We start from the raw sequence: 144,179 nt of genomic DNA, 5'->3' as shown, positions 1-144,179 counted from the left end.
ACTGCAGTTTAAACAAACAAATGAGAGTAATAAATAAATACAATAAATAATACATATCATCTGCTCACATTCGTAGGCCCCTTTTTCAGCAAAACCAGGAAGAGAAAAAGGGATTTGGACTTAGGTACTGAGATACTCATTCACATACATACACATACACTCCCAATATAAAAGCAATTGCAAAAGACCCACTTTGATATAACAGCCGAGCCATTAGGGCCTTTGCCCTCCAGATCTCAGGGAGTATTGAGGCATTTCCTTTCATTTAGGAAGCATAGCTAAAGACCTCTTAGTTTTGCAAAAGTACCAAGTAAGATGGAACAGAACTCTGATCACACATACTTAATTATTCACAGCAGGTATTATCAAATATCAAGCAAACAGCTATTCAAATTGGTCCCTCAGGGTCACGGTTCCCTAGTCCCAAAAAGGAAAAAAATCCCAAACAATGCTCTGCCACAGGCAAAACCAGTGCAATAGGGAAGGATACCCTGTTATTTTCACACATGAGTCCCATTATTCACCAAAGATGTCTCAATTGGCCAATGCAAATACTAACACACGTACAATTCCCAAAGCAAATAATCAGATGAGGCGTAGCCCAGAAATTCCACCTCCATTCGCAGATGGAGGCTCCAGAGTGTCCTGGCTCTCAAAAAAGAATGGACCACGAGTGGCTCACCCCAAAATGATACACACAAAAGCACAAACAACAACCAAGCTATGGTCACACAGACAGAAAATCAGAGGAGGTGTAGTCTAAAATTCCACTTCTACTCCCAAATGGAGGCCTCCAAACAAATTGGCCTGGCTCTCAAAATGAACCGGTTCCCAAATCGGGTGAAGTCCAGCAACAATTCCCCTCTCCAGCAGGGTACCCCAATCAAACAAGATTTCCCTTAGAGGGAAAGCCCAAATTGAGGGGGGTAATTATTCCCAGTTGTACACACTGGAGTGACGTACCCTCAAGCAAAGAGAGTGGCTCACTTCCCACAAGGGAAGCAGCCCATATGGAGTGGAGGGAATTCCCAGGCTGCGCAAGCTGGAGCAACTCACCCAATAGCACCAAATGTGGACCACAGCTCCAGGTGTTTCTTGGCTCCAAACAGCCTCATGCCATGGACGGCCGGTGTCTGATGGGGACAGTCCCTCTGAGATCCCCAGAGCGAAATGGGCTCTGGCAGCTGCTGGGAGCTCAGGCAAGGGGCTGCCCCAGGCTGGGCTTGACCTGCCACTGGCATGGACTCCTGTCTGGCTCGCCAAAATTGTTAACACAATGTGCCTGACACACAGTGAGGTCAAACAAACTGAAACGTTGGAGTTTGGAATAGAGAAAGGTTTATTGCAAAGCCGTGCAAGGAGATGGGTGGCTCATGCTAAAAGCCCAGAACTCCCTAGAGGGTTTTGGCAAAACACTTTTAAAAGCCAGGTGAGATACAGGGTGTCGCAGGGTATGTGATCAGCTTGTGCACAATTCTCTAATTGGCTGATGGTGAGGTAGCAGGGTGGTGTCACAGGGTTTAACACTATTAGTCCTTAGGCTCCAGGAGGCCTGGGGCCATGTGCTCATCATCATCAAGTAGTTAGCATTTTCCATTTGTTGGGGAGGGGGGAGTTTCACATCTGCAAAACAACTCAGGAAATGTGCATCATATACTATTATCTAAGTACTTCAGAGGAGCTAAAGCATAGGATATGGGGAAGGCCTGTCCCAGGAAGACCCCATGAGGTCCTGCTTGTTTACAGAGCCACTCCCAGATAATCAAAAAAGAGACTCAGATAATTCCCCTGAGAGTTGGCAACAGTTCATAAAACCCCAAATGAATTGCAACCCACATTTCTGTCCAGCCGTATTTTTGAGACCCCTAACCTGAGGTTTTCAAGTCAAGTTCTCAGGACACAAAATGATACAAATAGGAAGTCAATAAATGTCTCTGGGAAAGCATCAACAACCAATGGGTACCTGAAAGCAAATTCACCAGTCACAATTTAAAGATCTAATTCTTACTTTTCTTTTTTTTTTTTTTTTGGCCTGCCAATCTAAAAGGAAGGGGCGGCCTTTTAGGATGGCCTAAAACGTGAAATTTTACCTTCTCTCTCGACGTGGCACCACAAATAGAGATCTGGGAGAGGGGAGAGATGACTTGGGTAAGAATTCTCCCCCTTTGAAGACTTCTGCTAGTTTACCCCCTCTGCAGGTTCTGGAGCAGGTGGGCTGTCCCAGTGGGTCTCATCCTGGTCACCAGAAACTATAGAGGAGGAAAAATCATTTTCCTTCTACCCTTTGTGGTCAGTGCTTGGCTGAGACCCCTTTCTCTCTAGGGACACCGCATGAATGGCTAAGCTTATCTAGATTAAAAGTTCTCCACTTTGGCCACTGTAATTCAAGATTATCTTTGGTAAGTTTAACCTGCTTGTTCAACTTTAAAACAAAATTTTACTCACCTGAGACCTCACACTGGACCCAGTCCAGTTTCTAAGTTGGACCCCAGTTTGAACCTAAACGCAGTCCCATTACTAAGTCAGTCTTAGTCCAACCCAGACAGGTTTCTGTGTTGAACTCCTGTCACTTTTTGGGCTCAGACAGTAAAAAAAAGAAAGCTTAAATAAAGTCTGAAAACTCATAATTCAGAAGCTGGGGAGGTAGGACCCGAGAGGGACTTGCCTACAACCTCCAGGGGCTGCAAGAAAGCAGCAAGGTCAAGGGGTTCCATGGGTACCTATGTCTGGTTGCTCTTTGCTCCTGGGGGGCTCCTCATGGGGGGGATCTCCTTTGATTCCCTCTTCTGATACCAGAGTGGTTAAAAGATAAACTGAGGCATATTAAAAATTTTAAGAGATTATTTGAACAAAAATTGATTTGAATCAGGCAGCATGCAATCTAGCAGGTAGAAAGGAGCTCCAAGGAGTTGTACAAAATGAAAGACTTTATAGGCAGAAGGGAGCAGGAAGAAGGAAGTTGTATAAAGAAAAAAAGCAGGTTGGTTATTGCAAAGTTTCCTTTAGGAGATGGCAGGTGTCTATCAGGCAGGTTGTCTAACTAATGCAGATCATGATTCTTGATTGACTGGTTTAAGATTCCATTTCTGGGATAGCCGAGACTATAATTAAAATTAAGTCTTAGTCTGGTTACATGGGGCTTAGCATAAGTGACTCCATTTTGGGCCTGTTGTCTTATTTTTAATAGAGGTAATCCTAAACCATATGTCTTCATCCTGCAAGGGATTGATTTCTGCTTTTACCCAGAGGTAAAAGGAGGGTGTAGTAGTTTCTTTCTGCTTTGGAACAAATTACCACATACTTAGTGGCTTAAAACAACACTCTTAGCTCATTTGCTCATTGTTCTGTAGGTCAGAAATCTTAGGATCTCTGCTCAGGGTCTTACAAGACTCAAATCAAAGTGTTGGTCAGACTGCATTCTCAGTTAGAGCTCGGGGTCTTCTTCCAAACTCATGTGGTTGTAGAATGTGCAGTTCCTTGTGGTTATAATGCTGGCTATGTAATGTGGTTTCCTTGCTGGCTGTCCAGGGGTCACTCTCAGAGGCTAGAGACTGCCTACATTTCTTGTCAAGTGGCCCCTCCATCTTCAAAGCCAGCAACAGAGAGTTTCTCCCTCATTAAATCCCTCTCTTATGCTTCACATCTCTCTGACTCTCTCTGTCCCTGACCACCAGACCCAGATTTAAAGGGCTACTGTGATTAGGTCAGACTCATTTGGCTAATCTCTGTATTTTAAGGCCAGTTGATCTGGGAACTTGATTACGTCTGAAAATCATGTTTGAATAACCGGGAGTTCACAGCAGTAGTGTCTGAATAACAGGGAGAAGGTGCAGGTACACCGGGGCTAGCAATCTTGGAGGCTATTTTAGAAATCTGCCTCCCACAATGGGAAATTCCCCAAATATAGGAAGGTGTATGGGTGATTCAAATGTTGGGAAACCCAAAACCTTACAATGTCCACCGCAGGAAGAAAGAAGACAAATGCAGACATAGGAAAACTAAATGGTAAGCATCTGAGGGGAATTCCCTGGCGGTCCAGTGGTTAGGACTCTGCACTCTCACTGCCCAGGGCCCGGGTTCGATTCTGGTCAGTGAACTAAGATCCCACAAGCTGCGTGACGTGGCCAAAAAAAAAAAAAAAAAAAAGGAAGAAGGTAAGTTTCTAAAATTGAAATTATAAATTCTACTAGGGAACTAAATAAAGATGGACGAAAAGAATGTGGACCAGTACTGAAAGCCTGGCTGAAATTAGATGCAGAAAATGGCAATAGAAGCTCTTGATACAATTAATGATTTCTTAAGCAATTAACTGCAGCAGTGAGTGTAAAAAGATGAAGGTGGACAACAGTGAGAGGCCCGTGTACCGCAAAAAAAAAAAAAAAAAAAAAAAAAGATGAAGTTGGAGAAATTAAAGGGAGGCGTTTGCACAGCACGGGAATTAGCAAGACAAGCAGAGCACTGGTCAAAGAAGCAAAGGATCATGGTAAGAGCATCATTAAAGGGAAAGGAGCTGGAGGTCTGAATTCTCTTTCTTTATCTATAAAGTGAGGGTGCAATGGATAATGGCTGACCTTTAGCACTGTAGCATCTATGATTCTATGTTGTGGGCGCAGGGTCCTGCTGAGTTGGAAGGCAAGGGAATGATTCTAGTAGCATTGAAGAGTAGGAACTGAAAGTCATGAGGACAAAGATTGGGTTCTTTAGGATTTGATGGAATAAGAAAGTGTAAGTGTAAGAGAGGTAGGTAAAAAGTTGGTTTTATGCTACTTCCCATAGAATTTTAAACTTTATAGCAATATACTTCTTTTCCCCCCTCCCTTTCTTTGTTCTATTATTGTGATAGACTTTACTTCTTCATATGTTATAAATCTCACAGCATGTTGTTTTTGGTTTGTTTTTAAAGTCAATTATTACTTAAAAGACTTTAAAAATGAGAAATAAATATCTTTTATATTTATCTCCAGAGGTTTAAATTCCCATCGGAAACTATTGCCTTCTAGCCTGAAGCACTTCTTCAACAATGGCAATGAATTTTCTCAGCTTCTGTTTGCCTGAAAATGTCTTTATTTCAACTTCACTTTTGAAGGTTTTTTTTTTTTAATATAGAATTCTAGGTTGAATTTTTTTTTTTAACCCTTTAAACTTGAAAAAATGTTGGTCTATTTCATCCTGGCTGTATCTTTTCATCTTCCTTTAATGGAAGAGTGGATAGATTTGTTCTGTCATGTAATTAATTTACTGGCAAATTATCTTCATCATTTTGAGGCTTGTTTTTAAGCTTTATTAAAGTAAGTCTGGAGTAGATTTTACTCTAGGGTTAGTTTGGCCTTAATGCTGTGGGTGTCTTCAGTGAAAAAAAATATCCAGAGTATTTGGTGGAGTTTCTCTTTTCCTTTGATTGGACTCGTTTTGTATTACCCTATGCCTTCACGGACTAATATCCAGTCAAAGACTCAAGGAGATATCTATGCAGATTCCTAAAGCTACATCTCTGCATAGCTTCCGTCCTCTCTGCCCTGCAAATTTCAGTCACCTCAGCTCACTTGAACTTCAACTAATGTCTCTTGCACTCAGTGAGACAACTGTGCTGTACTCACTTTACTTTCCACTTCTGTGGTCTGGAGTCTGGCAAATATCTTCAGAGAGAAATACGGGGTCATAATAGGAATCATTTCATTTATTTCTCTTCTCTCAGGGGTTACAGTTCTCTGATGCTGGTTGTCCAGCATCTAAAAATAATTGTTTCACACATATTGTTTTCTTTTCTTGGTTATTTGAGGCCTGAGCATTGGTCTGGTACTACTTAATCTGTCATTGTCAGTGGTAGAATGACCACATTAAAAAATATTTTAAATAGTATTTATCTATTATTTCCTTTTGATGTGATGGGGTAGAATTAGGCCTGTGCTTCTTCTATTATGTCAACTAGAAATTCTATGGGAAGTTATTTGATAAAGACAAAGGCATATTCAGACTTGTGTGGTGTTACTGGGGGTTGGATTGGAAGAGAATGAAACTGGAGCAGAGAGACATTTTGGACATTTTAGACATGTTATTCTGCAATAATCCAAGTAGAACACAAAGCCTGAACAAGGTTGTAAAATGTGCATAGGAAAGAGCAGTTGAAGATAACTCTGAGGTTTCTAGCTGATTAAATGATCTCAGAGAAAATAAAGAGCCCTAGACATTCAATGATAGCACAGAACTTCTTCCCTTCATGGTGGCATATAATATTGTCATGGACTGAAAAATTTGTTAGATTGGAAATAAAAAATGTCACCTAGGTATAACTCTGGAATCATCTTAGAACTGCTGCATTTCTTCTTTTATAATTCATTCTTTATTTTTCAGATTATTATTATTCTTTTTATTGGAGTATAATTGCTTTACCATGTTGTGTTAGTTTCTGTCACACGTTGAAATGAATCAGCCATAGGCATACACACATCCCCTCCCTCTTGGACCTCCCTCCCCTCCCCCCATCCCACCCAACTAGGCCATCACAGAGCACTGGGCTGAGCTCCCTGTGCTATACAGCAGGTTCCCACTAGCTATCTGTTTTACACATGGTAGTGTATTTATGTCAAACCTAATCTCCCAGTTCATCCCACCCTCCCTTCCCCGCTGTGTCCACATGTCTCTTCTCTACATCTGCCTTTCTATTCCTGCCCTGCAAATAGGTTCATCTGTACCATTTTTCTACATTCCACATATATGCGTTAATATACAATATTTGTTTTTCTCTTTCCGACTTACTTCACTCTGTAGGACAGATTCTGTGTCCACCCACATCTCTACAAATGACCCAATTTCATTTCTTTTTATGGCTGAGTAATATTTATATATATATATATATATATATATATATATATATATATATATATATGCCACATCTTCTTTATCCATTCATCTGTCAATGGACATTTAGCTTGTTTCCATGCCCTGGCTATTGTAAATAATGCTGCAATTCAGATTGTCTGAGGTCATCTTAACCTAAGTAGAAAACAAGAACTGAATATTCTTTAGGTAGAAATACTATGTAAGTGGGCACATGATGTGGAGGAATGTTAAGTGTGCAGACACAAAGCCTATATAATAATACACTTAGAATTAGGCAGGTCCAGAATACCAGGTCCAGTGGGAACACCACATGCCAAGTCCTGAGTATACACAGAAGCAGAGGCCACTTGGGCACCATGTAGGCCTAGGCACATTTATACACAAGTAGCACGTGTACACTAGCACCGCATACCCTAAGGAATGGAGTACACTCAGGTTTTCTGATGACTGCAGAGTGATTTAGAGGAGCTATCAAGTCAGTGGTCCACAGCTATGCATTTGAAGTCATAGATGGGAGTGGGAAACAACATTACCTGTCACAAACACAGTCCTGCTACATAGGCCTTATCTTCTAGTTGCGGTGATTGATAATTATGGGGTTTTTGTTTTTGTTTTGGCTGTAACATGTAGTATAATATCAAACACTCTTATGAAAGGATAAGAAAGACTACACAGTGGCAACAAAATATGTTAAAAAGTAAAATTTGACAAGAAGCCAGATGGTGTTAAGCTTTAATGTATTTAAGGTAATTTCATCTTCTCCTAAATTGTGCCAAAGTTGATGGATAAATGCACAGTAGGTGCTTTGAAGGTAGGAGTAGGGGTCGGGGAGTGGGAGGAGAGGTAAGTTTTGGATTGGGGCTTTTAAAATAGGAGGCCAAAATTTTCTTAGTCCTCAGTTGAATACAATTAGGTGGCAGATTACAGATTGCCTTCCAATATCTATTCTCCCCTTCTTATTCATGGAGCTATAATTTTTAGGTGGGAACTGGACACTTAGAACATAGACTGTTTCTACCCTTTCCTATGGCTTGGTTTGGCTATGTGATAAAGTTTCGTTTAAAGAAATCTCAATGGAAGGGCTGTAGGACACTTTTTGAAATTTTTAAAAGGAAGGAGAAGGTGGCCCTATAGCTTTGCCCTGCTTCCTTCTGATGCCAGGCTGGAACGTGCACTTGATGGCTGGAGCACCAGCTGCCAACTTGGACCAATGCTTCTCAGAAGCTTGCCTATCTGCCTGCCTTCCTCCATGTACAGGATTTTATGAGTATCTCTGGGGTGCCCTGCCCTGGGGATATGCGCCGGTGATTGTGGCTGTGGCTCTGCCAGTGCCCCTCCATGTGTTTGTGAGTGTGTGCACAAGCATGTTCCTGCAAGGGGTGGACATCAGAAGTGCATGTTCTGAAAGAAAGCGAGCAGCATAATTCTAGTGCTTCAGAAAGAACCGTGTGGCTGTCCAAGCTGCAAACTGGGAGAAGTCAGAGAGAGGTACCTTTCAAATCGGCCCTTTTTATGCCATTCCCCAAACTCCAGATCATTCTTGGAAAACTGGGCAGAGCTGACCCAGAGAAGGAGATGGGCAAGGGACTCTGGGGTCCACCTCTGACCTTCCTGGCCTCCTCCATAATATCCCTTGTGCTATCATGTGAAATGCTGAGCACAGGGACTGGATGATTTCACTGAGTTGAGAAGTCTGAGGTGGGTTTTTACTTTCTAACGGAAAATACAGCTCAGAGCAGGGGACTTCCCTTCTGAGGGAAAGTTTTTGGGCGATGGCCAAGGTAGGAGTTTGGGTAGTTGGTACTACGAGGCAAGCGGCTCCTGTCTCCCTGCTCCAGGTCCTGAGTTGGGACAGTTCTTATGGGTGAAAGCAGGACCTGAACTAGATCTTGGGGAGCAGGCTTGGAGGAATTGGGAATGGGGTGCAGGCAGCAGGATGGCTCAGCCTCTCATTTGCCTGTGAGCTTTTTCTGAGGTATCCTCTCTTTTCCTTCTTTGGAAATTCTGGTGATGTAGCTGCCATTTCCCTGGGAGCAATACTTTTACAAGAGCTTTTTTTTTCTTAAATAAATTTATTTATTTTATTTTTGGCTGCATTGGGTCTTCGTTGCTGCACGCGGGCTCTCTCTAGTTGCGGCGATCCGGGGCTACACTTCGTTGTGGTGCGTGGGCTTTTCATCACGGTGGCTTCTCTTGTTGCAGAGCACAGGCTTTAGGCACAGGCTTCAGTAGTTGTGGCCCATGAGCTTAGTTGCTCCACGGCATGTGGGATCTTTCCGGACCAGGGCTTGAACCCGTGTCCCTTGCATTGGCAGGTGGATTCTTAACCACTGTGCCACCAGGGAAGCCCTATGAGAGCTTTTATTGCATCTTTAAATAAATAAACTAAACAAACAAATAAGAGAAATTGTTATTCATTGTGGAACGCTTGAAAAATATCGAGCATCCTTAGGAAATAAAAGCTATGCCTACTTCCACTGGCTGTGGACAACTACCCTAGCTGGTATTTCCCTTTAAGAAAAAGGTTAGGTAGTTGGAATAATCCATGAAGTTGTGCATCTGCTTTTTAAAACCTAACGTTATAAGGAAAACATTTTTCTGAAATTTCTAGCTCTGCTTTTACTTGTTGTGTTAGCTTGGGTGAGTCACTTAACCTCTATAAACCTCAGTATCTTCATCTGTAAAATGGAGATCAATAACAGTACCTCCTTCACCAGATTGCTGCCAGGACTAAATAAGATAATATATGAAAAACTCTTAGCTAGTGCCTGGCATGTGGTAAGCACTCATTAACTGTTGGTAATATGAATATTTTTCAAGTTATGCATCATCAACGTATGATTTTTCAATGAGTGCATATGCTGGCATTGTATATCTGTATCATAATTTATTTAACTATTCCCCTATTTTGGACATTTATATTGGGTAAAATTTTTGCTGTTATAAATAATTCGTAATGAAAAGTGCCTGAATATATAACTTCGTCCACCTTCCATAAGAAGGTAAACTCCTGGAAGGGGAAGGAATCATTGGGGGAAAGGAGAACATGAGTGGAGGGAGAGTTTTCCTCATCCATCTCACATGCTTCATAACCTCTTGTGACCGCCTCTGATACAAGTCCTTTGAGAAAGCACAGCAGCTTCTAAGGGAGCCTGGGCCGAAGGAGAAAGGATGACACTTTGGGAGATTTCTGTCTTCCTTCCTTTTGTTTCAGATTCTCAAAGGGTTGGGACTCACTGAACTGGGAAGACCTGAGGTCTAATTCCAGCTAAATGGCTGACTGTGAGTTTGGGCAAGTTGCTCAATTTCCCTGGACTTCTCCTTAGGTAAAATGAGGAGTTGGGTTTTGCATCAAAGCTTGCATTCTACAGACCAAAAACTCTGACAAGTTCATATCCAGTATCAACCTACCCCCCTTCCTATTTCAAGTGGAGACTCTAGTTCATGAAATCTCCAATTCATTCATTCATTCAAGAAGCATTTTTACAGCACCTACCAGTCATTTATCACAGAGGTGAATTACATGGTCCCCTGTCCTTGAGAACTCCCAGTCTAGTGGATAAGCAGAACAAGGAAAAAATTATATTGATACACTCTGATAAGTGCCATAATAGAGGCTATTACTAAATCCCATGGGAAGACAGGAGAAGGAGATACCCGTTAAGTTTTTATGGTGCTGGGTGAGTGGGTCAGATTAGAAGCACGTCACCTAGGAAGAAAGGCTAGCTCTCCTCAACCCCCTGATCCTGAGGATTAATGAAATCTCTCTCTCCACGAGACCCTTGTCTGTCTTAAAATATCTCCATAAAGCAAATATTGCTGAGAACTTCCAAGATGGGAGAGAAGGTGCTGTCCATAAGGGTGAACAAGACGTTGGCCTCATCCTCCCAGACACGGATGGGGAAGGGCAGCCTAGAAGTAACTGAGGCTGTAGGAGGTGGGAGTGATTTCTGCAGTCTTCTATGGGAGAGCTGGGAAGGGAGGGATTTAACTCCTGAGAGATCTGGAGAAAGTGTTTTTTCTGGCTTGGTGGAAAGAACTCTGAGTTTGGAGCTGGAAGGGGCAGGTTCAGCTCCAGAGTCTAGGATGGGCTGCCTGATAGCTGTGCGTATCAGTAAACAGCCCCAGGAACACTTGGAGATAAATGCATGCAGAGCTGGAGTACGGCCCTTTCTCCCTTCCTCCAGTTTACACACCCTAAAGGTGTGAAGGCGCTTCTCCCTGAAGGAATATAGATGAAGTACTGAGTATGGAGGCATTCGGCACATGCCAGAGCATTACCATAGTTCAGGAAGAAGGAGGATGTGAGCTGGGATCTGAAAGAGTGGACGTCTCCAGTAGGCTTTTTCAAGAAGGTTCTGGCATTCACCAGGCAGCTGTGGCTCTCTGGCAGAGGGCATCGCGCAGCAGCAGTTGCTGGAACTGGGCCTGATGCAGCGGTGGTGGTGGCGAAAGCACTCAGAGGAAACGGAAATGGAGCAAAGGGGACGGGGAGCCGGGGGCGGGGAGGGCAGGGCAGCTGACCACACCTCAGTCTGACTGGCCCAAGTGCCAGCAGGGAAGGGTCGCTGGGTCAGGGCAGGGGTGGGGATGGGTGGCTGCTCAGGAAGGGCCGGCCACCTAGCACCACGGAGACAGGACAAGGAGCGGCCATCACTGCTCCACCTCTGCCCCTCCTTGTTCTATTCCAAAGGGAAAAGCTGTGATGAAAGGCCTTTAAGAAAAGTAGGGCAGAGGGAAGATGACCCAAGCAGGGGTTGCCCGGACACTGGTGAACGGACAGCTGGGTTGAGTGTCCGGCCTGGGCAGGAGGGAGAAGTGCCCCGAGAAGCGCTGCGCTTTGTTTCGCCTTCAAACAGGATGCTCCGGGTCCAGCGGGACCCGCCCTGCCAGCCCTCCTCCCTGCGTCCCCGAGTCCACGCAGACAGAGAGGAGAGAGGAGGGTGTAGGGGTATAGTGTGCATTGAAAAACAACGCAGAAGGGAGAGAAAGTGGGCTCAGAGCGGAAAAAGGCGGGATTATATCCTCGGGTACCTTCGCGAGGCTCCAGGACTGGAGGGGGATACTGCAAACAAAACAGCGCAATGAATATTATCCCCCCCCGCCCCCCCACCCCCGGCACGGGGAAGGCCCACTCTGTGTGTGGAGCTGAAATAGGCGGCCTTTTTAAAAGGAAGAGAAACAAATTTGCAGCATCTTGGGGCGTGTCATCTTGGAGTGTTCTTCCTTTGCATGCTCTCCACGGCAGCAGATTTCCGTCCCAGTCCGCTCCTTCCAGGGTAGTGTGGATGCCTGGTTAGGTCACTGGGGTAGGTGGCAGAGAGGCAGCATAGCTACAGGTTCAAAATGTGGACTCTAACGCCACACTCTCTGGTTTTGTAACCTGGCTCTGCCACGGGGACTCAGTTTCCTCATTTGTAAAATGGGATAATAGTAGTATCAACTGTAGGATTGTTCTTAGATCGGTTTATACATGGGAAGCACTGAGAAGACTGCCTGGCACCTGGTAAGAGCTCTGCAGTGTTGGCTTTCATTGTTGTTGTAATTAAATATCTGTGTTTAGAAGATATTCTCTAAATGTTAACTGCTGTCAGAAAGATCAAAATATCAAATGCTTCCTGAGCCCTCACGTGTCCATGATGCTATGCTCTATGCTTATTTTTGGCGCTGGATTGAGTATATGTTTTCTGCCCAGGAACTTACTTTCCCCGGTGGACACACTGATTTAGACATACACAAAGAACTGAAGAATAAAATGGGAGTAAGGCACGAAAAAATAGTGCATCAGAAAAGAAACAACTGAGCATAAGAAGTCAACCCAAATTTGTGCTGACTGTTTTAACAAAGTAGTAATCTCATTTCTTACCGGTAGGGTTTTAAAGTTGGTTAATAGGTCAATTTGTAGCTGTTAAGCTGTCATGTACTTACCTGGAAGGAAGTCTCTGTTGGACTATCACAGGATCATTCTTATCCTGGGGAACATTTTCCATAATAATATTTTATTAATCATTATAATAAATAATAAATATTTCATGTTATCTTGGTGAATAGTTTTATGTAATAATTTTTATTATCATGATAATTAAAATATGTAATGTATGCTGTTTTAATAAATATATTTATAACAATGTTTTATTTCTATAATAAGGTATTGAGAGATATACCAGTTATTATGTCATTTCATCATCCCAAGAATCCTGTGTTACAAAATATTTGTTATCCCATTTAACAGGTTAGAAAAGTGAGACATAGATTGAAATTGCCCAAGTCCACACAGTTAATAAACTGTAGAGCTTGTATTTAAACCTAGGACTATTTGAATCCAAACTTATTCTTAATGACAGGTAATTCAAAGCTAATAATTTGGATAATCAGAAAGATCTCAAAGGAAAGAGAGCTATGGACTGAAACTAAACATGACTAAATAAAATGGGGAGAGATGGAAATTTCTGAATGTACCTTCATAAAACTAGCTATTTGAGTCTGAATTGGAGAAACTATGGCTTACTAACAGTTTATGTGGAATACACTTAGGTTTACTTTTTTTTTTTAATTTGAGTTTCATATGAGCCAACAAATTGTAACATGGCTGCCAATGAAAGCTAATTGCTGTGGTTGCAGCAACAGAAGTAATATCTGCCGAAATACACCCATATAGGAATTAGTAAATAGAACACTAAGAGAGCATTCATGACAGTGAAGGGTCTGGAAAATATATTGGTTTCTAAAAATCTCAACAATGAAGAATCATAATGTTTTTTTTTTCTAGAAAGCAGTAATAATTATAATAATAATACCTAATTCTTTTTAAATTCTTTATATATATATATATTTATTTATTTATTTATTTGGCTGTGCCGGGTCTTAGTTGCAGCATGTGGGATCTTCCTTGCAGCATGCAGGATCTTTAGTTGTGGCATGCAGGCTCTTAGTTGCGGCATGTGGGCTCTTAGTTGCAGCATGCGGGATCTAGTTCCTTGACCAGGGATCGAACCCAGATGCCCTGCATTGGCAGCGTGGAGTCTTAGCCACTGGACCAGCAGGCAAGTCCCAATAATACCTAATTCTGATAAAACAGTTCCTTTGACCCAGGCATATTTATACATATTAACTCTTTTACTCCTTACAACAACTTCGTAAGTAGTCTTATTATTATTCTCACTTTATGGATGAGGAAAATTTGTTAGCAGCATAGAAAACTAATAGTAGCCCTCTACCTTGTGCTTTTAGCTTCTGCCACAGTCATGTGAAAGACGCATGTGCAGTGAACAGAGTTTTTACTTTAACATATGGTTAAATCTGAAAGAGGACTAATGATAGATAAGTCATATCTCTTTTCCCAACCCTTTCCGGATGCAATATAATTAACCCCTCCTTTTCAAGAATAGCATGTAGATACAATGGCATACTACTCAGCCATAAAAAATAATGAAATAATGCCATTTGTAGCAACATGGATAGACCTAGAGATTATCATACTAAGTGAAGTAAGCCAGACAGAGAAAGACAAATACCATATGATATCACTTACATGTAGAATCTAAAACATGCCATGAGGGACTTCCCTGGTGCCTCCCTTGCAATGCAGGGGACACGAGTTTGATCCCTGGTTAGGGAACTAAGATCCCACATGCTGCAGGCAACTAAGCCCACGCACTACAACGAAGATCCTGCGTGTCACAACTAAGACCCAACTCAGCCAAATAAATAAATAAATATTTAAAAAAATGACCCAGATGAACTTATCTACAAAACAGTAACAGACTCACAAGCATAGAGAACAGACTTCTGGTTGCCAGAGGGGAGGGAAAGTAGAGGAGGGATGGATTGGGAGTTGGGGATTAACAGATGCTAACTGTTATGTATAGAATGGATAAACATTCTACTGTATAGCACAGAGAACTATATTCAATATCTCATGATAAACCATAATGGAAAAGAATATGAGAAAGAATGTATATATATGCATAACTGAATCACTTTGCTGTACAGTAGAAATTAATACAACACTGTAAATCAACGATATTTCAATGAAATAAAATTTTTAAAATAGTTTACCTTAAAAAAAAAAAAGAATTGTATGTAGAGCGTTAGTTGTTGAAAAGAAGTGCATCCACACTTGAGCTAACTCCTTTTTTCTTTGACAAGTGGATGCCTCTGACGGCTATTTGGTCTACCAGCCAGTTGTGCCCAGATATGTGCCATAGCCAGGGAGGCTCACAAAGCCATGAGATTGTCCATCAGTGGGAAACACAGGAAATTGCAGGTTAGGTGTATACGAATTATGTGCTGGATTTAAAGGCTGAACAGTCCAGACACAGGTAGATATACAGAAAATAGTATGAACTCTTTAGCTGTGATGGTTTTCGTCAGTTGTTACTTGGCATCTCTATTTAAAAATTTTGCAATTTGTACTTTCAGCATAACAAGCTAAAAATCAAAAACACCACCACCACAAAACCAAGCCAAAAACCTGAAAGAGCACATTTAATGAAAAATAAAGTACTGAATGTTCATTTATCAAGGTAGTTGATGACAAATATAAAATTTGCATAAAATGCTCATTGACATCAGGGGTTTTAGTGATATCACTAAACATATAAAAAGCAAAGACACACATCTGCTGAAGAAGCAAAGCACCTACTTCAATGTTAGATGTTATTTTAACTGGATTATGCCCAAAGCAAACAGTTAAACATGTGCAGCTGTGGAAAGGTATGTTTACACATCACTCTTTGAAGTGTGACTTTTCATTTAGATCAGATATCTGTTCTTCTAAATTAATTTCAATCATTTTCAGTTTCAAGATTTCTTGTGCACTTACAAAGCAATGTTAGAGTGTTGGCTCCATTAGCAATAAGAATTTGGTGAACAGTTAAATAATTCCAGTTTTACGTCAGGATCATCAGATATTTCAAACAGGAAATCAGCTAATTCTGGTTAATGATTCAATTCTTTTTCCATCTGACAATTCATGAAATCAAAGTAAAACTTCCAGAGGTTCATCTGTTGAAGGCGAAACACTTGATATCATTGTGAGTATTGTAATAAACTCAGTTAAAAATCCAACATTGAAGATGAAATTATCTGTTGCTGTGGTGATATTATGAATATAAATTTTAGCAGAGCATAGCACCATGGTAAAAACTGTGCTCTACGCGTGTTCTCTATGGAGCAGAAATGTACTTGGAATTGATTTTGGTGCACACACAACTCCTAATTGCATCTAAACAAATTTCAATATTTTAGTAATTGAAATAGAAGCTGACAGTGGTTAAATTTGAACGCAGAGTAACTGAATTACAATTTTTTTGTGTGTGTATGTGTGATGAAGCTGACCTTGAAAAGCAAACAAAAACTGCAACATGACAGTATGTACTTTCTCTTTGTCATGCATCATCATTTGAATCTTATAAATGTTTGAGCTTTTTGAAGAATTGCTTGGAAAATCAACTTAAATGTCAACCATGGGGAAGAAATCCTCCAAATTTTGATTGCGTTTTGTTCAAAATCATCTGGAAATATTTAATCAAATTATTCAATAAAGGGAACAACCACACTTTTAGTTTTTAAAGTTTATAGTAAACTGCAATGATTGAAAACAAAGTTTGTAAACAGGGAGATATTAATACTTATCCTTACAAAAGCAAGGAAAGAAGTGAACAAATTAGTTAATAAGTGCTCAAACAGTGGAATAGCTCAACATGTGGAAAAAAGTCTTTTGAAAAGATTTTATTTTCAGTTTGATAAGTTTTTATTCTATTCTGGAATGCATTGAAATTAAGAAGACGTGATTTTCATAATCTAAATTAGATTAAGTATTTAGAAGAATTATAAAAAGAACATCTTTTTTTTTTTTTCGGTACGCGGGCCTCTCACCGCTGTGGCCTCTCCCGCCGCAGAGCGCAGACTCCGGACGCGCAGGCTCAGCGGCTATGGCTCACAGGCCTAGCCACTCCGCGGCATGCGGGATCCTCCCGCACCGGGGCACGAACCCACGTCCCCTGTCTCGGCAGGCGGACCCCCAACCACTGCGCCACCAGGAAAGCCCAAGAACACCCTTAAAAGGAATTTATTTTGTAAAATATATTTGCTGAAGAAAGTACTCTGGGATTAAAAAAAAAAGTACCCGTGAAATATTTGGGTTGAAATATTTACAGATTTCAATTTAAAAATTAAAATTTGAAAATAAGCTCTGTTTGGCAGACTTTGCTCAGAGCTGCCTGTGGAGTGCTCAGCACCAGTAGAGAGTGTAGTTTCTTTAATAAAAATACTACAGTCAGGGATTTCTCTGGTGGTCCAGTGGTTGAAAACCTGCCTTCCATTGTAGGGGACGCAGGCTCGATCCCTGGTCAAGGAACTAAGATCCCACATGCCACGGGACAACTAAGCCTGCGTGTCACAACTACTGAGCCAGTGCACTCTAGAGCCCGAGCGCCACAACTAAAGAGAAGCCCACGTGCCACAACGAAGAGTCCACGTGCCGCAACTAAGACCCGATGAAGCCAAATAAATAAATATTTTTAAAAATACTACAAAGAGATCAATGAAGCTGTCATGAATTTCAAATTTATTAAGCATAAAATTCAACTATGAAGAATGCTGCAGGCAATTTTATAAGAAAAGTAAAAATAATAAATCCTTATTTTAAAACTCTTTACAAAAACACCCATGACATGGTATTATAGACAGATAAAGCTAAGAAATTGATTAAATACATAAATATGTACCAAGGGTAATTATTTCACCTTTATTGTTTTTAATGTTTAGATGATTATTATAAGGACTTGAAAAGTTTTGTCTTAATATACTCAGATACATTATTTTAACATTTTAAGAAAGAATTTTATTTTTGAAATTAATTTTTAGTGAAGTAATGTATAAATTCTCCAATAATATAACACAATTTTGTTGGTCACTTAATGTTTCAAAATATTATGTAATTTTAAGCTCTTGTCTTAAGTTTTTATTTTGATGCAATTTCAAACTTATAGGAAAGTTGCAAGCCTATTACAAGGGTCTCCAGTATTCCTTCACCAGTTTCCATTTTGCTCCAATTACTTTATTTTATTTATTTATTCATTTTGGCTGCACGGGTCTTAGCTGTGGCACGCGGGGTATTCTTTGTGGCATGCAGGATCTTTAGTTGTGGCATGTGGACTTCTTAGTTGAGGCATGCATGTGGGACCTAGTTCCCCCGACCGGGGTTTGAACCCAGGCCCCCTGCATTGAGAGTGTGGACTCTTACCCACTGGACTACCAGGGAAGTTCCTTGCTCCATTTACTTTAGCATTTTCCCTTCTCTCTTACTCTCTCTCATATCAACATGTTTATGTGTATAAAATCTTTTTTTCTGAACCATTTCAGTGTAAGTTCAAGACATCATGTCCCTTTTCTACTAAATCATTTCATGTGAATTTTCTGAAAATAAGGATATTGAATTTAGGAAAATTAACATTACTATAGCACTATTATCTAACCCATAGTTCACGTTCAAATTTCATCTCTTGGATCAATAATATCTCTCATAGCTACTTTTTTCTGGTCCAGGATCCAATCCAGTTATCATTGTAGCAGTAGTTGTCAGGTCTTTTTGGCATCCTTTAAACTGAAAGAGTTCTTCAGTTTTACTTTGTCTTACTTAACCTTGACATTTCTTAAGAGAACAAGCCAGTTGTTTTGTAGAATGCTTCTCAATCTGGGTGTGATTAATTTTAGGCCATGCATTTTTGGCAGGGATAAAGTGATATGTCCTTCTCAGTGCATCACATCTGGAGGCACACGGTGTCAATTTGCCCCAATGTTAATGATGTTGACATAGATCAGTTGGATGAGGTGGTGTCCACCAGCTCTCTCCCTTGAAATGTGGAGGTACGTTTTGTGAGAATTACTTGGACATCATGTAATTTTTACCCACTATATTTAACATCAGTTGATTTTATCAATTGTCCTAGATATGACCAATGGGAACTCCTTCAAGCTGGCTCCATGTTCTTTTGATATGATCTCTTATTCTTTATGAACTTCTTTTTCAGCACAAGGTATTATAGGAGCATCTTTTGCTCTTACTGCTCCAAGCCTGGAATCAGCCTTTTCTCCAAGCAGCCCTGGCTTTTTAGTAAAGAATGGTATTTATAAACCAAGATCTGAGAACGAGGTGTGCTGAATGTTATAATACATGTGTGTCATTGCTTAGAGGCCTTCTCAGTGGTAGTGCTAACACACACACACACACACACACACACACACACACACACACAAACATGGACATATACAAATGTCTCTCTCTCTCTGTATGTATGTATACAGAACCATGAATTTATGCTGATACTTCCAGTTCAATCCAATCCCACAGATACATTCTAGTCTTCTCCCTCACCATATCTACAATATGTAATTACTCACTTGCCCATGCTTAGCCTACACAAAAAATAACTTCAGAATTGCTCAGCCATACCACTGTGAAAAGCAAATTTACTAGAGTTTAATATATATTAACAGTTTTACAAGATAAAAATTACATACAGTGAAGTATAGAATCGTAAGTGTACAATGAGATGGGATTTTTCAAATGGATATACCCTATATACCTTATACCCTTATCAAGATAAAGAGCATTTCTATTATTCCAGTGAATTCCTTCCTGCCCCTTTAAGTCCCTCCTGCAGCATGCATACCCAAAGTTTGATTTTTTCTTTCTGATTTTTTAAAACCATCTTAATTTAGTTTTATTTAATTTATCTATTGATTGATTTGCCTGAGCCATGCAGCTTTCAGGATTGAACCCTTGCCCACCGCAGTGAAAGCATGGAGTCCTAACCACTGGACTGCCAGGGAATTTCCAGTTTTACCTTGGAATTTACCTGTCTTAGAACTTCATACACAGGTCATGAAGATATTCTTGTAGATCCTTCTAGAAGTTTTGCAGTTTTAGGGTTTATTGCTAGGTCTATGATCTGTAACAAATTAATTTTTGTGAATGGTGAGATAGGAGTCAAGGGTCATTTCTCCCTCATACATATAGTTGTTTCAGTACCATATGTTGAAAAGACATTCCATTTGTTCTCATTTTATTGTTTGGTGCTCATGCTGAATATTAATTTGTAAGTATATTTATGGACTCTATTTTTTCCATTGATATTTCTCTAGCTTTATGCTATTATCCCACTGTCTTGATTATTGTAGCTTTACAGTAAGTCTTGATATGAGGTAGTGTAGGTCCTCCAACTTTGTCATCTTTTTAAAGATTGTTTTGGGAGAATTCCCTGGTGGTCCAGTGATTAAGATTCAGCCCTTTCACTTCTGAGGGCCTGGGTTCAATTCTTGGCTGGGGAACTAAGATCCCACAAGGTGTGGCCAAACAAAAACAAAACAGGAAAAAAGAAAAGATTGTTTTGGTTATACTAGTTCCTTTTTCATTTTCCATATACATTTAGAATTATCAGAGTCCATAAAAATACGTGTAGGAATTATAACTCAGATTATTGTGAATCTATAGATCCATTTGTGGAGAATTAACATTTTTAACAATATTAATTTTTCCAGTTCATGAACATGACATATTCTTCTATTTATTTAGGTCTTTAATTTTTATCTCAGCATATTTTGTAGTTTTGAGTATAGAGGTCTTGCATGTTTTTGCTAAATGTGTTTCTAAATATTTTATGTTTTTGGATGCAGTTGTAAATTGAATTGCTTTTACACTTCATTTTCAATTGTTTGCTGCTAGTGTGTAGAAATGCTACATTATAGATTTTTTTAAAGTTGATTTTTTTTAATCCTATGATTTTGATGAAATCACTTATTAGTTCTATTATAGTTTTGTTAGATTCTTAAGGATTTCCAACTTAACATTTATGATGTCTGTGATTGAAGACAGTTTTAGTTTTTTTTTCTTCTTTTCAAATCTTTTTGCCTTTTATTTCACTTACTTGGCTTATTGCAGTAGCTGGATGAGTATATAGTTTGGTTTTTTTTTTTTTGATGATTTACACTTTATTACACATTTTCCCCTAAAGAATTTGAATATGATTTATACTGTTTTTAGAGAATTCTGAGAATCTTTATGTGAATTAGCTATTGGTATATATTTTTATATTATACCTACTTTTATTCAGTGAGAAAAAGACACCAACAATTAAAAAAATCCAAGTTAGATAGATACACATCTTTAGTTCTCATTTATCTTTCTTTTTAGTTATTTTAGCATGATTTTGCTGCCTTGATATTGAGGCAGATTCCATTCTCCACTCCCCTAACCCCCCCAACCCCACAACTAGTTCTATTTCCAAGTTAAGTATGGTCACGTGACTAAATTTTCTCTAAAAATATGTGAATGGAAGTGATGTGTGCCACTTCTTGACCTAGTCTAGGGTATGTCCCACTACAGTTTCTTCTGCCTGTTAGCCAGATGCAATCTTAATGTGACAGTGACCTGACTTTAATCATATGATAAAGACCAGGCACTACGGTTTCTTCTTTATGTCTTTGGATGTAGAATATCTTTTTTTGGTAGATTCCAGTCTTTTTTTAACCCATGGTTGTTCAGCAGTTAGTTGTGATTTTGGTGTGCTCGTGAGAGGAGGTGAGTTCAAGATCCTCCTACTCTGCCATCTCGTCTCCCTCCCAGGCTCAAGACCAGGCACTAAGGAATGGTGGAGGAACATGAAGGAAGGATCCTGGGTTTCTGAATGACCATATGGAGGAAAGCAGCCTTTCGACCTGGACTGCTCCTTTCAGACTATCAGATGAGAGGAATACACTTTTGTCTTCTTAAAACTACTCAATTATTGTTCATTCTCTTTATTTCAGCAGCCTAGTCTAAATAACAATTAGAGAAGGAATAGGTCCAGATGGTTTCTCAAGTTCACAGGTTCAAGTTAGTCCATTTAGAGTATATAGTTTTTTGGTAGAACTTGTGTAAAATTGATATTATTACCTCCATTGTTTCTGATGAGTAGTCTACCATCATTCATATCATTTTTCTCTTTTTAGTAATATGTCTCTTTTTTTCTTAATGCTTTTAAGATTTTTTTTTATCTTTGATTTTCAGCTGTTTGATTATGATGTGCCTAAGTGTATTTTTCTTTGTGTTCATCCTGCTGGGAGTTTGCTGAGCTTTTGGGATCTGTGTGCTGTTTTCCATAAAATTTGGTAACCTTTGGCCATCATTTCTAAGTCATTTTTCTTCCTGTTCTTTATATTCCCTTCTTCTGGGATCTAATTGCAAGTATGTTGGTCTTGTTGACATTGTCTTATACATTTCTGAGGTTTTGTTCATCTTTTTTCAGTCTTTCTCTCTCTCTCTCTCTCTCTCTCTCTCTCTTTTTTTTGACCATACTGTGTGGCTTGTGGGATCTTAGTTCCCTGACCAGGGATTGAACCTGGGCCCCGACAGTGAAAGCACCAAGTCCTAACCACTGGGCCGCCAGGGAATTCCCTTTTTTTTCTTTTTATATTGGATACTTCCTATGGACCTATTTTCAAATTCATTGACCCTTTCTTCAAACTCCATACTGTGATTCTTCAAACCAATAAGACTGGGACTTTCTGCTTAAGTTCTAGCTGACTTCTGTCTGTGTGGACTAGGAAATACCCTCAGGCAAAAAAGCTATATAATAGCTAGTGGGAAGCAGCCGCATGGCACAGGGATATTGGCTCGGTGCTTTGTGACAGCCTGGAGGGGTGGGATAGGGACGGGGAGAGGGAGGGAGACGCAAGAGGGAAGACATATGGGAACATATGTATATGTATAACTGATTCACTTTGTTATAAAGCAGACACTAACACACCATTGTAAAGCAATTATACCCCAATAAAGATGTTAAAAAAAAAAGTTATATAAACACAAATTTTATCCAACTTAGTTCTCTTTCAAAGACTGTCCAGTTTCTACTGCTTTTGATTGATCTCCAGAGCCTTCAAACGGCTGTTTTAAACTATTTTTTGCAGAAAATACAAGCTACTTTGTCAATATCAGATATGGAAACAGTAATACAAATATTATTCCCAAATTTACCTAAAAAAGGAAAAATATGTCATAGATATAAATATACATATAACTGCAAAACAGTCAGTAGAATAGAAAGTTGTAAAAATAAATAAATTTAAAAAATTTTAGTAAATATTTGGGGGAGTTCCCTGGCAGTCCAGTAGTTAGGACTTGGTGCTTTCACTGCTGTGGCCCTGGGTTCAATCCCTGGTTGGGGAACTAAGATCCTGCAAGCCACACGGCACAGCCAAAAAAAAAGAAGAAAAAAAAAATTGGGTTACAGCTGACAAACTTACCTTAAAATATTCCATGTGTTAACACGAGCCTATTTGTGCATCACTAGAATGTAGCACAAGCCACGTGTAGTTCACCTCCTGAGTCAACAGCCCCTGAGTGGCTCTATTTGCTATTTAGTGAGTGGGGTGTGTGGTTGGGTATTTGAGCGTTGTGCCAGCCTCAAATTGTGCTGTCAAGGTGTCTAAAGGCATGCCCTCCATTTTTGTACTTATCTCATGGCAGTTCAGCCACAAACATCTTACAGACTGGCACCAGTCCATGAAATGTACTACGCAGAGTACTGATACACAAAACCTACCCCAGCTCTCTGGGCGGGATTTCTCCCCTGCCTCACTTCCAGTTTTATTTTTCACCCTTTCTGCTCTGCTCTGTCCTCAGGAGGCTGACATGTATCTCTTGCCTTCTGGCTTCCTGTTGCATCTGACCAATGGAGACAACCGGAAGGAGACGGAAGGGCAGAATAGTCAGGTTGATGTGTTTAATCCTGTAGCCCTTTCTTAATGGGTCACTGGAGATTGGTTGTGTTTCTGTCCCTCTACTAAAGGCCACAGATCCAGTCAGGTAGCCAACTCATTACGGCTACCTTCTTTCGGTTCTGGTGTCTACTCTGTTCCCTTGTCCTCCAGGCCTTTGTTATTAGCATGATATTGCATTTTCCTGCCCACACAACTTTGTTGACTATCCTCAAATGATGTGTGTGCCACCCCTTTGCTGTCAGGACTCTGACTAACGCCCCCTCAGGTAAGATGTGTGTGGGTTGCAGTAGTAAGCAATTTGCAAAGATCTAGGACTCAAATACCCTCTGTTTTATGGATAATGTTAATAGACCATCTCTGATGAATTGAGACAGCTTAGACTGAGGGTCAGCTGGTGGTTAGGGACATTCAGTATGAGGGAGGGAACCAAGGACAAAAAAAGGGCTGGCTTGCAGCATAGCACGTGGCCAAGGCGGCAGGTTCCTCCTGATGCAACCTCCCTGGCACTGTGGACGTACCTCTGAACAACAGCCATGTCTATTTAGAACAAGCCAGGTAACTAGTTGTGTTGTGTAGTGAGTATTGCTGATCTTAACATGTCTTTCTATTTTTCCATACTCTAGCTTGAGAAACACCTGCCAGACCAGTGGCATAGCCATGGATTGGTATTCAGGTCCCCTTCTTCAAGGGATTGGTGGCCAGCACAGATATGATGAGACACCACGGTTCTCACAGCAATGAGGAAGAATTGTATTGCACTATCAAACCACCGCTTTTCATAGATACTCCCTCAGCAGCAACTGCTGCAAATCCTGACATCCATCAGTGGATGGACTCGTCATAGTTTCCAGTTTTCTTCCACCATGAGGATGGTAAAAACAGAACTGACCCCTTGGGCTAAGACTCCTTGGTTTTTTTTCCCTTGACATTGGAGGTGAGACAACCCTGAAGAGAGAGGCTATACTTTTTCACAATAGAGGAGTAAGATGCATAGTTACTTAATTTGAATATTTTTAAGAGATATCCTTATTTTATATTGCATGTTGGTAAAGAGGGGCATATCAATCACAGGAATAGCTAAGAGACATATTTAAAACTGCAGGCTGCAGAGACAACAATAGCACTAGAACTATGTTATGTTCTCTATGTTATGTCCGTGTTATGTTCTCTGTAAGTATTGGTGTTTTAGGGCAGAAAATTTGTTCGAGAACACATTTACGAAGTGGATAAAATCCTCATTTCATTTGTATAAGTCTTCTTCCTAAAGAAGGTAGAATTTTAGAATGTCTTATGGTATCAACTTGGGCTTGGTTAGATGATGAGACCAATGATGAGGATGTTTGCGGGGAGAGAGGAACACAGAGAACCAAATTTAACTGGTTAAATTTACCAGAAGTTATTGTTTTTGTGATCTGTTTTTATTCTGTTGGGGCCAGTGTGTTGATTTTGAAGTCTTTATCTGCCCTTGGAGATTTCAATGATGAGCACATTTTAAGAACTCTTTAAAAAACCCACCCTCAATAGGTCTTTAAATGCAATCACCTGTTGACAAGTGGTCAAGACATAATTCATAATGAAACATTTGTTGTTTGGGATTAGTCCATATCCATCAAGCAAAAGCTTGTCTAGTAGTCAGTTGCCTTTTCCAGAGGTCCTGTTAGGGAGAATTGCTGTATGTATTCTTTTTTTTTTTAATTTATTTGTTTTTATTTTTGGCTGTGTTTGGTCTTCGTTGCTGTGTGTGGGCTTGCTCTAGTTGCGGCGAGCGGGGGCTATTCTTCGTTGCAGTGCACAGACTTCTCATCGTCGTGGTTTCTCTTGTTGCAGAGCACGGGCTCTAGGCACACGGGCTTCAGTAGTTGTGGCACGTGGGCTCAGTAGTTGTGGCTCACAGGCTCTAGAGCGCAGGCTCAGTAGTTGTGGAGCACAGGCGTAGTTGCTCTGCGGCATGTGGGATCTTCCCGGACCAGGGCTCGAACCCGTGTCCCCTGCGTTGGCAGGCAGATTCTTGACCACTGTGCCACCAGGGAAGCCCTGTATGTATTCTTTTAATATGATTCATATCAAGGGTTAAATTCTGTGATCCTTGCTGGGGTCATATGGTCAAGCTTATGCTGGGTTAAGTATTTTTCTTTCTTCACCCACCATCAGAGGCTACAAGGCCCTGGACTTTTCTCTGTCCAATGTTAGGACTAACCTTGTCTTTCTTCCTTCATTCCTATTGTTCTTCTTTTCTATTTCCTATCACTTTACTCATGCACTGCCTGCCTGGGTGAGGAGGCAATGGAAGAATGCCACTTAATGTCTTTATGTGAAAATTTTAGGTGACAAGCAAAGAGCAAAGTCTGGCAGGGAAGATACCTAATTAGAGGTGATCATGTTTGAGACGGATGCTCAAATTAAGGTGAGCACACAGTGTTATGGTGCGTATGGGAGAAAGGTCATCTTGAGAAGATCTTAGAAAGTTTTCTTTCTTTTATTTCTGGCCCGAGGTGCAGCTTGTGGGATCTAGTTCCCTGACCAGGGATTGAACCTGGGCCCTTGGCAGTGAGAAGGCAGAGTCCTAACCACTGGACTGCTAGGGAATTCCCAGAGAAAGTTTTCTATATTAGAAGATATATAGGGATTTCCCTGGTGGTCCAGTGGGTAAGACTCCATGCTTCCAATGCAAGGGGCCCGGTTTCGATCCCTGGTCAGAGAACTAGATCCCGCATGCATGCCACAACTAAGAAGTCTGCATGATGCAACTAAAAAAAAAAAAAAAAGAAGATCCCACATGCTGCAACTAAGACCTGGTGCAGCCAAAAATAAAGAAATTAAAAAATATATATATATATATTTTTTTAAAAAGAGAAGAAGATATGTAAAGAAGTACAGAAGCATGAGCTGAAAGATAAACAGGGCCTAAATCATGAAATAATTGAATGACATATTAAGGAATTCAGTCTTTAATCTGAATTATGGGGAGCCATAGAATATTTTTAAGTGGCATGTTAAGGTTTATGTCTTTGAAAGCTCTCTCTAGTAGTGTTATGGAAGATAAACTGTAGATAGAAGATCTAATGGGACACAATGGAAGCAGAAAGGGTGAGAAATTGTAAGGGCCTGGAAGTGGGGGCAATGAATTTGCATAAGAGGAGACAGAGGCAAGAGACATTTCAGGACTTAGACTCCACAGGACTTGGGTTGGCTTGGAATAGGATGGGCAGATGAAATAGGGATTGGGGTTTTAGGGGTGATGGATAGTAGTATCACTGGTCAAAAGAAGGAGTATAATAATAGAAGCAAGTTAGTTGGGGGGAGTGGGTAAGAGATTCTGAGTTTAGTTTTGAACATATTGGATTTGAGGTGTCTATGGGGAGATAATATTACATGTGTAAGCATGGAATAAGAAGAAAGATTTTTGTTTTTTTTCTTTTTACAACTGGTAATATTCAGTAATTTTCAGTCCAGTATATTTTTTCAATCATATTCCCACTGTTATAATTTTCTTCTTTCTTGATATTTGGCCACTCATAGATATATTTCTGACTTATTTGCATTTATATGCTGAGTTATTTTTGTATCATCACTATTTTTGATTAGAAATACATTTTGCCTTGAAATATGCAATTAAAGTTTATTTTATTTGCATTGTTGTTTGATATTTCAGTGCAAAACATTTTTTACATACATATCTCATATTTTTATATACAACCCTGATACAAGTAGGTTTTATCAGATGAGGAAACTGAGGCTTAGAGGTACCAGGCAAGTACTTAGGCTTGTGCAGAGAGAGTTCCAAAAAATAAAGCTAGAGAAAGTGGGTCTGCAATGGGGCCTGCAGAGTAAGCATAACCAGAAGAAAGTGTCAGAGCTGAGATAAGAAGAAGAAGCTGGGATAGGAAGTTGATGTGGAAGAATTGGAGGGGTTCCCTAGCAAGCGTCAGGAGTAGCAGAATATTGCCCCGGGCTTGACTTCTACCTGTGTGGGACGGTGTGCACCTGGGTCCGTTTCAAGAACCTCTAGGCTATTCACATTCAATCCCACGTATTAACAGAACTTCTAGTATGTCCTTGGCACAAGGTTAGGAACTGGGGATATAAAGATTAAATAAGAGAGTCCTTCTCCCCCCAGGGCTGGGAGTGACATATGTATAAACAACAGACTATACACAACCGTTAAGTTCTAAAATAAAGTGAAGAATAATATACTTTGGGAATAGGGAAGAGAGTAGCTAATATTGTCTAAGAGTTCAGCAAAGAGAAGGAGAAGAAAGGAGTTAATTTGAGCTGAAACTTGAAAAGGCTGGGGAGATATTTACTAGGTAGGAAAGGAGGGCAAGGATGTTCCAAGTGCTGGGAAGAACAAAGGTGAAAGCTTGGAAGTATAGATGTGTATGGAGTGGATATAAGTTGGTGTAAAACATACTACCAAGACTAGACCCCCTCAAGGAAGGAGATGCAGGTGGAAAGGTGGACATCTTATCACCGTCTCTATGGAAACTTTTCAAAGGCATGCCTGGGAGGATGGGTGAGGCGGGGAACTCAGACCACCTCTTTCAGTGGTAGAATCACCTGGGTTTCTGACCCCTGAGCAGCCCATGGCTCTTCAATGATCTCTATGTCCACAGATCGTAGGAGGAGTGAGAAGATTGAATACAACGGAACCCCCTCTCTTCCTCCTTACCTAGGAGTCTGGACAAGTTTTCAGGCAACTCATTTTCTACAGGTTGTTAGGTCACAGGCACTGTGACCTTGGTGTTTCTTGTGGCTTGGAGGGTCCCAGCTCTTTGCAGTAAATATATTCATGAAAAATTGGGTAGAAGTCAAGTGTTTGTCAACTGTGAGAGAGAGGGCTGCGTGAAAAAGACAGGACTCAATTCACCTTGAGGTGTAGTCAGGATGAGCTGGTCCACCTGGCAGAGAAGATAGTCTGTGCTCAGGCGCAGGTATGGAAATTAATGAGACACATGTTGGTGGGAAATTGTGACAACTGGCTTCCAATGAACAGAGCACTTACGTTCAGGACAAGGCTCATGTCAGCAAGGCTATTTATAAAGCATTTATATCCCACGTGGAAGGACACTGCAAGCTTCTGAGCACTGGATAGGGAAAGCGACGTTTTAGGAAGATTATTTTGATGAATGGGAAGCTTGGGGTCTCTCATTATATAAGTATTCTCAACTCCTGGGTTCTTATGAAGTGGAGCCTTTGTATCGTTTTCATGCCAAGCAAATTCATTTGAAACCCATCAACCTCTTCTTCATGACTGAAGGTTCTGGAGTTTAGGGTAAGCATAGGAATGAGTTAAGGAAAAATTGTCTGAAGGCTGCATGCAGTCAGTAGCTGAAATCAGCAGGTATTTTATCATCCCTGTGCCATGTGCAGTGGTTTTACCCGAGTATTTTTTATCTGTGTTTGCTTCAATCTCAGGGGACAATCTGTTCAGTCACCAAAAGGGATACCTTCAAAGAGTTTTCTTGGATAAAGTCCACTCATGTGGTCAGCTGTGACCTCATCTTACTGCTCCAGGGGCCCTGGTTTGGGACTTGATATCTTGAGTTCCTGCTTGAATAGGGAAGCAGAGAGGCCATTCTTTTTCATGCTTCTCATTTTGGAACATGTCAGAAACCACCATTAGCTTGTTAAGTGTTTTTCCCAAAAAATGTTTTTTTATTTTTAAATAATTTAGCCCATTGTCCTGCTTATTGTCAAGAGCTGGTAGAGACAGCCAACAGCTCATATTCTTTTCACAAACAAACACAAAGTGGGAGGTTTGGGGAGGTGCAGGGGTGGGGAGAGTAGGGCTTTTCACTTTGCTGGCACAAGAGCTGGAAGTGTAAGGAAAGAATAGAAATACTCATTCAAATTTTCCTAAACTAAATTGAGAACTTGATGTTTCTACCAGTGACCATAATACTCATCTCACAGAAATGTTCACACTTCTCTTTCTTAGCTGTCTTTTCAAATTCGAAACTGTTGGAGCAGGCTCTGTATTCCTTTATTTTATTCATTCTGGAGAGCGAGGCTCCCTGGCAGACTCCCGAAACCCCTTGGAGGAGAAGCCACGTGTCATGGCACATTTCTGTTGCCCGGTGCAGCCAGAAGTGGATGCAAATTCAGTCCCCTCCACTGCTGAATTCACATCCTTCTCCTGGAGCACAAGGGCTGGGGCAGATTCAGCTTGAAGAGCAGCTGAGCCGATGGATGGATGGGAGCAGTGTGAAGGGACTGGGGGCAGGTCTTTTGTTGCATCCCCAGGAAGTGAGGCTGTGCGCGGGACCGGACCTGCTTCCAGAACAGGCCCCCGCTGCCTGAAACAACTCATTCCCTGAAGGGCCTCTGACTCATGCCTCTAATAGAACTATTATGGTTTCTTGGCTGCAAAGTTGTCCTTTTGAAATGTAGGGTTTTTTTTCTTTTTGCAATTTGAATTCTGAGTCATCTATATAGATTAATTCCCCTGCTTCCTGCTCTCATGGTATTTTCGAAGCTTTCTTCACAATATCCCTTTACTCAACTAGATTTTAATCTCTATGCATGCAAAGGAATGGGTGTCTACTCTATTCACGACTGTATGTCCAGTGTCTGGAATGCTAAATGGAGCCTGGAGACACATGATAATTTGTTGAATGAATGAATGAATGAATGATGTGCTTTTCCACTGTAGCCCTACCAAGCAAGAATGGTTTTTAAGAGGCATCAGACCTCCTAAAGCCATAGCAGGTGGACAATTAAGTAACATGACCCAGAATTTCCCTAGGTTTTTATTTGGGGCACAATTCAACAAGCATGGTCATCTGGTTTCTATGCTACAGTCCAGTACAAGTAAATTGGAGACACAGAGGTGGGCTGCTGTTGGAGAAAGGTGACTCGGATAGAAAAAAGAGAAACAACGTAAAGTGTGACAAAAGGCAGGCTTAACTTTAGTGAAGTGTAGGAGCATAAGGCTACTGAATTCAGGGGCAAGTCACCTACAAGCTCACAAGCACTGAGTTCACCCCTCTATTATACTGAAATGTAACCATTGGGTTGGCAGTGAGAATTTTCAGTTATCTGGAAAGTTTACGGTGTGAACTGGTTTGTTTCCAAATGACGCTGGGCCACGGAGGTATTAGCATGTCTTGGTATGTCAATTGTTTCTTTTAATCCTTTAGAATATCCACCACTTATCTTTGACATGCATAGTAATAATCATATCCTGTTCTGTTTCTGCTTCACAAGATATGCCTCCATCTCCATAGTTTCCTTCTGAGCAGGAGGAGAATCTTCTACTAATTCTAACTCATAGAGCCTTTATGCACATCTGTATTGGAAATTTCCCCCAATCAAAAACAAACAAACAAAAAACAGATAAAGGAAACGTCGAGAGAAGAAAGCAATGACAAGAAGTGATGCTGAAGGTAAGTGATGCTAAAAAGCACAATTCTGATTTTTACACACCTAATGAAGGAATAGAATAGATTTCACAGGAGAGAAAAATAGAGACACGCAACTGGGGAGAAGCCGAGGATGTTTTCTTAAGGCAATGGAGGGGCGGGTTTTTGTCAACGGAACATGTGATTCTTCTGAACACATCTTTATGTTCATACCACACTGAACAATATTTGATTCAGATTTCTAGGTAAGGAGAAAAACATTGTATGACTCAGGCCATAAAAAAAAAGTCCCAATTCCAGAATTTAATATTTGAGGGACAAATATTGGGTGTCTCCTCCTCTGTGCTAATTCTAAGCAGGCACCAGGTTGTCTACTGTGTGAGATGCCACTTAATTAACACCTGAAGGGAACATATGCTAAGCACTAAATATGTAATGTGAAATAACAAGAAATGGTTACACTCAAATTATGATTGGCAAACAACTTAAAGGCAAAGGTGAAATGAATGAAAAAGGAGAGATGAACTCTTCAACACTCAGCTTATATTGACGGTGAAAAGGTTATAAAGAAAAACAATTTTTCCATATTTTTCTCTAATCTTTGTCAACTGGAATGCATGTTTTACATAATTACAACCATAGTGTATGTGTATTTGTATTCATTTTTTTTATGACTAAGTATTCCATGGAAGCTACTACTGGAAAAAAACTGCTTATTGTTTTGGGGAAAAAAATAATTTGTTCATCTCACTCCATAAGCTCATTTAATTTGCAGATTGACTAGACAGTAAAATGCAAAAATGAAACTTCTGTTAGAAAATAAAATGGAATAAAAAGTAAATGATACAAAACACTAATTTGAAAATATACATGCACCCTAATGTTCATAGCCCTATTTACAACAACCAAGACACGGAAGCAACCCAAATGCCCATCAACAGACAAATGGATAAAGAAGATGTGGTATAAACACAATAGAATATTACTCAGCCATAAAAAAGAATGAAATTCTGCCATTTGCAGCAACATGGATGGACCTAGAGAATATTATGCTTAGTAAAATAAGTCAGACAGAGAAAGACAAATACTGTATGATATCACTTATATGTGGAATCTAAAAATAATACAAATGAATGTATATGCAAAAGAGGAACAGGCTCACAGATATAAAAAACAAACTTGTGGTTACCAAAGGCGAGAGAGAAAGGGGAGAGGGACAAATTAGGGGTATGGGATTAACAGATATGTAAAATAGATAAGCAACAAGGATATATTATATACTACAGGGAGTTATAGCAATTATCTTGTAATAACTTATAAGGGACTATAATCTGCAAAAATACTGAATAGCTATGCTGTATACCTGAAACTAATATAATATTGCAAATCAACTTTACTTTAATAAAAAGTAAATCATACCACTGGGAAAAAATCCAAATACAAAATACTTAGAAATAAAATGTATAGGTCCTATATGAAGAAAACTAAAAACTGTGTTGAGGGAACTAAAGGAAGATTTGAATAAATACAAAACCAGGTCATGTTAGTGGATAGAAGGCTTAATATAGTAAAGTTGTCAACTTCCCCCAAATATCTATAGCACTAACATATTTAATCAAAATGCCAATAGGATTTCTCTTTGAATTAGGCAAAATGCTTCTAAAGTTCACATGGAACAATTAACATAGGTGAAAATTGAAGAAAATGATGAAAAGGAAGGGAATAAAAAGGCTATGTTGTATCAGAAAATTAAGATATAATACTATAATAAATAAAACTGTATGGAACTGGTCCAGAAATAGACAAAACAGATAAATGGAAACATAATACAAATGGACCCAAGTATATATATTTGAACTTAATATATGATAAAAAAAGACTAGATAAGCATTTGAAAAAAGAAGTTAGACTACTAGTCCGTACCTTACAATAAAATATATTCCTTCAGGATTAAAGTCTTAACAGTAAAAGAGAACATTAATAAAATATAAAGAGAAATATAAGTAAAAATATATAATCTTGAGGTGAGGAAGACCCCAAAGCACAAATCATAGAGGAAAGGTTTGAAATTAAAACAATCTATGTAGGGAGAAAATATATTTTAATTTCAAATATATACATATATATTTAAATATATATATATATGTTTAAAAGGTGAGTGACAGAATGTGTGATAAAGTGACAGATGTAGAGTTATCTTTCTTAATATATAAAGAGAACTTAAAGCTCAACTAAAAAATGAGACTATTACAAAAAATTTTTTTTGCTGTTTTTTCATTTTCATTCAGTTAAAAATATTTTCTAATTTCTATTGTGATTTATTGTTTTACCCATGGACTTAGAAATATAATGTTAATTCCAAACATTTGGGTATTTTTCAGATACAATATCTTCCTTTATTGGTTTTTAATCATTTCTATTATAGTCACAGATATTATTCTGTATGATTTTAGTACAGTTCATTTTATTGAGATTTATTTTATGGCCTAGTGTACGGTGTTTCTTCATAAACATTCCACATGCACTGAAAAGAGTATGTATTCAGCAATTGTTGGATATAGTGTTCTATAGATATTAGTTAGGTCAAGTGGGTTTGTATTGTTTTCAGCTCGTTATATCCTTACTGATTTTTGTTTAATTATTCGATCAATATTTCTATTTTACTCTGAGACAAAATGTATTTATCTGGTTGCTTAGAGCTGCTTTAAATAGATTTGGGGCTCATCATTAATTCTTTTACATTGATTATGCCATTTCAAATTCCCTAACTCTTTGTTTTGATTCCTTGCTTTCATGACTGGATTTCACCATCAAGTATCAATAGTTTCTTTGAAAATGTGACTTACAGGAGCCTGAGATTTTTCATGTTTTTAATTTTCTACCTGTGGTTTTTATATTTAACAACTTGTCTATCTTTGGACCATTTCATTTCTTCATATGTTGTTGCATATTATTCCAATGTCTTCCAGAATTAAATTTTCTGTGGACAAGTCTGAGACCATCTTGAATTTTTGCCCTTATTTATAACTTTCTTTCCTGTCTGGATGTCTTCCTTTATTTATTTATTTTTATTTATTTATTTTTTTGCAGTACACAGGCCTCTCACTGTTGTGGCCTCTCCCATTGCAGAGCACAGTCTCCGGATGTGCAGGCTCAGGGGCCATGGCTCATGGGCCTAGCCGCTCCACGGCATGTGGGATCTTCCCAGACCAGGGCACGAACCCGTGTCCCCTGCATCAGCAGGCGGACTCTCAACCACTGCACCACCAGGGAAGCCCCCTTTATTTATTTTTAAACTTACATATTTTGATATGAAATATAGTACATATATAAATACCTTTATTCTTGAAGTTTAATAGTTTAACCAAACTATGTCACAATGTTATGTTGTAGCAATTTTACCTGGTATGTACTATGCTCCTTCAAGTTTACAGACTCTGATCCTTCTTTATTTCAGGGGAATTTTATCTGATTATGTATCTCTGAATATCATTTTTTTTCTTCAAGGAAATAAATATATTTAGGTTGAACTGTCTTTGTCCCCTATGTCTATTATATTGGCTTCATTCATTTCATTTCTTTTATTTTTCTTATGTATTTACTCCTTTTATTTCAAGATGTCCCTCCATACCATTAATTTAAAATTTGACCATATCTTTTTATTCCTTGTTGGACCTAGATTTTTTATCGGTATAAATGGTGAGGGTTTTTGGGGGTTTTTTGTATTCTTAATATTTTTTTTCATTCTCCATCTCCTTTTCCATTGCCATGTTGTTATATCACCTTGCTTTTGCACTCTTAAGTTATTGAAGTAATATTCTTATTAAAGTTCTTTTATAGTACACATTCTAAGAGAATTTGCTTCTGTTTCTTGAGTTCTATTCCACTCCGAGTCCTTCATATTTTTTGCATGCTATATTCCTATATCTTCTTTTCCTCAAAACTATGTATACTTTCTATTTAATTTCTTTTAATCTTGCTTATGCTTAGGAATCTTTTATCCAAACTTTTATTTTCTGTAATATATCATGAGCCTTGACACATTTGCCACTTATAGCAGATGCTTTTAATACCCCGGCCCCTATTACCTTTACTCACCTGAGTATACCTGAAGCTGCAGACAGTTCCTGGCATGCTGACAACTTCTCAAGCACCTGCATTTCTCCTCTTTACTGCCTGAAGCCCTTCTTTGGTATTATGGGAGTTTACTTGGTTGTGTGCAAGCACACTCCAGAAGTATGAGTGGAATTATGCTCCTGGGGGAAACCCTTAACTGACAGGAGATGAGAGTCAGTGACTAAATGCTCATTAGAGAGTATCAGCTACAGAGAATATACTGGGCAGGTGAACATGATAACTCAGCCATTAGAGATCAGCTTGTTTCTGTGCTCAGCCTTCATCGTGCTTGCACAATGGGTCCATGAACAGTGTAGCAATGGTGTCAAGCATGGAGACTCTCTATGGAGTCCAACAAAATGAGCTGTTTCTCACCAAGGCTGATCTAGTCATTGCCATTAGTCAATGTCCAACGTGTTGGCACAGAAAACGGTGTTGAGCACTTGGTTTGATATAATCATTCAAGAAGACTAACCAGTTATCTGGTGGCAAGTTGGTTACATTGGACCCCTTCTATGCTGGAAGAAAATTAATTCTTCCTTGCTGATATTGGTAAGTATTCCAAGTAGGAGTTTGCCATCTCTGCCACAAAGTCTTGGCCAGCACCACTAACTGAAGGTAGATTTCCGATTTGCTGTTATAAGATCCTGCTTAATGTTGCCTTGGATCAAGGGACCCAGGTATTTACTTTACCATAAGGAGGTGTAACGATGGGCAATGACCATAGAATCCATTGTTCCTGACAAATATTGCATCACTTGGAAGCTGCTAGCATGATAAGAAGTTGGAATGCCATCTTAAAGATACAGATAAAGTTCTTGCTTGGAGAATAACACATTTAAAGGTAAAGGTATTTTACATAGTGCTGTGTCTCCAATAGACTATAATGCAGTGCTTTGTCTTTGTTAGTGAAAACACAGGGGTGGAACCAATGCGTAGAAGTTGAGCTGACTCTTCTCCCCCTCCCCCTCACTGTTGCAATTAGGGAATTTTTGTTTTCTATTCCTAAAACTTTAGGATCTTTAGAATTAAAGATCCTGGTCCCTGGGGGGACATTTCTACTAGGGGATACAATTAGGGTTCCATTGCACCTAAAGTTATGACTGTTGCTGGACCATTTCTGGAATCTCGTGTCAATAGACTATCAGGCTAGAAAAAGTTCATATACTTGTGGAGGTAATAAACCCTGATAATATGAGAATCTAACACTTTTCTTACAACAATGGACATAGTTTGGAACTCAGTGGATCCACTGGGGAGCCTCTGATAATTCTGCACCTGATAGAAAGGCAATTTCTGCAGCTAAGAACTGACGATGTCAAGGCAACCAGGGATTCAGACACCTCAGAGATGGCCTCACAGGAGAGCAACCTAGGTAGCAAAAGTTCTGGCTGAGTGTGAGACAAAACCAGAAGGAGTGAGAAGGGAAGGAGAAAATAAAATCAGTTACTTGAGTTTAGCTGAAGCCAAAGGGACTTCTGCTTCCCTCTATTAGTCCTTTTAGCTAAAGCAGCAGGGACTTCAACTTTCACCTTTAAGCATCATTAAAAGCATGGAATCAGAGTGGGGCATGAGCAGATCTGGGAACCACTTAGGGTGATGGTAGCAGATGCTGCTGACAGCATCCCCTATATCCCTTTGGCCTTCCTGAGTTTACCTACCACTGTGTGGGGGAGTTGATACCCTCAATGCCCTAGTATCTCTGTTCTCCAGTGGGACAATTCTGAGGTGCATTCCACACGATTTCTCAGAAGGTCCCAGAATACTGAGCCTCAGTTGCCCATAGCAGTAACCTGATCAATACCACTGCTCCTCCTTTATTGGCCTTTCTTACTTCCTTCTTCTCAATTCCTCATTTCCGTACTTGTGCTTCCTAGAATCACTTTCTATATAAGCCACTTGCAAAAAAGTGCTTATCTCACTAAAAGGTCTACTTTGGGGGAAAACCCAAACTAACACATCTCTTATCTGAGACAAGTTTGTGGTTTCCCTCTAAACTACACTTTGATTCTTTGGTATTATTTTTAATCCACACTTCTGTTGGCTCTGAAAGGAAGGGCATGAGTCTTCTCTCTTTTTTATTGATCAGTCTAGCTAACAGTTTGTCAATTTTGTGGATCTTTTCAAAGAAGCAACTTTTGCTTTCACTGATTTTCTCTATTGTTTTCCCTGTTATCCATTTCACTTATTTCTACTGTAGTCTTTATTATTTCCTTCCTTGATTAGTTTTGGGTTTAATATGCTCCTTTGTTCCTTTTTCTCCCTGCTAACCCTCAAGGTGCAAATTTAAGTTATTGATTTGAGATTTTTCTTATTTTTTAATGTAGGTATTTATAGGTATAAATTTCCCTCTGTTTTCACTGCATTCTGTAAGTTTTAGTATGTTATGTTTTTGTTTTCATTCATCTTAAGGTATTTTAAAATTTTCTTTGTAGCTTTTTTTTGACACATTTGTTGTTTAGGAGTGCATCACTTAATTTCCACGTATTTTTGAATTTTCCGGTTTTTCTTCTACTATTGGTTTCTAGCTTCATTCCATTGTGGTGGGAGAGGATACTTTAATTTTAAAGTATTCCAATCAAAATGTTCTGAGTCTTTTTTTGTGACCCAGTAATTGTCTGTCCTTAAGAATGTTCTGTGAGCACGTGAGAAAAATTTATATTCTCCTGTTGTTGGGTAGAGTGTTACAAAGATATTTATGTCTAGTTGGTTTGTAGAGTTGTTCAAGTCCTCTATTTCCTTGGTGATCTTCTGTCTAGATGTTCTATTATTGAAAGTCATGTATTGAAGTCTCCAACTATTATTGTAGAACTGTCTATTTCTTCCTCTGATTCTGTCAGTGTTTGCTTCATATATTTTTTGGTTCTGTTGTTTGATGTATATGTTTATAATTATTATAACTTTTTTTCTTTTTGGCCATGCCATGCGGTTTGTGGGATCTTAGTTTCCTGACCAGAGATTGAACCCTGACCCCGGTGTTGAAAATGCCAGAGTCCTAACCACTGGACAACCAGGGAATTCCCTTATTATAACTTCTTGATGGATTGACTCTTTCATCAGTATATAATGTCTGTCTTTGTCTCTTGCAAGAGTTTTGACTTAAAGTCTACTATGTCTGATGTTAGAGTAGCCTCCCCAGCTCTCCTTTGGGTACTGTTTGCATGAAATATCTGTTTTCATCCTTTCTTTTTCAAACTTTTTGTGCCTTTCCATTGAAAATGAGTCTCTTGTAGACAGCATATACTTTTCATGTTATTCTGTCCATTCTTCCAATCTCTGCCTTTTAAAAAAATTAATTAATTAATTAATTAATTCCCAGCAGGGAAGCCCCCAATCTCTGCCTTTTGATTAGAGAGTTTAATCCATTTACAGTAATGTAATTACTGATAAGGAAGGATTTACTTCTGCCATCTTACTATTTATTTTCTATGTGTTTTACACCTTTTTTTTGTCTTTCATTTCCTCTATTGCTGCCTACTTTTATGTTAAGTTGATTTTTTTTGTAGTGAACTGCTTCGATTCCTTCTCATTTCTTTTTGTGTATCTCTTTCTAGATATTTTCTTTGTGATTACCATGGTGATTACATTTAATAACTTAACTTTATAACAGTCTACTTTGAATTGATACCAACTTAGCTTCAATACCATACAGAAGCTCTGCTTCTAAATATCTCCATTCCCCCTCTCCTTTATGATGATAGTGTCTGAGATTTTTCTAAGAAGTAACCTTCAGAAAAGAAGAAAACAATAGGAGACACTTGGCCACTAGCAAGTGGCAAAAATAGTATGTGTTGGCATCTTGTTCTGCATTTATATAGCACTTGTGCATGTCTCCTTGACTCTCTATTCTTGTCTCAAATTTGTCTTCTAGAGTTTTCTTGGGATTGTTGCAGCTCAGTTGCTAGCCTTTTATCTCGCTATTGGCTCCCTATGCATTTGATACTTTCCACAAAGTGTTCCAAGCCTAGGACACTGTTTTATATTTCTGTCCCATAATCTGCCTTCCTTGCCCTGGACTAGCTTCCTGGCTCCCCAGGCAGGTTCCTGAGAGTTGAGGTCATGTTGGCCTATGGGAGACAGTCCTCTATTTTCAATAAGTACTGGGTGAAGGTGGTCAAAATGTACAGACTTCCAGTAATAAAATTAATTAATTCTGAGAAGGTAAGATACAGCATGATGACTATAGTTAACAATACTATATTGTTTATTTGAATGTGGTTAAGAGAGTAGATCTTAAATCTTTTTACAATAAGAAAAAAACTGTAACTATGTGAGATGATGAATTAACTGAGATTATTGTGATAATCATTTCACTATAGACACATATATCAAATTATGTTGAACCCTTAAACTTAATGTTATATGTCAGTTACAGCTTAATAAAATGGAAATTTTAAATTAAAGAAAAGGTTAGCTGATGTTCCTCTGACTTAGTTTACCCAGGTAGCAGCAGCAAAAGTCTAGTGGTTTGATTTGGATACTGTCCCTGATCACAAGGTCACAGGTGAAAAATCCCTCCCACAGTGATATCCTTAAAGAAAGATATTCCTCTTCAGCTCAAACAAGCTAGAGTGGCTTCTGTGATGTACAACTAAGAACATGGACTGATAGAACCTCCATGACACTGGATAAGTGACGTCTTGCTATATATTTGGCTTATGTTATTACAAGGAATTAAGACCAGATAAATCAAAACAATAACAATAAATGTTAGGATAACCTGTGTAGGACCAAGGAAAAGAAGGGCATGAATCTTCTCTCCTGAGTGCTGCATGGAACATTCAAACTAGGAATTTCTTTCTTTCTATTAAGAGTGTGAAAACTCAGAGGTGGCCTGATCACTATACCCAGAAAGGAGATTTTTGGGCACAAGACCAAAAGAAGTTTTTCTTGTTAAATCATTTCTGCCCTTACAATTTTGGCTCCTTGTAGCCCAGATCGATTGTTTCGTTTGTCAGTATGTGCCAAGTCTATTACACAAAAGGTAAAATGCAGCAAAACCAAATTGAAGTAGAATGGCTCTCCTTAGCAAACAACATTTATTTTCTGCTAAATTCTGACTGATTTCCTAAGAGCTCAGAGTTCCAGAGAGCAACCAGAGTGGATTTTATTAAATCTTTGATTATGCAACATTAAGCTTGAAAACTAGAGTGCAATCTTCTTATTTTGCAGTTGGAGAGATAGAGTCTCAGGGAGGTAAACAACTTACACGAGGTTTCACAATTCATTCAAGGCCAAAGAGTAGTAGAAAGTGACACCCCAAAATGTGACTGTGAGAATTCAGGACATGCCACCCCAAAATATACCACTTTGCTATATCGATTATTTTGTGATGTGGGCTTTTGAAAGACAGTAAATGCAGGAAGAGGCTTTCCCCAATCTCCCTTTATCTGCCAGAAGGTAGATTCTCCAAAAGGAACTCAATTGTCATCAGTCCCCTTCCCGGAGTTTCACCAACTGGGGAAGATTAAAACTTTTATCACAGGAGAGGAGCCTTGAAGTTGATACCACACACAGACACACTTTGCCACAAACAATCATAACTCCCATCTATTCTTCTAAGGGCCCGTTCATCTTTTACCCAAATCATTTTCTCTCCCATAAGAGGCCTACATCCTTCTCCCCTTTCCCTGTTAAGATGGTATTTCATCCTGAATTCTAAAGCCACCTCTTTGAGTTACTCATTTTCCCTGGGTATCTCCCGTGAATATGAGTATACATGTCAACAAACTTCTGTTTGTTTTCCTCTTGTTAATCTGTCTTTATTACAGGGGTTTCAGCTAAGAACTCAGAAGGGTAGAGGGAAATTGATTTTTCCTCTCCTACAAGGCAGATCTAGGTTAGAAAAACCCGGGTACACCATTCTTTCCACAGGTGCATCTTCTGTTCTAAGTGTAACAAGTGCTGTCCTGTCCAGCACGGGAGACATTTACCCATGGCAAGTCCTTTGCCTGCGGGTCCCAAATGAGGAATTTTACCGATGAAATAGATTGGCAAAGAGATGGAATTTAAAATGGCATTTATCCTTGAGAGGGAGGAAAATATACTGTGCTGGATCAGGTTTTCTGCCTGGAAATGGCCCCCACGTTGCAGGAAGTTTCTTTCCCTTGCTCCCTTCTCCCCTGAACTCCAGATTCAGTGGCATTTATTTTTTCCCCAGGTCCTTTCAGTTTCTGCTTAATGAGACCGGTGGTTGCTGAGAGTTTGATCGACACTTGGTATGTACAGCTTGTATTCATCTTCCTGAGAAAAGGCATTGCACAAAAAAGGATTGCCAATGGCAACCATGGTGGCATTTCTGAGAGCCCCAGCAGCATTCCCAGAAACTCCATTCCCCACCCCAGTGGAAGGAAATGCCACTGGCTGACCAGCGGATGGAGGGAGGAGTGACTTCTACAGTAATTAAAATATTCCTATGCAGGGAGACCTTGAATTCTTTTCTTGTCACCCATCAGACCTCATTACTTTTTACCCACATACAGTCCTCCTGATTTCCAGGACACCTAAGCCAAGTCTAGGCTGGAGGGAAATACTTTTGGAATAAAATCAAATCAGTTGCAAATGAGTTACAACATCTCAATTGCCTTAATAGATCAAACAAAAACTTCACTGTGTGTTCCAGACACCCGGACTGATCCACTCCGTAAAGTTCCCCCAGCTACAAAAATGCAGATCTTTGGCCGGCCTATAGCAAGGTCCCAAGCAATGCCCTTGGGGGCTTAGCCAGGACACAGGGACTTGGAATGGAGCTTGCGGAGCGTGTGGCCTGGCCAGGATGGTGTAACTAGCAAGCAAGCTGGAACACGCTCTCCTGCTTCAGGCCAGGGAATAGCTATGTCAGGCCAGGAGTAAAGAAAATAGATTTCACTTACTTTGTACCCTGTGTACTGCTTGGGGAGAGGGTGGGCAAGTGAAACAGTTTTTGTGTGTGTGTTGGTAGCACTTTGGTAGCTCCAGCAAGTCTCTGCTCAGGCCCTCCCTTCACTTCATCCCAGCTTCCCTCCCTGTCTTCTCTTCAGGATAAATGTGCGTACCGTAGGCAAAGATCTCCTTGTTTCAAGTGAGCCTCATTTTAATATAGCTAGATGGTCCTTCAAATTCAAACTTTAAAAACAGGTAGATTGAAGTGAGATTTATAGAATAACCCTTCAAATAGAAAACGTTTTATTGATAACTGGTTCACCAACTGACATAAAATAAACTGCACGTACTTAAAGTTTAGGTGTAGGTATATGCCCATGGAATCATCATCACAATCAAGATAAAGAGTATATTCATCACCTCTAAGAGTTCCCTCTTGCTCCTTTGTAATTCATCCCTCTCTCCTCTTCCTGCCCACCCATCACCGCGCTCCCCTGACAATCACAGATCTGCTTTCTTTCATATTAGATTCATTTTCATCTTCTAGAAATTTACGTAAGTCATACATATATACTTTTTTGGGGTCTGGCTTCTTTCAGCTAGCACAATTATTTTGAGACTTATCTATATGGAGTGGACTTTATTAGTTTGCATATTTAAAGAATTGTTCCATTTTATCTAAGTTGTTAAATTTATTGGCATAAAGTTGCTCATAATACTTCCTTTATTCTTTTAATGTCTGTAGAATTTAAGGTGCGGTTGCCTCTGTCATTCCTAATATTATTGATTTTTGTTTTCTCTGGTTTTTTTTTCCCTGATTATTCTGCTGAGACATTCTTTAATTTTATTGATCTCAGGCAAGCAACTTTTGGTTTCATTGATTTCTCTATTGTTTTTCTGTTTTCTGTTCATTAATTTTTGCTCCGATATTTATTACTTCCTTCCTTCTGCTTTATTTTAATTCCTTGGTTTAATTTGCTTTTCTTTTTTAAATATCTTAAGGTGGAAGCTGAAGTCATAGAGTTGAGAACTTTCTTCTTTCTAATATCTGTAGTTGCTGCTATACATTTATCTCTAAGTACTGCTTTAGCTGTATCTCACACATTTTGATGTTATGTTTTCTTTTCTTTTTTTTCATTTAAAAATATCTTCTAATTTTTCTTTGATTTCTTTTTGACCCATGGATTATTTAGAAGTGTATTACATACACATCTTAAATATATACAATTATTGTCAATTATACCTAACTAAAGCTGTCAAAAATATGTATTAATTAGTTTCCAAATATTTGGGGATTTTCCAGCTATCTTGCTGTTATTGATTTCTAATTTGTTTCATTTGGGGCAGAGAAATGCTTTGTATGATATGAATCCTCTTAAATTGACAGAGATTTTTTTTTTTATTGCTCAGAATATGGTCTATGTTCTGTATGTATTTGAAAATAATGTATTCTCTTGTTGTGGAGAATGTTCTAGAAATATCAGTTAGGTCAAGTTGATAGATAAGTGTTGTTCAAGATGTCTGTATTTTAACTGATTTTCTGTCTACTTTTTCTAACAATTATTGAGAGATAGACATTGAAATCTTATAGATTTGGTTAATTTCTCCTGAAGTTCTGTCAGTTTTTGTTTCATGCATTTTTGAAGCTCTGCTATTAGATACATACATTTTTGTCATGTCCTCCAGAACAACTGGTTTATCATTATGTAATGAGCTTCCCTATCCTTGGCAATAGTCTTTACTCTGAAACTACTGTCTGGTATTAAAATTGTCACACTAGTTTTATTTTGGTTAGTTTCCTATCCCTGCTGTAACAAATTACTGCAAACCTAGTGGCTTAAAACAATACAAATTTACCTTAAAGTTCTGGAGGTCAGAAGTCCAAAATCAGTCTCATTGGGCTGAAGTCAAGGTGTTATCAGAGTTGGTTCTTTCTGGAGGCTCTAGGGGAGAATCCTTTTTGTTGCCTTTTCTAGCTTTTCTAGCTCATGGCCCCTTCCTCCATCTTTAAAGCCAACAGCATAGTGTCATTACATCCCCTTAATTATCTCTACTTCCATTGTCACATGACTTTTTCTGACTCTGACCTTCCTGCCTTTCTCTTATTTGTTGAGTAAATTTTATTAGTTTGTATCTTTCAAAGAATTGGTCCGTTTTACCTAAGTTGTTAAATTTACTGTGATTACACTGGATCCACCTGGATCATCTCCCCATCTCGAGATCCTTAACTTAATCACAACTGTAAGATCCCTTTTGCCATGTAAAGTAACATATTCCCGTTTCCAGGGATTAGGATATGGATACCTTTGGGGGGGCATTATTCAGCCTACCATACCATACCATTCTTTTACTTTTAACCTATTTTTTCTTATATATATATATTTTTTTTTTTTTTTGCGGTACGCGGGCCTCTCACTGTTGTGGCCTCTCGCATTGCGGAGCACAGGCTCTGGACACGCGAGTTCAGCGGCCATGGCTCATGGGCCCAGCCACTCCGCGGCATGTGGGATCTTCCAGGACCGGGGCACTAACCCGTATCCCCTGCATTGGCAGGTGGACTCTCAACCACTGTGCCACCAGGGAAGCCCTATTTTTTTCTTATATTTAAAGTAGGTTTATTGTACCTTTAATGTGACTATGGATACAGTTGAGTTTAAATCTTCTCTTTGCTTTGTGTTTGCTATTTGTCTCATCTATTCTTTATTCTCTTTTTCTTCTTTTTGCCCTTAATCTATTTGGGCTGCTAAAAAAAAATACCACAGACTGGGTATCTTATAAACAACAGAAATTTATTTCTCATAGTTCTGGAGGCTGGAAGTCTGAAATCAGAATGTTGAGTTAAGGCCCTCTTCCCAGTTGCAGACTTCTTGTTGTATCCTCACATAGTAGGAGTGGATGGGGATATCTCTGGAGTTTCTTTTATAAGAGCACTAATCCCATTCATGAAGACTCTGCCCTTGTGACCTAATCACCTCCCAAAGACTCCGCCTCCCAATATCAACAACTTGGGCATTGGGATTTCAACATAGCAAACATGTTTTTTTTTTTTTTTTTTGCTGCAAGGCATGCAGGGTCTTAGTTCCCCAACCAGGAATCAAACCTGTGCCCCCTGCAGTGGAAGCGTAGAGCCCTAACCACTGGACTGCCAGGGAATTCCCTATAGCAAACATCTTTAACTTATCACAATATACCTTCATGTGATATTATGCCACTTCATATGCAATGTTAGAATACTTCCATTTCTTCTTTCTGACCTTGTGTTATCATTGTTTGTTGTTATTTATCTGTTTTTTACTTTTACATGCATTCTAAACTTTACAACACATTTTTTTCTTTGAAATCAATTGTCATTTAAAGAGATTTAAATAGTAAGGAAAAATATTCACATATATTTACCTAGTTACACTTTCTGGTGTTCTTTATTTCCACGTGTATATTGAGATTTCTGTCACATACAATTTTCTATCTGCCTGAATCACTTCATTTGATATTTCTTTTAGTGGAGGTCTGATGGTAATATATTCTTCCAGTTTTTATATCTCTGAAAACAACTTTATTTTACATTTTTAAAAAAGATTTTTTTTTCTGGGTATAGAATTCTATTTGAGTACTTTAAATATGTTGCTGTAGATCCTTTTGACTTGCATTCTTTTCACTAGAAGTCTGCTATAATTCTTAACTTTGTTTTTTTGCACATAATGACCTTATTAATAGACTGTAAAGGTCACAAAATGACCTTCCTCCATGCTGTCAAGATTTTCTCTTTATCATTGTTTTTATGTAATATCATTATGATATACTTTAGTTAGTTTTCTTCATGTTTCATGTACTTGGATATTGTTGAATTTCTTAGATCTATGAGCTTACAGTTTTCATTAAATTTCTGACCATTATTTTTATTATTATTAATCATTATTTCCTCTTCCTAACTCAGGAACTCTAATTACACATATATTAGGCCACCTGAAGTTGTCCTACATCTCACTGATGCTCTGTTCATCTTTTTATTTTTCAGTCTTTTTTCTATTATAGTGTCATTTTGAATAGTTTCTATTATAGTGTCATTAGTTTACTGATACAACAGTATGATCCTTTTGGGTCTTGCTTTAAGTTTTATTAGGCAGGACTAGGACAGCTTTTAGTCTGTGGCTAATTTTCCCCCATTATCAAGGTAAAACTCTTTTGCGTACATGCTCCCTGAAAACCATGAGGTTTTATCCTCTGGTTTATGGAACCAGGACTGTGTTTTTTTCTTTCTTTTTTTTTTTTTTTGACATTGTCGGATCTTTGGGTAGTGTTTCCTCTAATCTCATTGGGTATCTCCCCCCTGCCTTGAGTCATTTTCTCACACGCAAATATTGCTCAGTACTCACTACAGACTTGGTGAACCATCTGCAGATCCCAAGAGCTCTCTGTGAAGCCTTGTTCTTTCCAATACTCTCCCCTGTAAACTTTAGCCACTTTGGTCTCTTTGACTCACAGCTCCTTCTCTTCAACTTGGGGACAATGCTGGCTCCACCTAAATTTTTCATTCCTGTTCCACATTTTGGAAACTTTCTCTAGGCAATAAGCCATGAAAACTGTAGGACTCACTTCATTTATTTCTCATCTTTTACTGTTTGTTGTCCTTGTTCAATGTTCTGAAAACCATTGTTTCATATATTTTGTGTGGGGTTTTTAGTTGTTTCAAGTTGGAAGGTAATTTCAGTCCATGTTACTTCATCTTAGCTCCCAGTGGAAGTTTTACAATCTTTCATTTAGTTTTTGTTTTAAACTCAGTGTTTATTTAAGTAGAAACTCCACTATGAGATTTTCAGTGTTTGTGTATTTCCTTCATTAAGGAACTTGATAGAGGGCTGTGGCTAGAATCTGTGAACAAAAGTAAAAGATGCCATTTCCCCAAATGCAGTACCTCTGGAATGAGAATGGAAGTCATTTAGAAATTAGTCCTGTTTATAAAAATTAATGTTCTCACCTACACTTATCTACCTATTATGTAAATGTTGAGAGAGTTTTCCAATTATCATGTTTCTGCATGCCTTATGAGCAGAGATACTAACTGACCTTTGTTTTTAACTATATTCTCAAATGTTTATATAGCAAACAGCTTGGAAGATAGAGAATCTCCTTCTAGAACAGAAGACTGGTTTGCCTACAGTTTGATACAAAAAAAAAATGTCTTCCATTGGAGGCAAGCCTAGGCAGGTTTGCTTGTTAGCCATTATAAAAGATTCAGGTTCCCTAAACTTTCCTGTAAAGCAACCCACCCCATGTGCAGGTGTCACTTGGCCCTCTCCTCATTGCCATGTGGGAATTTGGGCTTGGGGAACTGGCACAAATAGTCTGATGTTTCTGCTGTTTGCCATGTCATGAGTAATAAAATCCTTTGTTTCTGACCTAGGAATCTTGTGTCTTCTGCCAGCATCCATGGAACCGTGGCAGGCTATCTTGCTTGCTTGCGAGGAGGGTAAAATATCAGATCCTTCATAGTTTTTGACAGTAAACTAGGATACAATTACCTACGTCGCAGGCATTTTGACTCTGCTTCCTTATTCCAACAAGATCCCAACTTATAGAAAGTGGCATAGATGGAGGGACGGGGAGACATGGCAGGACTCAGAGTGAGTGGCAACTGTGGTAGGACCATGTTCTGTGATTCCTGAGGACGTAAAGCAATGTAAAAACACCAGGTGGTGTTACTGTACTGTATTTAAAAGAGATTTGGGGAATATTCATCTGGAGAAGCAAAGATGTGGTAAGGCAAGAGAGCCATACTCAACTATTTAAAGAGCTTTGAAACAAAAGGTAGAAATATGTGTTACGGGGGACTTGCAAGACCTATTCGTCTTTCTAGTCTCATATGGGTGCTGCACATACAATTAGATGTGACCCACAGGTAGTGGGAAAGGAACAACTGCCAATGACAAATCTCATGTGCATATCACCAATGACCATTCTGCCTTGGATAGGAAAACCAAAAATACACAAGTATAAAGCCCTCAGCTTGGCCATAGGGCCCAAGGGGAGTATCTAGGGGTTGTCTTTGTGCCCTGTACATAACCCCTCTGGTCTTAACATTGTAGTATCAGACTTCTCACACCCTAGGGCTTTCTTTCAGCAGGTGAGCAGTGCCTGGGGATTAGTCTCATCTCCCCCACCCAGTAGTCCTGAACCAAAGACTGATGAAAGTTGGTGTATAAATCCTTCAGCTCCCTCACCTCTTGGATTTGGTAACTTCCAGGCACATCTTCTGAATCCTTGTTCCAAAATGGGTCTATACTTGAGTTATTCACAGCTCCATCATGCACTGTTCATTCACTGCCTTCTCTTTCCTGTCTCACTTCCGTTCTCTTCTTCCAGTGTTTCCTGGGGTCAACCTCACTCACCCCAACCCCAAAACGCCTTATACTCGAATCCTTATATCAGGATATAACCAAACTAAGCAGGTAAAGGGGAGGATATAGGGACAGAATGAAAAATTACATTTGATGTATTGTCCCATTAGAATCGGAGCATCAAGAAGAAAGTTGAGAATCCCCCCAGTGAGGCTCTGGAGCTAAAGTGTAATGCAGTTACTGGCAAGAAGAATGGGCTTTTAAAACGTTCCTTAGGACAGTGATATAAGTCCTTTGAAGGAGAAAAATGCCCTGAAAATGCTTGCTCAGGAACATAAAACAGATGTCTTTAAAAGCCTATCAGTGAGGCTGGGAGCCCAGAGGGCTTTGATGGTTCCAGCCTTGTGCCTTATTTGCTGGCAAGCTATTTCAGATTTGCCAGAGCTCCTGGGGTTACCATAGTATTTGTAAACAAAACTCTGTGGTCAACAGACTCCGTGGTGGTACAACAATGCGAAGGGAAGTTTAGGGGAGGCAGGGTGCTCTTGCTGGGAAACTCTTGGAAAATGACATCTTAAAAAGGTCACAGAACACAAAGCAATGTAACTGGCTGCCTTGCTGACTGGGATCAGCCACTCACTTGACTCAATTCCCTCCCTCGCTGCTGCTCCCAGCAGCCCACTTCCCTGCAGATGTTTTAGAGCTCCTCCATAAAGACAAGGAGGAAGTCAAAATCATACGAGAAAATGTCCCAGGTGCCACAGGGATATCGTCAGAGGACACCCTCCTCTGGGTTCTCTGAAAATCAAGGTTGTCGAGCCTTCTGCAGAGCAGTTCAGAACTGCCTGCTCTTCTTTCTCCTCTAAAAGACATTGATTCCACAAATAGCTATTGAACATCTACAATATGCTGAGCTTGGTGCGATACTGAGGGTTGTAAAGATGATTAAGATACTGCTCTTGTCCTCAGGAGGTCACTGTCTGGGAGCGTTTGGGGTGGGCAAGGACAGCAGCACTGGGCCTAGTGAAAGAGGTCAGCAGAGGAGGGAGTGGGGAACTGAAGGTGGCTGGGTCCTCCTTGAAGGGCAGGAGGGGCTAACCATCACAGTATTTCCTGAGCACTTACTGTGTGCCAGGCACCATTCTAAGTGCGTACATACATTAACCAATAAGCAAATGCATGAGACAAGTACTATGACTCTCCCCAGATGGATAAACTGAGAAGTTAAGTAACTTGCTTAAGGTCACAGAATCAGGATTCAAGGCCTCAGAGTATCATCTTAATGACCGCACAGTGCTGCAGGGGCCATCTCTGGTATGCTGCTCCAGGGCTAAGACTATGAGAAATAGGTGTGGATTATTGATCTTTAACATGTCTTATAGGTGCTCCAGCAGAGCGTAGACTAAAGTTGCCAGTGTGAGACTAGAATCCAGGGTTTCCCAGGAAGAAGCATCCAGAGACATTAGAGTCTCAATAAACAAAATGACCACAAAGTTCCTATTTTAGGTAACTGTGCTTCTAGAACATGTTTAGACATCCCTCTTCTCCCAAAGATGATGACTAGGGTTCAGGCAGGTACCAGAGGTGTATGCATTAAAATGCAAATAAGACAAGATCTTAAAGAGTTTGAAGAGCCATGATTTTAGTCCACCAGGCTTCTCAGAGCCAAATCATTATCTTTATCTTGAAAATGGAGAGATTTGAGGGTTTGGGAGCAGAGCACCTTAAACAAGACCTGGCATGCTAGGGCTGGCCTGAGGCAGAGCTGAGAAGAAGGAGTTTTGCAGAAGGAAAAATGCCTAGAAAGATGAGCATATATTTAATCCAGAATGAGTGTTTTGACACTGGAGAGATTGGGTGACTCCAGGCAAGGGGACCCTTGCTAAGAGCAAGTATTATAGAAAGAGGAACAAATGGGTTTCTAGCAGGTTAGGTGGTGAGGAATGTGACTTGCGGGCTTCAAGTTCAACAAGGAGTCCTGGGTCAGGGTGAGAAAGCGTCTTCTTCAGGACCAAGATGGGACTAAAGGAATGACCTCAGCCTTGGCCAGAGGCATGGAAATCAGCTGTGCTGGCCAGTGGGACAGTAGCTTTGAGGGTCAGGACCTCCAGTAGGGGCCTGTGGCCTGGCAGAAAGAAGGAAGATGGGGAGTGCCCGGGTGCACCTGTTTAAAGTGTTCTTTAAACTGAAGCCGAGCTACTGAGAGATGCGCCACGGCCCTCAACCCTTCTCACCATGCAATTTCCTCACACTGCAGCCATTTGTTTGGGATCTTGAGCTGACAATGTGTGCTTGTCTTAAAAAGGGCAGATCCAGAGGGGAGAGGAAGAGAGGAAAATCAGACCTCAACGTGCTCATCAATGGGGAATCCTTTCTAATCACTTTCCTTCCCTCCTTTCATTAAAAAAAAGTAATAAATACATATAGTTTAAAGGATCAGAGAGGTCTATGTGATTTGTTAGAGAAGCAGCAAATTGTATAACATGACTGTCCTGGGAGGGGCTTTGGGGGTCTAACTAAAATATAGAGTTTCACCCAATCCTATTAATTTCAGCTACCCCGTTCAGCACCTACTTCTAGAGGTGCCTTTTGCTGTAAATTTCTCAAACTTTTGAGGTTTTCTTGGTGCAAATCACACTAGTTCTCAGCTTTCTGGTGTAGGGAACACATTCGTGTATTTTCTACTTTCTGAAATTTTTCTCTGAGTGCCTCCTCTCATGGAAACCAGCCTTTTAGATTTATAGCTTAAGAAAATAATTCCTTTACTGGCATTTTTAGTAGTGTTTTGGGAGGGAAGGAAAGTAGAAGGCTGTGTTCAGTCTGTGGATTTTATCAGAACTCACCTGTCTCATTTTTAAAAAATATTCTCTTTAGTTGGTGACGATGACAACAGTAGGAACCAATATAAGTGGGATGTGTGTTCAGTTGACAGTCTGTCTAGTTGGTCAATCAGTCTGTCAGTAGGTTGGTCAGTCTGTCCATCAGTGTCTTAGGAAGGGCCAGCTCCCCATGCTCAGGGATTCCTCATCTATGTTAGTCACAACCAACATTAAGTGCACCAACATTCACATTATAAGGGTCCCAGAAGGAGAAGAAAGAGAGAAAAGGCCTGAGAAAATATTTGAAGAGATAATAGCTGAAAACTTCCCTAATCTGGGAAAGGAAACAGTCTCCCAGGTCCAGGAAGGGCAGAGAGTCCCATACCAGATAAACCCAAGGAGAAACACACTGAGACACATAATTAGATTGACAAAAATTAAAGACAAGGAGAAAATACGTTAGACACAACAGTTTTAGTTGATCTCGGTTTCTAAAGAGATACTAAAGCAGATGGGAGGTGGGAGTGCAGAAATAAGATTACCCCTTCATCTTTCAGGAACAAATAGTGAATTCCCAGCCCCTCTTGTATTTTGAAGGAAGCTTTTACCTACTGCTTTCTGAATCCATACCTTAAAATTCTTATCGTCAAAGGAGCAAGCCACGGGATCTCTGGGATACAGAGTAAAAGGGGTAAAGCTCCCTGTGGATAGATGTCTCCAGCTCAGGGCAGAAGCCCAATAACAGCCTTCCCACACTGATAAACTGACTATCACTTAGGGAAAAGCCAGTGAGAAGTGACAAGAAATTAGCAGCTTTTTCTTCAGTACGCTGGAGAAGGCAGAAATTCTAGTTTGTGTGCTAACAGGAACTCAGGAAAAGAAGTAAATGCCCCTACCCTTCACATTATCTACAACCAATGGCTCCTTGTTTGGGGATACAAATAAACTCAAGCAAGGACTACATCATGTGCCCTGAGAGGTTCTCATTCACAGTGGACCCTGGGTGTGCACACTCTGTGGCCTGGGATCCAAGGTGGCAGCAGGGAGGGAGATGAGAGGATGGCTGTCTCAGGAAAACCTACCTAGCTTCCCAGGTGTGTTGACAGTTGGTGGGCCCTTGCACATATCCACAGTGCCAGGGCAGGAGAGTTTTCCTGGGGGCAGTGGCACATGTGAGTGGACTCACAGCTTAACGGGAGTGGAGTCTGAGGAGGCAGCCCTAGGGACGCAGCTTCTCTGGACGCTTGTCTCAGCACGTCATGCCATGGGCCCCACTTTACAGCTTTTGCTGCCAAGACATGGAATGACTCAGGATTGTCCCTTCTCAGAATTAGTCAGTCCTCCTCAATGGCCACTAGGAAGTTCAAGCCAGAGTGTTCAGGGCAGGCTTGGGAGCTGGCATTACCTAGGACTTATCTCCATTCTCTGGGGTCATTCCAGAGGTTTGGAGAAAATTTTTCCATGGAGTAGCAGGCTTGGCAATCAACTGAGGATGTTAGTTAAAAATGAAAATCCCAGGGCTCCCCCCAGATTTCCCAAATTAAAATTTCTTGAGTTTTAGAGTAGACATGCCTAGCCAACTTCACTTTCAAAAAACAAGGTTCTTCCTTCCTTCGTTGTTGTTGGGAATATAAATTGGTGCAGCCACTATGGAAAACAGTATGGAGATTCCTTAAAAAACTAAAAATAGAGTTACCATATGATCCAGCAATCCCACTCCTGGGCATATATCTAGAAAAGATGAAAACTAATTCGAAAAGATACATACACCCCAGTGTTCACAGCAGCACTATTTACAATAGCCAAAACATGGAGGCAACTTAAATGTCCATCAACAGATGAATGGATAAAGAAGATGTGGTACATATATACAATGGAATACTACTCAGCCATAAAAAAGAATGGAATAATGCCATTTGCAGCAACATGGATGGACCTAGAGATTATCATACTAAGTGAAGTAAGTCAGACAAAGACAAATATTATATGATATCACTTACATGTAGAATCAATCATAATACAAAATGAACTTATTTACAAAACAGACTCACAGACATGGAAAACAAACTTATGGTTACCAAAGGGAAGCTGGGGGGAGGGATAAATTAGGAATGTGGGATTAATGGATACACACTACTGTATATAAAATAAACAACAAGGATTTACTGTATAGCACAGCGAACTATATTCGATATCTTATAGTAACCTATAATAAAAAAGAATTGAAAAAGAATACCTATATCTCTATCATCTATCTATCTATCTATCTATCTATCTATCTATCTATCTATCTATCTATCACCAAATCACTTTGTTGTACACCTGAAACTAACACAATATTGTAAATCAACTATACTTCAATTAAAAAAAAAAGGTTCTCAGTTAATTTTTATACGCATTAAACATTTGAGAAACTTTTTGGGCAGTGTTTCCCAACTTCCAGATGATAAGATTCTCATACTGTCTAGGCCTTTTCCCCTAAGATTTGATTTAGAGTGTCTGAGATGGAGTGTGGGAATTTGTATTTTCAGCAGGTACCCCAGGTGAGCCTTATCCCTAGGCTAAGGGGCATGTGAGTACTGAGGGGCTGGCCCAGGGCTTCTCTACCTGGCTTCCCTTGGAATTACCTGAGGAGTTTAAAAAAGTATGTACACCTCGTCTACTTCTGATGATTTTGATTTAGTTGGTTCTTTTCCAGATAATTATTATGCAGCTATCTGGACTAGAAGCACCACCTATGCCTTCCTTCAGGCAGATCTGATTCCCATGGATTGGAGAGGGGAGTTTTGATCGCTGAGCAGGAAGTATTTGGAAAGAGCCTCCTTTCTCTTCCAGAGCAGGAATCAACTTGAGAAACAATGATGGCAGCTTTGCGTCAATTTAAATTGCCATTGCACTTTTGCGTGATTTATCTAATTTGATTGTCACAATGTGGGGTTGTGATGTGGATACTTTCATACTGTCACTTTATGGATGAAGAGCCTGAGGCTCAGAGAGGCTCAGTAACCTGCCCAAGGTCCCACAGCCTGTCTGTGAGTATGTGTGGAAGCAGCTTTTTGTCTCTGGTCCATTTAAACAAGCAGATGTATGCAAGAAAATGAATAAATGAGCATTTGCCCAAGGGATTGGGGAAGCACTGTTGTGGGTCTCAAGCTAGGGCTTGGAGAGAGAAGAGGAGGAAACAGTTCTGATGCTAACGTGATTGCTTTTATTTGTTCCTGCCGCTGCCAGTAGCCCTGGGTTGGATGTTTCCTTTGAAGTCTCCAGGATGAACATGACTTAAACCAGTCTACACTTGGCCTCTGCCAGACGGAGACCACACTCCGCAGCCCTTGACTGAGGACAGGGTGAGTCGGGGCCACACAGCACATTTTTCTTTATACGAGGCCTGCTGACCTTTTGGGGACTCATTCTTGATGTCATCAGTACCAGCGAGCGTGGCCAAGTGGACCCACCCACCCAGACCAAAACAGCAGCGACATAATAACCACTGACATTTCGCAACTTCCCCGAGGCTCCAGGAAGGGGGCAAGCTCTGGGAGAGGGGCATTCTTTTCCCCCTGGCTCTTCACTGGTGCCCACACCAAACGACTGCTAGACTGGGATTTATTGCGCAGCACCAGGGACTCTGGACACGGACCAAGGGACAAGAAGACCCTCTATCCCACAGGGCTGGGGCTGGGTCACACCCTCCCTGCCTTGTGCTCTCATTCACAGAAGAACAAAGCCATCCATCCCAGCCAAGGAAGTCCTGGGGAGTGCAGAAGGTGCAGAGAAGAGGGATGAGGGCCTCAACACCCTTCACCAGGCCCAGGGCTGGCATCTGAGTGCTGTTTGCTTACTGCTGTAACGAAGGAGAAAACAAGAGTAAGGGGTGAAGTGTGAGTGGAACCGTGGGGTGATCCAAGCGTGGCTGGCTCCCTGGAAGGCTCGATTGTAATTGGCCTGCATTTCTTTCACTGCCAGCTTATTTGGATCCAGAAATGGCATGGAGTTGCTGGCATTAGAACTCCCTTTACCACACACGGGGAAATAATCCCAGTCAGAGCAAGATGTGGGGCTGAGGTTTGGCTAGGTAAGGGGGTGGAAGGAGCAGAAGGGTGCAGGGCAGTGAAAGAATTCTGAGTCAGGAGGAGACAATCATGCCTTCTAACCTTGTTCATCAGTGAAGTCACAGGTCCCCAAGTGGGCCCTGCGAAGGGAAGAATGAGGTGGATGGAGGGGAGGGAGGGAGGGTGAGAGGGCAAGAAACAAACTATAGTTAGGAAACGGACCCTGGGGAGAGAGGAATGCGGCTCAAATTTACGCTTCTGGGGTGTGCCTCCATGTGTACACACACACACACACACACACACACACACACACACACACACCCCTCTTTGCCAGCTCCCAGCCTGCAAGTTAGCCAAGGATTCATTTTTAGATTGTCATCTTAACCATCCTCTATTAAAATATAATCACCATTAGGAAGTTGTTTTTTGGTTTTTTTTGCCTTTGAGTCCCTTTCCTTAAACCACGTTAATGTGTTTGTACCACATTTAATAGATAATTTCACGTTTACTTATTTTCCCCTCTTAGTCACACTTTTGACCTATAATTGAGCATAAACGGCTTCATGGCTAAGAAAGTACTGCTGTATTTCTTTCCTCTTCCCCATCTCTGAAGCACCTTTGCACATACCAGGTGCTTCGTAAATGCCTGATTGGTGATGTCCTCATAGGAAGGAAGGATCCACGGCTTTCCTGGGCAGTGGCAGTGAGCAGCTGCGTTTGGCTAGGGGCCCAGCAGCAGTTCTGCCTGTGTGAGCCTTGCCTTGGGTTCCGGAAGGTTCAGTCCGCATGACAGCCACCTGGTCCCACAAAGCTCGGCGTCTCCTCTCACCTTGAACTTCCCCATCTGGTCCAGCTGTAGCTTGGAACCCTGCAGGAGGACTGCCCTTGGGATACCTTTTCCAGGCCCAAGTTCCAGGTGACACTGTGTTCTCAGGCGGCATTGACTTCCTTGTGTAGGGCCCAACGAAGGCGTCTGTAGCCCTGTAGTCTGAGCCAGGGAAAGTCACATTATAGCAAAGATCCCATGAAACCAGAATACCCACCTGCATGCTTTGAAGAGAATTTCAGAAAGTTCTCTGAGCCTTCTGAGCTTGTCATCTGTGGGAACCTTTTGTCCCCACCAGCCCCACCCACAGTGATTAATGAGATTCCCTGCTCACTCAGAACCGCATTCCAGTCTCTTCCCCATCTCCTAGGGGAGAGGGAACACACACCTGGCTGTGGTCACACCTACTCGGAGTTTACACCGATAAGAATTCCTAAGGAAACCTAACAATATGGTAAAGGAAAGGAGAGGCTCAGGCTATCAGGTTCTTACAGACTTACCACTGAAATGCTTTATAATCTCGGCCTTAGTCTATCAAGCACGAACACAGGAGAGGGCCGAGGCCCTGTGTCAGTACCTCTAGAGAACACAGAAAGGCTTAAGGGGTTTTGGTTCTGGGACATGATAAATCCCAATGGCGATGGGAGAAGGCCGAGTCTTCCTAGCCAGAGCTAGGCCCTGAGCTTGGCATGTGTTAGTGTAGCCGGAGGGCATAGGAGTCCAACAGGCACTTGGTCCTTCCCCGCCCCCGCCCCGGTAGGCCTGTGAGGCCCTTCTTAGAAGAAAGATGCTGCTGCCTGGTCTTGGGGATTCTGGTGTCTTGTAGAGACTGGGGATCTTCCCACCTAGAGGCTGTGTTCCCTGGAGCCAAACTCCCAAGGATAATGTAGAGGACTGGGGTGGGAATTTTGGCTGGGACATTCAGGGTTACAAAACTCCAAGAGAGCCGAAGGGTCTCGCTTCCTTTTTTTTTTTTTGGCCGTGCCCCGTGGCTTGTGTGATCTCAGTTCCCCGACAAGAGATTGAACCTGGCCGCAGCAGTGAAAGCCTGGAATCCTAACCACTAGGCCACCAGGGAACTCCCGGGTCTTACTTCTTTTCTATGATGTTTAATATGTTACCACAGTCTTAATCTATCACAGTTCTTCTCAACTTTGGAGTACTTAAGAATGACCAGGAGCTTGTCAAAGAGGCAGAATCCCTGACTCCTGTTTCCAGAGATCCTGGCTGAGGCCCAGCTGAGGTCCACCTGGGAATCAGACGCAGAGTCTACAGACTACGCTGTAGGAAAGGCAATGCTTGTCAATTCCAAGGGCAGATGCCGCCCCTCAGAGACTTTCGTCCCCCTTACCACCCTCACCATCTCCGTCTGGGGAATATTCAGTGTGTAGTGGTCCAGGTTCAACTCACTGCGAAGCCAGCACATTCCTCACTAGACCACATGAGTTTCCAAGGACCCCAGCGACGGCAAGATATATGTGCGGCGTGCGACTCTTGAATGCCTTAAATATGGTAGTGAGACTAAGGAACTGAAGATTTCGTTTTGTTGCGTTTTAATTAATTTGAATTTAAACTTAAATAGCTACATGAGACCAGTGTCTACATTGAGGGGTAAGGCGGAGCCAGATGGGGGAAGCACCTGATCCGCTCCTGGTCCCAGATCAGATCACTTTTCATCAACTCCACTGGAAAACACCAAGTCTAAGAGCTGCTAGAATCTGGACATACACCTAGAAGCTCTTGACAATTCACGAGAATCGACCAGCTCTCGCACCCCTCCCTGTACCCAGCATGGTACCGACCTCTGCGGTCACTGACCTGCTTCCACTCACGGAGGCCCTATCCCGAGAAGGGTATGCTGCCTTTTCCAGTAATCCTGGGAGAGAGGAAGGATGGGACTTTGTGCCACTGAAAATGGGCAAAATTGAGGGTGATAATGAAGCCAAACCTTGGGGCTATTGGAGCTGCCTTGTCTGACAGAGCCCAGCAATAGGGTGCAGAGGCGAAGAATCTGGGCCCTGAAGCTGGGCAGCCTGGGTTGAATCTTGCCTCTGCTACTTGTCATCTTCTGCATAACCCTGAGCAAATTACTTACCTTCTCTAAACTTTAGTTTCTTTATCTGTAGAATGGGGATGAGCACAAATTTCGAGCTTTGTGGGGTGGTAAAAAGTCAGCAGTTCTCAAACTCTTTGGTCTTCTGACTCCTTTACACTCTTAAAAATTAATGAGGACCCTGCCACCCCACACAATTTTTGGGTTTTGTAGGTTAAATCTATCAATGTATGCTATACTATAAATTAAAAATAAGGACATTAAAACATTAATTTACTTAATGTTTGTGAAAATTAACATGCTTTCCAAAACAAAAAGCAATTAGTAAAAAGTGTGACCTTGTTTTACATTTTTGTAGATCTCTTTTGTGTCTGGTTACTAGATGCCAGCTAAGTTCCCATCTCTGCTTCCGCATTCCATCTGCTACACTATGTTGTCTTGGTTAAAGTATATGATGAACATCTGACCTCACTCAGGTATTTAACTGGAAAAGAAAGGAGTGTTTTCATAGTCTTTTCAGATCATTGTGGGTATTTTTCTTTGATGCTATGTAAAACTTGAAAAGTGAGAGTTTATTAAAGATTAGTTGCAATGTGGAATCTGAAACCATATCAATAAACTTTTCATATTTTGTACACTAATATCTATTGCTCTACTGTGCATTTTGAACGTATCTTTAACCTACGGATAGTTTTGTTACATCATGCATTAGTCATCTGAGAAATATTGGTTCATAAGTTGTGCTGATTTTCCAAATGTTATCATAGTTATTATGCAATATCAAGCTATCATATCTGTTAACATCACCACTAAATAATCAGAAAAAGGTTTTAAATATTGGAAATCTTTTAGAACAATAGCGTTTGTAGTGCTCTGGTGGCCTACTTGCCACAGAATAAAACAAGATGGAAGATGGCAACTAATGGCGTCAATCTTTCAATCTCTCTCTGATTGTTGTCTAGTACTCAGTTTTAGTATGTTTTGTATGTTAACATTTGGAAAAATCCCATGGAAAAAGGGTCTATTCTTTATAACTCAGGATATTGAATTGCCTTCTTTGTAATTCCTATACAGTCCAGACGTGAAGGACTGTAGAGAAATAATCATACAGAATAAACAGATTAATTATAGAGGCTATCTTAGCGCATTGTTAGAATGTTTTTGTTTTTGTTTTTTTTTTTTTTTTGCCCGCGCCGTGTGGCATGTGGGATGTGGGATCTTAGTTCCCTGACCAGGGATCAAACCCGTGTCCCCTGCATTGGGAGCACGGAGTCTTATCCGCTGGACCACCAGGGAAGTCCCTGTTAGAATGTTTTTAACTTCCATGTAGACAAAGTGGGGTCAGGAGCCAGGTGGGTACTGATGCCCAAAGCTTTAGGCTAATTTGAAGATGATTTCACTTATCTAGTACTGCATAACAAATCACCTCAAAACAGAGTGGCTTAATGGGAGAGAATCACTTATCATTTCCTGTGATTTCTGTAGGTTAGAAATTTGGGATTAGCTTAGCTGGGCAGTTCTGGATAGGGGACTGCGTGAAGTTGCAGTCAGTTGCTGGCTCCTAGCAGGAGGCCTCAGTTCCTCACCATGTGGACCTCTCCATAAAGCTCCTTGAATGTCTTAATACTTGGGAGCTGGCTTCCCCCAGAGCAAGTGATCCAAGTGAGGGCAAGTTGGAAGCCACATGGCTTTTATGACGTAACCTCAGACATCACACATGTCATTTCTGCAGTATCTTATTGGTTATACCGGTCAGCCCTTTCAAAGAGAAAAAGACTCCACAAGGCTATGAGTATCAGTAGGAGAGGATTACTGGGGGCCATTTTAGAGGCTGATTACCACAGATACCTGTTTCAGGTATAAGATTGCTTTTCTACCTGCAGAGTCTTTTTCTAGTCTCCATTATCTGGGAACTTACGGAACACCTACCCACAGGCATGGAGCCCCACACAACTTAGCATCTGAACAGGGGACCCACTTCATAGTGAAGGAGGTATAGGAGTAGGACATGATAATGGAATCTATTTTTGTATCACATACTGCGCCATCCAGAAGCAGCTGGTATCTTGGAAAGGTGAAAGAGGCATCTAAAATTGCAGCTAATTCTCCAGCTCAGAGGCAACGCTCTGTGTTGATGGGGTACCATCCTCCAGCATGTAGTGTATGTATTAAGTCATAGGCCTCTATGATGCTGCATCACCAGTGGGCAGAACAAATGGGTCTGGAAACCAAGGGGTGGAAACAGGAGTGCTCCACTGGTGGATTTTTGTGCTTCCTGTTTCTATAAGTCTGATCTCTGTAAGACTGAAGATCCTGGTCCCCAAAGGCGTCTCCTGTCAGGGAACAAAACAAGGTTCCCATTGAACTACAAGTTACAGTTGTGTCCAGGTTCCAGCCGGCAAGGAGAAAGCCACCATACTGACATGGGTAATTGACTGTTAGGCTGGGTCCTCTGAGAAGCAGACACCAAGATGGGGTTAAACATGGAGGGATTTTATTGGAGCAAAAGCCTAGGAAAGAAAGTGAATCACGTGAGGCTGGGAGAGTGGTCAGACTGTGAGGCAAATCTGACACAGTTTGGGTGGGATAGCCCTAGACAGCTGTGCAGTCTTAGGAAGTTTCAACAAGGCCACTGGAGAGCCCTTGACCCAAAGTCAGCCATCAGAGGAATCCCACATCTCCCAGGAAGGGCCCAGTGCTCCGCCATTGACAGGAGCAGCCTGTGGGAAGCACAGCCTGATTTCAGAGCCAGTAGCCAAGACCCTCAGACAGCCACACTCCCTGTAGTTGGAGTTCTGCTACATGCATTCTCATGGTTCCTACGCTGACTTCTCAGCAGGCTAATTTTACACAAGAAGGAAAGGAGCAGTACATTTCCAGCCTCCTAGTACTTCCCTGCCTCATTATAACAGTGAACGTGTGAATATGTGTGTATACATATATCTCTGTATAGGATTATAGAACCATCAAGAAAGATATGCAAGGATACAAATTAACTTGTGAACATGGTATGGCAAATAATGTTGATTTGTTGACCCCAAACCATTCCCAATCCCCTTTTCCCTAGCTGCTTTCCAGCCAGGGATGACCATGTGACACAGTTCTGGCTTAAAAAAGAAGCCTACATTGAACCCCAAAAGAAATATGAAGAAATGATGAGTAGAGAAACAAATAAGCATTGACTTAACAACAGTAAGAGCTAATTCTGTCTCCCTTCCTCTGCTTCTTGACTGGGATGTGAACTTGAAGCATGAAGCTGCAGCAGCCATTTTGAGGCCATGAAGGAAAGGTCTAAAGAGTTGTCAAAAAAAAAAAAAGAATTGCCAGTAGCAGAGTATCTCCAGAAATTTTTATTATGACAAGAAAACTAAATACCTTTTGTTTTATTCACAATAAATGTGTATCTTGTCATACACACAGGACATCTTTGGGTATGTATGTGCATGTGGGGGAAGAGGTAAGTCAAAACGCAGAAAAGCAAGTATAAGGCCACTTAAAAAATCATGTACATGATCAAACACGTAATCATTTACATGCATAGTTCTGTATATGTTTTCATGTATGTAAAAACAAATGAAATGATTATTAAAAATGTAATAAAACTGTCCATTTAATCTGTTTTAAACTTTATTGGCATAATATTACTTACATATTTAAAATTTTATTTCTTTAGTTATATCTCATTTAAAGAAAATTCAATATTGTATATATTTCTTTTGTGTTCAGATGTTGATTTTACGCACCTTGAAAAAAGATCTTAGGTTTTGTTGACCTTCTTTATTGCTTATTTTCTAATTCATTAAATCCTTACTTATTTTTGTCATTTCCTTCCTTCTACTTTATTTGGGATAGTTTGTTTATTTTCTAACCCTTTAAGTTGAATACTCAATATTAATTTTCAGCTTTTATTCTTTTTGAATGCAATAAATCCAGGCCAAAACATGAATATTGGCCTAATGTTGCTGTGGAGTCCCATTGTCTGCCCAGTTCCTGTTCTTAAGAAGGAGGTGGTTTAAAGTTCTCATCTTTTGTGTGGGTGGAAGGGGGCTGGGCAGAGGTGAAATGGCAGGCAATGGAGGTGGATCCCCAGCCACCAGACCCAGAAATCTCCCAGTAGACAATCACCAGCAGGTGGCACCAAACCGCAACAGGGACTGAGATGAATTTAGAATTTGATTCTGTAAGGGGATCCAGAACTCCTTGCTCCTGTGTCTTTCCTTCTCCTTCTTCTCCTTTCCTCCTCCTTCTCTCTCTATTTTCTTCCTTTTATTATACTGTTTGTTTTCATTACACTATTCCTCCGCCTCCCTCTATTGGCCTGAAAAGTATTCCTTATATTTCAAATATTTTACTGGTTACAGTATATATTTTTTCTCATGCATACTTCACTAGCTATTCACTAATTTTTTGTTTTCCCTCCCCCAAATACAAGAACACAAAATACCTCCTCTTATTTTCCATGTTATTGTTCCTCAATATTATAATCTATTGCTCCTCAGTATTATAATCTATTGTTCCTCAGTATTATTAAACTTGCTTTTGGCTCTTCCAAGAGCAACAGCTCTTATTATTGCTGTTGTTTGAAGTCAATGCTTATTTATTTCTCTGCTCATGATTTCTTCATACTTCTTTAAGGGTTCAGTTTTGGCTTCTTTCTGAAACACATCAAAGTAGTAATTTTTTCAGCCATGGATGTCCGTGAAAAAAAAATTTTTAGCCTTATTTATTTATTTTGTGGTACGCGGGCCTCTCACTGTTGTGGCCTCTCCTGTTGCGGAGCACAGGTTCCGGACGCGCAGGCTCAGCGGCCATGGCTCACAGCCCCAGCCGCTCCGCTGCATGTGGGATCTTCCCGGACCGCGGCACGAACCCACGTCCCCTGCATCGGCAGGCGGACCCTCAACCACTGTGCCACCAGGGAAGCCCTAGCCTTATTTTTGAAAATACCTTTATTTCACCCTCATTCTGGAAAAATAGTTTAGTTGGATATAAGAGAAACTGTTTTATTGTTGCTAATGATAATTCTGAGCTCAGCCTAATTGTCATTTCTTTTTAGGTTATCTCTCTTTTCAGGAGCTTTTAAGAGTTTCTTTAAATGTTTGACTCCAATGTATGTAGTTGCGTGGCCTTTTTGTTTGTTTTCTCTTCTTTTATGTTACTTGGGACTCAATGACCTTCTTAAATTCTGAAAAATTCCCAGCCATTATTTCTTTGAGTTTCTTCCAACCCCCTTCCCTCCATTCTCTTCTGGACTTTATATGTGATTTAGATTTAAAACTCCAAATATATCAGTCAACTCCACTCCCCCTACCCCACACGCCGTATCTCTTAAACTATCTTTGATATTTTCTATCTTCTTATCTTTCCATGTTTCAAGCTGGATGATTTTGTCAAATCAGTTCACTAGTTCTTTTAAGTGTGTTTAATCTGCTATTTAATTGGATTAAACATTTTTAATGACTATATTTTTCAGTTCTAGAAGTTCTGTTTGATTATGCTTCAGAGTCTTCACTCAAATGTTTAAAAGTCCTATCTTCTTAACTTTTACTATACCTTCTTAATGCCCTCAATTTCACATACTTATTTTGCCATGTCTTACAGATTTTTCTCTTATTTCTAGTTCTTGGGCTGATTATTCTTCCATGTGGTGTATCAGCTAATGTTCTTCCTTGGTACTTTTTCATCACATAGTTGGTAATTTTTTTACTGTGAGCTTTTGCTTTTCTTCTGGAGAGGGTCCCATATATCCTGGATTGTGGATAATTCCCTGCAAAGTAGTCTTGTATTTACTACTCTACAGGTTCCCATTGCCTCTACGGGTCATGAACCAGCAATTATGTTAATTTCTTGCTTGGGATTTTTATGACATGTAGATAGCTTAAATTCATACCCCATATCCAGACTGGGTTTGGAACCATTCACAGGATGCATAATTTTTCCCACCCAGAGCCCAGAAAAGACAGCTCTTACTTCCTTGTTCCTTCTCTGGGCAGTAGGCAGAGTTCTCTTAGTTCTCCTTTCAAGTCCGGGAAGGATTTTTGAGAGTCCCAGTTTCAAGCAAAAGTCTCAGTTCCAGCCCAAACTGCCTCTAGGCCAAATTTACTGTGGGACCTGTAGCCAGGCCCAGTTCTTTCCTGGTCCCTCATGTGTCAGCTGGAGCTTACATCTCTGGTTTTGAATTTCCTTTTTGTTTCTTGGCTTTCTTTCAGGCTATGGATTTTAAGGTTGTAAACTATGTATCCAGCATTTACATGCACTTGTAGGGGGAAGGAGCCTTTGTTAAGTCAGGCTGCCGTACTGTCAGCATTGGAAGCCTTTCGTGCACATATTTTGGTCACGCATTTCTCCCTTAAGTTAATCTAGGCAACCCTCACTGACCTCATAGCCCAGGGAACTTCAGACAAGCCAGGAGCATAAAGTTGTCTACCTGAGTTTCCTTTTCCATTTCATTTGCATCATTTCTCAGAAACAATCAGAGAAGGATGGACCCAGGAGGGACCTTGTAATCCTCCAGTCTCATATGCTCATTAATCAGATGAGGTCTCCCTGGGACCCTGGATTCCGGATTTTGGATTCTCCATCTGGAGCAAATTCACTAGGAAGGAGCCAAGTGTAGAAAAAGGAACACTGGACTTGGCATCAGAAAATTGAGATTTGCAGTCCAGGTTTGCCACTTACCAGCTGTTTGGCCTTGGACAAGTCACTTCGCCCTTTTAGACCCAGTGTGTTATCTATAAAATGAAAGCAGAGTGCACAGAGTTTTGACTTAGTAGGTGTGAAAGTTCCTGGTATGTCGTAGACTTTAAATAACTGGTTTCTTTCTTCCTTATGATTAAGATTCTTCATGTCCCCTCTTGGAAACATGGAAACATCTCTTTACAGTTGTTCATTCTGACAGAATCTGCCTGGAAATGGCTCATACAATACCTGGACATCTAGCAAACTGAAAGGTGTCAATTGGGGAACAGGAGGTTATTTTCCTGTTTCTCTTTTCCCATTAAATATAGAACCTTTGTTCCCAAAGTCTAAGGTAAATCTGCCTTGAAGAGTTTCATAAGGGATCTACAATTGTCAGTGAAGCCATTGACATCTGACAAGGTTTTTTATTCTGGCTTCACATTCATTGGCCCATGGCTTTCTTTTGTTTTCTTTTTTAATAATTATTTATTTATTTTATTTATTTGGCTGTGCTGGGTCTTCGTTGAGGTACGTGCGATCTTCGTTGTGGCACGCAGGATCTAGTTCCTCGACCAGGGATCGAACCTGGGCCCCCTGCGTTGGGAGTGTGGAGTCTCAACCACTGGACCACCAGGGAAGTCCTGGCTCATGGCTTTCTTGTGATGATCACAGAGTGGTTGCTGGTGAGTTAGACCAGGAGTTGCTGGCAAACTTATTCTGTAAACGGTCAGGCGGCAAATATTTTAGGACTGAGGGCCACCAATGGTCCCTTGTCACATATTCTTCTTTGTTTTGATTACAACCCTTTAAAAATATAAGAAACATTCTTAGTTCATGGACTGTACAAAAACAGACCATGGGCTGGATTTGTCCCTCAGGTCTGGTCGTAGTTTATGGAATTCTGCTCTGGACTGATGCAGCCTTCTGACCACGTCCATGAAGACTCTCTTGACGTAAGCAACTCTCGCTCAATTAGGGGCACTTAGCCTAATTCTCCTACCGAGTTCGCACAGAAATGACAGCCTCCTTTTGTCCTGCACCCCACCTGCTCCTGACCTTTCAGCCTAGTTGTCCTTGTCTAAAGGAAAGAGGGGGGCCCTTAGCACATGGGCAGTCATTGAGTTTCCATCCATCCAATGACTTTCACCTTTTAATCAGAAAGTGATTTCCTAGCTGGCTAAATTAATGCTTCCCAACATTTTCCATGTCATGGAACACTTGGAAAATGATAGTTTGTACAGCTCAAGGGTGGCGCCGGGAGAGGTGGACAGAAGAGCGTTGAACAGATGTAACTGCTCATGTCCAGAGGCATCCAGGCTTAGGAACTCCATCTGCCCCAGGAGGTCTGATGGGCTCAATGTCTCAGCAAAACTGCTAGGACTATAGCTCATCAGTTATAGGCATGGTAAGCACCCGAGTCAGACGGCCCTGTATTAAATCCTAGCTTTGCTTCTTGCTAACTATATGACCTTGCACAAGCTTTGTAACCTCCTCTGTCTTAATTTCCTCCTCTATAAAATGAAGAAAATAATAAAAGTACCTGTCTTATAATGCCTATTTTACATATAAAAATGTTCAGGTGATATATGCATGTAACTCCCTTAGCCAGCTGCTTGGTTATTAATCCTACGGAGTAGAATGCATTCTTTCCATTTTTTTTTTTTTATTTATTTTTTGGCTGCGTTGAGTCTTCGTTGCTGCGCGCGGGCTTTCTCTAGTTGCAGCGAGCGGGGACTACTCCTCGTTGCAGTGCCCAGGCTTCTCATTGCGGTGGCTTCTCTTGTTGGGGAGCATGGGCTCCAGGCGCGTGGGCTTAGTTGCTCCACAGCATGTGGGATCTTCACGGAGCAGGGATTGAACCCGTGTCCCCTGCATTGGCAGGCGGATTCTTAACCACTGTGGGTTAAGAATGGGAAGTCCCATTCTTTTCTTTTTAGTCAACAGAAATTTTGCATTAAATGAATTTCCTCTATTGAAGAAAGTCTTTACGAATGATAATAACTTCTAGCCCAAACTTTAGACCAATATTTTTATTATAGAGATTTTTTTCCAGTCTATCTTGTAAGCTGAAGCTTTTGTGGCCTGCATTTTTTGTGCCTCTATTTTTGTTGTTCAAACACACAATGCCGAGGGGTTCCTGCCAGAGATACCCAAAAGTCACTCTGATGAGTAAGAATCTGAATTCTTTCAGGTCCGTGTCCCTGTTTACTAGACAATATACTAGAGGAGCTTCTATGTCCTAGAAGTTCATATGTTTGGGTTGAACGGAGTGCCCTTAGTGCCAGCAATCGAGTCACTGGTAGCCACAATTTGCTGATGGATCTGCAGCCGAACCAGCTGTGGATAATCCACATTCAGCCATGCCTAGAGCACGTGTCCTCTATCTGCCTGGCAGCCGGCTCTTCCAGGGTCCCGTGACACAGTGCAGGCGATGGTAGTATGAAAGTAACAACGTCAGGCTGTGAAGGATCCCCTTACCAGTGAAAACCACAGGAATCCCGGGCAGGCAGAAAGGAATCAGGAAAAATTGCCTTTTGGCAAAGTGACATGGGTCAACTCTCTTGGTCTCCAAAACGGCATTCTGTGATCTGTGGTTATGGGATGGCTGGTTCGCAATGAGTCCGAAGTACAATCTTGCTTTACTATGGTCATCTGTTCATGCCTAGTACTTCAGGGGAGTGAAGAAGAAGGGGGAGACAGTTTCTTCACCTAAGATCCTAAAATTGGCTAATGGGTCAGACTTTACACATCTATAACACTTAAAGATAAAAGTGAAAAGTCTCAGGAGTCAGGAACCGCAGGCTATAGGTCCTGAAAATTGCTCTAACCAAGCAACAAAAAGAATCTGTGATAAAGATGGTTTGTGAAACTCCAAATACTATATTCTCTTTTAAAGAAAGAGTCACAAAGACGTGACCATGTTAAACGGTGTGGGAAATACTCCAGCGAAGAATATGGTGTGGCTTTGTTTAACCCTGAGTTTCAAAAATGTAGTTGACCTTAGTACCTCTCTTCCCCCCCCCCACCCCGCCCCACAGTGATCTGAAGTTCTTTTTGGTTGAAAGCAGCAGAAACCAATTCCAGCTAAAAAGAGCAGAAGTTCATTTTCTGGAGGAATATTGGTAGCATATAGAATTGTCAGCAAGGCTGGAGAGCCAAGCTGTCTCCTCATGTGGTTGGCCTGAGAGCTGACGAGACTTAGCCTCACTACTTAAAACTAGATCATTGTGAGGACTGGAGGTGGCCTTAGATATCAGTCAAGGGGACCTTGTGATTTCACAGAGGAGGAAGCTGAAATTGACAGGGGGAAGTAGCTTAGCCCAGGTCACCTGGCCAGGCACGGGAGAGTGAGATAACTGCTATTTTCACTACCCTACCTACTCTTCTTCACTCGGATCTTTTATTTGAGGGGGTAGGAGGTATTCCTTTAAAGCACAGCACCCCCATTACTCATGAAGAGGAGAAGCCTACATCCTGAGTGGTTGCTTGGCAACGGTGAGCTTTTCACTGGACCTCCACCTAACTCAGTGGGAGATCTTATAATTACAAAGTAGCTAAATGTATGTTTTAATTTATTTCCTACTTATTTCCAAAAAAGGAATGATTTTGGCTTAACCCATCCCTATGAAAGCAATGCTATTGGCCTTTCTTTTGAAAGTTTATAGTTTCTCATGGTTATGATTCATCTGAGGTTAGAGATTCAACAGTCCTTGTTTTTCTTTCTTCCCTCCACACTACTCCTAATCTGGAGAAAAACTACTCATCTTCAAGACTCACCTTCTCTATGAAACATATTCTACTGTTCTCTTACTCTCCTCACCTAGAATTTCCAGATAAAATACAGGACTCCCAGTTGAATTTGAATTTCAGATAAATGATGAATAATGTTTTAGCATAAGTATATTTCAAATATTGCATGAGACATACTTATACTAAAAAAGCATTGTTGTTTGTCTGAAATTCAGTTTAACCGGGGATTCTATATTTTCATTTGCTAAATCTGGCAAGCTAACCCCACCCTCAGTAAAATTGTTTCCCCTGTCTTTGGCCTCCCTTCGCTAATACCACAGACAAAGCTCTCAGCACTGTGCCTAGCTCAAAGTCAGCACTCAATGACTGGTAACCACCTTTGTTGTTACTCTATCCTGTAACCACCTTTGTTGTTACTCTATCCTGCAGGTACCCTTGCCGTAGTGCTTGTAACAGTCTAATAATTTACTACCCTTATGTGTTTCGTCTTTGCCATCTCCATCAGTCTGCTAATCTGATGTCAGGAGGAATCATGTCCTTATATCTTAGCAACATATTTGGCGCTTAATAAATGTTGAATGGAAAAAAAAAAGAAAGAAAAAAGATACTGGAACCATAGATAGCTAATATAGGAAGTAATCTAAGGAGAAAGCTGGAGCTTCATATCAAATGAATCTTATTTTTCAGTCCATCTGGCTGATAGCCTTGGGTTTAAAATCCCATGTTTGCCACTTAATACTTATATATCTTGGATACGTTTCTTGTCATCCTCAAGATTCAGCTTCCTTTTCTGTGAAATGGAAGAAAAACACCACGAGACAGAGATTGCTGCTGCCTAGACCAAATGGAGAAGGACCAGAGTCTGGTGCCCCTGGTGGTTTTCAGGGGTCCCCACATGGCGTTCCCTCACCCGCCTTTAAGCCCATTCACCATGTCTATACAGTGTGAGGTGGGAGCAGAATGATCCTGAGAGAGTAAAACAGAACCTACCTTTTAAAGCACCCCTGATTTTTCCTTTACCCATTTTAGGAGAAATCCTTGTGCGTTACATACTTTCGTTCCTCCTCTCTCTTTCCCTCTTTCTCCTCCTTCCTCTCACACTTGCGTTTCTTTTTAATTTTTTCTTTTTCTGAGCAGTAACAGGACTCTCATTTTTGGTATCAAAGCAGTGTTTATTTCTTCTTTTTCCTGCCTGTGTGAGAAAAGAAAGTCCAGAGGGCTGGAGTATGTCTGTTTCCCTCATGGGGGGAGGGGAGCCCTCTCTCAGCATGTGGGTTTGTCATCAGGGTGCCTTTCCTGCCTTCCAAAGCATTTTGAATAGAATGTCAACTTTCCTTGATGACTCAGAATGATCATTATAGGCGGTGGCCTTGGAGAGTTGTAGGACCCTGAGATTTTGACTAAAATGAATTTAGAACAGGAGGAGAAAGAAAATTTCCTCGGTTAACTAAGAAGTGATTTATTGTAGTTTAATCAAAGACTTTTAGCTCCCTTGGCTAATGGAAGAATGTTTTAACCAAGAGGAGGTTTTAGGCAGGTAATTCAGTAGCTCAGAGAGACAGACTTGGTCAGGACACAATCAGTATCATTCAGTAGCAACCCCAGTTTGTAAAGTGATGATTGTGTTCTGGGTGCTGTATTTAGCCTTGAATCTCCCACCAACACAGAAAGTTCAATGCAGAGGGAAGTGGTTAAGAGCTGCTAGCTCTCAGGATGCTCTTTCGGCCCAAATCTCAGCTTTGCCTCTCATCATCTGAAAGATCTTAGGAAAGATCCTTAACTGAATCTATAAGATTAGGATAATAACAGTACCTACCACATAGGGTTGTTGTGAGCATTGCATGAGATAATGCACATAAGCAAGCATGGTACAGAAGCATTTATTAGATATTAACTCTCATGATTCTCATTTCATAAATAAAGAAAACTTAGTAACTAGCGGCGCCAAGGTTGGACTTCAAATCCCATTTTCCCCCATTTTAGTACAGAGCCACTGTCAAAGGAGAGAAGCGAAAGGCATAATCAATGGGATCCCCCAAATAGTATCTCTAGTTAGAAGTTTCATTAGTTGTTTAGTTAGGATGTAGATTTTGCTGCTAAAACCCAAAATATCAGTGGCATAAACACAGCAAGTTCACCTTCTTATCAAAAAACAGAGTAAACAGGGCTTCCCTGGTGGCGCAGTAGTTGAGAATCCGCCTGCCGATGCAGGGGACACGGGTTCGTGCCCCGGTCCGGGAAGGTCCCACATGCCGCGGAGCGGCTGGGCCCGTGAGCCGTGGCCGCTGAGCCTGCGCGTCCGGAGCCTGTGCTCTGCAATGGGAGCATAAGCAGTGTAAGGTGATATGGTGGCTCCACTGTGTCAACGACCCAGACTCTTTCCTGTTGCTCTGCCATCCTCAATATGCGACTGTTTGTCCCAACTCTGGGTACAAGGTCCACATCCAAGGCAGCAGATGAGGGGAATGGAGAGCATGAGTCTTCCTTTCAAAGAAGGGTATGACCTGAGTATTGTCCATATTATGTCCATGCACACATCTCATTGGCCATACCCAACTGCAAGAGGATGGCAAATATATTCTCAGCAGTCATTTGCTCAGCTATTACACTAAAGTTAAAAAGGAAGGGTGGTTATGGGTAGCTTAGGTGAAATAGTTCTTCTCAATCAGTTTATTATTTGTCCTGTTTCTAAGCTAAATTGATAATCTATTCTACTCCCATTCTAGATATGCTGCTGTTTGGAATAGTTACCACTGGGGTAAATGGTTCTGTTTATCTCACTATTAAATATCCTACATCCTTTGATTCTCCTTTTATCACTTTTTCACTGCCTCCTATTTCCTGTCTCATTACCTGTCAGTCTAGTGATTGAAGCATTCCTCTTGGAGTGCCTGCTTGGACCTTCCTCTCCACCGCACACTTATACGCTTGATGCTTGCAATTTTTTTTCCTAGATAGAATTATATGTAATATGAAAGGAAACTGGTTTGAGTGAAGGCTAACTTATCATAACTTTGGTATTAAGTCTTTGTTGTCTATTCAGTGGTGCTGCTGGCTTGCCTCCTGCTTCTCAGTCATGCTAGAAAACCTGACATCACTGAGAAAGGAGGTGTCTCTGTATTAGAAGAAGAGAGAAAGGGGAAAAAAGACCAGTGATGGGGGAGAATTAAACAATCAGAAAACTATAGTCATCTAGGGAATTTTGCCAAGAAAACAAAAACAAAACCCCCCAAACCTAGCACTTAAGAATAAAAAGATGAAGCAGATAAGAAATATAGCAGAAGCAAATATGGGAAAGACCAACAAGAATTCAGGGATCAAAAGCAGCTTTCTTAAGTTAAAATAAATAAATAAATAAATATATATATATATATATATATATATATATATATATATATTGCCTGAGTGTGGATGTCTGGAGTGCCCATCGCTAGCACGTTTTGTTCTGATTTAAGGCACCATTTGAGGGTGGGGAAGAGCCTCCAGTTTGTTAAGACTGTGGTTAATTAAAGTTGGGGACTCAGAATCTGGAGTTAGTATGCAGCTCATCCTCCTGCAAACTGAAAAGAAGGGCATTAGGATGCTGGTCACCCTGGACTCTGGCGAGGAGGAAAGGGGAGCTGAATGCTGGTCTTCACGCAGACCATTCTAATGACAAATCCTCTTTGTAATGGTCCATTTACATGTTAGAAGATCTAAAAGGCAGGAAGCATAGAAATGGGCTTTGAATTTTCTTCCTTAGAGTTTGTTTCTAATTAATCTTTCTGAGACAAGAATCGCAATCCCACCACAAACTGTTCTGAAGCTTTCAAGAGCAGGTTTTGCTACTTCGGACAAGATGCTAACATACTAAAAAGGAAGAAAACAACTTAGTGTTTGGTTGGATATCCACCCCCAACCCCCCAACTATGAAAACAACTGCTCCATCTCCATAAAAGGGCAGTAAACAATTTTTATTTAAAGTAGACTTTTGGCAGCTTTCTTAGAATCACAGGACTGCAGAGGATTGCCCAGACTTTTTAGAAATGAGGAAACTGAGGCCCAGAGAGGCCAAGCATTCTCAGAAGGTTGCTCAGCAAATGAGCGGCAGAGTGGGGACTAAAACTGTCTCCCGCTCCCTCACCACGCCATGCTGCCACTTCTTCACAGAATTTATCTTTAATGAAGAAAATAAGTAGCCTCCTAAGCCTGATTAGTTTTTTTTTTTTTTTTAAAGATTTCTAAGGAAAACATGCATTTTCTTTACGGAGAGTGGAAAGGTTTTGTATTCAAAGAAAAACAAGGCAACACAGAGAAGTGTCCCTTCATCCTAAGTGGAGGCGGTTGGGTAGTATCCCAAAGGCAATAAGAGGTAGTCTCTTGCTCCAAAGAGTCTTTCCAATCTCTCTTGCCTCTGGCCTGAAAACTCCCCTATTATTATTTCCTGAGGCAGAGATATTTAATAGATGATTGTTTCTCCATCACACTGTAGTTAAAAAGCAAACATTACCTGAGAAGAAAACCCCCTGCAAAGATCAGCTGTCAATATTCACCAGCAGTGGCTTCAATCTTTTCTGAGGTCATGGAATAGTTCAAAATCTGCTGAAATCTATGGCTCTTTTCCATAAAAATGCACATGCAAAATTACAGTATCTTAGGGTCTTCACTGCCCTCTGAAGCCCATCTTTGGAACCAGGAGAAGGATTCCTGTCTTTAAGTAAATTAGCTTGTCCTATTAGCTGGTTGGTCTTAACTAGCGGAGTCTAATGGGTATGGAACTAAGTTTCCATGGGAGAGAAAAAGAGCCCCAAAGTTGCTGCCCTGAAAGGGTGAGCAACCAAGATAGAGAGTCCTGGGCAAGCTTGAGGGAAGGGGACAAAAGGGAAAAATGAAAGAGAAGTTTCTCAGGGGAGTTTGGAGAGAAGCCAAAGATAAACTCTTCGACTTCCTCACCTTGTCTTTTGTTGGCCATAATTATGATTTCCAGGCCTATTTAACTTACTTAGCTGACCTCTGTAATTATTCCAAAGCCACGTATCTTCCTGGAATCCTTCCCCAAGACGTACTCACTCTCAAAGGCAGCCTGGGCTCCTGAATAAGATGTCGAGCTGAGAGCAGAGTCCTTGTTTCCTGGTACTTTGCCATCTTATGCTGCTCATGGAACTTTTGGACCCCAAAAGGGGTGGGAAGTTCCTGCAATAAGCTATGGGGAGATGATACATCACCAAAACCTAGACATGATCTTGGCAAGCACGCCAGGTAGGGATGTATTGATAAACATCAAAAGAGGTTGTGAATTCCAAGAAAGAAAGTGAATTGGAGTAACTCCCGTGGGTCAATTTTTTTTTTTTTTTTTTTTAAAGATACAGTGTGATTTGTAATGCTCAGCGGGACATGGTTGAGTAATGCGTCTGGGCTCCTGTGAAGAGCGGGAAGCCACAGAGAAGGACCTGAGCTCCCGGGACACATAGGTGCCGTAGAGTCCACAGCAGTTCCAAAGAAGTGAGTCCACGATGGAACCTGGGTGCTGAGCAGCCATTTCAAAAACTGTGAAAAGTTGCAGCCAGTCCTGGGCTGTTTCTCAGAACTTCACTGCCTCCATTTTGTTTAATGGCTATGTTCTCGCAGACTGGGAATTCTTATAACAAGAAAGGGAGAATGTGGGAATTCCAGTTAAAAGCAACTAGGGTATAGGGTCGGATAGTGGGAAGCCAGGTGATTGGCTGCATCTAGTCAGAATGGCCCAAGAGCATTTGAGCACAATGTTCTATGATCAGTACTGCCTGATGAGTAGCCAATAGCCCCGTGTGGCTGTTAGCACTTGAAATGTAGCTAGTGCAACTAAGGAACTGACTTTTACATTTTATTTAATTTTAATTGATTTAATTGAAATAACTACACCTAGCTAGTGGCTCCTATCTTGGACAGCTCTAATCTGGACCTAGGGCAAGAACAAGTCAACATTGGCCCACACCCTTGAGCAGCTTCTGCTAGAGTTAAAATCTGTTTTTATCCATTTCTCTATCCGTTCATTCGTCAGGCATGTCTGGCCCTGCAGAGGTTCTAGTAGCCTGTAGCCACTGGGGCTTCTAGAATGGAGTCAGGAAGCTCATCTCTAGCTCACCTGTTATACTCCCCTACAAACTGAGGGCACCTCTTTTGTCTGTACCTTGATCAGGATACTGATGACTGTGGGTCAGCGTACTTCTCCATTCTACCTCCATCTCACCTCTCTGAGAATGCATCAGCCTTGATTCTCCTCCCTTGTCTGTGAAGTTGCTTGTCTTTCTTTTTACCACTGGCATTAAATTATTAACATTTCTCTCTATGTCTGTTTGTAAAATGGTCGTTTTAGGTGTTCTCCAAGAGTACAGGGAGGCTAGAGTGAAACCTACAAATCATTATGAAGCTTCTGGTGAGAAGAACAAATTGTTTAAGTTGGAAATGATGCTCGAGTTGATGAAGTTCAACTTCCTTGTTGCTCTGAAGAGGAAAACCATGAAACCAATGATTTGAGTGAAAAAGAGGTTACCATTCAGGCATCCACTTATTTGACAATACTTATGTGCCAGGTAGTGATGCAGCTGCTGGGGTACAGAAGTGAAGAAGAAAAAGAGTATCTGTCCTCACAGAACCCATTTCATTGTGGGGATGATGGACAATAGGCCAGCAATCTAACAAATAGATAATAAAATGTCAGAGAAAAGTGCTACCAAAATAAAGCAGAGTCAGGCTATAGATCGTGAGAAGTGCTGTTTTAGATGGGATGGCCAGGAAAGTCCTCTCGGAGGGGGTGATGTTTAAGTTGAGACATGGATAAAGTTAGGAATTGAGCCATGTGACTCACGATGGGGAGTGCAAATCGAGGCACAGAGGAAATAGCCAAGGCCTGAAGCTGGAGTGTGTTTGGCTGGTCTGAGGGACAGGAAAGAGGCAGCGGAGTGAGTCAGGGGAAGGAGATGAGTCAGAGAGGGGCCAGGGGCCAGAGGCTGGAGGGCCTTTTAGGTCATGGTATGGACTTGGATGTATTCTTGGATTTATTCTAAATGCAATGGGATGCCATTGTGGATCCTTTACTCATGTCAGTTCCAACTCACTCATTAGATTAGGAGTTGCAACTTTAAATGCCTAATGAGAGGTAATGAGAGTATAGGTAATGAGAGTGCAGGTAATTGAGAATGCATGTCCTGTGGGTGGCAGTCACTGTTCAGCTCCAGGTTGTCATGGCCTTGCAGTAGTGTAAGACCAGTGCTTTTAGAGGTCATTCTTGATAAATGAAAATATGGACATAGAAATGTTCATGTGAAAGATTTCAATTTTTAAATACTGCAAAAAATTCACATTAAATATGCAAACACACATACACACACACACACACACACACACACACACACAGAGTACAGGCCAAAGAAAATATATCTGCAGAAAATATCCACCAGTCTGGGTGTTCTGCATTAGACAATCATGTTCAGGGAGTTTGGATTTTCAGCTAAAGCATATGTGAGAAAGAAAATTCCAAATGATGCTGAAACAAAATCACTAGAGACTGTGGAATAACAGCCAGTGTAATTTCCACTGTATGAGCCTAACCAGGGAGGGCAAAATCTACTTTTGCAGAGTGATCCTTCCTGTTGGGCTGTAGATAGTTGGAATAGACCATTGCTTTCTCTATAACACTGAGACAAAAATGGATAAGCTTAAAAAAAAGTGCATTAAAAAAAAACATTGTGGAATCCTGCACCCTGTGGAACAAAAACCACATTCACAGAAAGATAGATCAGATGAAAAGACAGAGGGCTATGTACCAGATGAAGGAAAAAGATGAAACTCCAGAAAAACAACTAAATGAAGTAGAGATAGGCAACCTTCCAGAAAAAGGATTCAGAATAATGATAGTGAAGATGATCCAAGACCTCGGAAAAAGAATGGACGCAAAGATCGAGAAGATGAAAGAAATGTTTAACAAAGACCTAGAAGAATGAAAGAACAAACAAACAGAGATGAACAATACAATAACTGAAATGAAAACTACACTAGAAGGAATCAATAGCAGAATACCTGAGGCAGAAGAACGGATAAGTGACCTGGAAGACAGAATGGTGGAATTCACTGCTGTAGAACAGAATAAAGAAAAAAGAATGAAAAGAAATGAAGACAGCCTAAGAGACCTCTGGGACAACATTAAACACAACAACATTCACATTATAAGGTTCCCAGAAGGAGAAGAGAGAGAGAAAGGACCAGAGAAAATATTTGAAGAGATTATAGTTGAAAACTTCCCAAACATGGGAAAGGAAATAGCCACCCAAGTCCAGGAAGCACAGCGAGTCCCATACAGGATAAACCCAAGGAGAAACATGCTGAGACACATAGTAAGCAAATTGGCAAAAATTAAAGACAAAGAAAAATTATTGAAAGCAGCAAGGGAAAAATGACAAATAACATACAAGGGAACTCCCATGAGGTTAACAGCTGATTTCTCAGCAGAAACTCTACAAGCCAAAAGGGAGTGGCATGATATACTTAAAGTGATGAAAGGGAAGAACTTACAGCCAAGATTACTCTACCCCGCAAGGATCTCATTCAGATTCAGAGGAGAAATCAAAGGCTTTACAAAAAAGCAAAAGCTAAGAGAATTCAGCACCACCAAACCAGCTCTACAACAAACGCTAAAGGAACTTCTCTAAGTGGGAAACACAAGAGAAGAAAAGGACCTACAAAATCAAACCCAAAACAATTAAAAAAATGGTCATAGGAAAATACATATAGATAATTACCTTAAAAGTGAATGGATTAATTGCTCCAACCAAAAGACACAGGCTCGCTGAATGGATACAAAAACAAGACCCATATATATGCTGTCTACAAGAGACCCACTTCAGACCTAGGGACACATACAGATTGAAAGTGAGGGGATGGAAAAACATATTCCATGCAAATGGAAATCAAAAGAAAGCTGGAGTAGCTATACTCATGTCAGATAAAATAGATTTTAAAATAAAGAATGTTACAAGAGACAAGGAAGGACACTACATAATGATCAAGGGATCAATCCAAGAAGAAGATATAACAATTATAAATATATATGCACCCAAAACAGGAGCACCTCAATACAAAAGGCAACTGCTAATAGCTATAAAAGAGGAAATTGACAGTAACACAATAATAGTGGGGGACTTTAACACCTCACTTACACCAATGGACAGATTATCCAAAATGAAAATAAATAAGGAAACAGAAGCTTTAATGACGCAATAGACCAGGTAGATTTAATTGATATTTATAGGACATTCCATCCAAAGCCAGCAGATTACACTTTCTTCTCAAGTGCGCATGGAACATTCTCCAGGATAGATCACATCTTGGGTCACAAACCAAGCCTCAGTAAATTTAAGAAAAATGAAATCATATCAAGAATCTTTTCTGACCACAACACTATGAGATTAGAAATCAATGACGGGAAAAAACCATAAAAAACACAAACACATAGAGGCTAAACAATACATTACTAAATAACGAAGAGATCACTGAAGAAATCAAAGAGGAAATAAAAAAATACCTAGAGACAAATGACAATGAAAACACGACGACCCAAAACCTATGGGATGCAGCAAAAGCAGTTCTAAGAGGGAAGTTTATAGTTATACAAGCCTACCTCAAGAAACAAGAAAAATCTCAAGTAAACAACCTAACCTTACACCTAAAGGAACTAGAGAAAGAAGAACAAGCAAAACCCAAAGTTAGCAGAAGGAAAAAAATCATAAAGATCAGAGCAGAAATAAATGAAATAGAAACAAAGAAAACAATAGCAGAGATCAATAAAACTAAAAGCTGGTTCTTTGAGAAGATAAACAAAATTGATAAACCATTAGCCAGACTCATCAAGAAAAAGAGGGAGAGGACTCAAATCAATAAAATTAGAAATGAAAAAGGAGAAGTTACAACAGACACCACAGAAATACAAAGCATCCTACGAGACTACTACAAGCAACTCTATGCCAATCAAATGGACAACCTGGAAGAAATGGACAAATTCTTAGAAAGGTATAACTTTCCAAGACTGCACCAGGAAGAAAGAGAAAATATGAACAGACCAATCACAAGTAATGAAATTGAAACTGTGATTAAAAATCTTCCAACAAACAAAAGTCCCGGACCAGATGGCTTCACAGGTGAATTGTATCAAACAGTTAGAGAAGAGCTAAAACCCATCCTTCTCAAACTCTTCCAAAAAATTTCAGAGGAAGGAACACTCCCAAACTCATTCTATGAGGCCACCATCACCCTAATACCAAAACCAGACAAAGATACTACAAAAAAAGAAAATTACAGACCAATATCACTCATGAATATAGATGCAAAAATCCTCAACAAAATACTAGCAAACAGAATCCAACAACACATTAAAAGGATCATGCACCACGATCAAGTGGGATTTATCCCAGGGATGCAAGGATTCTTCAATATACACAAATCAATCAATGTGATACACAATATTAACAAATTGAAGAATAAAAACCATATGATCATCTCAATAGAGGCAGAAAAAGCTTTTGACAAAATTCAACACCTATTTATGATAAAAACTCTCCAGAAAGTGGGCATAAAGGGAACCTACCTCAACATAATAAAGGCCATATATGACAAACCCACAGCAAACATCATTCTCAATGGTGAAAAACTGAAAGCATTTCCTCTAAGATCAGGAATGAGAGAAGGATATCCACTCTCACCACTATTGTTCAAAATAGTTTTGGAAGTCCTAGCCACGGCAATCAGAGAAGAAAAAGAAATAAAAGGAATACAAATCGGAAAAGAAGTAAAACTGTCACTGTTTGCAGATGACATGATACTATATATAGAGAATCCTAAAAATGCCATCAGAAAACTACTAGAGGTAATCAATGAATTTGGTAAAGTTGCAGGATACAAAATTAATGCCCAGAAATCTCTTGCATTCCTATACACTAATGATGAAAAATCTGAAAGAGAAATTATGGAAACACTCCCATTTACCACTGCAACAAAAAGAATAAAATACCTAGGAATAAACCTACCTAGGGAAACAAAAGACCTGTATGCAGAAAACTATAAGACACTGATGAAAGAAATTAAAGATGATACCAACAGATGGAGAGATATACCATGTTCTTGGGTTGGAAGAATCAATATTGTGAAAATGGCTGTACTACCTAAAGCAATCTACAGATTCAATCCAATCCCTATCAAATTACCCATGGCATTTTTTATGGAACTAGAACAAATCATCTTAAAATTTGTATGGAAACACAAAAGACATTGAATACCCAAAGCAGTCTTGAGGGATAAAAACGGAGCTGGAGGAATCAGACTCCCTGACTTTAGACTATACTACAAAGCTACAGTAATCAAAACATTATAGTACTGGCACAAAAACAGAAACATAGATCAATGGAACAAGATAGAAAGCCCAGAGATAAACCCACGCACCTATGGTCAACTAATCTATGACAAAGGAGGCAAGGATATACAATGGAGAAAAGACAGTCTCTTCAATAAGTGGTGCCTTGAAAACTGGACAGCTACATGTAAAAGAATGAAATTAGAACACTCCCTAACACCATACACAAAAATAAACTCAAAATGGATTCATGACCTAAATGTAAGACTGGACACTATAAAACTCTTAGAGGAAAACATAGGAAGAACACTCTTTGAAATAAATCACAGCAAGATCTTTTTTGATCCACCTCCTAGAGTAATGGAAATAAAAACAAAAATCAACAAATGGGACCTAATGAAACTTAAAACTTTTGCACAGCAAAGGAATCCATAAACAAGACGAAAAGACAACCCTTAGAATGGGAGAAAATATTTGCAAAGGAATTAATGGACAAGGGATTAATCTCCAAAATATATAAAGAGCTCATGCAGCTCAATATTAAAGAAACAAACAACCCAATGCAAAAATGGGCAGAAGACCTAAATAGACATTTCTCCAAAGAAGACATACAGATGGCCAAGAAGCACATGGAAAGCTGCTCAACATCACTAATTATTAGAGAAATGTAAATCAAAACTACAATGAGGGGCTTCCCTGGTGGTGCAGTGGTTGAGAGTCCGCCTGCTGATGCAGGAGACATGGGTTCGTACCCCGGTCTGGGAACATCCCACATGCCGCAGAGCAGCTAGGCCCATGAGCCATGGCCGCTGAGCCTGCGCTTCCGGAGCCTGTGCTCTGCAACGGGAGAGGCCACAACAGTGAGAGGCCCGTGTAACACACACACACACACACACACAAAAAAAAAAAACACTACAATGAGGTATCACCTCACACCAGTTAGAATGGGCATCATCAGAAAATCTACAAACAGCAAATGCTGGAGAGGGTGTGGAGAAAAGGGAACTCTCTTGCACTGTTGGCGGGAATGTAAATTGATACAACCACTATGGAGAACCGTATGGAGGTTCCTTAAAAAACTAAAAATAGAATTACCATATGATCCAGCAATCCCAGTACTGGGCATATACCCAGAGAAAACCATAATTTAAGAAGACACATGCACCCCAATGTTCATTGCAGCACTATTTACAATAGCCAGGTCACGGAAGCAACCTAAATGCCCATCGACAGACGAATGGATAAAGAAGAAGTGGTACATATATACAATGGAATATTACTCAGCTATAAAAAGGAACAAAACTGAGTCATTTGTTGAGACGTGGATGGATCTAGAGACTGTCATACAGAGTGAAGTAAGTCAGAAAGAGAAAAACAAATATCGTATATTAACGCACGCATATGGAACCTAGAAAAATGGTACAGATGAACCGCTTTGCAGGGCAGAAGTTGAGACACAGATGTAGAGAACAAATGTATGGACACTTAGGGGGGAAAACCACGGTGGGGTGGGGATGGTGGTGTGCTGAATTGGGCGATTGGGATTGACATGTATACACTGATGTGTATAAAATTGATGACTAATAAGAACATGTTCTATAAAAAAACAGACAAACAAAAAAAAGAACTAATACTAAACTTTCTTTGGGTTATTTGTATGGAAATATATTAATATAAATGTTTCAGACATTACATGAAATTTCTAAAAATCTTAAGAATAAAACTGAATTGTAGTGATGCTTGCACTACTTTGTAAATTTACTAAAAAGCATTGAATTGTATACTTAAACTAGATGAATTTTATGATATGTGAAGTATACTTCAATAAAGTTGCTTTTGAAAATGCAAAAGAAAAAAAAAAGCAACAGGGCTGGTACTGAAGTTCTTAAGGGAAAAGATACCTATTGAGAAGATCAAGTGATATGATGCCTAAAGGATTATTAAATAACAGTAACTTATAATCAAAAAAACCCCCAAAAAACATTGGAAGGCTATGGGCACAAATAAATCCAAAGAAATCAAATTCCAGAGAGGGTGAATCCTTCCCAGGAGAGAAGAGATGGGGGCCTCTAGGGACATTTGTAAGTGTGAGAGTGGTGGGGGGACATGAACAGAGTGGCTCTGGGGCAAGTAGAAGCTAGGAGACTTTCTAACAGACATATAGGCTGCCATGATAGGCTGCAATTTGCAGGAACCCCAGCTTCAGGACTAATTCTCTCCATTTGTCAATGCTACTGCATGGGATCTTGCTGAATGTGTGACAGTGCCAGAGGCTGAGGGCTGGGGTGGAAAGGCAGAGAGAGAATTCTACAATTTCAGCCCAGAGAAAATCAAGGCTTCTGATCCGGAGCCCTATACCATCTCCACTGGGAAAGACTGTTGTGTTGAGGGTGGAACTCCCCTCCCCCACTCCCTGTCCTTCCCTGTAAATTTAGCACAGAATTTTTTTTTAGATGTTGTATCCTATCGTTTCAAATCCAAAACCCAAGCAAGTCTCCTATACTTTTACGTGTCCATGATTACAGCTTTAGAGCTTTACAAGAATATTTCTGTTTTTTGCTTTGTTAAGATTTTTAATAAGGGTTATATTTTTTTGCATCATAATCTAACCTATCCTGATTGACACATTTTTAACTTACCATCAACTAGTATTTTTTACTAAATATTTTTTAATAATTATTTTTTTACTGTCAACTGAATTTAAACTATCCCTTTCACCTGATCATTATTTACCTCTACTTAGATACAAATATGGTCATAAGAATAAGACTCTCCTTCTAACTGGCAAGAGTGATAACCTGTGTCTACACAGGTTTCTCATCAAATAACATCACATCACACATTCAGCTCAACTTAGGGCTCACAGTAGACTTTTAGAACTCAAAGCCAGTTACAGATTTATGTGCTTGTTTGCGATGTCTTTTGCAGACTCCATATAATGCACTCTTAAGAGTCATGTGAATTTCATTCCCTGAATTCTACTCCTTTTCCATCCAGGTCTTAAGACATTAGGAGAGCAGTCAATCAGTACGTTCAGATTTACTTGTGCAATTAATTTTTAATTATATAATATGAGAGAGTGTAGGAAGAGGTTATGCATTACCCCATACACAATGGAATATTATTCAGCCTTAAAAAAAGAAGGAAATTTTGCTATTTGTGACAATATGGATGAACCTAGAGGACAAGTGAAATAAGTCAGACACAGAAAGACAAATACTGCATGATCTCACTTTTACGTGAAATCTAAAAAAGTCTAACTCATAAAAGAAGAGGGTGGAATGGTCGTTGCCAGGGAGTAAAGGCAAGGGTGAGAGTGACCATGCCTATAAACACGAAATCCTAGAGACTGGCCAAGCAACAAGACACAAGAAGTTTGGAACCCTGACCAGCTGGAGAAGAGCCACCATACCAGCTCCAACTTCTGTGCAACAAAAAATAAATTTCTATCTAGTGTTACCATTATTACTTTGGGTCTCCATTATAAGCATCTGATTCTATCCTAATTTAGTTGTTTTGAAAGTGAAGTTTAAGTTTTCCTGGGGGATAACTATCCTCCATGAGATATAAAGACTTATAGTTTTAAGGGAATCAATTTCCAGATGCTCAGAATGTTCAAACAATAACAACAACCAATAATAATAATATTTAGCAATTACCTACGTTCCAGTACTTTACTTATACTAAGTTATTTAACATAACTTATTATGAACTCTTTCCTAAAATTAATCTGTCTTAGAACAAGCCTGTGGCTAAAGCTGGTTTCTTTTCCACTCCCCTCTCATGAATGCATTTCTCCTGCTTTAAGGAAAAGGCGCAACTCTCCCCTATTCCAAATCTTAGAGTGAGACTTTGCCTTTGAGCAGTGTTTCTCAACCTTTTCTTCATCATGGCCTCCTCAGGAGGCTTTTAGTTATTTTTTCCTAATCCTCCCCCCATAAAAATTTAATACCCTATGCATACTCTGTATACTTGTTCATGTACTGTATGCATATCTATTCTTTATACACAAAAAGTGTAAGATTTCTTTTTCATTCTTCAAGAACTAATTTTTGGTCCTGTCAAGAAAACATGCCCTAGAAAGTAAAAAGCTATAGGGCACCAAGGTACTATTTGAAATACTGGTGCTGGTGGGAAAAATTAAATGATTTTATGATCGCACAATAAAACTTTTGCAATGCATATAGTTTCTGATTCTTTGCTTTAAGAAAATTCAATGATATAATCCAGCTGTCAGTTGATAAATAATTAAAATTAGCTCAGAAAGATTCAAAGAACTGAATTGCATTGCCATAACAAGCCCCTTCCATTTCCATATAATTATTTTTATTTATTTATTTATTTTGCAGTACGTGGGCCTCTTACTGTTGTGGCCTCTCCTGCTGCGGAGCACAGGCTCCGGATGCGCAGGCTCAGCGGCCATGGCTCACGGGCCTAGCTGCTCTGCGGCATGTGGGATCTTCCCGGACCAGGGCACGAACCCGTGTCCCCTGCATCGGCAGGCGGACTCTCAACCACTGCGCCACCAGGGAAGCCACCCATATAATTATTTATATGAAAAAGATTTCTCAGGACTTTCATATATAAAAATGGAAAATATTAATATAAATGATTCTGAACTCTAGCTCATTCTAATATTAAGTGTTATTTATCCATAGAATAACTAGAATAAGTCCTATTCATTTAGAGATGCCTTTCCAATAACACTCACTCTCTGTGTGCCATGATTTGTAATATATTTTTGTTGATTTTACTGAAATTATAGTGATAGTTAGATTCAGAAAATATTTTTCAACTCAGATCCTTTTGGTCACTGGAAATTTAAAAAAAACATTAAATATCAGATTATATATATGTGATTATATATACATAAAATGCATAACTATAAAAATATATAAACATAAATGTATATTATAGTAGAGAAAATATGTATGATAGAATGATCAATAAAAGACTAAAAGAAAAAAGATATATTGTATTAGGATGAAATTATGTGGGGGAAGTCAGATGGAAATATGAATTCAAGAGGAAAACAAATTGCTATAAAATTTCTGACTATTAAAGAAGGACTTGGACTTCCCTGGCATTCCAGTGGTTAACACTCCGAGCTCCCAGTGCATGGGGCCCAGGTTTGATCCATGGTCAGGGAACTAGATCCCACATGCATGCGGCAACTAAGATCCAGTGCAGCTAAATAAATAAATAAATAAAGGACTCGTTCAGGTTTATTTTATTTAATTATTAATTAATTATTTGATTGATTTTGGCTGTGCTGCTCAGCTTGCAGGATCTTAGTTCCCTGACCAGGGATCCAACCCAGTCCCCCACAGTGAAAGCACCGAGTCCTAACCACTGGACTGCCATGGAATTCCCTGTTCATGTATACTTTAAGATCAGTGAATGATGGCAGGCACCAACTCATAACTTTTAGATTCCATTTAGTATTTTTAAAAGAATCACGTGACAGTTCAATTTTAAAATGTCCAAATATACAATATGCCAGAAAGTAATCTTTTGCAGCAACTTAAACTTATGATGAAAAATTTAGATATCAACTTAGAAATCAGTGAGAATTTTTTAACCATTGCTTTGAGGGATGTCAAAGGAAAAAAGGTTGAGAATTACTGTCCTATTACTTGAGGTTCCAGTCTGACTGAAGTTGCTTTCATCCCACTTCCAGTTGCTAGTTCTGGAAACTGAGACTGGGGCTGAGCTTACAGGTGAGGCATGAAATCACCCTAAGGGTGTGGGGTGAGAGGAACAGAGTTGGGGAAATCAGGTCACTGCCCGCTATTTGGCACAGTGGCTCCATCTTCTCCCTTCCTTACTGCCTGGGGTCTAGGGGTGAATAGCAGCCCAAAGGTGGAGCAACAGAGCTCAGACTTTATACTCTGCAGCCCTCTGCTCCATGTAGGGCCTCCACACACCCCCTTCCCCAGGAGGCTGCACATCGCCAAGTTCCATGGGACGTTCTTCCCCCACTCCAGCCACTTTCAACTCTTGCTAAACTGACTTCTTTTCTCAAAAATGGGCTGCACCTCCCTGGAATCACCTGGAATGTCTGTTAAAGTGACTATTTTTTTTTTGTCTTTTGACAAATCTATTGCATTGATATCTCTGAGGCTGTTACCCAGGATTCTGCATTATTAACTTTTCAACGTAGGAATTAATTCTTTATGCCTCAGCATCTTTGTCCAACAAAGGACGGTAAGTTCTTTGCTTGTCATAGGAATTTGAATTTGAGAGTTTGGATTAAAAACCTTAGGAAATGGAGATGTGAATCCAAATGGATTTCAGCCTGTTTTATTTCTGGATGACTGGAAGATGTTGGAGATTTCTTGGCTTTAACCTGGAAGAGCAGGAAGAAAGAAATAATGTTCAGAGCAAGATAAAATGCATTTCAAAAAAAAAAAAAAAGGAACAGGAAAAGCACAAAGCAAGCTCTCTTCTAATCTGATTCTTAGGACCGTGACATTGGACAAATGTCCACAAACATTCGATACTGACAAAAGAGGAGATGGTTTCCAGCACTGTACCTAACTCAGAGTTGGATGCCGTCTTAGCCCTGGGGTTGAATCAGAGCTTGAACTAGACCAACGCAATCATAATCAGAGGCCAGGAATGGGTGCTCTGCTTAGGGGAAGCTTAGGAAGGAACTGAAGTGTAGTGGGGTCTGTATTTAGCAGAGTCAAGACCAACTGATTCTGTGAGGAAGCCTGAAGAAAAGGTCCCATGAAGATGGGAGCCAGGCAGATGGATCCCTTTGATAACATAGAAAGGGGTTTACCTAAAGAGGTGGGTAAAATAGAATGCGGGCAGACTTAGACTCTCTCTCTAATTTTCCACTAAAAACAACAACTGGGCTTCCCTGGTGGCGCAGTGGTTGAGAGTCCGCCTGCCGATGCAGGGGACATGGGTTCGTGCCCCGGTCCAGGAAGATCCCACATGCAGCGGAGCGGCTGGGCCCGTGAGCCATGGCCGCTGAGCCTGCGAGTCCGGAGCCTATGCTCCACAACAGGAGAGGCCGCAACAGTGAGAGGCCCGCGTACCGCAAAAAAAAAAAAAAACAAAAAAAACCCAGCAACTGTCTCCAAGTTAGAATGTCCAATTGTCTTGATCAGCTACTTAGGCCAGGTTTGAATTTCAGGTCACAACCCTTGATTTTTCCTGAGTTCACTACATCGTGCCTTGTGGCATTGTCTATCAGAGTGATGTTTTCAATTACTTAAAAGTAATTCAGGCAAGGCAAAAAAGTTGCTGTATGCCAGCCCCAGCAAACTTGGCTTTTGTCATTTAGCAAGACTCACCTCTTTGTGCTATGGAGAAGAGAAAAATAACCCCAGTAAAAGACCTACAAGATGGGACAAAAAATGGGGGGAATTAAAAAAAACTTTCCACTCTGTATTTCTAGCTTTGGGGAGTGTGGTATTCTCAGAAACAACTGTCTGTCTAGACTAGAGAGGAACTTTGAAATTTTGGGGAGAATTATCATTGCTTCTTTGATTTCACAACACTCCCTTCTCCACTACCACCTTGTTTTCATAACAATTTAGTGAATTAAAATTAAAATAATTGTTTGCTTTGAGAAATTAGGGAAGAATTTTCTGATGCTTCTGGGGGTGAAATGGAAACCCTTGTGGTTGACAGAACCAGGATTGAGGATTGCTACTCTTAGACTGGGAATATCAGAGCATGATCTAAGGAGATTTTAGGTCTTCAGCTTTGGACCTTTGTAAGGTAACCTTTTGGTTTCTAGCACAAATGAACAATTTGTTTCTAGTCATTTAACTTGTACCTAACTTGCATAGACAACGTTCTTTCCATTTATTATGTTTACTTAAACATTGTTTCAACCCACAAAAGCAAACCGGTAACTAAAGATATCTGCTACATTGTTTTATTTTTCTTGTTTGCTATTCAAATCATTCCCTTACTTAATTTAAGAAAAAAGCATCATGGTTTTCTGACACATTTGCTTGTCCTTTCCAGCCTGAATCATTTATGCATTGTTCAATCATTTATTGATTCATTTACCCCGTTGACAAATATGTACTGAGCACCGATCATGTTCTCAGAACTGGGCTGGGCATTGGGATATAAGAAGATGGGTTTCCTGCTCTCTGGAAGCTTTCTATTGGAATTCTCAACATATTCCTCTCAGGATCACTATGCAGCCCTCCCGAAAGACAACGTTCTTTTGATTTTTGGGTCTTCAATGCTTGGCAGGGGTATTTCTTGGCATGGACTTTTATTCTGGCCATTTTTCCAAGGACCAGAGGCAATGCATGTCAGCATCTCACTTTCTCCGCGAAGGATGAGGCCTGAGGGATCTTCACAACCTCTTTTTTACCTGACTCACAGGGAGGCCACACAGAAGAGTCCTCCCAGAATGCTTGGAAGCTGATGAGCCACTTTAAACAAATGAAAGAAATCATCCTTTCATACCCGGAGGGGATGGAGATGTTTGAGTTGGGGCCTTGACTACAGCCAAGTGAATAAGTATGTCCCTGGGTATTTAGTTACAAGCCTGGGAATTATTGAACAAGTCTCTCATCGTAAGAGGATCTGTAAATCAAATAATATAAGGCCTTCATTACATAAGGGAGATAACTCTGCATTACCAAATGGATTTGAAAGCATCCAGACTCAACTTGCAATGCGAGAAACTCTAGGTAGTCAGCCTGTTGCCGCATGTATGCGGGTCCACTCATGTATGTATCTCTGCTCTGCCAGCTGTGAGGGAAGGGACTCACTTGGCTGACTTGATGATTTTTTTTTCTTTCTTTTTCTTTTTTCAGGTGTGTAGAGTTGAGTCAATTTTAATTTTCTGCCCATTGCCCGCTATTATCATTGTCAGTATCTGGCTCCTCCCTTGGTTTGGTGTTTGTTTTTCCCTTATATTTTCACTCCCCACTCACATTCTTTTTCCTCCATAGGTATTTGCTTTTACAAATTGTATGTTGCTTGGTCTGTATGTATTTTTTTCATCTTTTCATTATAACCGTATTCAAACACAGTGGAAAGTTGAATGAAGAGTACAGTGCACACTCCTATACCTATGACCTTGAATCAAACATTTCCTAACACTTTGTCATACTTGCTTAATTCATATAGGTGTTTGAAAGTAAGTTGTAGACATTATGATAAATCTCCCCTAAATACTTAAGCATGCTTTTCCTAAAAATAAAGACATTGTCCTACACAAAAACAATATCATGACCCTTAGTCCTAGAAGGAGAGAAGGAAGATAGATAGAGATAGAGATAGAGACAGAGACAGAGACAGAGATGGAGATGGAGATGGGGTTGGAGATGGAGATGGAGATAGAGATGAAGATGGAGATGGGGTTGGAGATGGAGATGGAGATGGAGATAGAGATGAAGATAGAGATGGATTGGAGATGGAGATGGAGATGGGGCTGGAGATGGAGATAGAGATGAAGATGGAGATGGGGTTGGAGATGGAGATGGGGCTGGAGATGGAGATAGAGATGAAGATGGAGATGGGGTTGGAGATGGAGATGGAGATGGAGATGGAGATAGAGATGAAGATGGAGATGGATTGGAGATGGAGATGGAGATGGGACTGGAGATGGAGATAGAGATGAAGATGGAGATGGGGTTGGAGATGGAGATGGAGATGGAGAGGGAGAGGAGCAGGAGACTTAGAAGAAATTCAGCCATTTTTCTCTACAGTTTCTTGGCTGGAGGTTGCTTTTTTTGTTTGTTTCCAAGAATGGGTGCTCTGCCTCCCAGTACACAATATAGACACCTCAGAGTAAAGTTACTATCCAAAAACAAAACAAAAACAAACAAACAAACAAAAAACCAATAAAGGGCCTGAGCTTCGTAGTTCTAAAAAGTCACTTTTTTGGAAAATTAACACTTGCGATTTTCTTTAAATGCAGCCCAACCATTCCATCACTTGGCCATTCAATCGTAACAGTAATAGCAAGGTTTGGGTTGAACTTGCTGTTGAACTGCAAAGAATTTCTCAAGGCGGTCATTTTTGTGGTGTGTGGAGCAGTGTATGATCTCTAACTTTGGAAGGCCAGGCACAGAATTAATGAGAGGTTTCATGTGTATCTAAAAGAATGTCTTTCCAAGAATTTATTACTCTCGTTTTGGCATGTGCTCTCAGGCTCTTCAAGTTGGTGGTCAGATTGGAAACTTCAAATTTTTCTTTCAAAACTCTGCCTGGGCTTGTGTACTTTTCTATATGTGTGTTATACTTCAATGAAAATTTTATTTTAAAAACAGAAAAAAAATAACTCTGCTAAAGTCTCACTTTCTCTAACATACCCATCACCCTTGACCTTTAGCATTTCCCCAGACACTTAGCACTTCAGAAGTCTTTGTTTTGGTCTCTGGAATTGGCAAACTGTAGTGTAGTGACAAGAGTTCTCGATTCACAGTATCCCTGATTCTAGAACTGGTTCTTGGTTTTTCAGGTAAGAGTTGCATGTTATTGGGCAAGACCCTTAACCTTTTTATGGCTCAAATTTCTCAGCTGTTAATACAGGCATAATAACGTGTTGTCAAGATGCATGTGGAGTCATGAAAGTTAAACAAGATAATGGATACAAAAATGCTTCATTAACTATAGAAAATGTGAAATTTTTACGATTAGGGGTTTTATGTGTCTCTGTTCTTTTTCTGGACTGTTACATGATGATCTGGTTTCCCAGGTTCCTCCCTCAGCTGCCTGTGGTCCATTTTCCACGCAGCAGCCAGAGGGATGCTGTGCAAACATCATGTATATCATGTTTCTCCTCAGTGCCCATGGTCAGTCCCATTTCTCTCTCTCCTTCTTGACTCCCCCCTGTCTCTCTGAGTTCAATTCCTACTATTCTCTTCTTGCTCATTCTCTTCCAGACACACTAGATTTCCTGTGAGTCTTCAAACCTCCCATTTCAATCCTGCTTCTGAGCCTTTGCAGTTTACTCTGATGAGAATGTATCCACATGGCTCACTTTTTCACTTCCTTCAAGTCTTTGCATTTCATTGAGGTCTTTTTGGCTATTCTGTCATAGTTGCAACCCTGGCACTGCCTAACCCTTCTTCCTGCTTTGTATTTTTACATAGCATTTATAACTTCCTAATATACTATGTGGGTGACATTTATTGTGGTTAATATTTGTCTTTCTCCACTAGATTATAAGCTCCATCAGAGCAAGAATTTTTGTCTGTTTTATTAACTGATGGATCCCCAGCACCTAGAACATAGTTTGACATGTAGCAGGCCCTCAGTGAGTATGTTGAGTATTATGTTGAATAGTATCTTGAAATAGTATTCAACCAATAAATATTTGTTGAATAAATGAATGAGACTGTTTCAATCTCACAATCAGAAAAAGGATGGGAACTTACATTTCTGGACCCTTTTCCATATACACCTCATAAAAATGAGCCCTGTTGGAAAGTCTATGTGGATTCCTTACCTTCCCCCAGGATCCCGACCACCTGGAAGATATTTGTATAATCTCTTTGTATGTTTTAATAATCCAGGAATGCTGTTTCTATTTCAAAAACCTGCGGAGAAGCAGTAAATGAAGGAGAGATGTTCTTTGGAGAAATACAGAGAATCAGGATCATACCAGGCGAAGTTGATGCATGCTCTGGTCTACTGGATGATATTGTTTCCCCACCCATCTTTCTAGTATTTTCTTCAGCAGGATATAATTCTGTCTTGCAGCTTCTCAAAAGGCAGAATGATGACCTCCACAGCATTTCCCAAACTGCGCTGTGAACACTAGTTCCAGGAAATGCTAATCTGTGTTCAAAAAAGAGTAAGGTTTCTGTGGTTCTGATTACATATTAGCATGTTAAAGGCTCTGAGGAGTCACATAGCTTAAAAATAAGTAAAGAATGGGTGGCTTGTTCAATAGTAACTTATTGGAATAGAGGAAGTGTGGGCAATAGTGAATTCTACTCTAGTATATTAAAATGACACACCAATATTAAAAGACACTACCTATTTTGAGGCCATGATCTTCAGCTTTCAAACTTTCACTTCCCACAGAGCTCATGGCTATATACGTTTTGTTTTGCCACCGAGTTCTGCTCAGCACTCTGTAAGCTTACCTAAGGAAGGAAATGTACTTACGGGGTATCCATTATATCAATGGCATTCGCCATGGCACTGCAGTTCTTTTCGGGTTTTTTTATTTTTAACTAATGAAGTACTTATTAAGCACATCTCCCTACTTAATGCAAGAATTCCATTAGACACAATAAAGGTACCACGGGGAACAAGATAGGACAAGATCATGGAGCTTACATTCTAGGATAGCCAGGCAAAAACAAGTAAATCTACCAAATAATATATGTGGAGCCAAGGGTGTTAAAGGAAGAAGGGAGGAGCTAGGACAGAGAATAAGGTGTATGTGAGGGTATATCCTACTTGAGGTGACCAGGAGGGAAGGATGCTCTGAGGTAGGGACATTTAAAGTGAGACATGAGGATGATAAGGAGCCGGCTGTGCAAAAGGGGGAAGAAGAATGCTGGTTTTAGGCAGAACAAAGGTGTAATCATGGCTCAGTTGCAGGAAGCAACTTGTTAAAGAATTGAAAGACAATCCCATGGTTGACCCATGGTGCTCATGGGGGTCATGAGATGAAGGGAAGGGCGGCAGTCTGTGTATACATGGCAATTATTCAGGGCTCTTGAGGCCATGGTATGGCCTGTCATTGAGAGGATGATAGGATTGAATTTATGTTTTAAAGAACCTCCCTCAAAGCAGAATATACCCCAATGCACTAAAAATTTTAAGTGAACAATGGGCATTTAAAGATGCTTTTAAATATCTGAAAACTACAGATTACATATTTACTTGTCTCTCTTTCCCAAACATACAATATCCTCTAATTCTATGTGAACCACTGGGTCTTGGTGAAATGTTGTTGTTCTACTCTGTGTTTTATACATAAGTCTCCACATCTAGGCTCTCTATATAGCTGTGCTTCAGAGAATACCTATATCCTGGAGCACATGTGAGGGATTTTAGGGCAGAGTCAACCTTCTATAGTCCTGGAGCTTGTTTTGGGGGCCTCCCATCTTCCCACCCCGAAAGCATGAATTCAAGAGATGCATTGTTTTCCAGTAGCTCTGAACATGCATTTTCTTGCTCTTCTACATGCTTCAGTGAGGGGTTCTGGAGGTACTCATAAATCAGCATGATATTTGCAGCACTGGAAAATGGCAATTGAGAAAACTTTCCAACATCAAACAATTCATGCTATATTTATGTCAGTATAGACATGGCATACATGAAGTATGATAGAGAATTTTTTGTTAGCCAGATGAATACTGAACTCCAGAATAGCAAAGGCTTGCTTTTATAAAAATATTTAGTAAGATTTATTTAAGATCTAAAAAATTAATTTCAGCTTTATTTAAATAATAGTTTTAGTTATATTTTATTTTTTTGAATTTTATTTTATTTATTTTTTTATACAGCAGGTTCTTATTAGTTATCCATTTTATACACAACAGTGTATACATGTCAATCCCAATTGCCCAATTCAACACACCATCCCTCTGCCACTTTCCCCACTTGGTGTCCATACGTTTGTTCTCTGCATATGTGTGTCAATTTCTGCACTGCAAACCAGTTCATCTGTACCATTTTTCTAGATTCCACGTATATGCATTAATATATGATATTTGTTTTTCTCTTTCTGACATACTTCACTCTGTATGACTGTCTCTAGATCCATCCACGTCTCAACAAATAACCCAATTTCATTCCTTTTTATGGCTGAGTAATATTCCATTGTATATACGTACCACTTCTTCTTTATCCATTCGTCTGTCGATGGGCATTTAGGTTGCTTCCATGACCTTGCTATTGTAAATAGTGTTGCAATGAACATTGGGGTGCATGTGTCTTTTTGAATTATGGTTTTCTCTGGGTATATGCCCAGTACTGGGATTGCTGGATCACATGGTAATTCTATTTTTAGATTTTTAAGAAACCTCCATACTGTTCTCCTTAGTGGCTGTATCAATTTACATTCCCATCAACAGTGCAAAAGGGTTCCCTTTTCTCCACACCGTCTCCAGCATTTCTTGTTTGTAGATTTTCTGATGATGCTTATTCTAACTGGTGTGAGGTGATACCTCATTGTAGTTTTGATTTTCATTTCTCTAATAATTAGTGATGTTGAGCAGCTTTTCGTGTGCTTCTTGGCCATCTGTATGTCTTCCTGGAGAAATGTCTATTTAGGTCTTCTTCCCATTTTTGCATTGGGTTGTTTGTTTCTTTAATATTGAGCTGCATGAGCTGTTTATATATTTTGGAGATTATTCCTTTGTCCATTAATTCCTTTGCAAATATTTTCTCCCATTCTAAGGATTGTCCTTTTGTCTTGTTTATGGTTTCCATTGCTGTGAAAAAGCCTTTAAGTTTCATTAGGTCCCATTTGTTGATTTTTGTTTTTATTTCCATTACTCTAGGAGGTGGATCAAAAAAGATCTTGCTGTGATTTATTTCAAAGAGTGTTCTTCCTATGGTTTCCCTCTAAGAGTTTTAGTGTCCGGTCTTACATTTAGGACTTGAATCCATTTTGAGTTTATTTTTGTATATGGTGTTAGGGAGTGTTCTAATTTCATTCTTTTACATGTAGCTGTCCAGTTTTCCCAGCACCACTTATTGAAGAGACTGTCTTTTCTCCATTGTATATCCTTGCCTCCATTGTCATAGATTAGTTGACCATAGGTGCGTGGGTTTATCTCTGGGCTTTCTATCTTGTTCCATTGATCTATGTTTCTGTTTTTGTGCCAGTACCATATTTTCTTGATTACTGTAGCTTTGTAGTATAGTCTGAAGTCAGGGAGTCTGGTTCTTCCAGCTCTGTTTCTTTCCCACAAGACTGCTTTGGCTATTCAATGTCTTTTGTGTTTCCATACAAATTTTAAGATTTTTTGTTCTACTTACATAAAAAATGCCATTGGTAATTTAATAGGGATTGGATTGAATCTGTAGATTGCTTTGGGTAGTACAGTCATTTTCACAATATTGATTCTTCCAATCCAAGAACATGGTATATCTCTCCATCTGTTGGTATCATCCTTAATTTCTTTCATCAGTGTCTTATAGTTTTCTGCATACAGGTCTTTTATCTCCCTAGGTAGATTTACTCCTAGGTATTTTATTTTTTGTTGCAGTGATAAATGGGAGTGTTTCCATAATTTCTCTTTCAGATTTTTCATCATTAGTGTATAGGAATGCAAGAGATTTCTGGGCATTAATTTTGTATCCTGCAACTTTACCAAATTCATTGATTACCTCTAGTAGTTTTCTGGTGGCACTTTTAGGATTCTCTATGTATAGTATCATGTCATCTGCAAACAGTAACAGTTTTACTTCTTCTTTTCCAGTTTGTATTCCTTTTACTTCTTTTTCTTCTCTGATTGCTGTGGCTAGGACTTCCAAAACTATGTTGAATAATAGTGGTGAGAGCGGACATCCTTGTCTTGTTCCTGATCTTAGAGGAAATGCTTTCAGTTTTTCACCATTGAGAATGATGTTTGCTGTGGGTTTGTCATATATGGCCTTTATTATGTTGAGGTAGGTTCCCTTTATGCCCACTTTCTGGAGAGTTTTTATCATTAATAGGTGTTGAATTTGTCAAAAGCTTTTTCTGCCTCTATTGAGATGATCATATGGTTTTTATTCTTCAATTTGTTAATATGGTGTATCACATTGATTGATTTGTGTATATTGAAGAATCCTTGCAACACTGTGATAAATCCCACTTGATCATGGTGTATGATCTTTTTAATGTGTTGCTGGATTCTGTTGCTAGTATTTTGTTGAGGATTTTTGCATCTATATTCATGAGTGATATTGGTCTGTAATTTTCTTTTTTTGTAGTATCTTTGTCTAGTTTTGGTATCAGGGTGATGGTGGCCTCATAGAATGAGTTTGGGAGTGTTTCTTCCTCTGAAATTTTTTGGAAGAGTTTGAGAAGGATGGGTGTTCACTCTTCTCTAAATGTTTGATAGAATTCACCTGTGAAGCTATCTAGTCCTGGGCTTTTGTTTGCTGAAAGATTTTTAATCACAGTTTCAATTTCATTACTTGTGATTGGTCTGTTTATATTTTCTCTTTCTTTCTGGTGCAGTCTTGGAAGGTTATACCTTTCTAAGAATTTGCCCATTTCTTCCACGTTGTCCATTTGATTGGCAAAGAGTTACTTGTAGTAGTCTCGTAGGATGCTTTGTATTTCTGTGGTGTCTGTTGTAACTTCTCCTTTTTCATTTCTAATTTTATTGATTTGAGTCCTCTCCCTCTTTTTCTTGATGAGTCTGGCTAATGGTTTATCAATTTTGTTTATCTTCTCAAAGAACCAGCTTTTAGTTTTATTGATCTCTGCTATTGTTTTCTTTGTTTCTATTTCATTTATTTCTGCTCTGATCTTTATGATTCCTTCTGCTAACTGTAGGCTTTGTTCTTTTTTCTCTAGTTCCTTTAGGTGTAAGGTTAGATTGTTTTTTGGAGATTTTTCTTGTTTCTTGAGGTAGGCTTGTATAGCTATAAACTTCCCTCTTAGAACTGCTTTTGTTGCATCCCATAGGTTTTGGATCATCGTGTTTTCATTGTCATTTGTCTCCAGGTATTTTTTGATTTACTCTTTGATTTCTTCAGTTATCTGTTGGTTATTTAGTAATGTATTGTTTAGCCTCCATGTGTTTGTGTTTTTTACGTTTTTTTCCCCCTGTAATTCATTTCTAATCTCATAATGTTGTGGTCAGAAAAGATGCTTGATATGATTTCAATGTTCTTAAATTTACTGAGGCTTGATTTGTGACCCAAGATGTGATCTGTCCTGGAGAATGTTCCATGTGCACTTGAGAAGAAAGTGTAATCTGCTGGCTTTGGATGGAATGTCCTATAAATATCAATTAAATCTATCTGGTCTATTGTGTGATTTAAAGCTTCTGGTCCCTTATTTATTTTCATTTTGGATAATCTGTCCATTGGTGTAAGTGAGGTGTTCAAATATTTTCTCTGGTCCTTTCTCTCTCTCTTCTCCTTCTGGGACCCCTATAATGCAAATGTTGTTGTGTTTAATGTTGTCCCAGAGGTCTCTTAGTCTGTCTTCATTTCTTTTCATTCTTTTTTCTTTATTCTGTTCCACAGCATGAATTCCACCGTTCTGTCTTCCAGGTTACTTATCCATTCTTCTGCCTCAGTTATTCTGCTATTGATTCTTTCTAGTGTAGTTTTCATTTCAGTTATTGTATTGTTCATCTCTGTTTGTTTGTTCTTTAATTCTTCTAGGTCGTTGTTAAACATTTCTTTCATCTTCTCGATCTTTGCCTCCATTCTTTTTCCGAGGTCCTGGATCATCTTCACTGTCATTATCCTGAATCCTTTTTCTGGAAGGTTGCCTATCTGCACATCATTTAGCTGTTTTTCTGGGGTTTTATCTTTTTCCTTCATCTGGTACACAGTCCTCTGCCTTTCCATCTTGTCTATCTTTCTGTGAATGTGGTTTTTGTTCCACAGGCTGCAGGATTGTAGTTCTTCTTGCTTCTGCTGTCTGCCCTCTGGTGGATGAGGCTATCTAAGAGTCTTGTGCAAGTTTCTAGATGGGAGGGATTGGTGGTAGGTAGAGCTGACTGTTGCTCTGGTGGTCAGAGCTCAGTAAAACTTTAATCTGCTTGACTGCTGATGGGTGGGGCTGGGTTCCCTCTTTGTTGGTTGTTTGGCCTGAGGCAACCCAACATTGGAGCCTAGCTGGGCTCTCTGGTGTGGCTAATGGAGGACTCTGGGAGGGCTCACACCAAGGAGTACTTCCCGGAACTTCTGCTGCCAGTGTCCTTGTCCTCATGGCGAACCACAGCCACCCCCACCTCTGCAGGAGACCCTCCAACACTAGCAGGTAGGTCTGGTTCAGTCTCCCCTGGAGTCACTGCTCCTTTCCCTGGGTCCTGATGCACACACTACTTTGTGTGTGCCCTGCAAGAGTAGAGTCTCTATTTCCCCCAGCCCTGTTGAAATCCTGCAATCAAATCCCACTAGCCTTCAAAGTCTGATTCTCTGGGAATTCCTCCTCCCATTGCCAGACTCCCAGGTTGGGAATCCTGACTTGAGGCTCAGAACCTTCACTCCAGTGGGTGGATTTCTGTGGTATAAGCATTCTCCAGTCTGTGAGTCACCCACCCAGCATTTATGGGATTTGATATTACTGTGATTGCACCCCTCCTACTGTCTCATTGTGGCTTCTCCTTTGTCTTTGGATGTGGGGTATCTTTTTTGGTGAGTTCCAGTGTCTTCTTATTGACGATTGTCCAGCAGCTACTTGTGATTCTGGTGTTCTTGCAAGAGGGAGTGAGAGCACGTCCTTCTACTCCACCATCTTGGTTCAGGGCCAATAGTTTTAATTTTAAATATTGATAGTTCAACTATAATTATCTTTTACTTTTAATAGATAATTTTAAATACTTCAGAAGAAAAATAACTTCTTTGGAAAACTTATGAAAAATCATTTTTCTTTTTTTTTTCTGGCCGCACCACATGGCTTGTGGAATCTCAGTTCCCTGACCAGGGATTGCACCCGGGCCATGGCAGTAAAAGCATGGAGTCCTAACCACTAGACCACCAGCGATTTCCCTACTTTTCCATTTTTTTTAATTTACTTGAATTTACAGAATTTGATGAAAATATGTTTGTTTTGTAAATTTTGAATATTATTTTCAAAGCTTTTAAATCCTTTAGATCATTGAGAATGAGTACAATATGCAATTGTGATAGAAACTGAAAATACAAACCTGGAGTTCGTAAGAGGGAAAGAGCTATAAAGGAAAAATAAGTAAATCTTCAAAGAAGCAGTGTGCTCAAATTTTTTTTTTTTTTTTTTTTTTTTTTTTGCGGTATGCGGGCCTCTCACTGTTGTGGCCTCTCCTGTTGTGGAGCACAGGCTCCGGACGCGCAGGCTCAGTGGCCATGGCTCACGGACCCAGCCGCTCCGCGGCATGTGGGATCTTCCCGGACTGGGACACGAACCCGTGTCCCCTGCATTGGCAAGCAGACTCTCAACCACTGCGCCACCAGGGAAGCCCGTGTGCTCAAATTTTAAAAAACTATTAAAAAGAAAAGCTGGCAGACTTCTGTTGGGTATGACCTACATAAAATTTGCAAATAAGACATTATAAATTCTTTTTAAGTCAGGTTTTTGAGGTATCATTTACATATAGTAGCAGGCACCCTTTCAAGGTGTTCAGTTTTATGTGTTTTGACAAAATGTATACTATTACATAATCATGACCATAATCAAGACATAGGGTATTTCTATCAACCAAGGAAGTTTCCCCAGTGCCCCTTTGTAGTCAATCCCCTTCCCACTCTTCTCCCAGCCCCCAACTCCTGGCAATCTGTGATTGGATTCTTTCCCTATCATTTTGTCTTTTTCAGGATGTCATGTAAATTGAATTCATATACTATATAATCGTTTGTTTGTGGCTTCTTAACGCTTAGCATAACCCCTTTGAGAGTCATTCATGTTGTTGCAAGTATCAATAGATCTCTCCCTTTCATTGCTGAATATTATTCCATTATATGCCGTCCCTACACAATTTGTTTATCCGTTCACCAGTTGATGGACATTTGGCTTATTTCCAGGTTGGGGAGATTATGAATAAAGCTGCTCTCAACCTTCTTTTACAGGTTTTGTGTGGCTATGTTTTCATTTCTGTTGTGTAAATACCTAGGAGTGGATTGCAGATTTATGTGGTAAGTGTATTTTTTACTGTTTAAGAAACTGCTGGGCTTCCCTGGTGGTGCAGTGGTTGAGAGTCCACCTGCCGATGCAGGGGACACGGGTTCGTGCCCAAGTCCAGGAAGATCCCACATGCCATGGAGCGGCTGGGCCCGTGAGCCATGGCCACTGAGCCTGCGCGTCCGGAGCCTGTGCTCTGCAACGGGAGAGGCCACAACAGTGAGAGGGCCGTGTACCGCAAAAAAAAAAAAAAAAAAAAAAGGTACTTGCCAAAGTGTTTTCCAAAGTAGCTGCATCATTTTGCACATCCACCAGCAATGTGTGAGAATTCCCTTGCTCTGCATCCTTGCTAGCAGTTGGTATAGTGAAGTGTTTTTGGGGTTTGTTTCCTTCTTTCAATTTAGTCATTTTAATAGGTGAGAAATTCTCTAATTACTGATCAAAAAATTAAATTGACCAAGAAAATTATTCTCATCAACACCACAACTTGAATAGGTTAAATCAAATCTTGCAATTTCATGCTACTGTTTAAAATGATCAGAACACGTGCGAGCCTCCATTTGTCCTCATGCCCAGGGTCCACAATGTTAGTGGTGAGGCTGTACTCACTGTACCCCTTCCTTCTGCTCTGAAGTTGGCTGTTAGGGGATGTGTTTCTTTGGGGTCTGAGACCCTTCCTTGCATAGGACAGAGGCCACTTCATTCTGCAGTGCCCTCTAGTGGAAGCTGTTCAACTTGCTCTCTGTGCATACCCTGACTTCTCCACACTCCCGGTGAAAGAAGAGTCCTCATGCCACCCTGAGAGGCTGCAGCCCCTGGTCTAGAAGACAAGACCTGTGTTTAGGGAGCTCTGTCTGTGGAAGACCTAGCATAGCTCCGCGAGCCACCTGATGGAGTGGTGAGTGACGCTGAGAAGAGTCGTGAGCAGTGGAGCCTTGGTTCCCAAAACTGTCATTTTGGAGGAGGAGCCTTATGGGATGTCACAAACGGTAGCATGTTCTATTTATCCCACCGCTGGCGAGACCCTGTGCAGAGCTTCTAGTCAATGATGAGATCAGCTTCAGCATCCTTAAACATTGGATGAGCGGCACTGGAGAAGGTTAGACTATGACGGACAATGGTCCTGACCAACTCTAAAAACTTTTTAGTAGATTGTAAAGAATGCCACTAGGGAAAAATGCACTTCCTCAGTTTCAGATTCAGCAAAATAGGCACCGACTAGATCAAAATGCTGCCTCTTCCTGACCACAAGAATGTGTCCCCACAGGAGTGGTGGTGTTTTGTGATCTACAAGCTGCAGGCTGGAGTGTAATATGTCCTGACTTGGCATTTGAGGAAACTTCACATAATTAAGGCCACTCATCTCTCCTCTCAGTTATGTCTTCCTTTGGGGATCATAAAAACCTTCAGAAATGTCAAGCTTCCCTTTTAGATTTTTCTTCATTGAATGCAAGACCTCAATTTTTTTTTTTTTTTTTTTAGCCCTTCTAATGAATTTGGGTTATCATCTCAGGCCTGTCACGCTGCCAGGTCAACTTTTCTAAAATGATGACTATATTTAAGATATTCACAGTCAACTAGGCAGTTAACTACATATTTTGTATTCGTTTCATATAACTTCATGGTTGACAGTGTAGGCTGTGAATTCAGACAACCTGGTTTCAAATCATAACTCAACCACTAAGCTACCACACTGTCTTTTAAAGTTTGAATGTAATGCCCACCTATTTCTTTCTTTATTTACCTTTGAAAGTTCTTGAGTGTTTGTGCTATTACTTTCATGTACACAGTACAGAACTTTCAAAGATAAGAATATTTTTACAATTAGTCTCACAGTAATTATTTTTCCTTTTTTAATTTTTTTTGCTGCATTTTATTCTTGCAATTAAATGCTGTATAACCTTGGGCAAGGAACTTTTATCCTCAGTGACACTCTTCCATTCTTCTTCTTTTCTTAAAAAAAAACTTTTAATTGAGATGTATCAAACATAAAGTGTATTAATCTTAAGTGCATAGCTTGGTGAATTGTTGTATATACCCATGTAATCGTTTTAATTATTGTTGCAGTTTATTCTTGGAAAAATAAATATGCATTTAAATCTCAACTTGCTGATATAATTTCAACATACAAAGCACACAAGGACAGTTTTACTCCAAATTACATCTAGAGTACTTAACTATATTGAAAGTGAATATTCAGATATTAACAAAAATCCTTATGACAAACTTTGTATGACTGACGTGGTTACAGTGATTATATATGATGTTAGCCCACATGATCTTGAGATCAAGTATACTACAAACCTTGATCAAATATTTTTCTTTTTTTTAAAATAAATTTATTTATTTATTTACTTTTTTCTTGGCTGGGTTGGCTCTTTGTTGTTGCTGTGCGCAGGCTTTCTCTAGTTCCGTCGAGTGGGAACTGCTCTTGGTTGCAGTGCACGGGCTTCTCAATGCGGTAGCTTCTCTTGTTGTGGAGCACGGGCTCTAGGTGCACGGGCTTCAGTAGTTGTGGTGCACAGGGCTTAGTTGCTCCGTGGCATATGGGATCTTCCCGAACCAGGGCTCAAACTCATGTCCCCTGCATTGGCAGGCGGATTCTTAACCACTGTGCCACCAGGGAAGTCCCTATTTCTTTTCTTATTAGTCTGTGTTACACTGCTCAAATATGTGATCTGTAGAGTCTTAAGTGCTATGATGAAGTCATTATCATATCAAATGGCTCAATAGCTCATATTACAATGAAAAAATATAAAGGATTGACATAAGTCCACCTCTCCAAACAACCACTTAATCAATGGGACCTGGACAATGGTGAAGATCTGGATTTCACAGAATAATATCCTACGGGCTGATCTTGTCATTCCTTGGCCAACAGGGGAGACTGAGAAATAAAAATTAATTTGGAGGATAAGAATCTGCCTTGCCTTTCAACTGACTGGAGAAAAAGAAAACACAGATAAAGTTAGTTGTAGAGTTAATAGAAAGCCGTATTTCTTCCAAGGACATGCTTCAACAGCAAAGTATCATAATGACTCCTTTATTTGAGTGACTGCTGGTTTCTTATTCAATGAGAAACTTCGCTATTTGAAATGCGGTTGGTTAAGAATAAAACATCTCACTCTTGCCCCGAGGATGTAAGTGACTTTGACACAGAGGAGTAGTTTTGGTTTCCAACCCAGGTGCAGAGCCTGAGATAAGAGGTGTCTGGACTCAGCATTTCAGATCCATCTTAACTTGGTCATTTCCAAGGAAACAGGACCCTGGGTCCACTTTGCAGTCCAGGCTTGTTGTTGACTTCTTTGAGTATATCAAAATACTACTTCAATTAAATTTTACTTAACTCTACCCTTCTCCCAAACCCTATAATAAATCTATCTTTACCTTTGTTCAGTGAGATATCCCACAGTTCTCTGGTGTGGTCTCCCTCCTGGCAATGGATCAATAAATCCGCTTCTGTTGGCCTACAGGTTTGTCCCTGGAATGCTTAAGCTGATGAGACTAGGAAAGTAGGCTTTATTATTCCTGTTTTTAAAAGATAAGGAAATTGAGTCTTAAGAAGGTTAAATAAAGTGTACCAAGGGTTATAGATAGTAAGTGGTCACAGAACTGAAACGAAGATCTGAAGTGTGATGAAGTCCAATCCATGTTGCCCCCCTTCACCTCCCAGCTCTTTGTTGCCCTACTTTTGGTTAACAACCCCACTCAATGAGAAGCCACAAAAGCCACTCATACCACTTTGCTCTTTCTTCTTACAGCTCGTATCCAATTCTGACACACATCACGATTCCTCAAGGTGTGGCTTCAGTTTCATAGTGTTACTCTCTTCCAGGAACACGGGTGAACCACCCAACACTTAGTTCTGAGTTCCTTTCTTACTCAGCCACAGCGATAAGCCGATATTTCTAACAACACCCTCTGGGTTTTCACATTTTCACGCCTGTGCTTGTGCTGTTCTCTGACCTTGGCGTTCCTTGCCCACAATTCTCTGCCTATGCAAATCTTTAAAAAATTTAAAATCATATCAAGGTTTTCGTTGCAAACAACAGAAACCGTGCTAGTTTGTTTTAGCAGACAAGTGATTTATAAAGAACATCAGATGATTTCACAGAAGCTTTGGAAGGGCCAGAGCACCTGACTTAAGGCTGCTCTGAAGGACTGATCCAGGGTCGACAGGACTGCTGCAGCCAGACACAGAGAACACAGTTTCCATCTCTGACACTAGGGGGTGCTAGACTTTCTCTTGCTGCTGTGTTGGAAGCTGGGTGTCTGCCACCGCCCTCATCAGGACTAGCCAGATTGGTCCCTTATTTGCATCATGAGCCTCCAAGTCAAGTCTTGCCATAGGTGTATTGGACTGGCAGAGCCCAGGTCACATGTCTACTCTGCAGCTGCAAGGGAAGCTGGGAAAAAGGTTTTGGCTTCTACCTTAAGGAGGCATAGACTTAAGTGGGGAAAGTCCCTCCACACAGAAAGAGTATTCAAATATATAGAAGAGATCCAAAGAAGAATGATAAACTTTCATTACACTGGGGTCCAGCTCAAAAGTCTCCTCACCTGGGAAACCTTCTCTAAAACTACAGCAAGAATTAAGATCTCTTTGTTTTGTCTCTCAGTTATATGTTATTTGCATATTTACTGAGTTATCATTACAACAGATGTAATTCATATCCCTCCCAAATCGCCTCACTTTTACTTCCAGTTCTGACTTCCAACTGCCATAATAGCATTTTTTTTCCCCTGAGGGCTTTTTCTGGCCACTTAGCTTGATTTTGTTTGCCTGTGCTGTGGGCTGAAAAGATGGGGGAATTCACACAGGTCAGGAGCAGCCCTCAACCAATGACTAACAGAAGGTGTATAAATATCCCAGTTCCCTTGCCCTGTGGGTGGAACAACTCTGAGGCATGTGTTTCATAGAAGCCCCCAGCATTTCCCCAGTTGGAATAAGCTGGGTTCCCCACAGTGGTTGCTGGCTTGATAACCCCTTTATTGGCTGCCTTCCCTTCCTTGTCTCACTTTCCCATTCCTCTGTCAATGTTTCCTTCACCTCCAAACTACTTGCACTTGAAACTTTGTATCAGGATCTACTTCTGGTAGAACCCCAAGAAGGACAACACTCTTCCCTATGTTATAGATACCCATTTACTTATCTATCTCTCTTGTAAGATTCCTGAAGACAGGGAAAGCACGACCTTTTTGTTTTTTCTATCTCTTTTCTAGACACAGGTCCTTGTATATAGAAGAAACTAAAGAGATATTTCTTGCATTGAGTTAAAATAGGGATAATGGTCAATTTTTAAGTTTATACCAGTGTACAGCCACACAATTTTACTCTTTCTGGAAGGAGTCGTGACATATGATTAATAATGGCTATTTTCAATGGTAAGGACTGGAATTATGTGGTTGTTTTCTAACTTTTGCCCACATATTGTTATTTACTTTACCATACTTTTTAAATCATCAACCATCCAGGAGGTTGTGGTCCATTATGGGTACACACTACTGAATGGTGCAGTTATTCTGGGCCATTCAGGGTTGAATGACCTACCAAGGACAAAGCTCTTCTATGAAACACCTCATGAGGAGTGCTAAGGACAGCCAAAGGGATCTGATTGACCTTTGCAGTGGTCTCCTTCACCCTGGACCCTCAGCCTGAATCCATGCCTGAGTGGAGTAATTCACTTCCTGGCCCCTTTCCTTGTCCCCCAGGATGGGCTCCCTACCCTTAGGAACAGTTTCCATATGAGTGGTTTTTGCTTGTTTTATTCTTGAGTTTTTTGGTTTTGAATATAGGCCCAAGGTCTCTGGCCAGTGGGTATAATTTCAATGGGTTTGATGGATAATGACAAATAAAAAGAATGGTGAGTGTTATGTAACAGCTGGCAGGCTCTGAATGCTTTTGGCTGTGATTCTGGAAAAGCATGAGAGAGGGATGTGGTTGACATACAGAAACAGTCTGAGTGGAACCCTCCTAACTTTTTTGGATCAATATTGCAGCAGGAGGTTGAAGTAAGAGGCACCCCAGTCCCAGGCTCCCTGCCTCTATCACAGGTCCTAAAGAAATTCCCAGACTTTAGACATTCTTGCATGTTTCTGGCAAGACATCCTCTCTTCTCTATCCATTAACACTGTCTCAGTGGCAGTATCTTCCTTGAGATCCTCTGGACTAACCTCATTCTGCATAACTCGGTTACCACTAGATACCCAAGTTTCCCTGGTCATTCCTTATCCTCCAGATTCTCATTTCTGAAAGATCTATATATCTCCTTCATTGATCCCATCTCTCATCCTTCCCCAACTCTCAAAACTCTTCCTCGGTGCCTCTGGAACTCAATGAATAGTCAGGAAATCTCCTTCTTCCCAATGTGTCTTTCACCTTCTTGTTGTAACTAGCTCTCCCCTAAGGACACTGTTCCCTCTGCAGTCTTCCATAAGGTTGCTTTCTCCTCTCTCATCTCTGGAACCACAGGACCTGGAACAGGATAGATGTTCTCTTTGTTTCTTTATTGCTGGTCTCAAACCGTTGTCCCACCTTCCTACATCAAAATGACCATCTTTGAAACTCGTAACATCGGACTGTATCATCTGCCACCTTCATGTTGGCAACTATCTACTGACTCCAGCATCACTTCCTCTCTTCCTGGCTCACTGTCACTTTCTCCATCACTATGCCCATTGTATTCTTGGTGCTTTCAATATCCGTATAGATGAATCTTCCAGTACACTGTTCATCTTCTTGACCTCCGCTCCTCCAAACATCTCATACTCCATCCTAGCTCAGCCATTCACTCACATAGTCATACCAGGTGACCCTGTCCTCACCAAGAGTTGTATCCCCTCCAGAATCTTAATTCCAAGCTTCCCAATATCTGACCACTACTTCTTATCTTGTTTATTTTATTTGTATGTACCTATGTCTTCTTTCTTCACCCTATCTCCTTGCCTCCTCTCCAGAAGTAACCACTATCCCTAATTTTGTGCTTTTAATTCCCCTAATTTTTAAAATGACTTCATTATATATGTATGCATTCTTAAACAGTATTTTGTTTAGTCATTTTTTTGAGCTTTATGAAAATGATAGACTGCAGGTAGTCTATTGGAACTTGCTCTCTTCCACAGTATTCTATAAATGAGATGTCTCCATGTTGTTGGGCATTGCTATAGTTTGGTATAACTGCTGTATAATATTTTGTGGTGTGAATTTACAAAATTTATTCATTCATTTCTTCCATGGCTGTTTCCAGCTTTTTTATGTCATGAATTCTGCTGCTATAAATAACTTGTACATGTTTTCTGGTGCATATTTGCAAGAATTTTTCTAGAAGCAGAATTGTTGGGTCAAAGAGCATAAGAATGTTCAACTTTACCAGATGATGTTTTGTTTCCTAAAGAAATTGTGCATCACTTCCTATTATTCCAGGTCACTTCCACTAAGTTCTGATGTTAAAAACTCTCTGCCATCCCTAGGACCTATAACTATTGAACACATCTTTTTACTTTCTTCAGTTTCCTACTTAGCCAGCCTATAGTCTGTGATCTGTAGTAATATTCATTCCTTTGCCTCAGATCCCTTGCCTCTTTCTTTATCATGCTCATCTGGAAAAACCCTAGTTCTGCCTACAGCCAAACCTCTGCTGGCTCTGTACCTGCACCCACTCAAGAGACCATGGCTGCAGAGGGTGACACGGCCAGGCTGACTGTTCTCACTTTACATTCATGAGTGCTTACTGCAGCTTGTATGATACCTGCCAAACATATTATGCTTCCCTGGTCTATTAACTCTCCTCAAACATCTATTACCTCTTGCTGCACCCTCACTCCCAGCTGATGACCTTGCTCCCTTCTTCACTGAGAAGATAGAAGCAAGCAGAAAAGAACTGCCATTGGCTTCCACTTCTGCATTGACCTCCCCGCTTTGATCTATGTTGGTTGTATTATCTATTGCTATGTAACAAATTACCCCAAATCTTAGTGGCTTGAACAATGTCATTTATTATCTCATAGTTTCTGTGCATCAGGAACCCTGGCACAGCTTAGCTGGGTCCTCTGGCTTTGGGGCTCCTAGCATCTTCCTTCTGTAGCTGAGTGCCTTGATCGGTAATTGTGCCCTGGCCCTCGAGGGAGAGTACTTACTATACTTATTATTAATAATGAGCTGGATGAGATAGGCCACACTTGTTCTCATCCTCCTATAGAACACACACTGGGTAAAATAAAATTTGTGCTATTAGTAAATTATAAAGCTTTCTAAAATTAAACTGCTTTTTTCTTAAATGTCTTTATGGTATTGGAATAGCGTTATAACATATATCTGGGAAAAAAGAAAGTGTCTCACCTAAGGCCAAAATAATTTGCAGATGGATCAATGATTTAACTGTAAAGAAAAGAAAGTATAAAGAAACAAAAAAAAATAGAAAATAAATTTTCTTATCATCTGACAATAGGAAGACTTTTCCAAGTAAGGTACAAACCTCAGAACTCATATAAAAAAGGTGGATAAATTTGATTCTATAATAATAAAAAATATCTACGTGGTGGGAAAAATATGAAATGACAAATTACAAGCTAGGAAAATACCTTCATACATAGACAAAGGATATATATATATAATTGAAAAAGATATATGTATTTATATATAAATGTGTTTATATATGTGTATATGTATATAAACATATTTATATATTAAAAGGGTATATGTGTATTGCATTCTCCATTGCTATATAACAAATTACCCCAAAACAGAGTTGCTTAAACAATATCATTTATTATCTCATGGTTTCTGTGGGTCAGGAATCTGGGCTCAGTTTAGGGAACACAATATTTACTGTATATATGTGTGTGTGTGTGTGTGTGTGTGTGTGTGTGTGTGTGTGTGTGTGTATAAAACCTTTTTAAAAGCCTAACAAATCAATATCTAAAAGGTCAATACCTTAATGAAACAGGCAAAGGGTATAAACAGACAATTGGGGAGATGCTCAAATTAATTCAATTAGAGAAATGCAAATTACATCTATAATGAATATACTTATTTTGTATTAGACACCATGCTTTACATATATTATATATAAACATTTATATTATATATAATATATTTAACTCATTTAATCCTCTCAATGAGCCTATGAGGTAGGTGCTATTATTATCCTCATACTGTAAATGAAGAAACTGAGACTCAGAATGGTTAACCAGTTTGCCTAGGACAGCTAAAAAGTAGCAGAACCGCTGTGTGTCTTACCTATTTGCATATGCTGGGAATAATATAAGTATAAGGATATTTACTGAAGAGCCTGGTGCAAAGCAAGCACTGGGTAAGTGTTAGCTAAATAAGTAAATAAGTGCTGCTTATAACAGCAAAGATTGGAAACAATCTACACGCCCCTAATAGGAAACTGACTAAATATAATATGGTCCAGTTCAAAGAATGAGGCAGTGAGGATACTGTTATGAAATGATCGCCAAAATTAAAGCTAAGTGAGAAAAGCAAGATGCAGAAAGGTGTGTATAGCATGCATATCTACTGCATAATATAAGGGACATGTTTGTAAATGCATGGTCTATCTCTGGAGTTATTCACAAGGAGGGTTGCCTCCAGAGAGAACTAGAGGAGGGGTGACAGAGGAGGAACGCAGAATACTTCTCAATGCATCCCCACTCCCTATTTTTTTGCTTTCCTGTGTGCATCTGTTACCTATTCAAATGAATGAAAAATTAAAAGTGAAATAGTGATAATTTAAGAACTAAAATAAAATAGTCTTTAAACAACAGAATAAAAACATGCAGTTTTTATTAAATAAAAACTTTTATTAAATACAGACTTACTGTCTGTATTTAAACGAGTAGGGAGGATTGGTTTTATCTGCAAAACTAGACATAGTCCCAGGATGTTAATACAGCAGGGAAGCCTGATATTCTAGACCCACCTCTTGCTTTCGACTTTGACTGCTGAGGCCTGAGGCAAGTGAATTAAGCCAGTCAAATCTGGGAAACAGTACTTAACAAACAAGTTCACTTCTGCATCGTGAAAACCAATAGCTTGATGTTGGTGAGATGCTTTGAAGGTGCAACATTCCAGGGTGCGAGGCGGAGCCTGTTGGGACCTGTGTGCTGCCATGGGAACTGAGATGCCAGAGTCTAGGCTTTGAGGAGACTCTCAGTCACTATTTAGTTAAACAAATGTTTTTAAAAGTGCCAGCGCTTCCAAGTGTTTCTTAAATGCGTGTGCCCAGAAAATTGGCCTATTTTAGTTGAGTTTTCTGATTCCTGTATTACTTTTCTACAATACTGCCAATGTAAGTAAATTTTGAATGTCATGATTTCAGGAAAATGGGTTCTTTTCAGGGAAGGGAAGTGAGGCTTAAGATCTATCACAGTGTACTGTTCAGTAAGGAGATGATAAACCCGTAGGAAAATTACAGCGAGTTAGAGACTAAGGCTGGTTTTCAAACAATATGTATTAAATTAGTCTGTAGAAATATAACACGCCCAAAGAGAGATATATCGTATAAGAAAAGAAGACGAAGGAAATGAGGATGTTGGTAGATCGTTCTCCATGGGTGTCTTGCATTTCTGCATATTTTGCAAGCAATGCACTAACTGTCCTTTATTCTGGAGTATCTTTTTAAAGTATGTTTATATCATTAACAGCCTGGAAGACATAGTTGTCCTCCAGAGCAAATGGCAGGTTTTCTTGCTGCACTTTGTATCAAAGAGCCAAGCTCTCTATGTGCCGAATTCCTCTCCTGTAATGCAACACATTACACTTTCCATATCACCCAGTGTGACTGGGGCTTGATGAACTGATGCAAATATGTTGATACTGTGGCTACTGCTATTGCTGTGAGAAATAAACTGTCCTTTGTCTCTGACCCCCGAGTCTCATATCTTCTACCGACATCCGTTAAACTCTGGCTGGATGACTTCTTAACTTGCAAGTGGAGTAAAACCATCAACCCTTCATACTCTTGAGAGCGAAGTGTTCTCCAGATCACTGCTGTACAACAGAAATGTAATGTAAGCCACTCAGGTGAGCCAGAAACATAGTTTAAAATTTTATAGACACCGCATTAAAAAGCTAAAAGAACCAGGTGAAATTAACTTGAATACTATATTTTATTTAACCCAATATAGCCCAAATATTACTATCTCAATATGTAATTGATATAAAAATTATTAATGAGCCGTTTTACATTCTTCCTTTGTATGAAGTCTTCAAGCTCTGGGGTGTGTTTTACACGTATAGCGTCTCAATTCGGACTATTCACACTTCAAGTGTTCAATAGCCATTGAGTGGCTTCCATTTGGGACTGTGCAATTCTGGACTATAAAATACAGTAAAATGAAAATAAAAGGCTTCAAGGCTGAAATAGATTTTCCCTTAAAAAAAGTAAGTTCAGAATATCAGTGATATCGCTCATTGGGCTTGTCACTCCAGAGACTCTGAGCCATGTCCTGCAAGTTCCAAAATTTGTCTGACCAGGGAATCCTTCATGCATTATTTATTCCTCCTGTGCCTTTTAAGGTACATTTGGGATTGCTGGTTCTTCTGCAGCTGCCTGTAATAAGATAGGAATGTAGGATAAGAGTCACTAAAGACAAATATGATACCAATCCACCAAGCCATGCCCTGTCCTCATGTTTCCAGAAACTGAAATGTAGATGTGCCTTAACTTTCCCTTCTGGTTTTCTCCTTTGAGAAGTTTATTCACCCAGCTGGGGGAGGGGAGGGGGAGAAAATCCTAACCTTAGCTTGTATTATATTAATATTTAAATAGGAGATTGGGTACTCAGCCAATTTTGAGGAGGGAAAAATGAGTGATTTCAGCCAGGCACGAGTTGCCTACCTTTCCTATCTGCCCTGCCTGGTGCAAGGGTTGCCACGTGATCACATGGGCAGCAGTGGGGTGTTGACAAAGGAAGAGAACCCTGAATGTCAGATGCAACATGATGAATGTAATGATCTGTCCTTACTAGGTATTTTTTTCTAAACAGTGTTCTTCACGCTTCAGAATCCTGCACGGGTTTGATTATGGTAAAATAAAGTAAATATTTGGACCTATCACCCATCATTTGGGGCTGAGGAGATATATCCCAAATAACATCCAGGTTTAAAAACAAGACATGGGAGTTTACAGGAATCATGCACACTGTTCCTCATATATCCTCAGATCTTCCATATATGGCAAAATAGTAGAATGTTGAAAGAATTTCTTTGACTCCTCTAACCTCACAAAATTCAAGGACTCTTGGATAAAAATATTACAAGATTTCATCTAAAATATCTACAGCGGATTCTTTTTTGAGACAAGTTCTGCACAGAGAAAAGTCACTTCAGTTTACTAAAAAAATCTATTTGTAAAGGTCCCATAACATTGAGAGTGGATGAGTTAAATAATGACATGATATGGCTAAGTGTGGTCAGGCACCCTGGATAGTAAAGATCCCAGACCTTAGACACCTCAGAGCCTCGGCATGGGTCTGTGGAAGACAATCCTGCCTCCCAGTCTGAACATGGGGGCGGATTCCCCTCCACAGAGGTCTTCAGCCAACCCATGACCTGGTGTTGCCCGTGCCATTCTGTTCCATTGCACAAAGCTGACATTTGGTCTAAAACTTTCACGGAGGTTCTGCTCCTCCCACATACTTCTACTCAGGAATTGCTATCGAGTCCCCTCAGTGACATTCTGTGTCCTTCTCTTTTATCAAGCACCCTGACTTCCCAACCCTCTCCCCAAGATTCTCCCTATCTCTTCTGCTGTTGTATGTCCCAATAGCCCCAGTTTGGGTTTCATACCCAGGCTTCGGGCAAATCCTTCCCTGCTTTTGGACCTATCACCCATCTTGGAATCTGGCCCCTTCCAGACTCAGCTTGTTGTACTTATTGCTGCGTTTGGCTTTGGTTTCTGCATCTTTGGGTAAGAGGCACCTCACCCTGTACCCAACTGGGTGCTCTTTTTTGCAGCCATTAACTTTGTTGGCTGTCATTCGTTCCTTGTGTTACACCATCTTTCTCTCTCTTTCCTTTCCTCTCTTCTCTGCCTCCTTTTTTCCCTCTCCTCTCCCTTCATTCAAAAGACAGTGTAATCAGGGAGATCAGCTTGGTGCTTTGTGACCTCCTAGAGGGGTGGGATAGGGAGGGTGGGAGGGAGACGCAAGAGGGAGGAGATATGGGGATATATGTATACGTATAGCTGATTCACTTTGTTATAAAGCAGAAACTAACACACCATTGTAAAGCAATTATACTCCAATAAAGATGCTAAAAAAAGAAGACAGTGTAATATAGTAAAAAGCCTATGGAATTTGGAGTTATCAAAAACAGTGTTGGATTCCAAGATGCCACCTTGCTGTGTAACCTTGGCAATTAATCATATCTGAGTTTGGTTCTTCATCTCTAAATTGGGAATGATAACAATTAGTGCTTAGCTATAAGTTTCTTACGAGGGTAAGAAGATGTGTGAGGGCCAGTGTGGAAGAGCCAGGCATAAACTGACACACGAGCATGGCATGTTTGAGAGACAATGAGCTGAGTGTTCTAAACTCAATTAACTTTTTGTTTGCCTGACTCTTTTTGCTTGAATTGTATTTTTTTTAAGCGCAGATCTTATAACTCCTGCTATATTACATTACAAAATCTTTGACATGATATGCTTTATCTTTTGTATTCGTTTCAGTAGTGCTTTGACCATTACAGTCAAGTATTTCTTGGCTTGGGTGGAACAGAGATCTCCCAAAGGAGGGCCTCAAATATTGGGAACACTTTTAGGCTTTTGAATAGGAAATGTACATATGAAAGTGGGTTGTAGGGAAGCCTGATACCCAGTGTAACAGAACTGCCTGGAAGCAGGGAGGTTAGGGGTTGGAACATTTGACAGTTGTGAGGCCCTGCCTCCTGTTGGCTGTGAGGTTTTGGACAAACTGTTTAGCTTTTCAGCTTCAGTTTCCTTCTCAGTATATTAGGGATAAAATAGCATCTACCCCATAGCATTGATAGGAGGATGCACTAGGAAATCCATGATACTCGATTATCAAAGTATCTGGCATGTAGGATTTGCTCAACACACATTAACTGTGATGGTTTTAGTGTTTGCTTCAAACACCTTCTGAAGCTGTTCTCAACCCAGAGCGACCCTATTAAAATGTCAGTCAGGTCATGTCACTCTGCTGCTCAGAAACACTTCCATTCAGTGTGAAAGTCAAGATCCTTGCAGAAGCCTACCCAGATGCACTAATGCCTTTTCCTGCTCTACTTCCTTTTTCTCTTTGCATGTAAGACCTCTTTAAAAAAACAGTTAATTTTCTTATTCGGTGTGCATACTGATTACTATCTGTCTCTCCCTACTAGACTGTGAACTCCACGAGGGAGGTCTACTCTGTGCACTGTTAGTTCGATGTCCTAGAATGGTGCCTGGCCATTGTAGGTGCCATTTGTTGAACAAACGAATGAATGAACGAGTGAATGCATTTCCCTCACCAAGATGGCCTCTACCTCTTCGAAGTTCCTATATCACTTCGATGGCTATTTTCTTATGCTACTTATTATAGCCTAAATTATGGTCTACTATTTTGGGGTTTGCCTTAGTACCTTAACCAAAGTGTCAGCTCCCTGAGTGGCAGCGGTGTCCTATTGCCTTCTTGTCTCCCCCCGCAAGCCTAGCGCACGGTCACAAATAGTGCTTCTATGGGGAGAAACAAAACTCCGGAATCTAGACCATGTTCTCTGACTTTACCCACTCCTCTCACACCATTTCTTTACTCATATTAAACTTTAGTACCAAAATTAATTTGTTAAAGATTTGACCTTTAATTTTCAAAGTCGAATGAATTTAATAAATGCCACTTACTAAAATCCATTAATAAGTGGTCCTATTTAAGTTATACACAATACTTGATATCTTCTCATTAGGAGAAACAAACTCACGCCGTGACCCTCTTTAATGTGGTGGCCAGCAGCAGCAGAGCGACAACCTCCCAGGCCCGCGGCGCAGTGGATTTGGTGGCAGAAGCGGCTTGGCGGTGGCCTCCCTCTGGGCCTGTCCATCTTGCCTCCAGTGGCTGTGTCGAACAGTAAAGGGAATCTGCTTCTTCCCCTGCTCGTCTTGCCTGGACCTCCCCAGTGCCACCCAGTGTAAAACAGTCTGGCTTTAGGGCAGAAGCCAAAGCAAAGGAAAAGGGCCACTTAGGAAAAGAAGCAGAAAAATACAATTCTCTCTCTCTCTGTTTTTGTTTTTGTTTTTTTTTTAATGTAGGGAATCACAAAAATGTGCTTAAATTGGCGTTTGTATTATTTGATTTCAATACTAAACTTCCTTAGCTTGTAGCCCAACTCGTGTTCGCGGTAACTGATGGTTATTAAAATTGAGGTTTGGGAATGTCATTTTGGCTTAGGTTAATCGAAGGAAGAAATTCCTGAACTGGGTTGGGGCGAGCTCACCGCACTGCGCGCACGCAGAGGCCCTCCGTCCGCCTCTGCGGCATGGAAGGAAGGACAGGAGACCCCTCTCGCATCTGGAACTCAGGCACCGTGCGCATCCCCGGGTCCTCCCGGAAGGCGAGTGTGCGAGCAGCGTTCATTCAGCTGCTGCCTCATCACTCTCTCAGCAATGAAGCCCTGGCACTCTTATTTGATGATTCTTTTTAAAAAGCTTGAGCTCTCCTCAGGACCCCGGATGACACAAGGAGGTCTGCATGCTTCCCTTTGCCCGTCGGGGGTCATGCTCAGGCTCACTCTTGCAGCAATATCCGTTTCCCAGGCTGCGGGGCATGACTACTGGCCAGAGGGCTGCAGGCTTCAAAGGCCCGGAGGAGCCCCTGTGGCAGGTCAGTCCCCGGAAGTGCCTCTGATGTGAACAGACACCTGGACAAACACAAAGGATGCAGCGTAATTCTTTATTCCTGCTACACGTTCCCCTGAGCGAAATTTGCCTGAACTACCTTCTCAGGCCTCCCAGCATAAAGAGGCTTTGTGCGGTTGGGGGTTGGGGAAGAGAGTGCCTGTTGGATTAGAAACTTCTCCCAGCTAGCTCTTTCGTCTTCAGATACTCAGCCCGCCAGCGCATCTGGACTTCGCCGTGTCCAGCAAGGGTGGGCACCTCCGTGGTCCCTTAATCACTTGCCCAGTCACAGATAACCGTACTTGTCATGGAAGATTTTCAGCCAAGCACCCATCTACTCATCTTTCACAGAACGTGTACGGATAGTTTTTGGCACTGGGCTCAGGACCTGATCCCACAGGAACATAACAAACACTTGTCAAATGAATAAATGAGATACTGAATGAAACCCTAGATCAAAGCTATATCTTTAGGAGCGGAACCATCTGTCTTAGTCTGTATTCCCCACAAAGCAGGCTGAAACACGGAGTTGAGTAAAAATAGTTCCTTTGGGAGGTGATCCCAGGAAACACCAATGAGAGAAATACCATATGATATCACTTATATCTGGCATCTAGAAAATGCAACTATCTAGTGAATATAGCAAAAAAAGAAAGAGACTCACAGATATAGAGAACAAACTAGTGGTTACCAGTGGGGAGAGGGAAGAGGGGAGGGGCGAGGTAGGGGTAGGGGATTAGTAAGTATAAACTCTTAGGTATAAAATAAGCTACAAGGATATTTTGTACAACATGGGGAATATGGCCAATATTTTATAATAACTATAAATGAAGTATAACCTTTAAAAATTGGGACTCGATATATCGTACGCCTGCAACATATAATACTGTACACCAACTATACTTCAATTAAAAAAAAAAAAACAAGAGGATAAGGCAGTGGGGCAGGCAGCGGAAAGCAGCCAGTAGAGGATGCCTCATTTAGCAAATTACCACTGTGGGCAGTGGGCGCGTAGCCCTCCTGGGAAGCTGGAGGAGCCGGGGATGGACACCCTCGAGAGTAACCCCACCTGAAGGGTGAAGGAGAGGGAACAAGTGGGTATTATCCACCTGCTCCCATCAGGCATTGGCAAAGGCGTCAGCAGTTCCAGCTGCTGAGAATTGCTGGGCGGAAGAAAAGCTGGAGTCAAAGGTGTGCACTGGCCGTGGAGAGTCAGACTGGTGGGCGCACAAATGGTAGAGGGCACTTGCAACACCATGACATCCTCTGGTTTCCATTCCCTCCGTTTCCTCTCTACAATGAGCCGTCAGGAGGACACGGAGGGTCACTGGCTCCTTCCGCCCCAGGAATCGAGGAAGTTGCAGAGACTGCAGCCTCACAGAGCAAGTAGTCTCCACTGTCTTGTTACTGTGACGTTAGCTGTGTGGCTAAGCAGGATATGCGTTTCAGCAAACCACACACTAATCCTGCAGTGCATTACATTGCCTGTGATGCTCTTGGCTTTCATTTCCAAATCTCAGTATCAGTCTTAGGACTCATAGGATTGAGGAAACAATGCTTGCATTTAAAACAGAGGGGGCGGGGAGTTCAAAAACCAGTAGTCAGGATCCAGAGGGGTTGAACATATTTAATGGTATCATCGCGTGATTTCTCCCCAAACTTGGCATATTAGGTCCATGACGGACCCTAGGTATTATCGTTTCATTCAGTGAGCTCATTTTACAGATGTTGAGACCGGGGACCAAAGGAGTGAAATGATGTATCCAGCGTCACAGAGCTGGTTCCAGTTAGGACAGCAGGCCTCCTAGTTCCCGTGCCTGGGCCCTGGCCACGCTGCTGCCCACACTACCCGTCCCCAGGGGCTCAGGAAAGTGACCCGCAGGAGCTGTTGGCACAACTGGTTAAAGAGCACTGGACCAGGGCTTCCCTGGTGGCGCAGTGGTTGAGAGTCCGCCTGCTGATGCAAGGGACGCGGGTTCGTACCCCAGTCCGGGAGGATCCCACGAGCCGCGGAGCGGCTGGGCCCGTGAGCCATGGCCGCTGAGCCTGCGCGTCCGGAGCCTGTGCTCCGCAACGGGAGAGGCCACAACAGTGAGAGGCCCGCGTACCGCAAAAAAAAAAAAAAAGAGCACTGGACCAGCACAGGCTGGGAGTACAGGGTAAACAGGGTGGAGAGCGGAGGGGCGGGGCCAGAAAGGAGTGTAATGGGAGTCAGCAATTACTGAATACCTGCTATGTGCCAAACGCCACGCTCTGGGGCTTAGAGGTATCTCGTTACTCTTCACAAAATCTCTGGAAGGTGGATGTCATAGCGTAGTTAGAATCTATACAACTCAAACTTTATCCCTCCAAAGTCCTTTCTTGATTTTGTTTAAATCACCAATCTCATCTTGTTCTGGAATTTCATTCCCGCTCAGCAGGAAAAAAAAAAAAGCAAACGAACTCATAACCTCGAGTTTTCAATTTACAGTAGCTGGGTTGCCTAGGGGACTGACTCAGGAGGCCAATGGTTTTACTTTGTCAACAGCCCAAGACGAATCACTTATATTTCCCATGTACACGAAGAAACTCCTTTGCTGCCTCCAGTGCACCAAGGCCACCCTGGGCATCCCTAGTTGGCAACATCCACCTCCACGGAAATTCCAGGTCTCTCCTCTGGTTACAACATTGGAGATCTCCTTAAGACATAAATATAGTTTTCAAGGTAAGTATCATATTAAGGGATTATCATTTTATACACTCCTAAAAGAATGAATGGATCAAATCGTGGCAAGCAGAGCGATGGCTGTGCAAGAACCAGGACCCAGAGGAAGAGCCGGGGGTAGTGGATGGGGGGATAGGCTGACAGAGAGCATGAGGAGGTGTGTGAAGGGTGCTCAAGGCATGAGGGGCTTCCAAGGAGGGCAGGCGTGGCCAGGGCTGTATAGCCACCCAGCTCGAGGGCCCTGGGATCTTGGGAAGGGAAGCTATGATTAGGATGGAGTCCAAAGACCCATAGCAGAACCACTTCCTGTGCAGTGGCTACTGGGGAGGGTGATGCTTGGATGAGTAACAGAAATATTGAGGCTGGCGCTGACCATCTTCAGGGCCAAGAGGTGGCCTTCTGGTCCTGTCTACACTTACATGGGAGTCGTACCCCGTCTTTTGACCCCCGTCCAAAGCTCACTGTGCCAGGGGCAGACAGCACTGCCCGTCAGTGCCCAGGGGCTGAGGGGTACATTTCAGGCCCTGTGCAGCCCTCTCTGAGCTGTGATTTTCTTTGATTCTGTTCTTCTTGTTCCATCCGAGTGGGACTTCTGTTTCCATTCTGAAGGCCACTGTTAAGGCCTATTCACTCTCAATGGCTCATTTAGTTCAGAGGGGGTTTGGGTTTTTAGAAGGTTTTCTCTTTTAAATTCTCTTTATTTTCTTTCCCCTTTTTAAAAAAAAGGTCATAAAGAGCTTTAAGATGCCACGCATGAAAAGCCCTGGATAAATGCAGCTTGTACTGGATTGTAAAATACTGTATTGTTCCAAGTTTAATTCCTCGTGCGAGACTGGAATTGGTAATTTTCTCCTCTCAAGGCAGAGGCTGGATCAACAGGCTGCAGGCTCGATGCAGGGCTGGGCGCCCCCGGGAGCCTTGAGGGGAAACCAGAGATCTCTGTGAGCAATTCTGCTTTTGGTCCAGATTTAATTTTTCTGACTTTTGCATTAAGGTAAAATCACATTTTTATGAAGAAACATATCTCTGTTCTCTGAAGTGGCACTTTGGGGTCTGGAGCAGCCATTGTCTAGGGTCACACAGAGTTATAAATCACAGAAAGGACCTCCTCTCAACCTCCCTGCTCTGAAAACTCACCCTGTCTAGTATGTGACCTCGCTGGCTTATATGGGATGTCCTCCCTCTCTGAGTTATGGAGACTGTGTTGGCCCTGAAGGCCCCTCTCTCTTCCTTTGACAACAGGTTAAGAGGCTGCCCAGTTTCATGGCAGCAGGATCAAGTGCCCCTCAAGTCTGCCAGTCTCATCCCTGCTTCCTTGTCATTGCCTCGGTTCGTCTCTTGCCTGGAGTGATGTCCTCCCCATCTTCCTCTCTGGCTAGATCGTACCTCTCTGCTTTCAAGCCACCCTCCTTCATAAAACTCTCCCTACTACTTCTGACTCTATTACCCCCTGCTTCTCTGATCTCTATTGTAATCATGGTCATGAGAGCACATTTTCACCCCTTTTAGGCTCAAGTTTGGTGTGAATGTTAGATTATAAATTCCTTGAAGGCCATGTCTTTCCCATATTTTGTATCTGTCATATCTGCTATCATACCTGTCCAGCATGAAGCAAAAACTTAATAAATTCCCATGGTTTGGTTTATTGATTGGTTGATTGATTGATTGTTAGTTGCCCAGACCCCACCTGTTTCAGACACTAAGACAGTGTTTTGCCCAAGTGACTCCAGACATCAGTAGAGGTGTCCCTCTGACTCTCATATGCTCACATCCTGACTGTTCAGCCCTACTTCTTCTCAGGAGCAAGATTCAGCCTCTGCTCCAGTTTCCAGAAAAATATCCCCTCATGCCAAATGCTTTGAGAGTCTTAGTAGACTTTTACTAAACATTTGGGGGTGGTAGGAGGGCTATGTCAGCTGAGTGCAGCATCTCACCATCTCCTTCTACCCATTATACAGATTGACCATAGAGTCCTTGTGCATGAGTCTGTGTGCTAGTCACAGCTGGAGACCAAAAACATGTCCTGAGGACTCCACTATGGAAGATGTCTAGAAGGACAAGAAAAAACTCAAATTTATTGAGAAAATGAAAAGAAACATACAGATAACTTCTAATTGGCACACGTAATTCCAACTACTCTACCTCCCATTAGAAGCAGCAAAAATTGCTCCCCTATCCCTTGCATAGCAGCTTTAGAGCACTGTCTGTGACTTAAGGATGGCTTTAGGGTCACACCTTCCACCTTAACTGACTTATTAAAGTGTTCTTGTAAACAAATACCATGTTTTCTCCAAGAATAATTCCAGCGAATTCTCTTTATTCTCCTTATTCTCACAGCATCAGTCCCCAGAAGGGTTGAGTTTGCCATCTCTGGGCTCAATGATTAAAAGTATTCATCAGAGAATGAAGCCACTAACTTGGGGTCAAAGAGATTCCAGATATTTCAAAACCTCCTGCCCTTAGCCTTAGCGCTGTGGGATACCAAGAATGAGATCTGGGCTCCAAAAACACTGCCCTAAGGGCCCCCTGAAGGTCTGGGCATGAAAAAATAAACAGAGCTCCCACCCTCCTCCATCAGGAGCTGTTCATGTGGGTGTCCGTGCATGTCTCTGGCCAGGGGCTGCCACTCTCTCTCAGCTCCCAGCATCTGCTTGATTGGATTCCTTTTCACACTTTCCTCCTGCCTCATAGAAATAGTAGTTTACAGTCATATAATTTCAGAACAGCAGAGATTTCATGTTAAGAAAAAATAGAATTGGTGCTGGGTCATTGCTGCTGAAACGCTAACACCATTTTACAATTGCTCTGAAAGAGCTCTCCTCTTAACTCTCGCTCCCAGGCTCCCCTCTCTTGTTCAGCCTTTTGTGTGGCTCCTTTGGTTTTTCTGCTCCTCAGATGTGCACACAGTTTAAATAACATTCCTTCCTGAATTTGTCCCTTCATTTCCCCAGCTTCTGTGCTTGGGGGCTCTCCAGCTCCCATCCTTTTTCTTTCTTGCTAATGTTCTCTCCTCTATCCTTTGTTGACATGCCAATTTATTCAACAATAGCCTCCCCCTTCCTCTCCTCACTGTTTTCCATTTCTCACACTCCTCCTAACTGACAAACGCTCCCCAAACTGTGTGTGTGTGTGTGTGTGTGTGTGTGTGTATGTGTTTGGGGTCTAGGAGAATACAATCTGTTTTTGTCCCCATATCCCTGAGGAGGTGGGGAGAAGTGTATCTTCCTCCCCCACCACATTCTCCTAATGGCCAGTGTGGCCAGTGTGGACACAGGGTCAATTTTATGCATAGGCTGAGAGCTGTGTAATTTGCAGGGTGTTGTGAAGGCCATTGCAGCAGTCACTCTTGGCAGCCTGCCCATCAGCCATTTCTCCCTCTCTCCTTCCCAACTGAATCCTGACTCTGGACATGTACCTCCTGCTCAGCCAGGTGCTCCAGGTGAGGTGGGCTCTGTCTCCATTCCCCAGCTGTGAGTCATGCTTAGTCTAACTGATCTTGAGAGTTCCATTCTCCTTGTAAGTGATTGGTTTAGGCACTGGCATGTGAAACAGATCTATCCAATGGGAATGAAGGAGAAATAAGCTGGGGGAGGGGAGGCATAGGGGGAAGGTTATCCTTTATCTTTGAAAGATACACTGGAGAAATAAACGGGCTTCTTTTTTTTTACACCTTTATTGGAGTATAACTGCTTTACAATGGTGTGTTAGTTTCTGCTTTATAACAAAGTGAATCAGTTATACATATACATATGTTCCCATATCTCTTCCCTCTTGAGTCTCCCTCCCTCCCACCCTCCCTATCCCACCCCTCCAGGCGGTCACAAAGCACCGAGCTGATCTCCCTGTGCTATCCGGCTGCTTCCCACTAGCTATCTAGTTTACATTTGGTAGTGTATATATGTCCATGTCACTCTCTCACTTTGTCACAGCTTACCCTTCCCCCTCCCCATATCCTCAAGTCCATTCTCTAGTAGGTCTGTGTCTTTATTCCTGTCTTACCCCTAGGTTCTTCATGACATTTTTTTTCTTAAATTCCATATATATGTGTTAGCATACGGTATTTGTCTTTCTCTTTCTGACTTACTTCACTCTGTATGACAGACTCTAGGTCTATCCACCTCATTACAAATAGCTCAATTTTGTCTCTTTTTACGGCTGAGTAATATTCCATTGTATATATGTGCCACATCTTCTTTATCCATTCATCCGATGATGGACACTTAGGTTGCTTCCATCTCCTGGCTATTGTAAATAGAGCTGCAATGAACATTTTGGTACATGACTCTTTTTGAATTATGGTTTTCTCAGGGTATATGCCCAGTAGTGGGATTGCTGGGTCATATGGTAGTTCTATTTTTAGTTTTTTAAGGAACCTCCATACTGTTCTCCACAGTGGCTGTATCAATTTACATTCCCACCAACACTGCAAGAGTGTTCCCTTTTCCACACCCTCTCCAGCATTTATTGTTTCTAGATAAATGGCCTTTTTAATTCCCTTCTTAATGTTGTCTGGAGGCTGTGATATTGAGAGCTGCTGTAGCCATCTTGAAGGCAGGAGAGGACAAGCCCCAGGAAAAAGCCATTCTGCTGAGAACAGCAGAAAAGAAATATGAAAATGAGTTGAGTCTTTGATGACATCCTTGAGCTGTTGACCCTGTCTCACTCTGGACTTATTGTTTTTGAGATAAATCTCCTCCCTTTTAAGCCATTTGTTTTAGCATTTTCTGTTTCTTCCAACTTAAAATATCTTTAGAAACATAACTTTTCTGACCCCAAATAATTCTTCCATACATATCATCTCTCCCCTGCTTAGCTTATGAAACACAGATCATTAATAGCTCCTAATTTCATATCACTTTTCACGTGCCAGGCACTGTTCTTAAATGCTTTAAATAAAGTAACTCATTAAACGCTTATAAAACCCTATAAGTACTCTTATTATCCTCATTACACAGATGAAGACACTGAGGCATGGAAAGGTTGAGAAAATTGCCAAAGATCCCACAGCTAGTAAGATCCATACTCTTAACAACGACTCCATCAACTTCCAGGAATTGAATGAACTGGAAGTTCTAGATCCTGGTTGCTCTCCCTTGAGTGAAGGGTACTCAAGGTGAGGAAGCCTATGCCAGGTGTTCTGGGGCCAGGATTGGTGGCTACCTCCTCTTTCTGCAGCTGAAGGTGCCAGGGCAAGCCTGTAAGGTATGTGGGCAATGTGCCCCCGGTCACGATTCTCATGAATTCTTTATTGCTGGCAGGACTGCACCAGGATGAGTTGAACTGGACATTGAACAGCCTAAAGCCTAGCCAAGGGACAGAGCTGGGGAGCCTTCCCAGTTTCCCCTGGGCCTCAAGCTCAGATTCTCTTAACTTCCCTCTGTAACTTAGGGACCCTAGCTCTTTACCCCACTCAGTGGGCCCCATTTACAGGACATAGAAATTTGTTGCTAAAGGGTTTTTTAATAACCTCCTGGTTCTACCTCCTCCTGTCCCCTCTGTGTCACTCAGAATCCAGTTAGGACGCCACACAAATTTTTTTTAATGGAGGTGATTTAATAAATAATTGTTAACTAAGCTTGAGGAATTGAAAAGGCAAAAAGACAAGACTAAGGTATCACAGAGCAGCAACTTCAGGAAGCAGTTACCATCCTTATAGCCGTGGAGCAAAGGAAGAGGTTGGAATTTCTGGAATTTAGGAACTTAGAAGAGGGAACTTCTGCAGAGAGAGCGATGCTCTTTTGGTGCTGGTGGACTAAGGAAGAGATGCTAGGGTGCTGCTGACAAGTCCATGAAACCCACAGAAACCCAACAAGAAGCAAAGAGGAAGGAGCAGTCCCTTTGTCTCCTCCAGCATTGCAGTCTTCCTCCGGTGCTCCCTGTGGTACAGTCCAACACGAGCCAGAGGACAAAACAGCATGAAGAGTGTAGAAGGGAAGCTTTGACTCTGAAAGACAATAGCTAATTCATTCTCTCTCTCTTTCTCTCTTCCCCACTGCCCACAAGTATGGGACAACTCAAGGGATTGCAAAAATGACATTTATCAATGGGATTTCAATACAATAAGAAAGCTCTATTTCAATTCTATCCCATTTCCACTGGAGATACAAGATACCAGTGAGGGGGCTGCCAAGTGAAAAACAAATGCTCTAGAAAAGTCAGTGCAGGAGGCTTAAAAGACACATGGTAGAAGAAGCTGGTAGATGGGTTGCTGTAAGAAAACTTACCGTGTACTGAGTGGGATAGCCATTAGACCTCTTCTGAATTTTGGATAAAATAAAAGAAGAAATTAGATAATTAAGAGTTTGATGCCTATTAGCATCATGGTCTGTATACTGTCCTTCAAAAGATCTCTTCTCTCTGACAAAAAAAAGTTGTCCTTACCTCTTGAGAAGCTGGGGAGACTCCACCTCTACTTCTGGGGAGAGAGTTGATGCATTCCTGGGTGAATGAACACAAATTAAGGACTTCCTATATGTCAGACTCTTTTAAGTACTTTTACTACTTACTATCAGTGTCAAATTACATTACTTCTATATGGCCCCATATCCACGACTATGAAATGAAGATAACGCTGCCTATCTCATAGAGTTAGGAGGATTGGGAAGATACTGGAAAGCTCATAGCCTAGTGTTTCTCATACATTGTCTCTTATTCTTTGCTTATTTACTTTGCTTTTCTACATAAATTTTAGAATCAGCTTATCCATAGCTACAAAATATTTTGCTAGTTTAATCTTCAAAAATCAATTAATCTTCCAACATCTTTTCACAACAAAAAACAAAACCCAACAAAATAGGGAAGAAGGGAACTTCTTCAACCTGATAGAGGATATTTATGAAAAACCCACAGCCAATATCATACTTAATGGTGAAAGAAAGTGCTTTTCTCTAAAGTCAGAAACAAGACAAGGATATCTGCTCTTCATACTTTAATTCAATATTATACTAGATGACCTAGCCAGGGCAATTAGGCAAGAAAATGAAATAAAAGGTAATCAGATAGGAAAGAAAGAAGGAAAATGACTTTTATTCTCAGATGACATGATCTTGCATATAGGAAATTCTCAGGAATCCATAGAAAACTTTATTCAAACTAATGAAAAATTTCAGCAAGGTTTCAGGGTATAAGATCAATACATAATGTCAATTGTATTTGTATACTCTTTTCAATACAATAGCATCAAAAATACTTAGGAATACATTTAATAAAAATGCAGGATTTGTACACTGAAAACTACAAAACATTTCTGAAAGAAATGAAAGAAGATCTAAATAAATGAAAATATATCCCATGTTCATGGGTTGGAAGACTTAATATTGTAAAAATTACAATATTCCCCAAATTCATCTACAGATTCAACACAATGCCTATTAAAATCCCAGCTGACTTATTTTTTATAGAAATTGACAAACAGATCCTAAACTTCATATGGAAATGCAAGGAATCCAGAATAGCCAAAACAACTTTGAGAAACAGCAAACGTGGAGAACTCTCATTATGTGATGTCAATATTATAAACCTGAAGTTATCAAGACAACATGGTAAAGACAGATACATATTTCAATGGAATAAACTACAGAAATCAACCCAAAACAGTGAACTAATTTTTAACAGAAGGGGAAGGGCAATTTAGGAGCAAAAGGAAAGCCTTTTCAACAAATGGTGCTGAGACATTTAGACACCCGTAGACAAACAAACGACAACAACGACAACAAAAACCACAGCTTAAAATGTCGTATAATAACGCATATATGTGGAATCTAAAAAAATGGTATAGATGATCTTAAATGCAAAGCAGAAATGAAGGCACAGATGTAGAGAACAAAAACCACAGCTTAGATCTATAATTTATATCTAATGCAAAAATTAACTCAAAATAGAGCATGTGCCTACACGTAAAGTGAAAACTAGAATACTTCTACAAGAAAACATAGGAGGAAATCTTTGGACTTTGGGTTGGGTAAAAACTTCACAGATATGATAGATAGCATGATCTATATTGATGAATTGAACTTTATCAAAATTAAGAACTTCTACTCTTTGAAATAAGAGAATGAAGAGACAAGCCACAGCCTGGGAGAAAATATTTGCAAATCACATATCTGATAATGGGTTTGCATCCAGAATGTATAAAAAACCCTCAAAACTCGATCATAAGGAAACAAACAACCCAATTAAAAATTGCCAAAACCTTTCAACAGACATTTCACCAAAGAAGATATACAAATGCCAAATAAGCACATAAAAAATGCTCTTTAATCATTAGGGAAATGCAAATTAAAACCACAATTGAGATAGCACTGCATATCTATTAGGCGATCTATAATTTAAAACACTGCCATAGCAAGATTTGTTGAGAATTTAGAGCAACTGAAACTCTCATACACTGATGGTGGAACAGTAAATGGTACAACCACTTTGGAAAACAAATCTGGAATTTTGTTAAGCATACAGCCACCACATGATGCAGCCATTCCATTCCTAGGTATATTCCCAAGATAAATAAAACATATGTCTATACAAAGATTTACAATGAATATTAATAATTTAATTTATAACAGCCCCAAATAGGAAACAACCTCGTGGTATAATTTAAAATATATATGTATTTGGTCTGTCCCTGGTACCTGACACAGAGCTCCTAAAATCTTTGGAATTTCCTGAGTGTTAGGAGTGTCTTTTTTTATTCATAACAATATCTTTAGACTATACTTCACTTTATGCTAATGAGGTATCTCCTGGTGGAGCCCCTGGATGGCTTCAGGATGAGGGCTGGTCACCAGAAAGTCCAAGCACATGATTAGAGGGTTAGAACTTTCAGCCCCACTCCTGGAGAAGGGGGGACTAGGGATTGAGTTCATTTGCCAATGACCAATGATTTAATCAATCATGTGTACATAATGAAACCTCCATTAAAACCCCTAAACAATGGGATTTGGAGAGCTTCTTGGTAGGTGAACACATGGATGTGCTGGGAGGGTGGCACTCCTAGAGAGGGCATGGAAGTTCTACACCCCTCTCCCCCCATTCCATGCCCTGTGCGTCTCTACCATTTGACTTTCTGAGTTGTATCTTTTATAATAAACTGGTAATCATAAGCAAACTGCTTTCCTGTGTTCTGTGAGTCATTCTAGTAAATTATGGACACTGAGGAAGGGGTTGTGGGAAGCTCTAAATTTGTAGTCAACCAGGCAGAAGTGTGGGTTTCCTTGGGACCCCACTTGTGGCCGGTGTCTGAAATGGGGACAGTCTTGTGGGATTGAGCCTTAGCCTGTTGGGTCTGTGCAAACTCTGGGTAGTTAGTATCAGAATTGCATTGAATTGTTGGACACCTGGTTGATATTGGAGAACTGGGGAACTTGTTATTGGTGTTGGAAAAAGACATCACAACCCACCAAATCCATCAATAGATGAATAAACAAATTGTTGTATAAGCATCCAACAGAATAATACTAAGCAATAAAAACAAACAATTCATATAGGCTACTATTAGCAGAAGCTAGTGTGTATGAATCTCAAAGTAATTACACTGATTTAAAAAGCCAGACAAGAAGAAATACGTACTATATGAACCCATTTATATAAAAGTATAGAAAATGCAATCTAATCTATAGTGGCAGAAAGCAGATTGGTGTTTGCTTGGGAGTGGGGGGCAGAGGAAGGGATTATTAAGGGGCAAGCTGTCTTTTTTGGGGGGCAGTAGGTGATGGATATGTTCATTATATTGTGTTTGGTGATGGTTTCACAGCTATATGCATGTGTCAAATTTACCAAGTTATGCCTTTTAAATGTTGCAGTTTATTTTATGTCAATTATATCTTAATAAATCTGTTAAAACTTTTTAGATGACTGGAATAAATGTATTCAAATGGTTATCTCTGGGTGGTAGACTTGGGAGTTTTGTTTTTTCTTTATTCTTTATACTTTTATCTACTTTTAAAGTTTCCTCCAGCAAACTTATATCATAGAAAATGAAAGTCTACAGTAAAAAAAAAAAAAAAGCAAATGATATGAAAATATTATACAAGGCTAAGACAACATGATTAATTTTCCAGGAACATTGTGAGCTAAGTAGTCCTTTGTGGGCTCATCTGGGAACCCAATCACCATTTATAAGGAGGCTGCTGTGAAAAAATGTGCTCTCTGTTCCAGTGTTTTTAAATTGAACTTTGTGAACAGCTGTATTTTCTTTTTAACTCTCTTAGCAGCAGAATCCTTTGTTTCAGGTTTTGTCTACCAGAGTTTCTTTTATTTTCTTGTGGGTGCTTTTTCACAGTAGTATAAAATGTTTCCTTAAAAATTTAATTAAATTTAATGGTTCCTTAAACTAAATTTAATTAAAAAAATATTTCATGTGGGAAATGTAGTTGAGGACTGATGCCAGAGAAGTTTTCTGCTTGATCCACCAGGAACAGGTTTCAGTGTGGTTACGGTCAGAAACAAGACTATAAACATTACACCTTGTAACTGCAAATGCCTGTCTCCCACTTCATGTGGCCCTGGTGAAAGAACTACTTGGTGAATTGCTTTTTCTCCCCATACACAGTCTCCCTCAATTCCTAAACCCCCCGAAAGGTAAGACTTAAGTTAGGCTCCCGTTACAGGAGAGCATTTTCTTTTTAAATTTTATTGGACTATAGTTGATTCACAATGCTGTGTTAGTTTCAGGTGTACAGCAGAGTGGTTCAGTTATACATATACATATATTCATTCTTTTTCAGATTCTTTTCTCATATAGGTTATCACAGAATATTGAGTAGAGTTCCCTGTGCTATACAGTAGGTCCTTGTTGGTTATTTATCTTATACATAGTAGTGTGTGTATGTTAATCTCAAGCTCCTGATTTATCCCTCCCCCTACGCTTCCCCTTTGGTACCATAAGTTTGTTTTCGATATCTGTAAGTTGCAGGAGAGCTTCTGTCCCATCAGTAGTCTCTATCGAGTCTGTCCTGCTGTTCTCATCAGACCTGAAGGAACACCTGCTTTCCAGCTAAGTTCTCACCCTGGGATCTTTTTGCAGGCAATGATGCACAAAGCAAAGAGCAGGCAGAAAATTTCTAAATTGGTTGGCCTCATGCTGATTCTTAGAGGAGGGAGAAAACCATCAAATCCAACTGAATTTAGACTTTCTGGAGGCTAAAAAATATCCTTCGGTCCCTTTGGAATAGAAAACTTAGGGAACACTAAGAAAGCTTCGTATAGACATTACAGTGGCTTTTCAGAATCACAAAGGTAAAACTAAATTTCCCACTATTTATTGCCTTGGAAACCTCACACCCTCTTGAAGACACAACCTGATCACACCTTGGTCTAATGAGAAAAGCTCAACCCAGATAATCTTAAATATTTTCCTTTGGCTACCCCAATAGGCTTCCTGTAGCGCTCATAAGGTTATGTTGAAATGTCTTGCTTATTTCAAAGGGAAAGCTTATCTTTTTCTGCAATGAATCTGCCCCAGCATCTAGCAGAGTTCCTGACACATAGTAGACACTCAAAAAATTTATGTATGACTCATGCATACTGTTTTATCGACAAATTCCATATGACTAATAAAGTTTAAATAAATGCATTTTTTGAAAGGAATTGATGGAACAGTGTAAGAATAACCCAAGAGGTTTCTCATTATTTAATTTCACTCTTGTTGCTGTTACTGTTGCATGTGTCCAAAGAGAAGTACAGTACTTCGGTTGCATCAGGTTATGCAATTTTATCATTCTGTTACCCTGTCTCCCAAGACAGCTGACTCTCCAAGAAGTCGCTTGTTGGAAAATAATTTCTAAGTCATTGTACTCATTCAAGAAGGTCAAAGTTGGTGTCACTCAGCATTTTAGTTGCAAGAAACAGAAACCAACTCTAGCTAATTTAAGTAGAAAAGGAACTGATTAAAGGATATTGGTAGCTCACAGAATCTTGGGTCAGGGCAAAGAATCAGCTGAGTATAATGCTCAAAATGCCATACTGAGCCTGTCCCAGGAAGACATCACTCTCCCTGGCGCTGGGTCCAGATGCTGCAGGCTACACAGCCAGCATCTCCAGTGTAGACCCTAGCAACTGCCTCTGAAACAGTTGCCACCGCCCCCTCCAGAGACAGAGTGGCCACCCCCCACCAGAATGGGTTGTGAGTCGTCTTGTTCCTTTGTGTCACCAGTTTCTAATTTTAAATCTAGGGCAGAAACCAAACTGAGGTCTGGGCCCTAGCTGCAAAGGTGTTGGGGCAATGATGACCAGGCATGCTTACTCTGGGAGTGAAAGGTCTCTGTCTCAAAGCCGAGGTCATGGATGTCCCCTACAAGGCTGTTTTATCACTACTCTTTCAAGGAATAAGAGGTTGGAAAATATCTTTAATATACAGCTACTGAGGACTATCAAATACTGTCTTTGTGACAACGACATAAGAGAAAATCAGTGAAACTTAGAATGTGTATAAAGGCAAGCATCAGACAGTCATGTATAGAAATCAGTGGATGGTAGTACACCTGAAACTAACATGATATAGTACAACTACATTTCCATAAAAAACAGACAAACGAAAAGCAATCAGTGGATGGATTTCAGGGAGTCTGTGAATGCTCGGCAATTTTATGCAAAATTAAGTGTATTTCAAAGGCATGCGTTGTGCAAAAAGCTTGAAATCCTAGATCCAGATTATACTCGAAACCCATCACTTTGTACGCTAGACCAGTAAACTGAGGTGCAGAGAGTGGGTGCCCAATTCAAGGATGCACAGCCCTAGCAGAATAAGGACTGGAACTCGTGCCTTAAAAATTTGTCTGAGAAACAGCCTCCAAGTACAAAGCATAGCTTAAGGTCATAGACACATCTGTCTTAGAACAACCATGTCAGTTTGTGCCAAAGCTACTACACGTTTTATGTAAAGAGAGAAACCTGTTCCCAGGTTTCAATTTCAGCTTTGCTTTTCATTAGGGTGCCTTATACTGATGTAAATCTTACTTGCTTTCCTTGCATCCCCTAACAGTGACCTAGTCACATCACCTGCAAGAAACTGGGAGGAGTCCGAAGCCCCAGGTCAGGCCACCCCAGCTACGGGTGGACTCCTAAAGGGCTCTTCCTGGTTGAACCTGTGTACACAGCCACAGAGTTCTTATTCCTGAACTTTGCTGCCTGTGCTGAAACTGTCCCACCCTTCACAGCAAATGGGCCACCAATGAGACTGCTCATTGCACTGTCCAGCCATTTGCCCGACAGTCCAGGTTGAGAGCTCCAGTGTTGACAAGGGTCAAACAAGCAACATGAGTGAAGCTGTCCAAGGTCAGACAACAGGAAGTGGTAGGAACTGTCGTAAATTCACAGCAACTGGAGAAAAATAAAGTTAGATTCCTACCTCATTTTTTACACCAAAATAAGTTGGGAGAATAGCCTCTTAATTATATATATTGATATAGAAATAAAGCTGTGTTACATTTTTTTAACCCAGTTACGCCAAAAGGATTGCCTGCTATACTTCGCACAATGCGCCAGAAGGGTAGGGGAAAATGTTCAGTGCTTTGGAACAGAGGAAACAAATTTCAGAGCACTAAGGGGCTGACTTGACCGATTTATGGCTCGATCAGGACCATAATTAAGGCACGGTGTCATGATTTTATTAGGATTTTTTTCTTAGTTAGTGAACACAAGGGTGTATCTTGCAGTTGATGGTGTCTTAAACAGACAGCATATGTATTTTCTTGTGTGCGTACCCTCTCTGTGGAAAGACACACAAGAACCTATAGCAGTGGCCGCCTCTGGGGGAGCAGCCCTGGGCGGCTGGGGGAACAGTATGTTTAAACCCTTTTATATCCTTTGGATTTTTAATCTGATACAAGTATTATCTATTCATAATGTAATACAAATAATAATCTAACGTAAGAAGATGGTAGCTCTTTATGTGCTAATGTGGAATGAAACCCAAGCTATAGTGTTAAATTTAAAAAGGTAAAGTAAGTAAATACCTAAAGCAGGCAGCACTTCTTAGCTCCACTCTGTTTTGCTGTGCAGGAATGCAGACCCAGTGTTCCCACATCTTCTAATTTTTCAAGAGAAGCTTGAAATCTCGATTTCGTGTAAAATTTCCTGACTTTTAAGGTTGACAAGCAATTCAAAGTCTCTCAAACATGATTAAGATGATAAAACCCATCTGTGAGTGGGCTGGGGTGCATGGACCGTCACTTGGGGACCTCCGTGTTGTTCCTGAAGGTGGCCCTGCCACATGTAATTCTGCCAATTGTTCTGGGGCACCTGCTGTGGGGTGAGTGCCCTTCTCAGTGAGCCATGGGGCCTGGCACAGAGCTCCGTGCTCCAGGAGGAAGGGGCATAGAGGTGCTATCCACTCACCTAGGACTGCACCGAAGTCACCAGGTTTGCCTACAGAGGGCACCTTTTCTTAGTCCAAGCCAAGGTGGCCTTTAGGTTAGTAATGGCCCAGCCTGATGCAGAAGAGATCAGTGACTAGTTTTTTAAGATGAAACTCAAACCCAGATCTGTTTTTTTTTTTTTTTCTGCCATAAAACAGACGACTTCTTGCCTTCTTGGCTCCTGAACTGTGTGAGGTGAAGGATTTACTAGCTCAGAGGGCCAAGTGGAATCCACCCACGTGGCTGCACAGGACTCTCAAGTCTTGTGACCGTCTTGGTCCTTTTGGGGCTCACCAAGACAGACATGGCAGGTTGACCCAGACAGACACGGCAGATTGCCAAGGAGACAGTTCTTTTTGCTTTGTTCGGTAAAAAAAAAAAATCATCTGTCAGAGCTTTTGTGTTTATTCCTTCTTCTCTGTAGATGAACACACAGCCCTTGGCCGTCAGCGATACCTGCTCACCTACACACAAAACAATACATTTCATCGAAGCCAAAGGAAAACAATTTAAATCAGTAGGAGTGTTTGTTGTCCTGAGAATTAACTGAGATAATGCATTCAAAGTGTTTAGCACAATGTCCGGCGCTGTGAACTCCCTGTACCTCATCACTTATTTTTTTTAAATAAATTGAGGTGTAGGATGAACATATAAAGTCCTAAAAGCCTTCACACTTTATCAAGTTAGAAGTGAAACATCTTTTGCAGTAGGTTATCAAAGCCCTAGGCAGCCACCCTAAACTCCCTCAAAACACTGGCCATTGTAAGTTATGAATTCACTTAAATTTGGAGGCTTCCATCTAAACATCCCCTGTCAGCACTGGACAGCAGGAGAGGAGGTCAAGGGAAAATGAGGGACAAAAAGTCATTCCTGCTCGTTGGCTTTTTTCGTCTGTATTAAATAATGTCAACTCTAAGTATCGCCCAGATTGCTAAGAAACTGGCTATTGTGTAAGCTGGGACACTGACTCTGATTTGTAACAAAGCAATCCACAGATTTTCCCATACTGCCCACAGCATTGACAGACCTAAACCCAATCTGCAGTATAGTAATGGTTTCAAGTCTAGGTCTGTTTCTTCTTATGAAAATAGTGATGATTAAAACAATGATGGTGATGATAGTACCTACTTCATAGGGTGGTTTTAAGAATTAAGTGAGGCAACATCTCTAAAGTGTTTGGCACGGAGCCTGGCACGCAGAGGTGTTCAGTTAGACTAGTGGTGATTAGGCACCGGAAGAAGGACTATGAAACTTCCCTCATTCATCACAGCTTATCAGGTGCCTTCTGTCTCTCTGTGCTAGGCTCTGTGCTGGAGGCATGCTCACAGTCAGGGAGGTTGGGCCCTCGAGTAGCTCACAGTCTCAGAGAACAAGAATTCAGGATAGGATGAGAGACAGAGGACACAGTTGCAGCACGATGAGCACCCAGAAGCGGGGGAGTGTGTCTGGCCTGTGGGGACTCTGTGTTTTGCACAGCCTACTTCCATCTTGTTGTGGCCTGTACTGTAGTTTGAACGTTGTCTTCCACATGGAGACAAGCGGGTCAGTTTTTGGGTAATTTTGACAAAGCCATGACTCACAGAATAAAAGAAATCCTAAGCTCACCTAATTTATTCCTTGTGCCAGTCTTCAAGATCATGCTCAAATAACCCAAGATCTCCATGTCTTCCTTTTTCTATGCAGGACCTTTAGTGGAAGAGACTCACCAGTCTCTCTGGAAAGACCCCTGTTTAAGAGTTTTCCAATCAAGGCTGCTTTCTCATATACGCCTTTATTTTCTTGCAGTAAATCAAGCAAATTTTCTCTTAATGAAGGGAGCCAGCCAGAATTTCTGGACCACGGCTAGCTCACTGCCCTTTCCTCTCCTGCTGATATCCGTCCTCAAGAGTAACTCTTGGCCATATTCTGGTTTCTCATTGAAGGAGGCATTGGAAGGCCATTCTGCTGCATTCTTCGGGGGGGATATCCAGCAAAAGGCCTTCCCAAGAATTTATGGATGAAGCTTAATTAAACTGGAAACACTCTAACATTGTTCAAGAAGTTTTAGTAACTTTCCATTATCTGGATTCAAATATGCAGTATGACTTTCTTGCTTTTTATAATGGTTTCTATGGCATAATTAGAGCAACACCCACAGGGGTCGAGGGCCACAAGGTTAAGGAAACCCCCCACTCACCTGTCTCTACCTCAGCCGGGGAGCTCATTTCATTTCAGCCAACATAAATTGGGTACCTCCTGTGTTCCCAATGCCGGGACTATTTGAAAGATCATAGAGTTCTGTAGGTCAGCAGATACCAGTTAGCACACTTCAACCTTTAAAATCCATGGGCGTGTTCATTTGCTAAACATAAAATTTTCAGTTCGGACTTAAAAACTTAGAAATGGAAAAGACCTTCAGAATTCTTTAGTACTCGGTGATGATCACTTCTCCAGAGTTCCTAATCCATGACTATTCCACTTGAGTGTCCGTACCTCTTGGGAGGGGGAAATCTCTCCTTCCAATGGACATTGTTCCACCTGCCACCCAGAGTTTTTTTTTTTTTTTTTAACATCTTTATTGGAGTATAATTGCTTTACAATGGTATGTTAGTTTCAGCTTCACAACAAAATGAATCAGTTATATATATACATATGTTCCCATATCTCTTCCCGCTTGCGTCTCCCTCCCTCCCACCCTCCCTATCCCACCCCTCCAGGCGGTCACAAAGCACCGAGCTGATCTCCCTGTGCTATCCGGCTGCTTCCCACTAGCTATCTACCTTACGTTTGGTAGTGTATATATGTCCATGCCTCTTTATCGCTTTGTCACCGTTTACCCTTCCCCCTCCCCATGGCTCAAGTCCATTCCCTAGTAAGTCTGTGTCTTTATTCCTGTTTCACCCCTAGGTTTTTCATGACATTTTTTTTTTTAAATTCCATATATATGTGTTAGCATATGGTATTTGTCTCTCTCTTTCTGACTTACTTCACTCTGTATGACAGACTCTAGGTCTATCCACCTCATTACAAATAGCTCAATTTCGTCTCTTTTTATGGCTGAGTAATATTCCATTGTATATATGTGCCACATCTTCTTTATCCATTCATCCGATGATGGACACTTAGGTTGTTTCCATCTCTGGGCTATTGTAAATAGAGCTGCAATGAACATTTTGGTACATGACTCTTTTTGAATTATGGTTTTCTCAGGGTATATGCCCAGTAGTGGGATTGCTGGGTCATATGGTAGTTCTATTTGTAGCTTTTTAAGGAACCTCCATACTGTTCTCCACAGTGGCTGTATCAATTTACATTCCCACCAACAGTGTAAGAGGGTTCCCTTTTCTCCACACCCTCTCCAGCATTTATTGTTTCTAGATTTTTTGATGATGGCCATTCTGACTGGTGTGAGATGATATCTCATTGTAGTGTTGATTTGCATTTCTCTCATGATTAGTGATGTTGAGCATTCTTTCATGTGTTTGTTGGCACTCTGTATATCTTCTTTGGAGAAATGTCTATGTAGGTCTTCTGCCCATTTTTGGATTGGGTTGTTTGTTTTTTTGTTATTAAGCTGCATGAGCTGCCTATAAATTTTGGAGATCAGTCCTTTGTCAGTTGCTTCATTTGCAAATATTTTCTCCCATTCTGAGGGCTGTCTTTTGGTCTTCTTTATGGTTTCCTTTGCTGCGCAAAAGCTTTTAAGTTTCATTAGGTCCCATTTGTTTACTCTTGTTTTTATTTCCATTTCTCTAGGAGGTGGGTCAAAAAGGACCTTGCTGTGATTTATGTCATAGAGTGTTCTGCCTATGTTTTCCTCTAAGAGTTTGATAGTTTCTGGCCTTACATTTAGGTCTTTAATCCATTTTGAGCTTATTTTTGTGTATGGTGTTAGGGAGTGATCTAATTTCATACTTTTACATGTAGCTGTCCAGTTTTCCCAGCACCACTTATTGAATAGGCTGTCCTTTCTCCACTGTACATTTCTGCCTCCTTTGTCAAAGATAAGGTGACCATATGTGCGTGGGTTTATCTCTGGGCTTTCTATCCTGTTCCATTGATCTATCCTTCTGTTTTTGTGCCAGTACCATACCGTCTTGATAAATGTAGCTTTGTAGTATAGTCTGAAGTCTGGGAGCCTGATTCCTCCAGTTCCTTCTTTCGTTCTCAAGATTGCTTTGGCTATTCGGGGTCTTTTGTGTTTCCATATAAATTGCAAAATTTTTTGTTCTACTTCTGTGAAAAATGCCAGTGGTAGTTTGATAGGGATTGCATTGAATCTATAGATTGCTTTCGGTAGTAGAGTCATTTTCACAATGTTGATTCTTCCAATCCAAGAACATGGTATATCTCTCCATCTATTTGTATCATCTTTAATTTCTTTCATCAGTGTCTTATAATTTTCTGCATACAGATCTTTTGTCTCCTTAGGTAGGTTTATTCCTAGATATTTTATTCTTTTTGTTGCAATGGTAAATGGGAGTGTTTTCTTGATTTCACTTTCAGATTTTTCATCATTAGTATATAGGAATGCCAGAGATTTCTGTGCATTAATTTTGTATCCTGCCACTTTACCAAATTCATTGATTAGCTCTAGTAGTTTTCTGGTAGCATCTTTAGGGTTCTCTATGTATAGGATCATGTCATCTGCAAACAGTGACAGCTTTACTTCTTCTTTTCCGATTTAGATTCCTTTTATTTCCTTTTCTTCTCTGATTGCTGTGGCTAAAACTTCCAAAACTATGTTGAATAAGAGTGGTGAGAGTGGGCAACCTTGTCTTGTTCCTGACCTTAGTGGAAATGCTTTCAGTTTTTCACCATTGAGGATGATGTTTGCTGTGGGCTTGTCATATATGGCCTTTATTATGTTGAGGAAAGTTCCCTCTATGCCTACTTTCTGCAGGGTTTTTATCATAAATGGGTGTTGAATTTTGTCAAAAGCTTTCTCTGCATCTATTGAGATGATCATATGGTTTTTCTCCTTCAGTTTGTTAATATGGTTTATCACATTGATAGATTTGCGTATATTGAAGAATCCTTGCATTCCTGGAATAAACCCCACTTGATCATGGTGTATGATCCTTTTAATGTGCTGTTGGATTCTGTTTGCTAGTATTTTGTTGAGGATTTTTGCATCTATGTTCATCAGTGATACTGGCCTGTAGTTTTCTTTGTGACATCCTTGTCTGGTTTTGGTATCAAGGTGATGGTGGCCTCGTAGAAGGAGTTTGGGAGTGTTCCTCCCTCTGCTATATTTTGGAAGAGTTTGAGAAGGATAGGTGTTAGCTCTTCTCTAAATGTTTGATAGAATTCGCCTGTGAAGCCATCTGGTCCTGGGCTTTTCTTTGTTGGAAGATTTTTAATCACAGTTTCAATTTCAGTGCTTGTGATTGGTCTGTTCATATTTTCTATTTCTTCCTGATTCAGTCTTGGCAGGTTGTGCATTTCTAAGAATTTGTCCATTTCTTCCAGATTGTCCATTTTATTGGCATAGAGTTGCTTGTAGTAATCTCTCATGATCTCTTTTATTTCTGCAGTGTCAGTTGTTACCTCTCCTTTTTCATCTCTAATTCTATTGATTTGAGTCTTCTCCCTTTTTTTCGTGATGAGTCTGGCTAGTGGTTTATCTATTTTGTTTATCTTCTCAAAGAACCAGCTTTTAGTTTTATTGATCTTTGCTATTGTTTCCTTCATTTCTTTTTCATTTATTTCTGATCTGATTTTTATGATTTCTTTCCTTCTGCTAGCTTTGGGGTTTTTTTGTTCTTCTTTCTCTAATTGCTTGAGGTGCAAGGTTAGGTTGTTTATTCGAGATGTTTCCTGCTTCTTAAGGTGGGCTTGTATTGCTATAAACTTCCCCCTTAGAACTGCTTTTGCTGCATCCCACAGGTTTTGGGTCATTGTGTCTCCATTGTCATTTGTCTCTAGGTATTTTTTGATTTCCTCTTTGATTTCTTCAGTGATCACTTCATTATTAAGTAGTGTATTGTTTAGCCTCCATGTGTTTGTATTTTTTACAGATCTTTTCCTGTAATTGATATCTAGTCTCATGGCGTTGTGGTCAGAAAAGATACTTGATACAATTTCAATTTTCTTAAATTTACCAAGGCTTGATTTGTGACCCAAGATATGATCTATCCTGGAGAATGTTCCATGAGCACTTGAGAAAAATGTGTATTCTGTTGTTTTTGGATGGAATGTCCTATAAATATCAATTAACTCCATCTCGTTTAATGTATCATTTAAAGCTTGTGTTTCCTTATTTATTTTCATTTTGGATGATCTGTCCATTGGTGAAAGTGGGGTGTTAAAGTCCCCTACTATGAATGTGTTACGATTTCCCCTTTTATGGTTGTCAGTATTTGCCTTATGTATTGAGGTGCACCTATGTTGGCTGCATAAATATTTACAATTGTTATATCTTCCTCTTGGATCGATCCCTTGATCATTATGTAGTGTCCTTCTTTGTCTCTTCTAATAGTCTTTGTTTTAAAGTCTATTTTGTCTGATATGAGAATTGCTACTCCAGCTTTCTTTTGGTTTCCATTTGCATGAAATACCTTTTTCCATCCCCTTACTTTCAGTCTGTATGTGTCTCTAGGTCTGAAGTGGGTCTCTTGTAGACAGCAAATATATGGGTCTTGTTTTTGTATCCATTCAGCCAATCTGTGTCTTTTGGTGGGAGCATTTAGTCCATTTACATTTAAGGTAATTATCGATATGTGTGTTCCTATTCCCATTTTCTTAATTGTTTTGGGTTTGTTATTGTAGGTCCTTTCCTTCTTTTGTGTTTCTTGCCTAGAGAAGTTCCTTTAGCAGTTGTTGTAGAGCTGGTTTGGTGGTGCTGAACTCTCTCAGCTTTTGCTTGTCTGTAAAGGTTTTAATTTCTCCATCAAATCTGAATGAGATCCTTGCTGGGTAGAGTAATCTTGGTTGCAGGTTTTTCTCCTTCAACACTTTCAATATGTCCTGCCACTCCCTTCTGGCTTGCAGAGTTTCTGCTGAAAGATCAGCTGTTAACCTTATGGGGATTCCCTTGTGTGTTATTTGTTGTTTTTCCCTTGCTGCTTTTAATATGTTTTCTTTGTATTTAATTTTTGACAGTTTGATTAATATGTGTCTTGGCGTATTTCTCCTTGGATTTATCCTGTATGGGACTCTCTGTGCTTCCTGGACTTGATTAACTATTTCCTTTCCCATATTAGGGAAGTTTTCAACTATAATCTCTTCAAATATTTTCTCAGTCCCTTTCTTTTTCTCTTCTTCTTCTGGAACCCCTATAATTCGAATGTTGGTGCGTTTAATGTTGTCCCAGAGGTCTCTGAGACTGTCCTCAGTTCTTTTCATTCTTTTTTCTTTATTCTGCTCTGCAGTAGTTATTTCCACTATTTTATCTTCCAAGTCACTTATCCGTTCTTCTGCCTCAGTTATTCTGCTATTGATCCCATCTAGAGTACTTTTAATTTCATTTATTGTGTTGTTCATCATTGCTTGTTTCATCTTTAGTTCTTCTAGGTCCTTGTTAACTGATTCTTGCAATTTGTCCATTCTATTGTCCATTCTATCTCCAAGATTTCGGATCAACCTTACTATCATTATTCTGAATTCTTTTTCAGGTAGACTGCCTATTTCCTCTTCATTTGTTAGGTCTGGTGGGTTTTTATCTTGCTCCTTCATCTGCTGTGTGTTTTTCTGTCTTTTCATTTTGCTTATCTTACTGTGTTTGGGGTCTCCTTTTTTTTTTTTGCAGGCTGAAGGTTCGTAGTTCCTGTTGTTTTTTGTGTCTGTCCCCAGTGGCTAAGGTTGGTTCAGTGGGTTGTGTAGGCTTCCTGGTGGAGGGTACTAGTGCCTGTGTTCTGGTGTATGAGGCTGGATCTTGTCTTTCTGGTGGGCAGGTCCACGTCTGGTGGTGTGTTTTGGGGTGTCTGTAGACTTATTATGATTTTGGGCAGCCTCTCTGCTAATGGGTGGGGTTGTGTTCCTGTCTTGCTAGTTGTTTGGCATAGGATGTCCAGCACTGTAGCTTGCTGGTCGTTGAGTGAAGCTGGGTGCTGGCGTTGAGATGGAGATCTCTCGGAGATTTTTGCTGTTTGATATTATGTGCGGCTGGGAGGCCTCTTGTGGACCAGTGTCCTGAAGTTGGCTCTCCCACCTCAGAGGCACAGCACTGAGTCCTGGCTGCAGCACCAAGAGCCTTTCATCCACAGGGCTCCTTAATTTGGGATGATTCGTTGTCTATTCAGGTATTCCACAGATGCAGGGTATATCAAGTTGATTGTGGAGCTTTAATCCGCTGCTTCTGAGGCTGCTGGGAGAGATTTCCCTTTCTCTTCTTTGTTCTCACAGTTCCCAGGGGCTCAGCTTTGGATTTGGCCCCGCCTGTGCGTGTAGGTCGCCGGAGGGCGTCTGTTCTTTGCTCAGACAGGACGGGGTTAAAGGAGCCGCTGATTCGGAGGCTCTGGCTCACCCAGGCCGGGGGGTAGGGAGGGTCACGGAGTGCGGGGCGGGCCTGCAGCGGCAGAGGCCGGCGTGCCGCTGCAGCCTGAGGCGCGCCGTGCGCTCTCCCGGGGGAGCCGTCCCTGGATCCCGGGACCCTGGCAGTGGCGGGCTGCACAGGCTCCCCGGAAGGGCGTGTGGCTAGTGACCTGTGTTCGCACACAGGCCTCCTGGCGGCGGCAGCAGCGGCCTTAGCGTCCCATGTCCGTCTCTGGGCTCCGCACTCTTAGCCGCGGCTCGCGCCCGTCCCTGGAGCTCTCTCAAGCAGCGTTCTTAATCCCCTCTCCTCGTGCACCAGGAAACAAAGAGGGACGTAAAAGTCTCTTGCCTCTTCGGCAGGTCCAGACCCCTCCCCGGACTCTCTCCCGGCCAGCCGCGGCGCACCAACGCCCTGCAGGCTGTGTTCACGCCGTCAACCCCAGTCCTCTCCAGGCGCTCCGACAAAAGCCGGAGCCTCAGCTCCCAGTCCCGCCCGCCCCGGCGGGCGAGCAGACAAGCCTCTCGGCTGGTGAGTGCCGGTCGGCCCGATCCTCTGCGCTGGAATCTGTCCGCTTTGCCCTCCGCACCCCTGTTGCTGTGCTCTCCTCCGCGGCTCCCAAGCTCCCCTACTCCGCCTCCCGAAGTCTCCACCCGCGAAGGGGCTTCCTAGTGTGTGGACACTTTTCCTCCTTCACAGCTCTCTTCCGCTGGTGCAGGACCCGTCCCTATCCTTTTGTCTCTGTTTAGTTTTTTCTTTTGCCCTAACCAGGTACGTGGGGGGTTCCTTGCCTTTTGGGAGGTCTGAGGTCTTCTGCCAGCGTTCAGTAGGTGCTCCGTAGGAGTTGTTCCACGCGTAGATGTATTTCTGGTGTATCTGTGGAGAGGAAGGTGATCTCCGCGTCTTACTCTTCCGCCATCTTCCCGGAAGTCCCTACACTCATCTTTCCAGAGTTTTTTTTTTAATAAGAGTGAAACAAAGTATTACAAATCAGGAAGCTAGCACACAGAATGTCCTCTACTAAATAATTCCTTTTCTGCTAGGTTGGAAAGTTCTTCCCTTAGCTGATCTTAATACAGCTTCTTAATACAACCAATCTGAGTCTCTTCTACTCGTATTGGTTCTCGTTTCAGCTTCTGAGTCAACATGAGACAAGCTTCCTCCTCCACATGACAGCCCTTGTAGCATTTGGAGCAACCTGCTTCAGTACAGCCGTTTTTTTTTTTTTTTTTTTTTTTTGCGGTACGCGGGCCTCTCACTGTTGTGGCCTCTCCCGTTGCGGAGCACAGGCTCCGGACGCGCAGGCTCAGCGGCCATGGCTCACGGGCCCAGCCGCTCAGCGGCATGTGGGATCCTCCCAGACCGGGGCACGAACCCGTGTCCCCTGCATCGGCAGGCGGACCCTCAACCACTTGCGCCACCAGGGAAGCCCTAGTACAGCCTTTTTTTCAGTTACTCTAGCCATCACCTGCTTTGTTTTCTTCAAGCACTTTTCACAGTCTGAAGTTGTTTTGCTCATGTATTTGCTCATCCCTTTATTGTTGACCGTAACATAAGCTCTTTGAGGGCAGGAATCTTGTCTGTCTTATTCATTACTGAATCTTTTGTACCTAGAACTGTGACTAGCAAGCCCTCAACAAATATGTGTTGATTATTAGTTAAGTGAGTCAGTGAACAAACCTGAAACCAGTCTTTCACCCACTCAGTTTCTTTGGCTCAGGTAACGAAGTAGCTCTGTTCTACAGACAGCAGTGAAGAATGAAAAAGCTAAATTAGAGCAAGGAACATCTACTAGCCACTTCCTTCTCCTACTCCTTTGAATACAGTGTGGTAGTGCGAGAAGAGAAAAAATGCTGCCAGGACCAGGATTCTCATGTGATACTTGCTGACATCTTACCGTGTGGTCTTGAAAAAGGCTCTCAACTTTTTGGAACTTCAGTTTCTCATATAGAAAACCCAGAAGGCAGATAATTTGATCCCGAAGGTGCCTTGGGGCTCAGAAATTCTCTCAGTGGAAATATAAATGCCAAAAAAGAAGCCCCACGTGGTTCAAATGCACTTAAGATCTGATCATCCTCCATTAGCAAAGGGTCAGTGGTACCCAAACTTCTATGTGCATCTGACTCACCTAGGAGGTATCTGATTAAAGCAACTCTATTGAGGTGCAATTTATATGCAAGTAAGTGCACACAATTTGAAGTGTACACTTAGATGAGTTTTGACAAATGTATACCCCTATATAACTACCAGTCAATAAAAATATAGAACATTACCATCGTACCGGAAATTTCCCTCATGCCCCATTGCAGTCAATCCACCGTTTAACCCTCTGCCCTGTGCAATCACCAATGTCATTTCTATCACCACAGATCAGTTGTGTTTATTCTAGAACTTCATATATATAATATAGAATCACACATATAATATATATATACATTATCACAATGATACAGTGTTTACTCTTTTGTGTTTGGCTTCTTTTGCTTAGAATATTGTTGTTGAGATTTCATCCATGTTGTTTCTTATGTCAGTGGTTTGTTTTGTTTATATAGCTGAGTAACTGTCCACTCTAGAAAGCTTCTTAAATGTAAACTTCCGGACTCCACTGATACTCTTGACATTAGGATCTCTGAAGTTGAAGTCCAGAAATCTCTGTGTTTAACATGCCCTAGAAGGAATCCTTATGCAGAAGCTGGGTTTAGAAACCTTTTAATTAGGGGATTTTCCCCTTCAAGTTCAAATAGTTTCCACAATGCCACCGTTCCTTGGCTGAGAGTAAATTGGTCACAGGTTCTGTGCATGTCTGAGAACTCTCCCTCCTGTTGGACTGTCTCAGCCGGATCTGTGGCCTTCCACAGCTCATGAAGTTCCTGGTGCCTGTAACAAATCCCAGAGAGTAGCTCTGCAAATATTCTTTCAGCTCTAAGGCACCTGTAAATTGAGTTATGAGTCTCAGTGTCCGCAGGTAAGTCTATAATCTTAATCTATAACCGCTCACCCCTGTCACAGAGAAGCAGAGGTGCTGTGAGCAGCCTTTCATTTCAGCCCAGCTGCTGGAATTACTCATGACAGTTTTATGAGTCGTTTTACGTCTGGTAAAGTTTTTTCCTTTTTTTTTTTCCTTAACAATGAGGGACACATTCTTTGACCGTAGCACACAAATGCCACCTTCAGGAAGGAAATATAACATTCTTGTTAGGCCACAGGGACCCAGTTTCTTTTCCTGTATGAGAACTTGCAAAAAAGTCTTAACATCAATATACAGTTTATGTTTTTATAAAACTTTATTCCAGATCTTA

The sequence above is a fragment of the Stenella coeruleoalba genome (assembly GCF_951394435.1).
Source record: "Stenella coeruleoalba genome assembly, chromosome: 3".
NCBI classification, from domain to species: Eukaryota; Metazoa; Chordata; class Mammalia; order Artiodactyla; family Delphinidae; genus Stenella; species Stenella coeruleoalba.
Note: the sequence above shows the minus strand (reverse complement) of the source record.